The 143,541-nt window shown below is 47.6% G+C and overlaps 3 protein-coding genes across 4 annotated transcripts; 1 reads left to right on the top strand and 2 right to left on the bottom strand.

Annotated features, from left to right (window-relative positions):
- The first annotated feature begins 7,745 nt into the window (after positions 1 to 7,745).
- C8H10orf120 (chromosome 8 C10orf120 homolog) lies at positions 7,746 to 9,561 on the top strand. 2 transcript variants are annotated; one of them, XM_054435964.1, is made up of 4 exons: positions 7,757 to 7,992; positions 8,195 to 8,270; positions 8,782 to 9,012; positions 9,395 to 9,561. In XM_054435964.1, exons 1-4 carry the CDS (start codon positions 7,817 to 7,819, stop codon positions 9,410 to 9,412), a joined length of 501 nt encoding a protein of 166 aa, XP_054291939.1. In that variant the 5' UTR covers positions 7,757 to 7,816; the 3' UTR covers positions 9,413 to 9,561. The 2 variants fall into 2 exon arrangements, with proteins under 2 accessions (XP_054291938.1, XP_054291939.1); XM_054435963.1 differs by having other exon boundaries at positions 7,746 to 7,992; positions 8,782 to 9,561.
- Positions 9,562 to 26,189: 16,628 nt separating this feature from the next.
- Positions 26,190 to 32,835, bottom strand: SPADH (spermadhesin family member). Its single transcript, XM_054435966.1, has 4 exons — positions 32,758 to 32,835; positions 30,017 to 30,046; positions 28,806 to 28,941; positions 26,190 to 26,835 (listed from the first exon to the last, which is right to left on the bottom strand). The coding sequence occupies exons 1-4, from the start codon at positions 32,801 to 32,803 to the stop codon at positions 26,634 to 26,636; spliced, it is 414 nt and encodes a 137-aa protein (XP_054291941.1). The 5' UTR covers positions 32,804 to 32,835; the 3' UTR covers positions 26,190 to 26,633.
- A 29,393-nt stretch (positions 32,836 to 62,228) lies between these two features.
- Positions 62,229 to 140,201, bottom strand: DMBT1 (deleted in malignant brain tumors 1). The gene is made up of 52 exons (XM_054503339.1): positions 140,141 to 140,201; positions 135,000 to 135,029; positions 130,778 to 130,825; positions 127,931 to 127,978; positions 125,071 to 125,118; positions 123,668 to 123,715; positions 120,711 to 121,034; positions 119,592 to 119,621; positions 118,672 to 118,713; positions 117,530 to 117,853; positions 116,533 to 116,562; positions 115,602 to 115,634; positions 114,504 to 114,827; positions 113,072 to 113,101; positions 112,114 to 112,152; positions 111,030 to 111,353; positions 108,208 to 108,531; positions 107,232 to 107,294; positions 106,132 to 106,455; positions 104,051 to 104,394; positions 103,800 to 103,815; positions 103,095 to 103,133; positions 101,994 to 102,317; positions 99,933 to 100,256; positions 98,797 to 98,805; positions 98,610 to 98,672; positions 97,858 to 98,181; positions 96,437 to 96,466; positions 95,613 to 95,651; positions 94,533 to 94,856; positions 93,505 to 93,534; positions 92,574 to 92,606; positions 91,477 to 91,800; positions 90,478 to 90,501; positions 88,899 to 88,904; positions 88,517 to 88,549; positions 87,437 to 87,760; positions 86,440 to 86,469; positions 85,481 to 85,519; positions 84,434 to 84,757; positions 80,503 to 80,529; positions 79,788 to 79,820; positions 75,756 to 75,909; positions 75,259 to 75,461; positions 74,472 to 74,792; positions 73,878 to 73,898; positions 72,865 to 72,894; positions 72,415 to 72,565; positions 69,675 to 69,883; positions 68,563 to 68,747; positions 65,424 to 65,833; positions 62,229 to 62,771 (listed from the first exon to the last, which is right to left on the bottom strand). The coding sequence occupies exons 1-52, from the start codon at positions 140,199 to 140,201 to the stop codon at positions 62,495 to 62,497; spliced, it is 7,518 nt and encodes a 2,505-aa protein (XP_054359314.1). The 3' UTR covers positions 62,229 to 62,494.
- Between the last annotated feature and the right edge of the window lie 3,340 nt (positions 140,202 to 143,541).

Here is a 143,541-nt window from a genome sequence, read left to right as displayed (position 1 = left end):
GTCCATTAATCTAAAAATATTCCAAATCAAAAAGTTTGTTTTTTAGAAGGAGTACACACTGTGTGATTCAATTTATTAAAAATTATAGAAAATGGAAAGTAATCTATAGTGACAGAAAGCAGATCAGTGGTTGTGGGACAGAGGTGAGGGGAGAGAGAGATTACAAAGGGCATGAAAAAGCTTTGGAAGATGATGGATATATTCATTATCTTATTGTGAGGAAGGTTGTTTATATACATAAAGCCCATCAGATTCTATATCTAAATATGTGTAATTTATTTTGTATCAATTATACCTCAATGAAACTATAAAAAGAAAATTAAAATGTTAGAAATATTTATTCTTAGATATAAATAATCTGTCCCTAAAATAAAAATAACCTATTAGACTCATCACTGACTCCAGAAACCTACCACAAGTCCAGCCCACCAGGTCCCCAGGGAGGATGAATGCCCCCTTGGGGTTAGAATGTTTTAGACAGATGAAAGTTGTCAAAGAGACTAAGCAGATAGTGTCTGCCTTGCCAGAAGCAAGGCTACACTAAGACAAACCTCGTCCAGTTTGTCAGAAGACACAACAGGATTGTCAAGAATAAATTCCACTTGAGAGCAGGAACTCAACAAGAGTTCCTTGGAGAGGGTAGAGACAATGGTGGACTCCACCCTTTCTTGGACCAAAATGTTTGTGATGATTGGAGTGATACAATGAATATTCAGAGACTAGTATTTGCCACAATCCAGGACCCTCAAGCTCTTTATTGAGCATTTCCATGAATGTAACTTCTCACTCCATCTTCCCAACTACCCTCTAAGACAGGTCATATTACTATCCTAGTTGTACATATGAAACAGAGGCTTCCCAGTTTACATGACTCCCTAGAGATAGTAAGCCATATACACTGCTGGTGGGAATGTAAGCTAGTTCAGCCTTTGTGGAAAGCAGTCTGGAGATTCCTCAAAGAACTGAAAACAAAACTACCATTCGACCTGGCAATCCCGTGATTCAGTATATAGCTATGTCATTCTATGATAAAAACACATGCTTACATATGTTCATCACAGCATTATTCACAATAGCAAAGACATGGAGTCAACCTAAAAGAATAAACCCATTCTCCTATGTGAATTAATGCAGGAACAGAAAACCAAATATCACATTTTCACCTGTAAGTGGGAGCTAAGCATTGGGTACACACAGACACAAAGAAAGGAACAATAGACACCAGGGCCTACTGGGAGGAGAGTGAGGATTAAAAACCTACTGATTGGATACGATGCTTATTACCTGGGAAATAAAATAATCTGTACACCAAACCCTTGTGACATATAATTTATCCATATAACAAACCCAAATGTACCCCCTGAATCTGAAATAAAAGTTGGAAGGAAAAGAATGACATAGGCGTTAATGTTAAAAAGAAAAAGAGATAGTAAGCTGGCAAGAGGCACCCCTCTCCTCACATCCCACCCAGAAATAGGGTTGCCTGATAACAACAGGATACCCAATTAAATTTGAATTTTCAATAAAAATGAATAATTCTTTGTATAAGTAAATGAAACATATCTGAAATTCAAATTTAACAGATGCCCTGTATTTTTATTTGCTACATTTGTCAACTTCATTCAGAGAGCCGGTTGTTAACATTTACTAGCACGCCAGTGACTCCATACCCATGCTGTTGACCATCATACTCTAGTATCTCTTTATTAGGATCGTGGCATCAAAACCCATCAGAAAAGTCAACTAACACCTCAGAGTTTTATTCTGTGCCCTCAACTGACCACATTTCTAAAGAGAAAATTCAGGCATCTAGAGACATATTTTTTGGAGCCTTTTTTTTTTTCTTTGAGACAGAGTCTTGCTCTGTCGCCAGGCTGGAGTGCAGTGGCATGATCTCGGCTCACTGCAACCTCCAGGGTTCAAGCAATTCCCTTACCTCAGCCTCCCGAGTAGCTGGGACTACAGGTGCCTGCCACCACGCATAACTAATTTTTTGTATTTTAGTAGAGACGGGGTTTCAACATGTTGGCCAAGATGGTCTCGATCTCCTGTTCTCGTGATCCACCTGCCTCGGCCTACCAAAGTGCTGGGATTATAGGCATGAGCCACCGTGCCCGGCCGAGCCTATTGGCTCTTAAAATGTGCATCTATTGGCCTTACTGTGAAGATGAATGCCTACCATATTACCTCTCCAAATTCAAGAACCCAAGCCCTCCTGTACTTCAGAAAAGAATTCCTCATGCCCTTCGGTGGATTTTAATAGCAACAGAGGCAACCACAGGGGGATTCCCAAGGTCTCCTTTCAGAAAGAGAATGTGGTGTTGGACAATGGTCTCCATTTAATTGGCCAAGGGAGGCTAGAGAAGATCTCTCCTCATGAGCCCTGATGCCTGTTTATCATCTGCTTGGCCCCCAGTGGGACAGACTCCATCTCAGAGGGAAAGTGCTTGTTGGTAGGGCCTGCAAAGAACCCAGCAGAAATTCTGGGGGAAAATAAAAGACACATGCAGGCAGGAATGTCAGCATTGTTGACTAGAATCTGAAGTTTGATGAAAATCACCCTTTTAGGATTTTGATTTCCCCAGTCAATAATCTGCTCCCCTAAGAGAGACAGAAGAAGCAAAGATCGAGCTTGTGACACCTCGGTGTGGCTGAAACCTCTCCCAGAGGGCTAAATGAGAATTGGCCTTTCCTGCTCCTGGGTCTCACTCTTCGGTGTGAACCTCTCAAAAGAGGCTCCTCAGAGAGGCACAGCTGACCCCATTCCTAGGTAATGGTTTGGAACAAGCCTGACTGAGCCAGGTCTCCTCAACCCTTGTGCCGAAAGGAAGGAGACTGAGGAAGCTAAGCATCAAAGGACTCTTTCATGCCAAGAAGGGTGAAGGCTCAGCCTGGAAACCAGGATGTTTGAGGCACTTTGCTGTGGAACCCATAGAATTCTGTCCACAGGTGCTCTGCAAAGGCTGTGCATCGTCTAATCCTTCACAGGCAGCAGATGAGAACATTGCCTGGGCCAGCTTCTTTTCACACTTCACCATGCCTGCCATTCACCCGGGAACTTGCTGAGATGCAGATTGTGACTCAGTAGTTCTGGAAGGGGCCTGACAGTCTGCATGTCTTGGGTGATGCTGCTGCTGCCACTGTTGGCCCAGGGACACGCTTTGAGGATCACCTCTTATTGAGTGACCTACACAGAGAGTCACAACTTTGCTTCTTTTGGGAACTTGTTAGAGCTGCAGGTCCTAGCCCAGACCTGCAGAATGAGACTCCGCATTTCCACAAGACCTCCAGGAGATTCACATGCACATTAATGTTTGAGAAGCACTGACCTAGAGGACACTTCCCAGAATGTGGTGTGCCCTGAGCTGGTGGTTTTGTAGAGGAGACTATGATTTTAAAGAGCACAGCTCCTTATATAAGGTGTGGATCTCATGCAATGTGAAGAAGGAGCACCATTTCCACGCTTCAAGGCAGCTACCTGCATAGACTCAGCCTTGGAGTGAGGGAGATGGCCGATGGGTCTTTGGAGAGCCAGCCTCTGCAAGATCCACCAGAGGGAGCCAGAGCCCAGGGATGGCTGCAGGGGCAGCTGCGAGAGGGTGAGGAGTCCCCAGGGTTTTGTGGATGAGTTATTCACACACCCTCACACTTTTTGGTAGCCATTATAAAAATAAGCTGCAAAATATACTTAAAGGAAAATAAGGTGGAAAAATAAAGTTAATAAAATAAGGGTAAGACGTTAACAAACTTCAAAAGAAAAAATATCAAAGGTTTTAGAGAGTGACATAGGAGAATATCACTGTGAATGTGTGTATGTGTCTCTGTGTGGGTGTGTGTATGTGTGTGTGTGTATGTGTATGTGTGTGTTTATGTGTCTCTGTGTGTATGTGTGTGTATGTGTATGTATGTGTATATGTCTGTGTATGTGTACGTGTCTGTGTGTATGTGTTTGTATGTGTGTGTATGTGTATGTATACGTGTGTGTGTATGTATGTGTATGTAGGTGTTTATGTGTGTGTGTATGTGTATGTGTGTCTGTGTGTGTATGTGTCTGTGTGTATGTATTTGTATGTGTGTATGTGTATCTATGTGTGTGTATGTGTATATGTGTATATCACCCCTACTTGAGGTAGGAGATGATTTTTTAAACAAGACACGAAAGCACTAACCATAAAGGGAAAGGCTGATAAATTAGAGTGCAGCTAGTATAAAAATAAGGACTTCCATTAATCAAAAGACACCTTAAAGAGAGTAAAAAGGTGAATTGCAGAGTAGGAGTTGGTATTTGCAACACATTTAACTGACAAAGGGCCAATATCAAGAACATATAAAGAAATCTAACATATCAATAAGAAAACAAAAACTAGAAAATAGTGAGCAAAAGACTTGAATAGACATTTCACAAAGAATAATCTCAATGGCCAATAGAAAAAGTGTTCAATTTTATTTCTAACCAGAAAAATGTAAATTAAAACCATCCAAGATACCACAACCAATCTACCTGTATTGGCAAGATGAGTATCAACAGGGGTTCTCATACACTACTGGTGGGAATGTGAATTGGTAGAGAAAAGCATGCACATAATCCCAAGGAGACAGGTACAAGAATGCTCCCCAAATCAGAAACCACCCAAATGTAAGCAACAGATGACTGATAAATCATAGCATCATCATGCTAAACAACAATAAAAAGGAATGTACAAGCATATCAGTAAGAGAATTGTAACTTTTTTTTTTTTTCATAAGAAGGGGCACAAAGCAGACACAAAGGAATACATACTATGTGAATCTGTTAATATAAAGTTCAATAATGGGTAAAACTATGTATAGAAACTAAAAGCCTGATATTTTAAAACTATAATACATTTAAGCAAATTATTAAAAACCTATGAAATATAAGTAGGTGTCGTGGTTAATTTTATATGTCAACTCGATTAGGCCACGGTGCCTAGGTATTTGGTATGATGTATTATTCTGAATGTTTCTGGGACGGTGTTTTTGGATGAGATTAACATTTAAATCGGTGGAGTTTGAGCAAAGCAAATTGCCTTGCATTGTGTGGATGAGCCTCACGAAGGCCTGAACAGAACAAAAGACTGACTTTTCCTGAGCAAGAAGCAATTCTGCCATCAGATGACCTTTGGACTTGAACTGCAACACTGACTTCTTCCTGGGCCTCTAGCCTGCCAGCCTACCCTGCAGATTTTGCACTTGCTAGCCTCTATAATCATGTAAGCCAATTCCCTAAAATAAATAATAGATAATAAATCTCTCTCTCATATGATTTGTATATATATATGCATATATATATTTATATATGTGTGTATGTGTGTGTGTACAAATATTAATTACAAATATTAAGAATAAATGAAATATGTATAAAAGATAAAGGCTACAAGACAAAGAAATAAAGTAAACATGAAGTAAAAGATGAAAGACAGATGTGAAAGGCAGTTCAAGAGAATTTGAAAATGGACCAGGAGATGAGATTGATGCCTATGAATACAAGTCAGGACAAAACCAGGTAAAAGTCAAGAATAAAACCTAATGTAAAAACAATGGAGGGGAAATATCTGTAAAAGAAAACAAAAGCAAAAAGCCTGGGAATGACAATGAGAGAAAGAGAAGGAAAGAAGGAAGTGAGCTAAAAGCAGAAGTTTGTGGAACCAGGTGTGAGAAAACCAGACTTTCCCACAGCATAGAGCTTCGTTGCTGTGGTGACACCCCTCCCAGGTGTATCCTTTCTCACCCTCCTTTTCTCTGAAGTCTGGAGGAGCTGGACCCTGACAACGGCACCTTTACCTGCCTGTACCTGCTGTGGCAGGGCAATAACTTTTCCATCTAAATATCTGGAGTTGACCAGGCTGCTGATGCCCCATCAGCCCTGGACTATCCCCACAAGCCCATAGCCTGAAGTAACCTTAGTATCACTGTGTATTTCCTTTTGGTCTTTTCTTCCTCTTGCATATTTGTATTTTTACAGCATCCAAATTATACCCTATATAAGTTTTATATTCTGCCTATTTTTGCATCCCATTATGTCGTATTACTGAAAATTTTTTAAAGACTCAATTTTTAATGGGTACACGATATTCCATCAATTGGAGTCCAACAATCCCATCGATTGTTCCACAAATATTTGTTGAATGCATATGATGTGCCAGGTGTTGTATGGCTTGCTCAAGGTCACTTAATTAGCAGTTGAGTGTGGGACACATGGGAAAGCCAATGAATGCACTGCAAAAGGCATTTTCTTCACTGCTCAGAGGCCCTCTGCTGATGTTCAGGCTCACAGATGGTCCAGGTAACTGAATTTGCCTGTGTCAACTGGAAAAGTACCTCTGTATTTTAGTGCCTACATAGGTATGAGCACTGGCCCAACTCTTAATATCCACCTTGGATTTCTGGTAAGACAAAGGAGTTTTAGGACCCGTGTTTGTCAGCGATAACATGGCAATCTTTTTCCATGAGCTGCTTCTTTACTTTTTAAATTTATGTTTTCAAATACCTAATACATTCATGTGATTCTACATTCAAGACAATATCGTCATGTATACCATGAAATGGCTCATTCCCACCACTTCTTCATCTGCTGAATACCTACTGTTTTATTAGTTTTTTGTGTATTATTCTGGTTTCTTTATGCAAATACAAATATATACATGCTTTTTTTTCCCTCCCCAACACAAAAGAGTATTCTAGAATTTATATATGTTTTCATCTTGCTTTTTGCATTTGATTATGTTTCTTGGAGTTATTTCCATATAAGTAAAGGTCTTCCTTCCTTGATCTTTTTGACTCCTATAGTCCTATACTCCGTTGTATTGCCAACTAGAATTCTCTGACCAATTACTGGTTAATGGGTATTTGAGTTTGCCATGAGGTTTGTCACCTCAAACAAAGTCGCACGGACCAACCTTGGGAGTAATTTATTTTGTACACATAACTGGGTGAAAGGGCAAACACATTTATAACTTTGATACATATTGCCAAATTACCTTCCGTAGAGTTTTGGCAACATCCATTCCCACCAGTGCCACTCTTAACCACACCTTTGAACAGGGACTCAGGACAATTGTTTATTGAGTTAGCAAACTGAGCATCTGCCCTACACCATGCCCTATGCTGACAACCACACACCAAAGAATAAGATGCTGTTGGTACCTTCTTTCAACAGAGGGAGAGACAGACTTACCAAGAAATCTGACTTACCAAGCAAGTCAGTATGTGAGAAAGCACCATAGCATGATGCAGAAAGTGCTATGAGAACATGGACAAAGGGTGGTTTATTCTGCAGGGAGACATGCAGAGGAAGCAACAATTAAGCTGAGTCTTGAGAGACAAGCAAGTTGCCAAGGATAAGAGAGTTATTCAACACATGAGGGGACTGTGAACAATAGCTTAGATGCTTGTTTTGAGAATGATAGATAGTGTGGCATTGATCAAGCATGAGGAGCTAAGGCTGAAGAGACTAGTGAAAGCCAGTGACAGAGATTTTGGTTGACTGAGTCTTCCTCTTGTGAAAACTGAGCAGTCTTGTGGGTTTGTCAGTGGCAGTGACATGGTCAGATTGCCTCCCAGCCACATTCTCTATCCATTCTCTTCCTCTGGACTCCAACACACCAGGAGCCTGGTAGTGTGTGTCCATTTCACCCCAGGGGACCATTCAATGTCTTAAACTCAGACCTCACAATAGCCCCCAGGTAAGCCAGTTATGATGCAAGAAATGTTTGTGACTTACCCTCGGGCCCTCATCACATTGTCTTAGAAAAAACTCCAGGCATGAACACCTCCCGTCCTAGCTTATTGCTGGAGTATGATCAGAGAATGGAAGAATGACTGTCAGAGGATTGAAAAACAGACGGCTCGTGACACAATGGTCCAAGAAAGGAAGAATGAAAAGCCAGTTAGAATATTTAATACCAACTATTCCTTTCAGGATCAAGCCCCAATGTGTTGCCAAGAGGATCTGAGTTCCGCTTCACCGTTGCGGTGAGTCTGACTTGCACTTTAGTCTGTCCATGTCAGAAAGAGGCCAAGTGCAGGAGCTTACCCAGTGGCTACAGAAACCCCTGCTCATGGCGGCCTCAGCCTGGCTAGTGTAGAATAACCCTTTATGAGCCTTCCCACTCCAGGAGGGAAAAGTAGGAAGAGCCTTTCCAGAATTCTGATACTCCTGCTTCTCTTCTTTCAGGATATGGAGCAAATTCTACAGACCAGACCCACAGATTGCCCTTGGGAAATACTCCCCCTTGGAAAAAGAGATCCTAGTAAGTGTCCCACAGTTTTCACATGGAGAGGCCCCACTGAAGCCAGCCAGTTTAGCTAGGGGGAGCCAAAGGTTCAGAAACCACCAGTAACAGAGCCGCCTCTCAAACAGTAGACTCACATTGGTTGAATCTGCTAGTGGCTTCCCCACTTGCACAGCAAAATACCCTTATTGACAAGTCCCACTTACAAATATAAGTAAATAACAAACGTTGAAACAGTTATTTCTTCAGCTCCTACCTTGCGCTGGTCACTTTCATTTGTGTTGTCTTGTCGAGGCTTCACCATGACCCTGTAAAGTCAATAAAATTATTCTGAATTCATTGTAGGTCAAAGGGAAGACAGGATTTGAACCCAAGGTTATCTGACCCCAAAGGTTCACCTGTTTTCCACTACAGTGGGGCTCAAACACTTTCCACAATGGAGGGAGAACCAGCCACTAGCGAATTGTTTCTGTGGGTGCCACCTGCCCCTGTGCTCTTGAGATTTTAATAATCCTTTCTCCATTGTCAGCGTCTAGGTGGCGTTCACACCATAGCAGCAAGAAGGCTTTTGGCTTACAAGCAAGAGGAAGAATGCAGAATGCTCAAGGAACTACAGTTGCTGTCTCCGGACTACAAACGGGCAATGGAGTATAAAAAGGAACATTCCTCTCCTTGTGCTATTTGTGTACCCCTAGAAAAAATATGGACAGCAAAGGTGATTGTGCCCCTGGAGGCATTTAAAATGCCACAACGCGAGCAGGTGAATGTCAGTAAGCACATAGAGAGAATGAGGCTTGCTCGGGCTCTGGGAAATCATCAGCTTTTACCCTACATTGAAAGGTTTACACGCTCCTCATTTCTGTCTGGGGTGGGCCTGGGTCCAATGGCAAAAAATAAGGCCAGACGAAAGGAAGACAACTATGACACCCATAATTGTGACGATGCCAACCAAGATAAGAAAGAGGAGGCAGAGGGAAAAAACACAAAAAGACGAGAAATAAAAATGAATGTAGTTTTCAAGTCAAAAGAACCAAAAAAATGTTTAACATACCATGGAAATGATCGCAAATCATTCCTCCCTACAAAGAAACCGGAACGGTCCATCACAGGCCTAACAAACCGAAATCTTTTCTGCATATCAGAATTCCCTGGTGACTTAATGCTAATGAATCAGGATTTTATATCACGGAGAGACCACTTCAGTGATCTGGTCAAGACCCACAGCCTGGAAGAAGAGAGTATCTGGAAAGAGCGCATGCGTAAAGCAACTCCTTATCATTATTAAAGTTTTATTTGTTGCCTAGGGTAACCACGTGTACTAGTCCTTATTATTCCCATCAGCTGTGCCCCAGGCTACTTGCCACTCCATCTTATATTGGGATTTGGGCTTCCCCTGCCCAATCTCCAGGAGGGCCTCAAGGTAAGACCTACCTGCCGAGGTTTCCTGACCTCAGGCAACTCTTGGCTGTCGCTCCCACCCTCAGCAACAGCCCAGGCCTTCTCCTAACCTACTCCCATTGGGGTGTGTGTCTGTTATCTATGTCCATGAAACAAATCAACCCCAAATTTAGTGGCTTAAAACAACAATCATTAATTTTGCTTGTAATTTTGTGGGTTAGCAATTTAAGCTGGGCTCAGCTGGGCGCCTCTCCTGATCTCACCTGGGTTCCTCATGTGTCTGTAGTTAACTGCAGGTAAATTAGTTGACTCTCCTTCTGGGAACTGACAGCTATCAACTGGGTCCATGGGGGTGACTGGGCCACATTTTTCCTCCCTCCAGTAGGCTAGCCCAGGCTTGTTCACAGAGTCATTATGGGGCCCAAGAGGGTAAGTGGAAGTTTGCAAGGCCTCTTAAGATCGAGGCTCATAACTGGCACACTGTCACTTTTGCCACATTTCTGTTGTCCAAAGCAAGACCTGAGGCCAGCCTAGATGCAAGAGGGGGTAGACGAACTTTATCCCTTGATGAGAGGCCACACTGCAAAAGGCATGAAGACAAAGAAGTGGGAATATTTGGAACCATTATACAGTCAATAGCAGAGTCCCTGGAACTGGGAGCAGCCTGTAGTACAACCGAAGAAAAGAACGCTATGCCCACATCTAAAAGTTGGAGGTCTATTTCATGCTCTCCACTTCCTGCCCAGGCATACAGCTTCTGCCCTGGAAGGCAGAGCCAGCCCTTTCCAGCCTTATTTCTTTGCTACCCTCGTCTTCAATGCAGCCAGGCGGTCCACACCCTCCCCATCAAGTCAAGTGCAGCCACAGGGCAGGCATGGCTGTAGCATGCACAGTTCCTTTGGGCATGTCAGGAGCAAGTACCAAATGTCTCTGAGGTCACTATTGCTGCTCCTATCAAGGCTTTGCCTGTGCCCCAATGTGGCAGATATAGTAGACAACAACTAGGGTAGTCAGACTTTACCAAGATGGAGCTCTTGTTTCTTACAGATGCTTGGCCATCAACAAGGAGGGTGGCTCAGAGAAGGGCTGACCCTTCCAGGTTTGCTTCAAAATATGAAAATGGGATCTCATGGGAGGAAAGAATTTGAAGCCAGGATTTTTCTAGCCTCTTCCCTGTACACTGCCTCCTCTAAATGGACACACACACACATAGACAATGCCAAGGGAACTTGCTTATTGTGCAGTTCTCATGACAAGTCTTAAGTTTTCACCAATGACCCTCATACCTGCTCTGAGCCACACTCACAACCAGCCACCAACTCGTAGCCACTCTGTCAGACTTTCATGGCTAGCACAGACTTCATCAAATTCAAAGCACACATAGCCTGTATAGAACCTGGACATGTCAGTCCAATCTCGTTCCCTCCTTTCCCAGTAATCAAGACAGAAGACAGCTGGCCATTGTCCATGACCTCAGGGAACTGTTCCAAATTGTAGGCTTGCTCATAGGCCATTTTCTTGATGCTGAGCTACTCAGCGAAAAACTGAAGTGCCCATTAATCAGTGGGCAATGGGAGTTGGGAGACAACCAGACCCTGAGCTGCACAGAGACAGGGGCCCTCACCCTCCTAAGTATCTTATGGGTCAGACTCGAGTTCCAGGTGTAAATATGAGGTGAAGTATTTTTAGACATCTAGAAGAAATGAGGATTATTTTCCCCAAAAGACAGAACTCTTGTTGCCGAAAAAGGGGGTCCTGATCCAGACACCAAGAGAGGGTCTTGGATCTCGTGTAGGAAGAAAGTCAAGGCGAGTTGCAGAAAGCACAGAGAAGAGATAGCTTATTGAAAACTACTCAGTTACAGAGTAGGGCATCCTCAGAAAGCAAGCAGAGGAATGCATCATCTTTAAGTTTTTCTTATACAAGGGTCTTATCTATGTAAAAGCTAAGCTATGACAACGTGAGGGTGGGCTAACAGCGTGACAAAATGTATTACTTTGTTGGTTTAAAGGAAGTTATTTTTGGTATTTTAGTGTGCAGGTACATCAAAGCATGTCTAGAATCATCTTAAAAGCATATATTATTATGTGATATCGGGACAGCTGGACATTTCATTGTAGTAGGAGTTTCCTCAGCCAGAAACATTTCATGACCATGGGTCATGACCGGCAAGGAATGTGCCTTGCTAGCTTTAAGATGGAGTTGATTTTAAAATGGTGTCACCCTGTTTCCCTAACAATCTCACCCTGAGTCCAGCCAGCACCTTCACTATTTGAGATGCATGATGCACTTACTCACCGTCTGCATCTGAAGCATACAGGAATTCCTCCATTAATCACACTGTGTCCTCAGCAACTCCTCACAGAATTGGGAAGACAGTGAACTTGTCCACAGGAGCCTACAACTGCCTGAGGCAAGGTCAGGTTCCTTTCTAGCTCCCTCTTGCCAGTGGATTTTCCACAATCAGCCCTTTCAGAACCACAGCTCCCCTCCAAGCAGAGGGAATGTCATTAGCAAGAGGCTTCACCCTTTCTGATTTTTCAGGACAACTCCATTAGCCACAGCTCCAAGTTAAGACCATTTTGAAGTATTGTATCAGCAGCTGCAGTGGCCAAGGCAGTGATTCTGGGAAGTGTAGCATTGTTCCCAAATATCAGTAGATTCTGACTAAAGAATCAGCATGACTCAAAGAAATGGGTTAGCTTTTCAGCTGAGGCAAAGTTAGAAATTGGAGGTGGGTGGGGGGAGGAGAATATTATTTCCAATGTTGATATAACCTCCTAAATATGTACAAAATAGTGAATACCAAAGCATCATCTGACAACTCAAGCCAGTTTGAAAAAACTGAAAACGATTTATCTGGACCCTAAAAATTGCTTAGGATCAGTAATATGATGTGGTATAAAGTTATCTAAATGAGAAATAAGGAGATCAGTGCTCTCCCTACAGCTCTGTTCTCAACCAGCTGTGAGGCATGGGTAAGCCACCAGGCACTCTGTGACTCAACTTACCCATCAGTTAAACAAGTGCATTGAACTAAATGGTCAGCAAGGCTCAGTTCTGTAATTCATTTAATTAGCTGCGTTCAGTGGAGTTGGGAGTTGACTCAATACTTGCCGACTCCTCACCATCTGCTTAGTGCGGACAGTTACAACCTAAGTATTGTGTTACAAGAAGGCCAGGTGGTGCTGGCATAAGATATTTTCACTGACCCAAATTCTCTGAGATTGTGAGATCACCTCTGAGAACAAATTCAACCCTTTGGAAAGAGAAGAGGTCAACAGAATGCCAAGATATTGTCTTACTGGCTGTTATCAATACCAAACTTGTTGATAAGTGTGATATTAATTGCAGTAAACATTAATTACCTGGAGCCATCCAGAATATGCCCACAGTTTACCATGTATGTGTATGCCATCTTTCAGGAAGTCTATACGAAAATAAATGTAGATTCAGATTTGAATTTTTGAAGGCTTTAGAAAATGCCCTGGATTAAGCACTTATTTATCTTAACCACCACTTACCTGAGTTTCATAAATACATCCAGATGATAATATTTGATAAAGAGATAAGTGACCACAAGGCCCTATGAGAGTCTTCTGCTCAGTAGATTACGCTAATGGTGATGACGAATTTAGAAAGTCTTTGACATAAGCACTGGACGCAAAAGACAGTTCTGGTAATGAGTTGCTTAATCTGAAATTTCTAACAATCCCTGTTCCCTGAGAACGCTGATTAACAAAGAAGCCTTGGAGAACAAGTGATCAATTAAATTTTTACCAAAAGTTTATTATTGGGTTATCCAACAGACGAAAGCAAAATATAAATAGGCTGGGCATGGTGCCTCACACCTGTAATCTCAGCACTTCGGGAGGCTGAGGTGGGTGGATCACTTGAGGCCTGGAGTTTGAGACCAGCCTGGTCAACATGGTGAAAACCCATCGCTACTAAAAATACAAAAATTATCCAGGTGTGGTAACATGCCTGTAATCCCAGCTACTTGGGAGGCTGAGGCAAGAGAATCACTTGAATCCTGGAAGTGAAGATTGCAGTGAGCCAATATTGTGCCACTGCCCTCCAGCCTTGGCAACAGAGCGAGACCCTGTCTCAAAAAACAAAAAGATAGATATTTCGGAGGAAAAGAGTCTGATAGCAGATTTTCATATAAGCTGAAAGTAGTCATTATTGAACAAGTCAGAACTTCTTTGAACTTCCTTTTACTTATAAATTGGTATTGGTTTTATTTAGAATTGCTTTTGTAAACAGACACCGCCATTTTCTCCATTCCTAGAGGCTATATAGTTTTTAATGTGGTCTCACCCCTGATTCACAAGGGCCCAGTGAAATCAGACAGGGCTCATCTATGATGATGGTGTCAGAAGTGGGTGACTAAATTCGGGTCAAACAAGCTAAAGAAGGCTGAGTGTGGTGGCTCACCACTGTAATCCCAGAAGTTTGGGGTGCTGAGGCAGGTGGATCACTTGAGGTCAGGAGTTCAAGACTAGCCCAGCCAACATGGTGAAACCCCATCTCTACAAAAAAAATAAATAAATAAAATAAAATAAAATAAATTAGCCGGGCATGGTGGTGCATGCCTGTAATCCCAGTTACTCGGGAAGCTGAGGCAGGAGAATAGCTTGAACCAAGGAGGCAGACGTTGCAGTGAACTGAGATTACGTCACTGCACTCCAGCCTGGGCGACAGAGCAGGACTCCATCTCAAAACAAAAACAAAAACAAACAAACAAAAACAAGCTGGAGGATCCTCAGGTAAAACATCTGGTTAACAATTTGGATATGACCAGACATTTACCTCCATTTCCTGAAGAGACACTGCACTTGTTCTATAATTCATCCCTAAACTGAATCCATTGCCCTCTTCAGGGATCCCACAGCAACTTGACTCTGCTCCTTCCCTCTCACTGACTGGTTTCCTCCTTCCACATGCCATCTGTCTCATGTATAACCCACTGGATAACAAGCCATTTCTGTAGCCAGTGCATAAGCCCAATTTAATCACTCTAGTATCCTTAGTACCTAACATACTATATGTACTTCAATAAATGATTTTAAAACCATAATGAGGCAACATTTATATTCCTTAAGAACCAGCACCCAAATTTATCTTAAGGTAAATTGTTTTTCTTGGGGAAAAATACCTTACAGTTTATTTGGGGCTGGAAGGGGATACTTGAGAAGCCTCCTAACAATGAAAGAATGGTTAGCCTCTTTGCATGGGGAAATGAGAGGAATTTTGTTTTTCTCTTGAAAAGAGAAGGAAGAAGGGAGGAAGAGGAGAGAACCACTAGTGAGATGTACTCCACTGCATGGGGATGAAGGGCCATGTGAAACCCCATGTATCAAGGAGGCTGTGGGCTTTTGAGACAAGAAGTACCTAACATGTTGTTGTAAGTTGTTTGCTATGCAGAGCTCCAGAGATTCCTCCCTGAGACCCTCATCATCAGAAAAGCCCATTCAATTCATGAGTACAGTGTATGAATGAGCTTCGGGGACTGGCGTTTGTGAGTTGAGGACAGGGCTGAGTTTCATATCAGGCAGAGAGTTCAGAAAAGAGACAGCATGTGTGGAAATGGTGTCCTACAGCCTCCCGGCAGTTTGCAGAAATCCCAAAGAAGGCTTTGAACTTCAACCAGAGGGAAATTGAGAAGTGGAGCCTGCCTCATCTAGAGCCTAAGAAGCCAGTGAGCTCAAGCTAGATTTGGGGTTACAGACTGAATGAATGAATGAATAAGTGAATGAAAAATATAGGTGCTTAGAAATGCAGGCAGCTTGAATATTGTGTTGGCCATACATTATCTCAGTCACCCAGCTATTTGCTCTAGTCAGCTGACCATGAACACAGAACAAGTCCACCATTTGTTACCATATTATACCATTTTCAGAGATGGTTCCCTCTGTAGAAGAACTGGTCCCAAGTCCACCTTGCTCTGGTCAGGATGGGTTTCTCACCTGGCTCTTGGAGAGCAGCCCCAGTGGCATTGGAATGAGCTACTGTTTGCCCTGCACATGACCACTTTACACTGAGAATGCACTGCACTGTGTTAAGAGACTGGAAGTCTTTAAGCTTAAACTTGACCATTTTGGAGTTGATAGAATAGTAAACAAAGTAGTTAGAAAATAAAGTTAATATGAATGAAGTGCCTTCTGCTCTGGGGGATGGGAACGTCTAAATTAAAAGTGTATCAGTGAGTCAGGGTGGGGCACAGCGGTCATGTCTATTTGTAATGCTGTCACCAAAATCTTGACAATGTAAGAGATAAAAGGGAGCACTCAGGGCTGCCCATAGACAATGTAGTTTGGGACTAGATGCCTTGGACTGTAAGGAGAAATAGATTAAGCGAAGGAGAACCTCTTAAGTTTCCTAAATCCAGAGCTGCATGGAAAAGGAAGAAGAATGATTTCTTCTGATGAATTGATGAGGAACACTCTACATACTACACACAAGATATTTTCTTGGAAAGGAGATCATGAGTTGAGTGCCTATTTTTCCTCTTTTGTCACTTTCCTGGATTTTTAGTAAGTGTTTCTTTTTTTAATGCTATGTCAGTTTTAATTTGACTATAGTGGAATCAACTGGCATTCATCAGGTCTCATACAATTTTGTCAACCAGTAATAATTGAATGGATGCATTGGATTCCTGTTGGATCATGCAGTGATGCTACCCCCGACCTTCAAATAAAAGTTAAAAAAATGGTAGGTGGTTTTTATTTCATTTAAAAGCCAAGTTGTAGCTTTGTTGGCAAATGGAGATTTTGTCTGTTCACTGCCCATTTATGTCTTGGAAATTACTGGGAGCCAGTGAACAGTAATTGCATTAAACATTCACAGGGGGTTGTAATTAATCCTTATGCTCTTATTACCAAAATGTCTAGGGAGTGACAAGAAGCTGGATTCCTAGAGGATCTTATGTAATTTGGTAGAAAGAAAATTTCATAAGAGAAGAGGAAAGGAGGAAGCAGAAAAGCATCGGTGGTCTTTGGAACACTTTCCTTCCTGGATGAGGTTACCCTCTAATCCCTTCTGACCCCAGGCCCAAGGATCCCAAATACGAAGTTATCTTTGAAGATGGGAGGGAGTCTTTGAGTTTTCTGTAAACTTCTGCTTTTCTCAGATCACTACTCTGGTCAAAAACCTTTCATGGTTTCCTATAATGCTTAGCCATGCATAAACATCTCTGCCTCAATGTCAAAGCTACCTGCAATCCATCCAGCAAGTGTCCTGTCAACACCTGCCATGAGCTCAGATGTTGGAGGGGTTATATGAACGCTGGCTGTATCATCTAGGACATCTATCTCAACATCTCTGAGCTTCGAGTTCCTCTCCCACAAATGGAATCAGAACAGTAGCTGCCTAATGGGGCTCCTGGACATGTTAAATGTGAGGTATTAGACAGTAATTCTCAACCAGGGGGAATCTTGTCCCTCAGGAGGTATTTGTTAATGTCTGGAGATATTTTTGGTTGTCACAACTGGCATCTAGTGGAGGGTAGAGATGCTGCTAAACATCTTGCAATGCACAGGACAGCCCCGCGACAAACAACGACCTGACCAAAATGCCAATATCGCTGAGGTTAAGAAACCCTGATTCAGAACAAGGCCTAGAACATGATAATAGCTCAATATTAGCATTGATATAGATATATAGCTGTATATCTATATATCTATATATAGGTATGTGAATATATATACACCCTTGTTAAGGGTAGAGTCCAGACTATATATATACACTTATATATGGGTATACACAACCCATATGTACTTATATATGGGTATATACACACCCATGTCTACCTCTATATGGATATATATATAGAGAGAGAGAGCCTGGGCTCTACCCTCAACAAGCTTATAAATAGTTGAAGAATGAGACAAATACTCATAAATGATTAAAATAGGAGCCCCACCTATCCAACCTTATCTCCCTCTGTGCCATAAATCTCCAGTCTCAGCAAACAAGCCTTCAGCGTGTTCTGAAACAGAGTGCTGAGACGTCACAAAGAGCCTGGATGTGGCAGCAGCAGACATGGGCGGGCATAGCTGCTTCATTATCAGATGAGCTGTGGGATCTCAGCCAAGTTTCTAGGCAGTGCTCAGCTTCATGTTCCCCATCTGTGAGTAGAGGCAATAATAGTGTCTACATCATAGGGAGTTGGAGGATTAAATGAGATAAGTCATGGGAAATATTAAGAACAGCTAATTGACCATGAGGCTTAGTGAGTACTTCATAGTTACTTCATATTAGCTAAGAGTTTATAATATCTGAGTCTCTATTATTATCATTGGCTTCAAGCTGCCTCACTTCCTGCCTATATTGCAAGCTCAAGCCAAGGCTACAGCCAGGTAGCCAGTTCTCTCCATCTAAACTACCACCATCTTTCACCTGGACTAATGCAGGAGGCTCTTCAAAGGACCCTCTTATAACTCACAATCCACCCAGCAGCCAGAGTGATATTTTTAAAACACATTATGTTACTTCCTTGTTTAAAACTGCTATGTGTTGAATTGTGTCTCCCTCCCTGTAAAAGATATGTTGAAGTTCTTATCCCAGTACCTCAGAATGTGACCTCATTTGGAAATAGGGTTTCTACAGAGGTAGTTAAATTAAAACAAATTTGGGAGGATGGTACCTAATCCAACATAACTGGTGTGCTTATAACAAGGGGGAATTTGGGCACAGACACTTGCGGGGGAAGAGGATGTGAAGAAACATGGGGATGAGATGGCCATCTACAAGTCAAGGAACACCAGAGGCTACCAGAAGGTGGGAGAACGGCCTGAAACACATTGTTTTCTAGCTCCGTCAGAGGAAGTGTGGCCCTGTTGACAGCTTGCTGTTGGACTTCTAGCCTCTGGAACTGTGAGAGAAGTTTCTGTTGTTCTAAACCATCCAGCTGGTGGTGCTCTGTTACAGCAGGAAATGAATGTAAAACCCTTCCATGCTTCCTCTTGCACTTAAACAGGATCCAAGAGTCTAACAGTGGCCTACAAAACCTTCCCTGGTCTGGCCCCTGGTCCTTTCTCTGCTCTCACCTCTTCCTCTTCCCCCACCCTCACTCACTTGAGCCACACTGAACCTCTTTGAGCACCCAGAACAAGCCTAGCTTGCTCTTGCTAAAGATTCTCTGCACTTGCAGGAATGCTCTTTCTGCAGATAGCTGGCTCCACATTTTGGATGAAATGTCACCTCTCCAGAGACAGAGGTCACTGAATGCTTAATATATCTGGGCTTCATCAGCACGACAGAACAAATGGTCTTTGCTGAGCTTCCCTCACCCACAGATGATTGCCAAGGTCAACAATATGTCCCCAGAAGGCAGAATATTTGATGGGCAAAGACAGTTTCCTCATTCCTTTGCTGAATTCACTTTTCCACTGGTCATGTTCAGTTTATCATCACTTTCCCTTTTTAATTTCCTCTCTTTAACCACTCATTTCCTACTGGATACCTGAAGTATTCAGTAAAGATAAGATAAAAACTCAAGTTCAAGAGCAATATGGAAAAAAAAAATGTCGGCCCGGCAGACATGACAGGTGACACTGTAATAGTTTCTGGAATGACTGCTCCTTGGGGCCCCACCAACCTCCCTCTGAAACCTGAGCCCAGTGTTGCCTGAATGGGCACCCTCACATTTATGCTCTATGAGTCTCCCCTGCTGGTGATCAGCCATCCAACCGGAGGTGGATGCTCAACCGAATTCACACAAATCAGTCTCTCCCTGGAAATTTCCAGACAGAAATCAGAGGTGCAAGTGAATCTTTGCTGTCATTTTGAACTATGAACAGTGATATGGCTTGAATCTGTGTCCCCTCATAAAATCTCATGTCGAACTGCACCCCCCAATTCCCCAGCGTTGGAGGTGGGGCCTGGTGGGGGGCGGTGATTGGATTATGGAGGAGGATTTCTCATGAATGGTTTAGCACCATGCCCTTGGTGCTGTTTTCATGACAGTGAGTGAGTTCTCTTGAGATCTGGTCGTTTGAAAGTGTGTGACACCCCACACCCCCTGCTTCTCTCTTGCTCCTGCTTTGACCCTATGAAGTATCTGCTCCCCCTTTGCCTTCTGCCATGATTGGAAGCTTCCTGAACCCTCTCTGGAAGCTGAGCAGATCCCAGCGCCATGCTTCCTGTACAGCCTGTGGAACTGTGAGCCAACTAAACCTCTTTTCTTTGTAAGTTACCCAGTCTCAGGTATTTCTTCATAGCAATGTGAGAATGGACTAACACAAACAGATACACTTGGGAGCTGAGCTGTAAGGCAGCCGTCCTCTACAATGTGCACAGAAAAGAGGATGTTGCCAGGCTGGAGGGGAGGAGATGGCATCAAAAGGCAGAGGTGAGGGTAGCTTCCCAAATTGCTTCCCTGTCTCCGCCACCCCTTCAGTTCTGAAACTTACTCTTGAATCCTTCGGTAAATTTCCTCAATTTTTGCTCAATCTACCTAAAGTGTATTTCTGTTACTTGTAACAAAAAGGACATTCACTAAGGTAATAGCAAGTGGTTCTTCTCAGCATTCAGTCAACCTGGAAGAAGCAGGTAAATGGAGGTAGATAAATAGATATATTAATATATTGGTTTATACAGAAACATAGATACAGGAACAAATATTGGTGGTGATTCTTGCTGGTGTCATTATCCTGTTTCGGAACAGCATGATAAGAAGTACTGAATCAGGCTGGGCATGGTGACTCATGCCTGTAATCCCAGCACTTTGGGAGGCCGAGGCGGGCAGATCACCTGAGGTCAGAAGTTCGAGACCAGCCTGGCCAACATGATGAAATCCTTTCTCTACTAAAAATACAAAATTTAGCCAGGTGTGGTGGCGGGTGCCTGTAATCCCAGCAACTCGGGAGGCTGAGGCAGGAGAATCACTTGAATCCAGGAGACAAAGGTTGCAGTGAGCTGAGATTGTGCCACTGCACTCTAGCCTGGGTGACAGAGTGAGGCTCCATCTCAAAAAAAAAAAAAAAAGAAGTACTGAATCAGATTGGCCAGCCAATCTGTTGGGTCCCTAACTGCTACAGTTTGGTTGTGTATTCCCTCTAAATCTCACATTGAAATGTAATCCCCATTGTTGAAGGTGGAGCCTGCTGAGAGGTGATTGGATCATGGGGGTGGACTTCTCATGAATGCTTTATCACCATCTCCTTGGTGCTGTCTTTACAATAGTGAGTGGGTTCTCGCAAGATGTGGTTGTTTAAGAGTGTGTGGCACCTCCTCCCCAACTCTCTCGCTGTCTTGCTCCTGCTTTGCCATGTAAAGTGCCTGTTCCCTCTTTGCCTTCCACCATGATTGGAAGCCTCCCAAGGCCTCCCCAGCAGCAGGTGCTGCTATGCTTCCTGTATAGCCTGCAGAACCATGAGCCAATTAAACCTCTTTTATTATAAATTACCTAGTCTCGGGTATTTCTTTATAAGAATTCAAGAATGGCCCAACACACTAACCCAGCTAGATTATAGTATAGTAATAGCCATTAAGTCAGTTCACTAAAACACTGAACTTCCATCTCGTTGGGAGAGGATGTCTTCCCAGAAGGCCACGGATATTTTTCAGTAGAAAATGGTTCCAGGAGCCTTCAAAGATGTCAAGTTAACCAAACAGCAATTGGAGAAGGGTACCAGCCTATAAGTGAGGAGTGAAAAGGTTAGATCCCACCTCAAACATCCAAGATAGCATTTGAAGTCAACTTTCCACTCAAAGCAAAGAGCATTTAACTGATTCTCGTCCATAAATATTATGGAAAGTTTCATTTTATACATAGCAGGAATGTAAGCGTCATTTGTAGGCCAACTACTATCATGAGCAAAGCAGAACTACTGGTTTTATGGAGAGTTGACTATACATATGGTCATGCACATTTGAGCTATGATTGGAGAGGTTTCTATTCCTTAATCTCTACATTTCACAGAAAAACCTTAGCTGGGTATATTCATAGAGATACCAACATCTGTTCAAAATGTTATGTGACAGCTGAAAACAACATAGGTGACTGGAGTGTGATGATCACACAAACAAGGTGGGGTTTTTGTTTTACTCCATGCAGAGGTTTTTAAGGGACCCAGTTCCATATGTAGTCTAATGTGTTTTTGACCAGTGGGAGATAGTAGAACTTTAACACCATCACCATAGCATACTGCATCACCACATTGGCAGAATGGTGATCAGAAATCTGGCACCTTCTCAATTGTTTGTCCCTACAGGTCTTTTCCCAGTACAGGGGAGACAAATAGCAAACAGGCTGTTCTCCTGCCTCAAGAGAGACCTCAGACAAACAAGAATCCATCTTATTTTAAAGACAGGTCAGAAGAGGCTGCATGATCATGCTCAGTGATGCCCAGGCCCCCAAACTGTGATAGGAAGATTGACAAATAATAAACCAAATCCCAACGTAGCTTTAAATAGATTGATATGTTTTGGCTGTGTCTCCACCCAAATCTCATCTTGAATTGTAGCTCCCATAACTCCTATGTGTTGTAGGAGGGACCCAGTGGGAGGTAATTGAATCATGAGGGTGGGTCTTTCCCATGCTGTTCTCATGACAGCGAATGAGTCTCATGAGAGCTGATGGCTTATAAATGGGAGTTTCCCTGCACAAGCTCTCTTTTTGCCTGCCACCATCCACGTACAATGTGACTTGCTCCTCCTTGCCTTCTGCCATGATTGTGGCTGCTCCCCAGCCATGTGGAACTGTGAGTCCATTAAACTTCTTTTTTTTGTAAATTACCCAGTCTCATGTATGTCTTCATGAGCAGTGTAGAAACGGACTAATACAAAGACTTTATTCAAAATGCTTATAGCAGTACTGAGAATGCTCCAACCAGGGGATTGGCAAGGATCTCAGAGGTCAGAGAGAAAGGAATTTGGTTTCTAGGAAGGATGACAGAAGCTGGAAGGACTGAGCGTGGGAGATGGGATGAACAGGTAGTGTGACAGGTGACCAGGAATATGTGTCTCGTGGTCAGCTCATTTCCAGAAGGGTCTTTGGGAGGATTATTCTGCTTTGCAGTGCTTGTTTATCTTGAGGGATGAATCAAAGGTGGGGAAGCTGTGGTGGGAGACCAGCTTAACTAAAGTTTGGTTAGGTCAATTTGGCAAGCATTTCATTTCAATTGATAAGGAAGGAAAACAGTTCAGCTAATCATTGAAGAGAAAATGAGTGAGAATTTGGGGTGTCCAGGTTGCCCAAGGAAAATGTGGGATCATATGAGTCTTATCTAAGTCATACAGGTAAGGGTGGTCTTTCTAGTAAGCCATTCTCCAGAACAAAAATGGTGAAGAACTTTCCTCAACCTTGTTGTTTTCCATTATCACAGACAAGGAAGATTAGTCTCAGATAAGTTTAAATTGTCATGATAATTGTACCTATCACAGTGGGTGATCTAGGATCAATTGTGTTCTTATTTGTAAAGCGCTTAGCCCATAATTGAGCCCATAATTTCTGCCTTTTAAGCACTAGGTGGATAAACACTTTGGAAATCCCCTATATCCTGAGAAAAACTCTCCTCCCTCCAACCAGCCCCCTCCATGCTGCAGTTCTTCGCTCTTCCTTCAATGCTCTCATCTCTGACACTGAGGATGGAGCCATCCCTCAGCTCTCCAGACTTCAGGGGTTTAGAGGAGTCTCCTCTCCTGGGAACAGGCTCTGGAGGAGGTGGCCACTTTCTCTGCCCAGGAAGCTGCCCAGAAGGGAGGGCAGAGGAAGGTCCCTAGGACTTGGAGTTGCAGAGGGAGAGGGGAGGAGGAACAGGGAGGAAAGAGTGGTGAGCACCTGGTAGAGAGGGTGATCTAGGGATTGTGAAGTGCTTAAGCAGATAGTCAGTTACTTATTCCACTTTTCTTTGGCCAAGAACATGTCTCAGAACATGATTTTTAGAGGTGAGCTGTTTGGATTCCAACCTGAAAATGCATAGCCTCCTTGTGAGAAGAATGAAGGCATGAAATTAGATTGCCCACATTTACCTCATATCCTTCTTGGCTAATTGATTTTCCATAAAAGGACACAAAACAAAAACAACATGCAAAGCTGGGAGTTAGCTGTAGGTCAAGGCAGGAGAATCGATAATGACCAGACTGTGAAGAGGGACTTGAGTGCAAAGAGACAGAGCTGAGCAGGGAGAGGAGGTGGCATCGCTGTCCCCATCCCTGAGAGCAACGCTGGGTCCCTCAGGGGGAAGGGAGGAAAGAAGGACTGGCTCTCAGCATTTACAGACCAGCTGACTCACTGCTTTCTTCTTGTTTCTTTGATTCCACTCAAAGTGCAATATCCCCACTCTGGAGCCACAGACAGAAAAGTCAGCCCTGACCAAGGCAACCTTCATGTCCTAGTTTTTGATAACATTTGTTGTTTAGCACGGAAGTTCTCCTGTCCCTGAAACCTCTTATTCTGGGCAAACCAGAAAAGTCAGCCAATCTAACCCTCACCTGAATATTTCTTGTTTTAAATTCTGTAATGAGACCAATAATCAACCTAATGTTGAAGTAAACCTATTGAATACGTTTTTTTTTGGAGTTAGGAGAAGTAAGCCATCTTAATTTATGAAATCTTCACCGTTTCAGGGACCTGTCATGGACTTGAATGCAGGAGCCCTGAGTGCAGTCACAGGGCCTCCCTCTGGGACATGGCTCTGTGGGTCACACTCATGATGGACGTGTTGGCAGGAGCCCAGCCTCTGCCTCAGATGGCCCTCGTCACAGTCCTAGCTGGCATGACAGTGTGTGCCTCTGGAGAAGTTATTTTCAACTAACTTTCTTAAATCCTAGGCCAGATACAATGGCTCACACCTGTAATCCCAGCACTTTGGGGGGCTGAGGCGGGTGGATCACCTGAGGTCAGGAGTTCGAGACCAGCCTGCCCATCATGGTGAAACTCTGTCTGTACCAAAAATACAAAAATTAGCCAGGCAAGGTGGAGTGCGCCTGTAATCCCAGCTACAAGGAAGGCTGAGGCAGGAGAATTGCTTGAACCCAGGAGGCGGAGTTTTTGGTGAGCCAAGATCGCGACACTGCACTCCAGCCTGGGCGACAGAGTGAGACTCCATCTCAGAAACAAACAAACAAACATACAGAAAACAAAACAAAACAAAACCTTCTCAAATCCTAAGTAAACTAGGGATAGTAATACTACCCCAAAAGACTTCATGTCATGATGAAATTAGACAACCTGTATGACATTATTAAGGTAGTACCTAGAGAATGTTGTGTTGAATAAACATTTAATGGTTTTCACTATTATTATTCCTTTGTCATCTGTTTCTATCTCCAGTTCACACATGAGAAAACCATGGTTGACAGAGGTAAAAGTCTGACCTGGAGCCGCATGTCACTCAGCAGGAGAATGGACACAGGTAGCTTCTTATTTTTCTTTGACTCTGCTTTTTGTCCAGGGTTTCCCTGGACCTTTTCCAGTCAAAGACATCAGCATGCTAAGCAGAAGTCATGTTTAGCTGGTAACATTGTATTATTCTACTCGAAGATGCTCTTGGAACATTAAAGACCTGACCTGCTCACACAAAGTCCCAGGCTACCGTGTGCTGTGCACCAGAGCTACAGGACAAGGCCTACCTGCTGTGTCTCCATATCTGTACATTTAGAAAAACCAGAAAAGCCAACCAAAACTAGGATTTGTTTTTTTTTCTTCAAACATGTGAGTTTCAGGTGATCCTTAAGGCTCCAAGACAAACATTCTGGAACAACTTAGATGACAGACAGAGATGTTTGCTTCATGTGAGGTTTACAGGATCCAGATGCTCTTTCCAGCTTCATGGGTGGAGGGAAACCCCGCAAGGTCAGCTCTGGAAGGTCCCTGACCCTGTGTCCTCCTCTCCCCTGGTCACATTCAGGGAGGACTGTGGGCCTCCTGGGGACCAACCAAGTATCCCGGGGAAAACAAAACAAAACAAAACAAAAAACTGGACTCATCCAGAACCAAGACCAGGAGCCAAGCCTTCTTCTGTCCCCAGACAGACCTCACCCATGGTGAAGGAAGAAGTAGCCACTTCAACAATGTGCCTGAAATGCACTCAAATATGCCCAACACAGCCCCCACTGGGAGCTCTGCCCTTTCTGAAACACTCAGAAAGATGCAGGGAGCACTTTTCTCCGTGTTCTCTTTGTTCCTAAATTCACCCCATTTGGGTGACTCCACCTCTGCTCACGGCACCTGATCAGGACGTCCTACTCTGGCCTTTCCAGACCTCCCCATGCTGGAAGCCAGACCTGAGCTCCACCTCACTGGGAAGCCTGGTGTGAACAGCACAGCTGGGTGAACCCCACACCTCACAGTGTCTGCAGCTGTCACCCACTGCCTGATGGGGGTGTCAGGGACCATTGCTTCTTGTGCTGCTGTTTGACTCTATGCAAGCTGGTTTCAGTCCTCAACTGAATACAAGTCTCTTAGGGATGGAGAATGTGTGCTGTGTATTTCAGTGTGTCCAGAGACTCATAGGGCACCAAGTATAATCTCAGTCCAGGAGGCACAAGTTTCTTATTTATATATATTTTATGTATATATAATATATATTTCTTGTTTATATATATTTTCTAGGATTATATATTCATATAGAATATGTATATTATACATTCCTTATAGTATATAGTTCATATACTACTCACTTTGCAGAAATACACTAGAAAATGCTACAGGGCATATAATAAGATCAATAGAGAGAAAGATGGCTTCTCAGAGATACACACTTCTATATCAAGAAGACAGGAAACAAAGTTTTCACATATGATCTTCTAACACCAAAGATGTGGGTGTACAGAAATGCTGAGACAGAACCCGTATCTTTTTCTGGAAGGGTCACAGGGTCACAGTCCCTCTCCCTCACCCAATGCTGGTCCAGGAGAACTATGACTCAATCTTATTTCTGCAGTCCCAGGTGTAGCCTCTGCACAACAGATGCAGAACCAGGCTCAGGCAGAGCAGGGGAGCATCAGCAGGTGCCTCTTCCCCCGACCTACCTATTAATGTGTTGACCAAGCGTCAACAAAGTAATATATTTCAAAGAAGGTGGGTGGATGACTGGGTTCTCTGGAGTACTTGATGGTGATGATGTTGGAAGAAGAGTAATAGAATGTACTGAAGGCTTTACAAATCCTGCCCAAGGACTCAGACCCTGGAGGTCCATCCAGCACTTCCACGTACTCTTTGCCACATGCAAATCCTCTGGGTCAGAAGAAAAGGCAACCATCAGCATTTGGATTTGTCCTCCAGCCAGGCTGCCACCTCCCTCCACCAATGAATCCACACTAGATCCCAACAGCTTTGCTCATGAGAAGTGCAAGGACAGATGAGAACGAAAGAAGGAAAGTTCGTCAGTTCTTCAATAACGCAAGCAGGGGCCCGAGCACCCCCTCCATCTTCCCAGAAACCTTCCCCTCCACCAGGGCAGCAGGTGGCTTCCCAGTCTCATGGTTTCCATGTCTTCCAGGAAGCCCAGCCCGTGGCCCTAGGATTCCAACCCAGGAATTTTAGTCAAAACATCAGCTGTGTTTCAAGTTCCCCAAACAGGGAATGCAGCCAGCAGAGTGGTGTGTTTCCTTAAACCACAACCTCTGTGTCAGGACAAAAATCACCAGAAATGAGTGTGTGGACACCACTCCCTGGTTCCTGCCTTCCTCTCCCCTGGCAGATGGGACAGGAAGAGGTGAAGAATAACCCCCCACTAGCATAAGCTTGGCCTTGCTTACTCATCGCAGAGGAGAGAGGGGTCTCCATCTCCATCCTGTGAGAGACAAGCTGCACATGGAAGCTCTCAGTCCTAGGAGACCTCCCTACTTCCCTCTCCTCCCTGTGCTTTTCCAGTCCTAATCTCCACCCCTCATCCTCAGCCCCCAACAGGTCTCAGTTCACAAGAGAGGGGCTGGATCCTCTCTGGGGTATAATAAGACAACAAGGGGACACCTCACCAGGACACACACAGGGCTGACTTTATACTAGTTTTGCTCTTGGCCCAGCCTGAGTCCCTCCTTCGTGCCAAGGACAATCAGATTCAAAATCAACTTTGAAAAGGACAAAGGGACAATATGGGAAAATGTCCACAGCTGCCCATCCCTCTGGCCCTGGGGAAATTATGACACAGGAAGTGCATGACTCTTTCATTCCAGGTCCCTCCTCAACCTCCTTCTCTCCTTGTTTCCCCATCTGGGTCTTCTTGGCCACACATCCTTTTTTGAATCCCTGGGCCTCAGGTTGGGTAGACAGTTCAAGCCCTGTATTTGAGGCAGCTGTCTCGAAGTGTCCTTGATCCCATAGAACTCCTGCATAACGTAGTGGGATTCTGAGCCCATAGGCTGTCTGGAGGGGACAGGACCTCTGGGTCACACAGTTCCACCATCTGTCTCATCCACCATTGTGGGCTGTGTTTGGCTTGGTCTGGAATTGATGGAAATGTGGTTTCCATGCTGAAATCTGTGAACAGTGCCCTGGGATAGCAATGCAGTGCCCTGGGATAGCAATGCAGTAACTTAGGCTGCATTGGAAATGCCTTCTGTGGCTTTATCACTTCATTCATTTAAGAAAAACACCTGCAATCCAAAGACAGACTCCGAGTAGACACAAACGAAGTCATAGGCAAGAGTAATATTACACTATAAATTCAGTGTAGAGCTTTCCAGGTGTATTATGTAAACCCCTGTGAGAAAAAGATCTATCCTCCTCTGCAGAGAGTCAGGAAAGTGGTTTTATTGTTATGGAGGTTGTTGTCCTTGAGCTAACTCATGATATACAACATGAAAACCCTTTGCAGAGGGCAGATGAGTCTGGCAGGGATTGAAGGATGCATTCCAGGCAGAGGGCAGGTGTGAGCAAAGGCAAGGAGCTGCTGGACCCTGGTGTGTCCAGGAAACTCAGTGTAATGGCTCAGCCCATAGCAGGATCCAGAGAGGAGAAGTGATCAGAAGTGAGCAGAGAAGAGAAGCCAATTGTGAGGAATGAGAAAGGCACGACAAGAAGATAAACTTTATTTGGAGAAAACGAGCCAGTGAAAAGCTTTCAACAGGAAGTGAAAATGCAGTCAAATTGTGTGTCAAATGGCTGTAATGGATAGGGTGGAGGGTGAACCACAAGAGGTCAAGATGGGATCTTTCCTAGAAATAACAACAACATCAAAGAAAACTCACAACCCCAGTACTCACTTGAGGTTTGGAATGGCCACCGTGACTATATCCCCAGGGTTCAACTCGATGATCCAGACACATTCAGTTTTCGGCCCAACGTAGTTGAAGATCCTGCCATATTCATCCGTGTAGTGGCCCCCACAGTCACTGGGTGCTACAAGAGGAGAAACAGGGCCCAGGCACTGCAGGGATGCTCTAGGTCTGGGATTGGCTTGTGTCATTCCAGGGGCCCCTGTTATTACTGATTCTCCCAACTTCCCATCCTTAGGAAGAAAATTCAACCTTAATGGCCCAGTCTGATCGCTCCACAAACAAGGTGAGCTTTTTGGTTTCAGACTTTATTAGGGGACCCACAACTTATTTTAAAGTACAATTTGTTTATGACCAGTGGGAAATAGAGGAACTTAACTCCCCTTACTAAAACTTTCTCACCAATCGTATTGCCCGATTAGTGAACAGAAAATCAGCACAAACACTATCTTTACATTTCCCTACAGATCTTTTCTTAGGGCAGGCTGGACAAATAACAAATAGGCAGTGCTCCTGCCCCAACAGTAGCCCAATCCCTGAACAAATGAGAATCCATCTCCTTAAGGCTCAATGATGCCTCAGGCTCCGAAAGTGTGACTGAAGATGAAAAGAGCACTTTCCTTGAGTGGTCAAATGTGTTCTGGTTTCTAAAGCACTTAGCTTGTGCCCAGCAACTGGTTAAGCACTAGGTGAATCCACCAATCAATCAACAAGCCACCCTGCATCACAAGAAACTGCTCCTCCCTCTAGCCTGCATCCTCACAGAGAAGCTCGAAGGAAGAGGGAAGAACTGCAGCCTGGAGGAAGCAGGTTAGAGGGAGGAGCAGTTTTCTGACACCGAGGATGGAGTAGCTCCTCAAATCTCCAGACTCCAGGTGTTTAGAGGAGGCTCCTATCCTCCAGGAACACAGGCTCTGTGGAGTGGTGGCTCCTTTCCCTGCCCAGCAGGCTGGTCAGACAAGAGGGCAGAAGAGACTTCGGGGGGCTTGGAGGTGTTGGGGAGGTTGGGAGGAGGCTCACGGAGGGGAGCACTGAGAGGGTGGGGGGGGGATTATGAAGGCTGAATCCAATTACCAAGTCCTTTTGGACAAGAATTATCCCTGGTACGTGCCCTTCTCATTGATCCATTTGGATTTCAACCCCAAAACAGTGTCTCTGTGTGAGGCAAGGGAAAGAGGGTACAGTCTTGCTGCATTTACCTGTGGCAAATGGAGCTGTAACAGTTGTGGCTGAAAGACAAAACAAAACAAAAAAACCGTGAAAATCTGAACTTACCAATGGGTGAAAGCAGAAGAAAGGAAAATGACTACGCTGTGAGGAGGAGCTTGAGTGCGAAGGGACAGAGCTGAGCACAGAGAGACAGAGCTAAGCAGGAAGAAGAGATGGCATCACTATCTCCATTTCTGGGAACAGCCCTGGGTCACCCAGAGAGAAGGATGGAAGGAAGCATCGGTTCTCAGCACTCACAAATTCACAAACCAGCTCACTCACAGCATTCTTGTTTTTCCCATTCCACTCAATTAAAGTTCAATTGTCTCACTCTGGAGCCGTGGTCAGAAATGACTGCTCTGATAGAGTGGTCAGCTTATCTTAAATTATCTGAGACATTCCTGATTTTTTAGCTAAAGGTCTCACATCCCACTTTCCTGGGAAAAAATAAAAGTCAGCTATCTTAACTCTGATGTAAACACTTCTCCTTGTAAATTCTATAACAAAACCAGTGATTAATTTGATTTTGAAATAAATCTGTTGACTAAAATTTTTAAGTGAGTAGAAGTAAGCCATGTTTATTTACGGAAATTTCACTATTCAGGGACCAGAGTTAAATACCTGGATCTCAGCCAGCCCTCCATGCAATCTCATATGTCCCACAGTGCACATGACACTGGGCTCATTGTCAGGCTATGATCTAGCGGGCAGGCACATGGGTTCAGAATCAGACGGCCCTGGTTAACTGTCCTAGCAGCCTACAGCTGAATGGCTTTGGAGAAAGTTTTTAACTCTCCCTAAGCCTCAGTCACTCGTCTATACAATGGGCATCTTGATTTTAACTACCTTACAGGATGAAGCTGGGTGCACGATCCCATGGCCCAATGCCCAGCACAGGGTAGCCTGGCACACACCTGATCTGTCACTCTAATGCTTTCAAGACAGTTGCTTCGTTTTCCAAATTAGATGATGTTTCTTTACTAAGTATATTAGCAGTCCTCATAATGCTACACAACCTATTCTGACAAGAAAGTCAACCAGGACATCTTAGCTGTCCTTCCTGGGCCTGAGACTATATTGGTCCTTTGGGGGTGCAAAAAGCGTCTCCCCACAGCTGGGGCCTCTATCAAGTTGGCTCTGGAAGAAATAAATCATGATTCCCCAGAAAGCAGACCTCAAGTGCAAATCCTGAACATGCCTGTCATATTGAGTGACATTTCTGTACTGTAACCACATCTACCTTAAATTCCTTTCATCTAGATTCTTAGGCAAACACCTTGAGGCATGGGGAAGAAGCTGCCCCTTAACAATCACTAACTACATAGCCTTTCAGGCTGTGAGGCTCGTGATCACTCCAGGGAGCTTTAGTAATGAACTTTTCTAAATTTGCTTGAATGTCATCTTTTGCTTCACTAACTCCTCACAACAGCCCTGTTGAGGCACCCCGATTCTACAGCTGAGGTTAGGAGAGGTTGGGTGACTTGGCCAAGCCTATGCAGCACTCATTAGTTTTTGCATTTAAGCTCGGCGCCTCTGTCTCTTTTTCATCAAGTTGTCTTTGTGTCTCTTGATTTCACCAAGGACAAGGAAACCAAATGTCAAGAATATTAAGTTTTTCCACCAAGCTCTTAGGGTTCCTATGACCAGTTGCCCTAAGGCCTCACTGTAGCCCTAATTTAGACAGAAGCTGTAAGCTGTTATCTGAGTTGGAAATGTAGATGGGCATCTGAAGCTTTAGCCAGAGGTGGCCACGTGGAGCTGGGGCCTACAGTGAGGCTGAAATCCTGGCAGGGGTGGACAGCACCCGGTGATGGGGCAGCCCCTGATGTGAGTGTGCAGTCAGCAAAGTGGAGCAGCGCAGGAGAAATGGGCAAGGTTGGAAAGGACCGGGCAAGGGCAAGAGAGGAGAAAGAAGTGAGGAGAGTAGGAAACAAGGAGCTCAGGAAGGAAAGGGGAGAGAAAGAGGAGGATACAAAGAAAGAAGCTGGGGAGAATGAGGGAAACAGGAAGCCAGGGGAAGAGAGACATAGAGACGAAGACATCTCCCTGAGGAAATCTATACCCTCTTCCTTTCCTGCCTGCATTCAAAATCAGTTGGCCAATCCTCATGCATTTGACACAATTCCCAGGGCCCAGCCCTCTAGAGGGCAAGTGACTCCCCCTCTTCCAGGCATTCCCAGCCAGCGGTGGGAGCTGCTGGTTATTGCTCCTTCTGAAGTTGCTGCAGCAGCCATGTGACAACCCGCTGGGCAGATGCAGAGCTCCCTCCTGCTGTGGGCTCCCCCAAGGGCCACAGTTACCCCCTCAGAAGTCCCCAGACACATTCCATGCAGGGCACCCTCACCAAGACACTGCCTGCCGTCAGACCACCTGGAAAGCCTAGAAAGCAAGACCATGTCTGATTTTCTCAGCCGCTTCTGGGTGAGCCCTGCAGAATCTCAGCATACATTGCTTAAGGCAGGAAGGAGGGTCACAGAACACATCAAGACCGGGAACTCAGGAACCCAGAAATGTTTAAAAATCACGATGGCATCAGCACAATGACATAGATATTTTCCTATTTGTCTCTTCCTCCACCAGCACTAAGTGAAACATTTTGTATGGAAGAGAGTATCTTTCAGCTAATCAGCCATGGGCTTCTTCCTTGGCAATAAGCAAATTTAAAAATCTCTGCAGTTGAAAAGGAAAACAGTGCAAGGCCCAGAAGAAAGGGCCTGGGGCCATGCGTTACCTATACTGCACAGCAGCGGCCAAGCGAAGGCTCTGGACAGCCTCATCCTCAGCAGGGCCTGGCACCAACCTCAGGAGTGAGCTCAGCTCTGGTGGCTTGGGGTTATATAGAAACACCCATGAAATCTGATCTTCTCCCTCCCATCTGGAGCCAAGATTGGCCAAGCTGTAGGATCTGAGGGTGCTGCAGGATCACCTGGGTGGTCTAGGGAGGGAGGGGTGAGGTGTGGCTAGATGCTATTCAACACTGATCTTTCTCAGCCAGGTTCCCGGTTTCACCTAGACAGAGATATAATGGCCAGGTGCTTCTTCTCCTTTCCCCCCAGGCAGACTCAAGGGAAGTATCACAAACTGGCCTCAATCCGTGATCTCCTACTGGGGCAGCCCTCTTTCTTTGGGTTAACTTGCAGCATTTGCAGCTGTATTATGTTGCAGAAGCCTCACAACACCCCAGAGATGAGGCAGGCCAGGAGTCCTTGGAAAGCTGAAGATCCGAGACCCAGAGAGAACCAGGAGACTTTCCCAAAGTCACAGGGCATCAGGGGCAGAACCAGGGTGAGGTCCCGAACTCCTGACTGCCCATCTCTCCCACAGCCCTCTCTGTGTCACAGGAGAGCAAAGGCATGAAATCAGGCCCTTGAGTGGATCAAGATGTGAGTGGGTCACAGTGGGGCCACTGCAGGGACAGGCCCACCCATGTGGGAATGTCCAGGTAGATGGCATGAGTACCTGTGTCTGCCTGTATTACACATGTGTCATGCCAGGATCCACATGGCTCAGTCACAGGGCAGGGTCATGGTTAAAAGAGGCTTCTGTGGAGAACAGGCTGGAAATTTCTTAGAAGGTTACACAGAGAGTTCCTTTATGGTCTAGCAATTCCACTAGCTGTATGCTAAAGAGAATTAACGGCATATGTCTAGATATAAATTTGTACATGAATGTTCATAGCAGCATTGCTTATATTAGCCAAAGAGGGGAAGCAATCTAATATCAACTGAGAAACAGATGAAGAAAACTTGGTATAGCCATAATGGGAATTTATTCAGCCATATGAAGGAATGCGAGCCAATTTGCCAACCAAAGACTGTGACCAATTTATACAAAAACCAGGACTTCATGAGGACCCATTTTCCTAAACTCTAACCAACTCCTGATTTTGTCATATCTTTTAATATGTCTTGTAATCAAATATGATGGAAATAATACCTAATGTTATAAAATGCATTTCCCCAAAGTCCAGTGGGGCTGGCACCCTTTCAATGCCTCCCCTCCCACTGCAGCTCTTTCGGAAATGCCTGTTCATATCTTCAGGACAATCTTGTATTGCATCATTCGTCTTCTTATGAATCAAAGAAGCCACCCTTGGCCTTTCCTTCCCACAACTTTGTTTGCACAGGCCGTGATGGGTTCACAGTGTGAAGGGGCTTTCCAACTCAAGTAGAACAGACTGACACTGCTGGGCTGGGAGCCCAGTTGTTTCTCCCTACTCAGAAGTCACTGAAAAAGGCTGTTTTAGTGTGAAGCCCCCATGTATTACTAAACTAAACTGCAATACTTCCTCACAATTCTCCTTCCTCCTCTTACTCCAGATACCCTGTCCCATTACCCCTCACTCACCCTACCCCTGGCCCTGGGCTGGGAAGAGGTCAAAGCTCCCCACCATTGGATGTGAATGCCCAGATGGAGCAAATGCTGGAGCCCATGGAGAGGATGCATCCTTCCTCTTGTACCCCAGCCCAAGGATCTTGCCATGGGCTCCAATGTGTCAGGATGGCTATGTGTCTTCCAGCATCATCCCCGCATGGCTGTGGCTACCTGAAGGAACAAAGACCTAGTATCTTTTCTGGAGGACCCTGGAAACCAAAGTCTTAGGTGCCCCAAGTCACGATGTCAGCTGGGAGGAAAGATTTGGGTTAGCACCAGCCTCTGAGGATTTGCGTCCCTCAGATCTTTATCTTCCCAGGTCGTCCCTTGCTCCTATGTAGCCCTAAGTGGATTTGTTTATTTCCCCTTGTATGTTCTTCTCTCATAGCCTGCTGCACTCAGACCTGTCCTCTGCTTCTCCAGGAGAGGTTAGTAATTCTCTGCACCTTGTTCAAAGACCCCTGTGACTGACACCATCCACAGTGTCAGAACTGTCCAACTGGTCTCCTCTGTTCCAGGTCTGCCATTATCTGCCTCCCCACCACCCTTACTTTTACTTTACCAGGAAGAATTTTAGGGTCTAATGGGCATTTTGTGTGTTGTCTCCCTAGCATCATTTCCCGGTTGGAAACAAAAAACCCCAACTTTTTCCAGGTATCTATTCTCACCCAGCATACCCAATGTGTCCTGGGAGCAACTTGCTCCAAGCCTAGCTCCAAACGCTGGCCTGAGTAGAGTAGGAAGGTGGCATGGATGGTAACAAAAGGCTCACCCTCTGCATCAGTGACAGACACAGACTTGAGTATGTGACCCAAATTGGTCCAATGGCATCGAAGGAAGGTGTGACTCAGAGGGAGGCAGACATGGCTGCTCCCCCTTGCTACCAGGATGAGGATGAAGCCAACTGGCAGAGCTGCAGAGCAAGGCAATGGTGGGAAGGCCACGCCAGAGCTGCTGCTGATGTCAACCCCAAAGCCTCTGCATTGTCCAGACACAGGCATCAATCCTTGTCCTCGTTGTTTAAGCCAATTTGAGATGGGGTTTTTGTGCATGTAGCTGAAAACATCCTAAGCTCTACAAGGCCCCTTGAATACCAGAAATTAAAGTGCTTGCTCTTTAGAAAGTCTTAGAATAATGAGAACCATCCATCACCTGCTAAAATCCCCCAGGCTGAGCAGACCTCCCACAGCACCTCATTTGGGAGATTCCAAACAGCTTGGGCAGGTGGCGCCACAGAAACCTCCAAGGTCCCTTTGACAAAATGCCGACTATGTCAACTTCTCAGAGGCCCTGAGGCACATGTGCATGTGGGTCCTTCTATTTACTGCCTCACCAAAATCTCCAGAAGCCAGCCACAGCCATCAGAAAATACAGCCATCTAAATTACAAGAATAAGCAGAGGGAAATATGCAAAACATTATGCTTGGGAAACACTCATCCTGAAGATTTACATAAAATGGTAGTTATTGAGTAAAGTAACCGTAATCTATTGACTGGGCTTCTGAAAATCAAATAATGGAAAGCCAGGCTATGGCTAAACTCCAAGCCCTTATGCTGGTAACTACAACAAAAATTCCATCTTCATTTGGCGGTATCTTTTCCTATGCTTATTTGTTATCTATCTTCTGTGAAAGAAAAATAAAAACTCCAAACTCCAATTTACTATGCCAAAAGGAAAAAGGAAACTAAGCTGAAAGCTGAGGCATGCAAGAAGCTGCCTTTCCTTTTGTGCCTAAGCAGAGAGCTACAGATAAAAGGTTAAATATCTCCACAGGTAGTTACTCTATGTTCACCTCATCTTATGTAAATGCCTATTTACTGAGGGTGAGACAAACTCATGATTGACTATCCCCTAGCTGCTCCTTTTCTTAAGACTTTAAAAACATTTTTAAAGTAATTGAGTTAAGATTATTGATTGGGAAGGAAAAAAAATTAACACAATGAAATGAAGGAACAGAAATGCAAGAGAAGTTGCTTAATCCTACGCCTTCCAGCCAAGATTATTGATTGGGAAGGAAAAAAAAATTAACACAATGAAATCCAGGAACAGAGATGCAAGAGAAGTTGCTTAATCCTACGCCTTCCAGCCCGAGCAGCACAGCATAGACATGTGGATGACCATACCCTCCCTCTTTCTCTTCCAGCCATCTTTTCCCCTTTAAGTATTGATGCCCACAAAATCACCTTGGGACCACAGGCTTTTTCTGTGATTGTGTGTGTGTGTGTGTGTGTGTGTGTGTGTGTGTGCGCGTGTGTGTGTTTGTTTTCCCAATTTCTAGTCATGTCATTAACCTTGGCAAAATAAACTTTTAAATCAATTGAGACCTGTCTCAGATACCTTTTGGTTTACAAATTGGTGACCAACTGAAGAGACTCTGAGTGGAGGTGCCCCTGACCTTTGATGAATCTCCTGTGGGTGCTTGGTACCGGCTTGGGCTATCTTTATTGCTCAAACCAATGGGACAATTTGCTGAGGCCTGGGAGCTTCCCCACTCCAGAGAATCCCTGATCTCCCCCAAACTTGGGTGAGATCTAAGGTGTATTTCACCGTACAACTGCTTTTCTGGAGTTTTACTCGTTTCTGACAAGGAAGGCAAGTTTTCCTGCTTTCCATGACATTGGAAACAGGAAAGCAAGTCCTTCCTGGAATTTCCGCTTACTTGCAACAGGGAAGGTGAGTTTGAGTTTCTTTCCTGCTTCTAAGATGGTAGAGAGCAATCTTCAGCCTGGGCCCCATTCCTAGGTAAGTAGCTGAATTGGGATATTGTGTTGAAAATTCTCCTTAATGACTAAAAGTTAAGACTGATAACCAGCTGGTCTTAATTTCTCCTTACCATTAGAGTGTTCAGTGGGGCAGGTGGTGACACAGAAACCTTCAAGGTCCCTTTGACTAAATGCTGACTATGTCAACTTCTCAGAGGCCCAGAGGAACATGTACATATTGGCTCCTCCAGTTCACTACTTCACCAAAATCTCCAAATAGCCATCGTCAGCCATCCAAAAAATACAACTATGTGAATAAGAAGAATAAGCATATTGTTTGGCTTTTCGCTGTTGTTTTTTTTTTTTCAGTCTTTCTCCCATTGGATTTGACCAACTGTACTGGACTTGGTCAAATCCAGCTAAGAATTCCAAATTATGAAGGCCTCTGAATTGGCTAAAATCTCCCACAGCTGCAAAAAGAAAAACAAAAAGGTGCTTGGCTTCTCAGTTCACTTCCTTTCTTAAAAATTATCGTTTCACTTACTTCCACCCTGTTACCATCTTCAGTACCAAGTGAAAAAATATCTAGAAAGGCTTCTAATAATTTGGATCCCTTAAAGAGCTCAGGATAAAGGCACCACTCACTCCTTTTAGGGGTGTTCTTCTTTCTTTGTGGAGTTTCAAGAGTCTTGGGCAGATTGTTCTCAGGTCTAAAGCTCTGCTGTCTTGTATTGCATTACCTGGTTTCTTTGGCTTTGGGGAGTACCAAAGATTACCTTGTACTGTGAGAGGATCTGACTTTAGTGTGTGAAATGGTGGACGATAGCTACAATTTTAGGGGTGGCTGAGGACAGTTGGCAGGAAATGGTCATTACTGCAGGGAGATACTCCTTTCTTCACACATTTGGATAAGAACATTGTGGTTTAGTCTTAAGAAATGCATGCATTCTTGGCCCCATTCCCCAAAGAGCTTTACCCTAAAGCCGGTGATCTAATCAAGCTAAGTTAAAAGACCACCTATCATTAGCCGGGCGTGGTGGCGGGCCCCTGTAGTCCCAGCTACTCAGGAGGCTGAGGCAGGAGAATGGCGTGAACCTGGGAGGTGGAGTTTGCAGGGAGCCGAGATTGCGCCACTGCACTCCAGCCAGGGCAACAGAGCGAGACTCTGTCTCAAAAACAAACAAACAAACAAATAAAAACACCTATTAAATTAAGTCACTTTAATAAAAACATTTTGTAAAGAAAATTTACATCATTAAAGGAAATCTTCGTTTTGTAAGAGCATCTCTGTCTCCGCATCTGTACCACTAGGAACCTTAACTAGGGGGAAGACAATGGCTTAAAGTTTACATAACAGACCTTGACTTTGTTTAGGTCTAAGTCTGTGCCTTTGAGATGTACATTTTCTACCCTGTTTCACCAAAGTCATGTCTTTGGAGTTGTACATTTAGAGTTGCTTAGGTTAGCAATTATTTTGGACATGGAACAGATCATCAGGAGACTAATAATCTGAAGTAGGGGACAGAAAAATTTGGAAAACACACAAATGAAAAATCTAAAATGTATAAGATCTGCCTCTGTCTGTGTCCTTCTATAGAACTGTACGTGTCATATGGAAGTGAAATTTCATGACCAAGTTATATGAAACAGCGCTAATTGTCTTAAAGAAAAGTCTAAAGAACTCTAATTAATTGTCTTCAAGAAAAGTCTAAGTGTTTATTGGACTAACAGAAACTAGTTCAGAGGCTTTTCAGTTCACATGACTTTGGTAATCTTTGGTCAGATTAATTTGGTAAATTTAATTTTCTCTATTGATTTGAAATCTTAAAGTCATGTTATGTTAAATTAAGTAATCCTAGAATTTTCACTGGGAATTAGAGTTACTAAGAGTTAGAGAAGTAGGAGAATAAGATGTGTTTTTGGTGAAACAAAAACATAAGGGTATGGTTTTTGCTTAAGTAAATGTATTTTTTCTGGTTTACAGGACCATTCTACTGGTATTAAGATAAAAACTACTGCTTACATCCAACCATTTTTTAATAAGCTGGTGAGTTTGTGTTGATATCTCTTGGCTAGAGTCCCAAAGTAAAAGCTATAGGATCTTTGTATGAGTGTGTGTGTGTGCTCAGATGTATTTACATGTGCATACATCTGTTTCGTTATGTGTTGTGGCCAGAAGGTACTAAATTGGCTTAAAAATAAAGGAGTACTCATAAATTAAGGAAATATGCCCAAATGTGTGAGAAGGCCCCATATACTGGAGCCCTTTCAGCACTTTCTTGAAGAAAACTACAAAACAAAATAGAGGACCAGTGACTTAAAAGCCCACCTGAGCAGATGACACCAACCTCTCACCCATGGCCACAGTTACGGGAGAGCAAGTTGTTGTTGGGGCAGCTCCACAGGAGCAGCCCTGTTCTGAGCAGAGCGTGTCCTCCAGGAAGAAGGCCTGCAGCCCTGGCCAGACCAGGCACTTTTCAGGGCCAACACTTTAGCCTGATCTACCACTCCTCATCTTCACTTAGCCCCCAGTGCACCTCCTGCTCCCAGGAGGGAGCCCAGAGGCTCTGTAGGATAAGAAGATAAGAGGGGCACATCCCAGAACAGCAGAAATACGAGGACCTTCTGTACTAGTTTTCCTATTGGCTGAACCTTGAGCCTCTTGGTAACAGGGACCGTCAGAACCAAAAAACCTTTGAAAAAGGAAAGGGTCCTTAGGAAACTGTTCCAAACATCTCACTCTTCTGACCCCTGGAGAAATAGCGACATAAGAAATTCCTGGCTCATTCAGCCCTGTCCTCCCCTCAAGCTCCTTGTCTCTGTTCCCTGAATCATGACCTTCATGAACATACCATTATTTGCTGCCTTATGAAAACAAAGTTTGTGTAGAGGGTTGTAGCACTGCTTGTGTAAGAGCCATTTCCCAGGTGTCCTTCATCCTAGAAAGCCCCAAGTAACTTAGTGAGGGTCCTGACACCACTCCACCTCTGGAGAGGGAGGAGCCCTTAGTCACTCAGATTTCATCACCTGTCTCATCCGTTACTGTGGCCTGCACTTGGCTTTGTCTGGAGTTGTTGGAAATGTGACTCCCACGTTAAAATCCATGATGATGGCCCTGGGATAGCAGGGCAGTAACTTACTGCTATGTTGCTAATGCGTTCCGTGATCTTATCACACTAGTCACAAACTCATTCATTTAGGAAATATGGCTTGAACCCAAAGTTAGAGTTTCCATAGTGGCAGACAAAAATAAAAATGCAAATAACATTTTATGCTAAAATCCACTATAGATTTTCATGGGGTGACAGATGGGGCAAAAAGGAGAGAGAGACACAGTCACCTGAGGAGTTAAAAAAGAAGTGGCATGGAAGAGGTGTTCTAGGATCCAATATGTTCCTATTTTAAAAGGTTTGTTCTATGCCTGGCAAGTCCTCTGTCCTTGGTAAATAATAAATTAATAAGCTGCCTACATCACAAGGAAACCACTCCTGCCCCCAGCCCGCATCCTCCATGCTGCGGTTCTTCCCTTTTCCTTCACAGCTCTCACTTTTGACTCTGAAGTTGGAGCAGCCGGTCTGCTCTCCAGATTCTGGGTGCTTAGAGGAGGCTCCTGTCCCCCTTGGGACACAGGCTCTGTGGAGAGGCAGCTCCTTTCCCTGCCCAGTGAGGCTTCCCAGATGGGAGGGCAGAGGGGTCCCCCATGCTGGAGAGGAGTTGACAGAGCTGGGGGGATGTTCCAGGAAGGAGACCCCTAAGAGGTCCAGCCTCATATCTGAGCCTCTCAAATGCTCCACCCAGCTGTCCTGCCCCAACCCACCCCAGTGCATACATCTCTGGACCAGCAATGCCCACAGGGACCATGAGGAAATGCCTCTCTCTCCTTGTCCTTCAGTTCACCCCACTCAGGTGACTCCATTCCTGGTCACGGCACCTGCCCAGCACATCCTATTGCAGTCTTCCCAGACCTCCCCATGCTAGAGGCCAGGCCTGAGCTCCACCTCACTGGGAAGCCTGGTGTGATTAGCACAGGTGGGGCCGACCTCAGACCTCACAGTGTCTGCAGCTTCCACCCATTTCCTGGTGGACGTGTCGGGGGCCATTGCTTCTTGTGCTGCCACTTGACTCTGTGTGAGCTGGTTTCAGTCCTCAACTGAACACAAGCCTCCGGGGATACAGACTGGGCATTGTTCTACTCGTGTGTCAACATGAGTTGCTCCAGGCTATAATCATATGTCCCAATGCATTTTTTTGTAGTACCTGTACTCAATACTTGGCCACTGGAAGGCGGTCTCACCTTTTCTTCTGGCAGTCACAGAAACATCTGTATATGCAACATGTCACTCAGCTGGATTCGACAGAGAAGGGGAGAATCAGCAGGTTTCCCCCTTCCTCACCTACCTTCTGAGTCACTATGGTAATATGCATCAAAGAATGTGGATAGTTGGCTGAAAGTTCTGTTATATATGATGGTCATAATAGTGGAAGAGGATTGGTAGGTCAGAGACATATCTTTACACATTTTGCTCAGGGATCTGGACCCCAGAGATCCATCCGAGACTTCTACCTGTTCACTCCCACAGGTGAGGCTGTGGGGCAGAGAACTGACAGGTGTCAGCATTTGGAATCACCCTAACTCCAGCAGGCAACTTCCTCCCCAGCGAATGGCACCAGCTCTCATTAGCTTCACTTCTCAGAAGTGCAAGGCTCGGGGCAAGCAAGGAATGGAAAGTCTAACAGCTCTTCTGCAAACAGATTAGTCTCTTTCCATAACCCCTGAATAAAATAAATGTTTTGTTCACCAGGACTGCAGGCATCTTCCGAGTCCCCTTGGAAGCCCTGCCTGCGGATGGGAATACCACTCAGGAATTTTAATTCCAGCCACCAGCTGTGTTTCAGGCCCCACAAGCTACAAAATCTGCATCTCAGAGACATGTGTTTTCAGCCACAGCCTCTGTGTCTCGATGAGATGCTCCAGACATGAGTGTGTGGATGCCACTCTGTGATTCCTGCCTCTCCTTCCCTTGGCAAATAGAGGGGCAACAAGCATCCCCAGCCCAAGTTTGGCTTCCCTGACTCAAGGCAGGGAGGGGCCTCCATTTCTTACCTACAGTGAGATATTGTGGACATGGATTGTCACCCTCCTGAGGGGTCTCCCCACTCCTCTCACCCCCTTCGCTCTTCAAACCTGACCTCTCATCCTCAATTAGCCCCCAGCAAACTTTATGTACATGGGAGAGTGTTTACAGCTTATCTGAAGTATGAGAAGACAGTTAAGACATATCCCATTAGGACACACACAGGGTTGACTTTATACTAGTTTTGCTTTTGGCCCAGCCTGAGTCATTCCTTGATGCCAAGGACAGTGAGATCTAAAACCAATCTTTGAAAAGGGCAAAGGGACAATACAGGAAAATGTTCAGAGCTGCCAATCCTCCTGAGCCTGGAAAAATGGTGGCACAGGGAATTCCCAACTCCAACCTCCTTCTCTCCTTGTTTCTCCATCTTGGTCTCCTGTGCTGCATGTCCTTTTTCAGAATCACTGGAGCCTGTGTTGGGCAAATGGTCTAAGTTCTATATCTGAGGCAGCCATCCGAAAGATGTCCTTCATCACACAGAGCACCTGCATAACCTGGAGGTCCCAGCCCAAAAGCCAGTATGGAGGGAAGGGGGGACCTTAGTCACACATATTCCATCATCTTTCTCATTCACATCCTGGGTTGTGTTTGGCTTGGTCTGGAATTGATGGAAATGTGGCTGCCATGCTCAATCAGAACAGAGTGTCTTGGGTATAAATGCTACAGGGTTTTCTGCCTTCTGGGATCTTATCACTGCTTTCATTCATTCAATCATTCATTCATGTATTCATTCATTATCAATTTTGCCTTGAACCCCAAAAGAGAGCTTTCATTGCAGTGGCGTCAAAGAATGAAACAAGTGTCGGTGTACATTGAAAAGACACCTCGGCCTTTTCTGAAGGTATCTAGTAGGGTGCAAAAGAGAGAGCTCTGCCCATCTGGAAAGGAGTCACGCAGACACTATGGAAGAGCTGGGCCTCCAGCTGAATCATGAAATCCTCGTAGAGGACCCTAAGGAGAGGGCAGATGAGTCTGACTGGGGTAGAAGGAGGCGTTCTCATCAGAGCCCAGTGTGAGCAATGGCATGGAGCTGCTTCACAGGTGGTGCCAGGAACCCCAGTGTGGAGGGGGCCGAGGGCAGGAGTGGGTGGAGGGGAGGAGAGGTCCAGGAGCCACATTGGGAAGTATTTTGCAATGCAGGCTAAGGAGGGAGCACCTGACCTGGAAGACAGGGAGGCACTAAATGCATTTGCAGCAGGAGTGGAAGCTTCCAATTCTATTTAGAGGCCTCTGGGTTGGGTGGGGTAAACTGGCAAGATGCCATGTGGATTTCATCCCAGAAAACTGTACCATCAACAAAGGAAATCACATCCTGAGCACTCACTTGAGGAGAGGAAATAACAGATAGATTTTCTTTTGGTTTCACCTGGATGGCCCAGACACATTCTGTTTTGTTCCTGACTGAGTTGAAAACCTTCCCAGAGAATGTGTGAGGACACCCCCCACACTGAGAACACCCCCACACCAAGGACGCCCCCACACCGAGACGCCCCCACACCGAGACGCCCCCAAACCGAGGACACCCCCCCACACCAAGGACATCCCCACACCGAGGACACCCCCCACACCGAGGACACCCCCTACGCCAAGGACGCCCCCACACAGAGGTCGCCCCACACTGAGGACACCCCCTACACCGAGGACACCCCCCACACTGAGGACACCCCTACACTGAAAGGGTCCTACAACCAGAGAATCAGGAACCACCGTGGCTCCAGGGCATCTCCTGAGCTGAGGGACTTTGCTATCTCTGGGGCAAATGGTTGTTGATACTCACAACTTTAAGGAGTTCTCAGAAAAATTGGTGATCAGGCCAGGTGCGGTGGCTCATGCTTGTAATCCCAGAACTTTGAGAGGCCGAGGCGGGCGGATCACTTGAGATCAGAAGTCTGAGACCAGCGTAGCCAACATGGCGAAACCCCGTCTCTACTAAAAAGTACAAAAATTAGCTGAGTGTGGTTGTGCACGGCTGTAATCCCAGCTATTCAGGAGGCTTAGACACAAGAATCACTTGAACCCAGGAGGTGGAGGTTGTAGTAAGCCAAGATAGCGCCACTGCCCTCCAGTCTGGGTGACAGAGCCAGACTTGGTCTCAAAAAAACAAACAACAACAACAAACAAAACAAAAACAAAAAAAGAAAATTGGTGACCAGATAGCCATTCCCCCAAAACTAATGTGGCTTCTGTTTCATACACTCAGAGATTTGGAGTTCTCACACCCATTTGTAGTATAATTTCTTTTAGATCACTGGGAAATAGAAGAAATTTAGCACCCCTCACCAAATCTTATCATCTACCCCACTGCCACAGTGGAAAACAGAAAGTCAGCACGAATACCTCCTTTCTACCACTCTGACTGTCCTTTCCTAAGGAGGCCAGAAAAAATAGCAAACAGGCAGTGTTCCTGCCCCCAGAGAGGCCTAACCCCCCATACATGAGAATCCATGTCACTGTAAGACCTGAGGGTGCAGTTCCAGAACACTGTTCAGAGAGGATGAAAGTAGCACCTAGCATAAGGGGGCAAACGTGTTCGGGTGTGTAAAGTGCCCAGCAGGTACCCAGCAACTGGCTAAGCACTAAGTAAATGAATCCATCCATCAACAGGCTGCCTGCAGCAGGAGGAAACCTCTCCTCCCTCCGACCCACACTCTCCACGCTGCAGTTCTTCCCTCTTCCTTCAAGGCTTTCATCTCTGACTCTGAGGATGGAGCAGCCCGTCAGTTCTCCAGGATTCCAGGTGTTTAGAAGAGGCTCCCACTCTCCTGGGACATAGCTCTGTGGAGAGGTGGCTCCTTTCTCTGCACAGTGAGGCTGCAGAGAAGGCAGGAAAAGAGAGGGGGCTCCACGGGGCTGGAAGGAGTTGAGGGGCGCACAGAGGAAGACCATGTGTGGAGAGAGAAGTTTCAGGATTGATCTGAAGTTGTATCAGTGCTGAAGCTGATATTCAGATACATGTACCACATTCTTTTGGCCCAGAAAAAGGCTCAGGTCCTACACTTCCTGTCGAGACATATGGTGTCCAACTCAGAAATATATAGTCCTTGTGTGAGGAGAGGGAAAGGGTGAATATATATTGCTCATGTTTACTTCTTGTCATTGTTGGTAAATGGATTATTCCTGAATAATCATGAAAACAGAAAAGCAAAATGAAAAGCCGAAGTTACCAATGGATCAAGGGAGGAGAATGGAAAATGACCACACCATGAAGAGGAGCTTGAGTGCAAAGGGACAGAGCTGGGCAGGGAGAGGAGGGGACATTGCTGTCCCCATCCCTGGAGCAGCCCTGGGTCACAAGGAAAGAAGGAATGGCTCTCAGCATTCACGGCCCAGCTCACTCACTGCTTTCTCCTTATTTGGTTCGACTCAAAATGCGATGTCCCCATCCTGACACCACAGTCTGAAAAACTGCTCTGATCAAGGGGACTGTCTTGTCCTAGTTTTTGATGATTTTTGTTGCTTTAGCGTGGAAGATCACTTGTCTATGAAACCTTTCATCCTGGGCAAAACTGGAGAGTTTTTCACACTAAACGTTTTCTAAACATTTCTTGTTGTAAATTTCATAATAAAATCAATAATCAACTTGAATAAAATTGTTAAGTGAAGGGAAATTACATGTTTATTTATGGAAGGCTCACCATTTCAGGGACATGTCACGGACTTAGATGCAGGAGCTCTGGGTGCAGTCTCAGGGCCTCCATCAGGAGACGTGGCTCTGTGGCTCACACACTTGTGACAGACATGGTGGCAGGAGCCCAGCCTCCGCATCAGATGGCCCTCATCATAGTCCTAGCTGGCGTGACAGCATGTGCCTCTAGGGAAGCTGTTTGCAACTTATTTACTTTCTCAAACCTTAAAAATTTGGGGAAAATGATTACTATTCAAAAAGTTCCAATCATGATGAAATTAGACAACCTGTATGAAATTATTGATGTAGCACCTAGAGAATGTTGAGTGTTGAATAAGTGTTTAATGGTCTTCACCATTATTATTTCTTTGTTACCTCTTTCTATCTCCAATTCATAAATGAGAAAATCGTGGTTGACAGAGGTGAAAGGTCTGACCTGGACCCGCATGTCAGTCAGCAGGAGAATGGACATAGATGCCTTGTTATTTTTATTTCTTTGGCTCCTTTTTGGCCAGGGTTTCCCTAGACCCTTTCCAGCCAAAGACATCAGCGTGCTAAGCAGAAGCTAGGACTCAGCTGGTCCCACCGTACGTATTATTCTACTCCAGGGTGCTCTGGGAACATCAAAGACCTGGATCTGCTCTCACTAAATCCCAGGGGACCGTGTGCTGCATGCCAGAGCTAGAGGATGAGGCCTGCCTGCAGCACCTCTGTATCTGTTAATTTAGAAAAACCAGAAAGGGCAAATAAAAGTAGGATTTGTTTTTCTTCTCCAAACGTGTCAGTGAGTTTCAGGTGATCCTTCAAGCTCCAGGACAAACATTCAGAACAACTTAGATGACACGACAGAGATGCTCACTTCATGTGAGGTTTACAGGATCCAAATGCTCCTTCCAACTTCATGAGTGGAGGGAACTCTGCAAGGTCAGTTCTGGAAGGTCCCTGACCCTGTGTCCTCCTCTCCCCAAATCACATTCATGGAGGACTGTGGGCCTCCCCAAGGCCCACCAAGTGTCTTGGAAAAAGCCCAGACCCATCTAGAACCAAGACCAGGAGCCAAGCCCTCTTCTGTCCCCAGAGAGACCTCATGCATGGTGAAGCAAGAAGTGGCCACTTCAGCAATGTGCCTGAAATGCACTCGAATATACTCAAATGTGCTTAACTCAGGCCCCAGTGTGAGCTTTGCCCTTCCTGAAACACTCGGACTAAGGAGGGAGCAGCTTTCTCTGTGTTCTTCTTGTTCCTAAATTCACCCCACTCGGGTGACTCCACCTCTGCTCACGGCACCTGCTCAGCACATCCTACTCTGGTCTCATCAGACCTCCCCATACTGGAGGCCAGGCCTGAGCTCCACCTCACTGGGAAGCCTGGTTTGATCAGCACAGCTGGGTGAACCCCAGACCTCACAGTGTCTGCAGCTGCCACCCGCTGCCTGGTGGGGGTGTCGAGGACCATTGCTTCTTGTGCTGCTATTTGACTCTGTGTGAGCTGCTTTCAGTCCTCAATTGAATACAAGCCTTTTAGGGATGGGGAATGTGTGCTGTGTGTTTCAGTACAGAGACTGATTCATAGGGCACCAGCTGTCATCACATTCCATGAGTTATGAGTTTCTTTATTTTATGTATTTTTTCCAGGATTATATATCTTATCTAGACATTGGGTATTATACATCCTTGATATTATAAAGTTCATATGCTACTCATTTCGCATAAATACATTGGGAAATGCCATAGGGCTTATAATAAGATCAACAAAGAGGAAGAAAACAGAGTCTAAGAGACACATGCTCCAATATCAAAAGGACGGGAATGATAGAATAGTTTTCACATCTGACCTACTGACCCCAAAGAAGTAAGTGTACAGAAATACTGGAACAGAATCCATGTACGTTTCTGGAAGGGTTACTGGGTCATACTCCTTCTCCTTCACCTGAGGCTGATCCAGGAAAACTGTGGCTCGATCTTATTTCTGCAGTCACAGGTGCAGCCTCTGCCCAACATGTGCAGGGCCAGGTTTGCATGGGCCAGAGGAGCATTGGCAGATGCTCACACCACCTGGAATGCCTCCAAAGCAAGACCATGTCTCATTCTCTCAGCCATTTCTGGGTGAGCCCAGGCTGGCCCCCTGTAGAATCTCAGCATAAGTTGCTTAAGGCAAGGAAGAGGCCCATAGATCCAAGAACTGAGAAATGTTAAAAATCGTGCTGACATCAGCCTAGTGACCAGAACAATCCCTGTCTGTCCCTTCCTCCTTCAGTACAAAGGGGAAAGTGACACATTTTGTATGGAGGAGAGTATCTCACAGCCAATCAGCCATGAGCTTCTTCCTATGCAAAAAGCAAACTACAACACCCACAGAGTGGAACAGGAAAGCAAAGAGAAGCCCAGGACAAAGGGCTTAGGGGCCACACATTACCTGTACTGCACAGCAGTGCCCAAGCGAAGGCTCTGGACAGCCTCATCCTGAGCAGAGCCTGGCACCAGCCTCAGGAGTGAGCACAGCCCTGGTGGCTCGGGGCTATAGTGAGCCGCTCCTGAAATCTGATCTCCTCCCTCTCACCTGGAGCCAAGGCTGTCCAAGCTGCAGGATCTGAGTGTGCTGCAGGATCACCTGCAGCGCTGGGTGGTCTAGAGAGGGAGATGTGAGGTGTGGCTAGATGCTAATGAACACTGTTCTTTCTCAGTCTGGTTCAGAGTCCTCTGTCACCTAGAATGAGATATAATGATCAGGTTCTCCTCTTTTCCTCTCTGGGTGGTCTCAGAGGAGGAATCACAAGTTGACCACAGACCATCATGACCTCCTGATTGGGCAGCCCACCTGCCTTAGGTTTAGCTCATAGCACTTTCACCTGTGTTACACTGAAAAAGCCTCATAACACCTGAGAGGTGAAGCAGGCCAGGAGTCCTTGGACAAGCAAGGAACCAAGACCCACAAAGACCAGGAGACTTACCCAAAGTCACAGGGCATCAGGGGTGGAACTAGGGCAAGGTCTCAACCTCCTGACTGCCTGTGGCTCCCACGGCCCTCTCTGTGTCTGTGGAGGACAAAGGCACAGAATTAGGCCCTTGAGCTGCTCGAGGTGTGAGTGGGTCATGGTGGGGCCACTGCAGGGGCAGGTCCACCTGTGTGGTAATGTCCAGGTGGATGGCATGAGTACCTGCATCTGTATTTATTATACATGGGTCAAGCTAGGACCTACACGGTTCAGTCCCAGGGCAGGGTTGTGGTTAAAATAACACAGCACAAGCCTCTGTGGAAACAGGTTGGCAGTTTTCCTTAAGGTTACACAGAGAGTGCCTTTATGGCCCATAAATTCCATCAGATATATACTTAAGAGAAACGAAAACATAAGCCCACACAAAAATTGGTACATGAATTTCTGTAGCAGCATTGCTCATAATAGCCATCATGTGGAAGCAACCCAAGTGTCCATCAGCTGATGAATAAGTAAATAAAACATGGTATGGACTTACGATGGACTGTTCCTCTACCATGAATAGGAATGTGAGCTGCAATGCCTACCAAGGACTGTTGCCAATTTATACAACAACCAAGACAACAGGAGTATCCACTTTTCTGAACTATTTACCAGATCTTTTAATGTGTCTTGCTGATCAAATATGCTAGAAACAATACCTAACTTTATTAAATGTGTGTTTTCCTGAATTCCAGTGGGACTGGCATCTTTTCAGTGTCTCTGCTCCAGCTGAGGCTCTTTTGGAAATGCCAGTCCATGCCTTCAGAACAGTTTTCTCTTGCATTGCTCTTCTTCTTCTTATGAATCATAGAGGACACATTTGTCCTTTCCCTCCCATAACTTTACTTGCACAGGCCCTTATGGGTTCATAGTGTGAAGGAGCTTTCCAATTCAAATAGAACAGGCCGACACTGCTGGGCTAGGAGCCATCTAGCTACTCATAGCATCCCAACTGAGGAAGGCAGGCAGAAGCGAAGTTGGTAAGTTTCCTCTCTGCTCAGAATTCAGTGCTAAGGCTGTTTTAGTGTTAAGCTCCCAGGTATTACCAAAGTAAACTGCAATGCTTCCTCACAATTCTCCTTCCTCCTCTTACTCCAGATATCCTGTCCCATTACCCCTCATTCATCTTTCTTCTGGCCCTGGGCTGGGGAAGGACAAAGCTCCCCACCATTGAATGTGAATACCCACATGGAGCAAATGCGGGAGCCCATGGAGAGGATATGCCCTTCCTCTTGTAGTCCATGCTGAAGATGCTACCATGGGTTCCAATGTGTCAGGGCAGCTGTGCTCCCCCCCCAGCAGCATCCCAGCATGGCTGCAGCTGCCTGGGAAGAAGAAGCAGTTAATCTCTTACTATCTAATTTGTTTTCTGGGGGACCCCAGAAATCAAAGTCTTAGGTACCCCAAGCAGTGTCCTCTTGGAGGAAAGATCTGGGTTCACACCAGCTTTTGAGGAGCTATGTCCCTTGGATCTTTGTTCCTTCAGATAATTTCTAGTTTCCAAATGGTCCTAGGCAGACCGGCATTTCTCCCCTTTGTATGTTCCTTCCTCATGGCCTTCTGCACTGCAGTTTTTCTCTCCGCTTCTCCAGGAGAGTTTAGGAATTCTCTGCATCTTGTTCAAAGACCCCCTCTGACTGTCTGCCCCCCACAGATTCAGAACTGTTGCACTGGTCTTCTCGCCACTGCCCCAGCGTCTGTCATCATTCACCTCCCTAGCACCCTTGCTTTTATTTTACCAGGAAGAGTTTAACGATCTGGTGGGCATTTCATAAGTTGCTTCTCCAGCATAATTTCCCTCCTTTTTCATACAACCCCAATTTTGTCCATGTGTCTATTCTCACCCCATGCGCCCAATGTGCCCAGGGGGCAACTGACCTCATGCTCAGGTCTGAGAACTGGCCTGAGTTGCCACTTCCCACCTGCCCATTATTCACTTAGGAGCCATCTGGGTTACCACATTGAGTGTGTTGGATAGCAGTGCTTGCATCCAAATAAACTTTATTTTATTTAAAAATGGCCTTAAGGTGCAGGACATGGAATCACGGCAATCTGGATATGCCATAGGGAAGTCATGAAGTGCTTTCTTTAAGTGAAAATGTGAATCTTCTTGGCTTAATAAGGAAAAAAGATGTGTATGTGAAGTTGCTAAGATCTACAGTACAATAAGATGTTTTGAGAGACAAAGGCAGACCACATTTACATAACTTTTATTATAGTGTATTTTTATAATTGTTCTATTTTATGATCATTGTTGTTAATTTCTTACCATCTACTTTATGAAATAAAGTTTGTCATAGGTATGTATGAATAGGAAAAAACACTATCTGCAATTTCAGATATTCATTAGGGTCTTCAAATGTACACTTTGTAGATAAGGGGGAACTACTGTATTTGTCGTTGTTGTTTAAGCCAACTTGAGTGGGTTTCTGTTATATGAAGCTGAAAATATCCTAACCCCTACAATGTCCCATGAATACCAGAAAATAAAACACTTGCCCCTTAAGAAAGTCTTTCAACAATAAGAACAACACTCCATCACCTGTTAGTCACGCCCCTTCCAAAACTAACCAGACATGCTCTGCCTGTTCACTTTTAGAGATACCAAACTCCTTGGACAGGTGGTTACAAAGAAATCTTCCAGGTCCCTCTGACAAATGTTAACTTCACCTTCTTAGAGGCATATGGGCATATCTGCGACTTTGGTTCAGTGCTTCACCCCAATCTCCAAAAGCCTGTCAAAGCTGTTCTAGAATACAACCAAATAAATATCAAAAATAATCAGATAGAAATATGAAAAATACTATGCTTGGAAAACACCTATCCTGACAGTTTACACAAAATGATTCTTAATGACTTTTCTAATCTTAAACTATATTGACAGGGCTTGCAAAAATTAAACCATGGAAAACCAGGACATAGCTAGAACCAGTGGACTATATATTGCTAACTACCACTACAATTCCATATTCACAACACAACAAATAACCGCAGTACCCTTGTGAGCAATTATTGCTCATCTTTGGTACAGACTCAGAATGCTTTAAATTAAACAGACCCAAAAATTTCAAAAGACTTCATTTTCGATGAAAATATCCAAATTCCCATATAGATTAATTGATGCTTTCATTTAACCTCTCTTTTTTTTAATTCTGTGGTAATAGCCATCAGAGAGATGAAGCACTTAAGACTTAAAGTCTACAAAAATACCGAATGCATCACTGAATTTCACTCCATTCCAAATTGGCCTATCACTTGTCATTCGGTAACTGCTCTTATTAAAGAGTTGTATAGCTTTTAGCTTTCAAGTCAGCCATTATCTTGAAATCCTTTTCATTCACTGCTTTTGACCATCCAATTCATCTCACATATCAGAGGTTGTTTCAGCCATTTTTGACATGGAGAGCATAAAATATTCTTTCCTGCTTATAGGGGAGCTTTTTCTATTTAAACATGAAATGCTTTCAAAGAGAAATACCATGGCTTTTAAAGAGTTAAAAAGCATTCCTGTCACGGTAGTATTTATTGTTTGTAAGGTGAAGGTTAAATGTTAGCCAGTTATATTTACATCCTAATGAGTAACTGGTTCATAGCTACCAAATGATAAACATTATGACCTTAGTAACTATGTCTCCAATAGAAAAAAGAAAGAAAAGAAAAGAAAGGAAGGAAGGAAGGATCAACATCAACCTACTTTCACATTGCTCCTTATATTGAAGGTGATTGTGTACACCCACAAATGTAGGCCTAAGAAACTTTTATTACAATTATCCAGGCTTATACAGTTCAAGGCTATATGCCAACTGATGAATTTGTTTGTTTAAAGAAAAAATGTCCAAGGCAGAGGGAAGGGTGATGTGAGCAAGATGGCAGAATAGGAATCCCCAGCTCTCACTTCTCCACAAAACAACAATTTGGCAACTATCCACAGACACATATACCTTTATGGAAGCTTCAGGACCCAGGTAGGAGGCTGTGACACACCATTGAAACATAAGAGCATAGAAATCTGCTTCTAGAAGGTATGCCTGTGTCCCAGGAACAGGTCAGCTACCATAGACTCAGCCCCAGACTCAAAACCAGCCTGCATAATCAACTCTAGCCCTGCTTTCCGTAGTGTTAAAGGCAGTCTCTTTTCTCTGGGGGCCCCATAGAAACTATACCCACCCACACCCAGGATAACAGGACTGCCAACCATGGACCCAACTGAAGACATGAAAGAAGCCCCATGACCAAGGGCCATCCCAGCTAAACTGCAGTCCCAGAGGCAGTATATCTGTCTTGAGACCCAGTAGATCTTTTCCTACAAAATCCAGCCTTTAAAGATCAGAAGAGGCGACTGCTCCTTCAGATGCACAGACACCAATGCAAGATTACAAGAACCATGAAGAATCAGGCAAACATGATTTCATCAAAGGAAACTAATAAGGCTCCAGTAACCAACTCTAAAGAAGTGGAAATCCATCAACTACTTGACAAATAATTCAAATAATTGTCTTGAAGTTCATTGAAAAGAACAGATTTAGTACTACATGAAATCTACGAAACAACAATGAACAAAATTATAAGTTCATTTAAAAAATAGAAACCGTAAAAAAGAAACAAGCAGAAATCCTACAGCTGAAGAATACAATGACTGAGCTGAAAAACTCAAGAGATCTTTAATAGTAAGCTTGATTCGCAGAAGAATCAGTGAACTCAAACACAGGTTATTTGAAATCATCTGGTTAGATAAATAAAAAGAAGAAAGATGAAAAAGGGGGAAAAGACTGTGGGATTTATGTGACACCATCAACTAACCAGTGTACATATTCTGAGAATTCTAGATGCAGAAAAGAGACAGAAAAGGGAGAAAAACATATTTAAGAAAATCATAATTGAAAATTTCTGATATCTAGGCAGAGAAATGGACATCCAGATTCATGAAGATCAAAGGTTCCCAATAGGTTGAATCCTAAAACGTTTACACTGAGACACAATATAATAAATTTTCAGTAGTCAAAGAGAGAATTTTGAGAGCAACAAGAGAAAAGCAACTTATATACAAAGGAGCTCCCCTTAAGTCTATGAGTTAATTTGTCAGCGAAAAATTTGCAGGCCAGGAGAGACTGGGATAATGATTTATTCAAAATACTAAAAGAAAAAAGTCAGCCAACCAAGAATACTTTAGACAGGAAAACTGTCCTTTGTAAATGAACGAAATATAAAGACTTTCCCAGACTAACCATAACCAAGGGAGTTCATCAGTTCATCACCACTAGACTTTCCCTACAAGAAATCCTGAAAGGAATTATTCAAATTGAATTTAAAAGAGACTAAAAAGGTGAAAGTCTAAATTTCATTGCTAAAGGTTTTCCAGTCTTCTGTGTTTGATGATTGTTATAGCATCTGGACCTCCTCTTCCGTATAGCCTTGTCCAGAGGCTCTAAAGTGACCAGCCATTCTGGCTTGTCTGGGATTGAAGGGTTCCAGAACTTGAGATTTTCAGTGCTAAAACTGGAAAAGTCCCAGGAAAATAGTACTGAATTGTTTCCGCTACCAAAGTTCTGGGTGTAATTTAAAGGAAAATCCAGTGACCAGAGGAAGGGAGAAGAGACAGAGATTTTATTAACCAAAGTCCCAGGAAAATAGTACTGAATTGTTTCCCCTACCAAAGTTCTGGGTGTAATTTAAAGGAAAATCCAGTGATCAGAGGAAGGGAGAAGAGACAGAGATTTTATTAACCAAAGTCCCAGGAAAATAGTACTGAATTGTTTCCCCTACCAAAGTTCTGGGTGTAATTTAAAGGAAAATCCAGTGATCAGAGGAAGGGAGAAGAGACAGAGATTTTATTAACCAAAGTCCCAGGAAAATAGTACTGAATTGTTTCCCCTACCAAAATTCTGCATGTAATTTGAAGGAAAATCCGGTGATCAGAGAAAGGAAGAAGAGACAGCAATTTTATTAACCAGGCAGCCATCCTGACACAATGGGAGCCAACCAGATCCTGACCAAACTTAACCAGAGAGGCTTCCACAAAGATTTAAGAGTTTCAGTAGCTTCCTGATACCCCCTCACCAACTCCACTGCTCTCCTCACAGCACACAGAAGGCATCCCTCTGGGAGAAGGTGACAAGCTGGGACAGTCACTGTGGGTCTGTATCCTGAGAAGTTACTGATCCTGTGTCCCCTGTGAGTTTCTTCATAATCTTCCACCCCCACCCACCCTTCCAATACAAAAGTCTGGGCTTGGCACTATGCCTAGGCACCCCAGGTCAACACTCAGCCGTCCAGTATTTACATACTTGGGAGAAGACAGGTATCAAGAAGCAGACTCTCCATCTTTGCCACCTGTAGTCCCATATGTAGACAGCTGCAGTGGTGCACGGGGTGGAGGTGGGTTGGTTGAGGAGAGATTCTAACTCATCAGAACACAGGAAAGCCTGGGTAGCTGTGCACCCATTCCAAGCCTCCTTGACCATAGAGAGCTCCCCAGCAGGCTGTGAATGAGGATGGAGCAAATTTTGAAAGCGTTCACTCCTCTATGTTCCCTGCTAGCTCTGTACAAATCTTAGATCTCAATCAGATGAGTCACAACCCAGCATAGTGGCCTCACTCTGCCTTGGCTTCTCCTTTGTCCTGAGCAGCTGTCCCAGGCCAAGCCCTTGGGGCCATCACTGCCCCCACATGACTCCATCACTTAATCTTGGAGCTTAAGCCTCTTGGAAGATGCTGTTGCAGAAACAAATCTTTGTCTCTGATTCAGCAGGGATGCTGTTCCTCATTTCGAAGCTTGGACAAATCATATGGGCTCCCAGGCACTTATAGGTATAGAGTTCCAGGGAAAACAGAACTGTCACCTGAAGGTTGGCTCAGGCCAGATATCCAAAGCTGGGGCTGAGGGATATCAGACTTCCTCATGGCTAAGAGGAGCAGGAGAGGGAATTTGGTGCTGGACTCAGGCGGAGGGAGATGAGGCAGGACTCTAACGTGTGCCATCCCATAGCCTCCACCACCTGGCTCCCCATCTTTGGCCAGCCCCTAACCTGCACCTGGACAGCTTTCCCTTCCCCAGGGGCCCAGAGCAGGCCAAGTGCCACAACCACTGCTTTCATCAGAGCCTGTGGGAGCTTCCCAAGGCATCTCCTTGCCGAGGTAGCTTTGGATTCCACACTTGCTAAAATACAGATGCTTTCCAAAAAGATGTAATGCCAATGAAGGAAACTTGAACATGGTGGCAGGCCAATGAAGGCTTTTTCCAAGCTCTCCTAGTGTGTTTGCCCCTTTCTGGGTGACCTGTAGGCAGTGGGGCGTTGTTAAATCTTTAACAACAGGCTCTGGGAAGGGGGAAGCTTCCTTTGTAGCGTGATTTCCATGGTGCGAATCCTCCACCCACGGCCATTTTATGCCAGCAATAAGACGCCACTGCATGTGCAGCTGGGAGAGCTGGGCAGTCACTCCGCAGGGGACAGTATTTCCAGCAGACAGACACGATGTGATGTAAATATCCTTGGGCACGGATAATAGTAAAATGGAGTCAAATAACCAGAAAGTGCTGAGTTTTGGTATTTAATATTTTTATTTTTAATATAATTTACTTAATTGTAAGACTCTACAATTTGATTTTTAATAATGGTCATATAACATCCAGTTTGTATGATTTCTGAAAATGCAGCATTTCACAGACACAGGTTTCCCGAGAGGACCTTCTCCCTCCAGTCAGTGCACACCTGAGTGGCCTTGCCAAGCACTCGGGACACTAAGTACTCCAGCCAACGCAGGCAATGGGGAGAGATGCTGAGGTCAAAGGTTTCATCCCCTACAGGAAACGACCATTGGCTGGGGCTGTGTCTGATTCCCACACACCAGAAGCCATTCAGGTGCCATCAAACTGGCAGAGGATAGAGCCCCTGCCCAGGGCAGAACCCCTTACTAGCCACTGCAGGGATTCAGATGCCAGGAACAGGGCTGGAGGGGACAAGATCTCAAGGGGCTGCTGGAGGCCACCTTCAGCCTGTGGTAGGGACCAGGCAGAAAGGGGAGCTACCATCCACTCTGTTGTCAGACAGTAGATCGGATTCTGTCCCCTTAAAGTAATGGAAAGGAGCCAGGACAGGCTTTCACAAGAGTCCTTTATTAGAGCTGAAAACTGTGGAACCCCTTCCTGTAATGGACAACCACTGGCGCTCACAGTAAACACAGAAACAAGTTCTTCAGGAATAAAATAGCTCCAAGGTTGTTCTGCAGCGCCCTCTGGCACTGGCAGGTGGGATAACAGGAGAGTGGTGAGACGCTGTGGTTTGAAGGGGCTGGAGGGCAGCCTCTGTCCCTACAAGGTCACAGAAGACAGCTCAAAACAGGTGCCATGTGGCCCAGCCTTGTGTTCTCCTGGCCCCTGGTTGTCAGTCACTCTGCTGAGGGTGGAGCCTGGGGCAGGATCACTGGGCTATGAGCAGGTCCTGGAGGTGCGGAGAATTTGGAGGAGCCACCACAGGTCAAGTGAGTAGTCCTGTGGGGCCAGCTGGGGTGTGGGTGTGGTGTAGACATCACAACCCTCCTGTAAGCCCTCCTTTTGCACCTGGTACTACATCTTACACAGGAGCTGCAGACAGGACTGTGTCTGATGCAGTTCTCTGTGCAAACTCAATGTGAGGCCAGGCCTCCTGGGCTCCTGGGCTCCTGGTGCCTTGGGGATGATGGAACAGGGAGGAGGGAACCTAGGACCAGAAGTCAGTGACCCTGACTCAGACCCCAGCTCTGCCACTCGCTACCCAAATCCTGTGCAGTTCTGTGCTGACTTGCCTCTCTCAGCCTTAGTTTCCATCCCTGCCAGGTGAGAATAATACCTGGCCACACAGAGGATTAGAGGATTATGTCCAAGGTGCCAGGCTGGCAGAAGATGCTTAATCAGTGTTTCCTCCATGGCATGTTCTTATGGATGGCAGAGGCTGGGGCAAATGTGAATCAGCAGAAATGAGGCACTTTAGGTCAGTGGGATTTTGATATGGTCTTTTGGGACTTGGAAAATAGATCTTTCAGGACCACTCGGGGCAAGCCTGCTGAGACCCCAGCCCCAGGGTCCCCCTTATCCTCACAGCAGGGACCCATAGTCTCCACTGCTCCTTCTTAAGCACAGGGCACAATCTGGACTCTCTCAGAGGGATTTAAGAAGCCTAAACCAGCAGCTCTCAATCTTGGAACAACCTGAGTCTGGTGGGTCACCAACGTCCAGGCCTACCCTCTGGTTAGATTCTGATCTAACTGGCTTGGGTGCAGCCTGACAGCAGCAGGTTCAAAAGCCCCTGGGCCATTCTCATGTGCAGTAGGGTTGAGCACCCTTGCCTCAAACCACAGTCTCAGTTGCTGGGAATCACAGCCACTTGGTGTCAGCCCAATCCTCCCTGAGTGTGGAGATGTGGTGTGGATGGGGAGGATGGGTCCCTGCTCCCAAGCAAGCCCGCTTCTCTGTGTCCCCTGTGACTGGACCCTCAGTCACACTCTGACAGCTTTAGTCCAAAGCCCCTGTCACCAGTGGCCCTGTCTTCTGCTCTACATGTCACCTGGACCTCACTGCCTCTTCCTACCAAACTCATCTGTCCCTACTAGCCACTCTTCTGGCTGGGCCCTGCTGATAAAGGGGCCATTACCTCCTTCCTTGAGAGGCTGTCAAGTGGCTAAGACTGTGATGGTTATCTATGAAGAAGCACTGGCTTCTGGGGCTATTTTTAAGGAGAGAGGACACTTCAGGAGGTGGAAATGTTTCCAGTGGAAATAAATTTCCCCTTTATAGTGGTGACCCCTGCATGACCCCTCTTTGTATCCACAGGTTCAAGTACAGAGCCTGGCTTGGGGCTGGCACCCATGGGGACCACTCAGGGCAAACCCGCTGAGCCCCCAGCCCCAGGGTCCCCCTCATCCTCACAGCGAGGACCCGCAGCCTCCACTGCTCCTTCTCAAGCACAGGGTACAACTTGACATTCATGAATGAATGAATGAATGAATGAATGAATGAATGAATGAATGGAGTTGAGATTCCATGTTGGGTTCCCAGCCTCTGAACTTTTTTGAATTCTCGGATGTCTGACTTGCCACTTTGTTACTCCGATTGACGTGTATCTCAAACCCGCACACCACTCCAGGTTCCTGCTTCTTCTGCATCTGCTCAGATCCAGTCCTGGGCTGGTGCCTGCATTCCACCGCATTGACATTGCTTTTCAGGGCAGACTCATGGTCACAGGAGAACCCTCAAGGTTTTCCTTAACTGTCCCGGCCTGGGAGGTTAAGGGTGAGTGTTGGGAGTGATGGCAAGGAGAATGGAAACCAACAAGAGACAGTCCCTGGGGCCCCCTAGCTCCTCTGACTCCTGGTAGGGCTCAGGACTCATTCTGCATCCCACGGAGGCTCACGGCCTCTCACCACAGCTGCCAGTGGTGGGCAGCTCTCGGGCAGCCCTAGTCAGAGCTGGCAGCTATGGCCAAGTCTCTGTTGGAATTTTCTGTCCCCTTGTCCTGAGGTTTCCCCTGTAGCCATTGCCCTGCTGGGATCTCATGCAGCTCAACTCACACATCCAGAGTTAGGCTGTCTTAGCTGTCCCCTCTTGGGACAGGGGTCCTGAGATTGGCTTCATGGGGCAAACGCTGGCATTGCCAGGGCAGTACACGAAAGCTCCCATTCCTGCCAAGCCTGACCTAGGAGTCCTGAGCCTGATTTATCTCTGATTTTCTAGGCAAATTTACTGCTTCCTTGGAACCCACCTCATCCCTTTGTTTCTTCTAAGCTCCTCGGGTCACCTTTCAATCTCCTTCTCTCTGGAGACCTCATGCAAACAGAACTCCCTTCCTAAGGGCCCTAAGGAGTTTGCTTCTTTCCCTGAACCGCCCCAGCCCACAGTTCTGGAGATGATGTGTCAAAAACCAAAAGAGGCAGATCCCTAGAGAAATGGAGGCAATCATCTGTAATTTTCAATCACAGCCACTGAAACTTACGACGCAGTTAGCATTCTTGTCTTTCTCCAGGCTGCATCCTGCATATCCTGCTTTGGGAAGAACCAACACTCCAAGGACACTGGGAAGACACACGAGCTGCCCCTTCTCATTCTGTATGACAACCACCCCACCTGTCTGCTTAATTTGAAGGGATCTAGTTCTTAGGGGAAACAAAGGAAACAGTGGCAAAACTGACACTTACTCTGAAAAAGGTTCTTTATTCAGCTGGCTCTACCCTAAGGAAAGGCTGAGATTTATGCTACAGGCCTAAGAAGCGAGCTTATAAAAGGTCAGAAAAGAGGCCGGGTGCAGTGGCTCACGCCTGTAATCCCGGCACTTTGGGAGGCCTAGGCGGGCAGATCACTTGATGTCAGGAGTTTGAGACCAGCCTGGCCAACATGATGAAACCCCGTCTCTACTAAAAATACAAAACTTAGCTGGGCGTGGTCTAGCGTGTCTGTAATCCCAGCTACTAGGGAGGCTGAGGCAGAAGAATCGCTTGAACCCAGGAGATGGAGGTTGCAGCAAGTTGAGATTGTGCCACTGCACTCAAGCCTGGGTGACAGAGCAAGACTCCGTCTCAAAAAAAAGAAAAAAAAAAGGCTCAGAAATTCCACCTAGAGAAAGCTCTGCTGTTGCTAATGTTTGCCTTAGAGTTGCAGGTGAGGCTTTAGACGTTAGCACCTGTCTACCTTTGACATTTTGACCCAGGACTGAGCCTTTGGATCTGGGGAAAACCTCACTCCACCTTTCTTCACCCCACCTCTACCCACCCCATCTTTCTTCACCCCACCTCCACCCACCCCACCATACACCTATGCCAAGATAAACGGAGTTCAGGTGCTGCTGGGCGCCTAGCTCTGCACCATTGTTTCTTCCATCCTCTCTCGGGTGCCTGGGCTGGCAGAGCCAATATCTAAACACCTTCTCTGGGCTTCACATCTTGGAGCTCAGAGGCCGGCCACTGGTGCTGTGTCTTCCTCCCCAGGGTGAAGGCTGCCACAGCCAGGACCACAGCCAGGAAGACCCCAGCAGAGATGGCAGTGCTGTGATAGCTCCCCTGGGAGCTGGCTGTCTCCTCCACATCAGCCACCAACACGTCTGGGAAGGAAAGGAGACCGCAATAACAGAGAGGGCACCAGGACAGAGCCCGGCAGAGGAGGAGAGGAAGACAAGTAAAGGCCGTGGCCCCCTGGGCATAGTAAAGGCAATCAGAACTGTTCGGTGGGAAGGGATAAAAAACTTGGAGAAGGAAGTGCTGAACGGGAAACTGAGGCCAGACCCCAATGGGCAGCTGACTGTCAGACTAGAGAGATTTCACGTTTATCAGCCAAGGAGAGTCAGGGAAGGTTTTCTTAGCAGGAACTGGGAACTGCGCTTTGGGAGAACAAATCTGGCCTGAGGCTCCAGATGAATGGGAGGGGAGAGAGTTGGGCATTTTAGACCAGCTAGGAAATGATTACAAGAGTCCCAGGTAAGAGGCCCCCGGGACGTGAGCTACTACAGCAGCTGCAGGGAACAGGAGGGAGAGGAAGGAAGTGAGCCTGTGCCCGCAGGCACCTTCGCCCTGTCCTGATGTCCTTTGCTCCTCACTCCGACCCCATTGCATGCACTATTCATGAGACTTATTCTGAATTGCATCTTTTCCTGCAAGACTTTATCTGCCTCCTGGTGCATAACAGTCCTTCATTAAACATGCAGTGAATGAATGAACAAGTGAGGAAAGAGTCTGGAATCAGCTGGACATAAAGACGGCCTGAATAGGAATCAAGAGGAGAGAGAGCTGTCAAAGATGCCCCATGGGCAGCGCCCTGACCAAGGAGAGGGCTTGTGACAACTACTGCTGCTCCACCCACCCCCAACACTATGGCCACCACATCCGTTGACCTGGCCCCAGAATGGGCCAGAAATCCTGGGCATCACTCTGCAAATATTCATTGCCTCGTCCATGCCCACAACACAGCAGCACAGCAACACAGCATCACAGCAGCACAGCAGCACAGCAGCACAGCAACACAGCAGCACAGCAGCACAGCCGCAGAGCACAGCTGCACAGCCGCACAGCCGCACAGCAGCAGAGGAGCACAGCAACACAGCAGCAGGTGCACTCCCTGTTCTAGAGAAGAAAAGTGACATGGCTTGTGCCAAACAGAGCCTGCCAACGATCAGGACAAATCCATGCAGCTGGCGTCCCCATGGTCCTGTCTAGACCCTGATGTCAACACGTCTGCTGTTATAGTTATTATCGTTGTGAGGAATACTGTCATCATTGGTGTTAACATGGATGACAATAACAGGAGTAACAAAAACTACCATTTACCAAGCACTCAATGACTTGCACCAGGAACAGGCTGAGGCAGTTTCACCAAAATTCCTTTATGTAACCCTCTCAACAGTGCTAAGAAGTAAGTATTGACATTTTCATTTTGCAGATGAGAAGCATGGATTCTGGGACGTCAGGTCTATGGGCCATCCAGGTCAGAACTCTCTTGACCTCGCCCTGCAACGGGTCCTCCAAGGACCATGAGGCTTGGGGGAGGTGGGAACCAGGTCTGATTCAACTCTGTATGACCAGGTGTAGCACAATGTAGGGCTAAATTTGAGTTGGAATATGACACCAAGAGGAACATCCCAAGTCCCCGAGTCAGGGGTCTGTGCCCCAGTGGGCAGTGGGGTCTGAGAGCGACCACCTACTGAGGCTCCTCTTCTCGGCGTGTGGGGGTCTGCAACTGGAAGGGACCCAGGACGACGTCCACCTTTTCCTGGTAGGAGCCCACATCCCTCTTGGACCTCACCACACAGCCTCGGTAGCAGCGGGAAGAGGGATCATACGCTCTGCACACCACCATTTTACAATGCAGGTACACGGAGGGGAAGCGGTTCAGGAAGTGGAAGGCCCTGAACCGGAAACGGGCAATGCGAAGAGACGGCGGGGAGTAGGGTCCGTAGGTGTCATCTCTCACGCATCTGGAAGAGAACAGTAGCCCTTTAGCTCTCACCAAGGCCCGATTCTTCCTTCGTGACTCAGTTGTACCAGGTGAGGAACTCCACAGCCTGTCCTCACTGCCCCTGCCTCCTGCACACCTCACCTTCCTTCTGTCAGAACGTGTGGATCAGACACTCACTGAGGGGCCTGCAGACAAATCCTGGCAGCTCCGGTACCTCACCGCCATCCTTAGGCAGCAAAGCCTGCGAGGGCTTTCCCGATAGACAAGCAGGCCCCATACTGCACAGTGGGTTGGGGCCTAATCCCACAATGACTACATGCTCCATGCACCCAGGTAAACCAGATGAGTCAGGGAAGTAGCTGGAGTTTGGAGCCCAGGAGTGGGACCCAGAGACAGGGCAGAAAAGTAAATGACCTTCCCTTCTCTCTCCTGGTGTCAGGGCCAGGCAAGGTCTCATTTGGCTGCACTCTGAGTACAGTGCCCTGGCCCTCCCTCTTCCAGGGCCTCCCTCTCCTGAGCCTCCTCAGCCTGCCCTGAGCCCCATGCAGCTGTACTTTCCACACTGGCCTGCGAACCCTCCAGCAGCCCCTACGCCGATATCAACCCCCTCCTCATTCCCTGGGGCACCTCCTCTCAGCAAGGGTCAGAAGGAAAATAACCTAAGGATATGCTTACAGGAATTTTCCTAAGATATGGAAGAAGCAGCTCACACTAACCCAGTTATTATAGATTGGTGGGATTTTGAAGGGCGTGGCAAAGAGAAGAACCAGGAAAGCTGGCCCACTGGCCTAGGATGGGCATTTCTCATGGGTGGTGGATGTGGTCTCCAGGGCAGTCTGGCTCAGCCTGGGAACCCGGCCAGGATCTGCTCCCCAACTTCTGTCTTCTAGAGCCTCCTTCCTTCCTCCATAGGCAACCCAGATTCTCTCAAATACCAAGTTTTTTTTTTTTTTCTTTTCACAGTAGCTCCCTTAGTGGCAAAAGAGGAAGCAAAAATAGCCAGAGGCTTGTTCAGAGGTGGGACACCTGGGAAAAAGGTCAGGGTCACTCAGAAGCCCCCGGGCAGTCATTGCATTTGCCATAAAACCCTGCCATTCAGGGCTCCACGCAGACCAGAATGCCACAGCGAAGCCACAGCCAAGACTCTACCTCAGAATCACTCAAGAGTTTTTAAATGTAACATACCCAGGCCCCACCAGGCCAAATAGAGGATGTATGGGTGGGGCCTGGGCAGGGTGTGTTTGGAGCCCCAGGTCATTCTAATGGACTTCCAGGTGGATGATCTGGTTGATGGCCAGGTGTAGCCAATAACTCCCTGTGCTCCAGGCATAGCCAGGGTACATCTACCCCTGCACACACATCCCCATCTTCCCAGCAAATTGCATTGTCATATAGAAATGGCAGGATTTGACCAGAAAGAATCCTTTGGCAAGGAAGAACTAAGGTCACCCACTCGTTTTCATTAACATCAATCAATTCACACAAATTCAAAAGTCACCTTATGACTATTTGTACAAAGGGAATCTGGTTAAGCTTTCTCCCCTCCTCTCAGCCACCAAGGGGGCTGCTGTGAATTGAACAAACTGCATAGACTGTGAACAAGGTGAGCTTCAACACCTGCTTACTGAACTGACATATGTTCACACTGTGCCTGGGAAGAGGTGCTATGTTTAGCATATCAAGAGGGTGTCGAATTGAATCTGCCCACCTCTAATTCCTAGTAGAACCCTTTATCCTATTGGTATAACTTCTCTTGGAAGGCAATGAAGTGTCCAGGTCTATATTGTAAGCCAAGAAGTATGGTACACACCCATCAACAGAGACTTCAGAGGGGGCTGGAGTTGCACATCATGGTGTCGTCATGAGTGCAGAAGAGTCAAACCCCACTTTACCCACATGCAGTCATCCAGGGAAGCTGGACTATGGTAGAGCAACCCAGCCTGCACACCCTCTGGCCCCAGCCTGACATCTCTGGCCTGACCTCTGCACCTCCTGAGCTTGACTGGAACACTCCCGGAGCTTCTATTCCCAGGCTGAAGGAGGGCAGCAGGGCTCCTGCCATCTTCGGTGCACATTCCTGGTGGACCACCTGCCGCACACTCTCTGTGCTCAGTGCCACATCCACTCTCTCTCATCCCATCCTCCCAACAGCCTTACGATGTGCGTGTCATTATCCCCACTTGACAGGCGAGCAACTGGTCCATAGAGGTGCTTTCACTGGCCCAGAATCATGCAACTGGCACGTGGCAGAGCTGGCATTTCAACCGTGGTCTGCTCCAAATCAATGCTTTTCCCACTATACGCAGGTCTTTTTAACCGTATGGCTGGAGTTCAGTCACCTAGAGTCTAATCCCAGTTTACAGCTAACCTGCTGAGTGAACACTGCTGAGCTGTTCTATTCTCCAGACACCCATCTCCCCAGATGTTAACTGGAGATGATACATGGTCATCCTACCTGATGAGAAATCAGGGATGTGATACAGAACACAGAGTAAAAGCACCTCAAAGGTAAAAGCTACAGGACGTTACTACATGTAGAAAGGGATCTAGTTAAGCTTGAAATACTGGGAACTGCAGTTCATCAAAATTTGCATTCTTCAAGCGTTTGGGGCTACTCATGTTTGAGTTATCAAGCAAAGGTTTAAGGCCATCCCATAAAGACACTCCTTACCCACTCCGGATTAGATCATAAGTCAAAGACGTGAAGTCACTGGAGTATGGTGATGCCACGCAGGTGTCCACAAACAAGGTCAGTGCAGCATCAGAATGGAGGATTTCAGCCTGAACATACAAGTCCTGGTTCAGGTCCACATAGTAAGGGTGGCTGGTCACAGGATACAAGAAAGAGGAGGAAGTATAAAAGGAAATGTTCACGTCAAAATTGCCATACTGGACTTCCTCGACCTGGATGGTGTCATTAGCAATGTGGGTGGTGCCATTAGCAATGTACATGGTGTCGACCCAGGTGTTCTGAAGCATCCTGCAGCTGACATGAATACGGAGGTCTGTCCTCCTCTTGATGATGCCACCTGAGGCAGCTGCTGTGAGGAAGTTGGAATAGTCGATGGTGTCATTGTCTGCCTAGGAGAGGCAGGCAAGAGAGCAGAGTCAGGCACATGTCACCTGCTAACGGAATCCCATAGCTGATTTGGGTGCGAATGAGAGGGACATGACTCAACAAGACTTCCACCCCTCCCAGAACCACTCAGAGATGGCCATGGCACGTGCCTATCCTTTGGCTATGAACCAGCACAGGGTGCCAGAGCTCACACTCTGGGTCCAGGTCTGGGGAAGACCCACAGGAAGGGGTTCTACCTTGTCCACCTGCTCTTAGCATACATTTTCTGACTTTAAACTGTCTTAAAAATTTTTTTTTGCTTTATATTTCAGTGCCAACAGTTATCACAATAAACCATATGACTTAAACCATATGACCACAATAAATCCTTTTGTCAGGCCTCTGAGCCCAAGCCTGCACATATACATCCAGATGGCCTGAAGTAACTGAAGACTCACAAAACAAGTAAAAATGGCTGGTTCCTGCCTTAACTGATGACGTTACCTTGTGAAATTCCTTCTCCTGGCTCAGAAGCTCCCCCACTGAGCACCTTGTGACCCCCGCCCCTGCCCGCCAGAGAACAACCCCCTTTGACTGTAATTTTCCACTACCTACCCAAATCCTATAAAACGGCCCCACCCCTATCTCCCTTCGCTGACTCTCTTTTCGTACTCAGCCCACCTGCACCCAGGTGATTAAAAAGCTTTATTGCTCACACAAAGCTTGTTTGGTGGTCTTTTCACATGGACGCACATGACAGTATGACCCTTCTTACTCTTTCAAAGACCCTCTCAAGTGCTTTCCATTGAACCCTGTACATTAACATGATCATTTGCATGGACGTCACATTTGCCTATGGTGCCTACGATGGAGATAAATTCTGAATCCGCTCCAAATAATGAACGTGGAGTGCAGATTTATTTCTTGGTCAGAAGAAGCAGTTCTAATTTTAGATTAAAATTCACTGTCACAGGCCAGCCTGGTGGAGCTGTGAGCAGCTCCAGCCATGGATGGCACAGCCCTACTTCTGTGTCCTATACTCGCAGCTCATGGCCATATGGTCCTGGGCAAGTGGCTTACCTTCTGCAAGCCTCCGTTGCCTCATAATTAAGTGGGAATAAAGTTGTCCTGAGAATTTTAAAAGTTATATAGCACACTTAGTTCAGTGTCTCATATCTGTATGAGCTGTTAATAATACTATATCAACTCTTAGGCTCAGGACCAGGGGCACTGGATGTTGCAAAGATGAACAAAACATTGGCCCTGCCCCTGAGGCACTCAGTATAATAGACAATATTGTTATTTAAAGAAATAGAGGAGGCCAGGAGCAGTGGTTCATGCCCGTAATCCCAGCATTTGGGAGGCCAAGGCAGGAGGATCACTTGAGCTCAGGAGTTCGAGACCAGCCTGGGATACATAGAAAGATCCCACCTCTATAAAAACAATTTTTTTAATTAGCTGGGTGTGGTGCTGCATGCCTATAGTCCCGGCTACTCTGGAGGCTGAGGCTGGAAGATCGCTTAAGCCCAGGAGTTCAAGTCTGCTGTGAGCCATGATGCACCCCTGCCTGGGCATCCAGCCTGGGCAACAGAATGAGAATCTGTCATTAAAAAATTAAAATAAAATAAAAATAAAATAAATGAGTGGAGGAATAAGAATGTGGCATGTGCTGTGCATGATCAGCCAAGTTAGAAGAAACAGGGCTGACAGAGTTGTCTGGCTGCTCCAAACGGGTGTGAATGGGTGTGAACGAGTGTGAATGGGTGTGAACAGGTGTGAATGGGTGTGAAGGGCCCTCAGCAGGGCCGCTCAGGCAGTCTCCAGGCTGCACACTTGGCATAGGAACAATGGTCACCTTCAGTGGACTGACTTCCACTGACCAAACCACAGCAAGCCAGAACCCAACACAATTAAGGCCGGGCCTTCACTGGGGGAGTATGACAAGGACTAATCACAGCATCTGCCACTTGTAGGGTGACTAACTGTCCTCGTTTGCCTGGGAGTGAGGGGTTTCCTGGAACGTGGGACTTTCTATGCTAAAATCTGCAAAGTCCCAGGCAAACCACAGAAATCTGTGGTAGGGGCTGTTGAAAACTTCAGTATAATCATAGTTGCAGCCATCTTCAAGCCTGTAGAGAAGGGACACACCATTTTGGCTTCACTTTCACCCAAAATTGGATGCAGGGGGCCATCTTAGATGGTGATAGCTCAACAAATGGTAGCTGCAGAGGCCAACTGACTGTGGAGCTAATGATGCTGAAGCTTTTGGGCCCCCTCTTCCCCGCCTAGTACAATGTGCAGGCCTCCTCCAAGGCCTAGCAATGTGTTTGCACAGCCATATGTTTTTGCAAAGTTTATAAAAGTTCATAGATATTGCATTCTTTGACTTAATGAGGCCACTGCCCATCTCAACACCTGCCCCTCACCGCCGAGCCTAACTGTATAAGCTTCGGGCCCTGCAAAATCTGGAGCTGCTCCAGGAGCTGCTGTTGTTATTGCTGATGGGAGTGGCGGCCTGCCAGACTGCTGGACATAGCTGGAGATACTCTGCCTGCTCAGCTTCCTTCCTCCTATTTGGAAGTCGCTGCAGCCATATCATAGCACCAAAGGTTTTTTATCTTCCTTTATTCCAATTTTGTCCTGATTATGCCAAAATCATAATTTCTTCATCTCCAGAATTCAAGAAGCACAGGACATACCACTATAAGAAAGCTTGTGCACTGGGAAATGGAATGGGAAGCCCCAGGCTTACCTGCTTGAAGGTGCCGCAGCCTGAGTAGGGAATTGTGAATATCACCAGGCTCGGCGTTATCTGGGGCCGACACTCGTGGTATCCATTCCAGGTAGAAATGACAAGGTCACTGGCAGAAAAGCCCAAGGATTGGAGGTAGCTCCTGCTCACGCTAGCTTGCATGTGATTTGGCAGACAGAGCAGGTCTGATAGACAAGGACAGATAAGGCACTCAGTCACTGCCCCGGACTCCACAAGTCCTGTGGGGCCAGAGGCTGTTTCCACTTAAAAAGTGCACAGACCAGGGTGGCTGACAGGGAGGGTCGGCACTTAGGATGTGGGCATAGACCTCGCTGCAATCCCCCAAGGACCCTAGGGTCAAGTCAGCCCCATCCTTATGAAAGCCCAAGGAGAGCATGTGGACTCAGGATTTCTCTGATGGAGAATTGGAGGCAGGATTTTTAAATAAGTGGAATGTTTGGCCAAGTTACCATTTATCTATAAAGTAAAGTAACTGTATGGTCAAATCGTGGGAATGTCATGAAACAAGGTCTTTTAGCCATGAAGCAAGTCAATCTTTAATCCTGACTGCATAAGAGACCCTGGATGTCACCTTGCCTGGCCCTTGGCCAATCTACACATCAGTCCATACAGCAACTCAAATCATGGCCATACAGGTTCTGCTGGAAGTGGCTGAGTGACCTTATCTCAGCCACTTCCAGCCACCCAGCTCAGTCCATCTTAAGATAGAAACCAAATGTGTTAGGTCTCAGGCCATGGCCACAGTGTCCCACACTCTGAGAAGGCCACAAGGTTTCAAGCCAAGAGGTCACCTCTGCCTTTGGCACTGACTCATCACTCTCCACTAAAAGCATCATCTAGGGCCCTCTACTTAGTCTCTGCTGACTACAGTAAGACCAATCATCACCCGTCAGCCAGTTCTAGCCCTGACTTTATTTCTGGGCAGCCAGAGTCCTGAGGCCCACTGCTCCTGGCCCCTTCAGCTGAAAATCAAGCCCTGGTGACCTGAAAGGGTTCCTTCATTTCTTATTTCACAACGACAGGACAGTTGAGCCACAGATGCTCTCAGGATGTCCCCAGTCCCAACAGAGCATTTCCACAAGGGGACTTACTGGTGCTGTCATTGGAGGGACTGGAGTAGTACTCAGCCTGGAACCCTCTCCTCGTGATGCTGTGGTCACTGATGAAGCGAATGGACATGAAGTTGGAGGAAGAAGTGAAGGAGCCTCTGGACCCATCACAAACTCGAGCAATGAGAGGGGAACTGTGGTAGGGGCCATCGAAAACTTCAATATAATCATATTTGCAGCCACCTTCAAGCCTGCAGAGAGAGGATACACCATTTGGCTTCATTTCCTCCCAGAATTTGACGCAGGGGGTCAGATCTCAGGGTGGGGTCACACCTCTGTGCCAGAAACTCTGACAAAGTTCATCAATGAAAGTCATAGGTCTCCTTGGCTGGGCGCAGTAGCTCACACTTATAATCCCAGCACTTTGGGAGGCCAAGGCAGGTGGATCATCTGAGGTCATAAGTTCGAGACCAGCCTGGCCAACGTGGTGAAACCCTGTCTCTACTAAAAATACAAAAATTAGCCGGGCGTGGTGGCACAAGCCTGTAGGGTGAGGGAGGCTACTCAGGAGGCTGAGGCAGGAAAATCACTTGAACCAAGGAGGCAGAGGTTGCAGTGAGCCGAGATCGTGCCACTGCACTCCAGTTTGGGCAACAGAGTGAGGCCCTGTCTCAAAAAATAAAAAGAAAAATAAAAATTGAAAAAATAGAAAGTCATAGGTCTCCTTAAATCAAGAGAGTCTCATTTTCCCTCAACCTCCATGCCTGGGTCTTAGTCCTGCCCTTTGCGATCACACATATGAAATCTACAGCCCCTCACCTGTCAGCCCTTTACATCAGGAAAGGTAGGGCTCGCATCCTGATTTAGACCATTTTTCTTCCATCGAAAAGTCCCTAGTGCCCCCACAGAATAAAATCAATATGCATGAATTCATAGTGAGAGAAATAAATAATTGAATAAATAAACACTGGGCAAGTCAAATAATCTCTCTAAAGTTTTCCTGTTTACAAAGGCAAAGTAATCTGATCCATGCACGCTGAAGAGGGCTATGGTGAAGCTCAAATAAAACAACATACAGAAAAAGGATTTGTAAAATGTCACAAATGGTGATGGTCATTGCTATCAAGATGCTGGTTAAAGAACCAGTCATGGTCAACCTTTTCCCATAGGACTGCATCAGCTTTAAGTGCAATCTTTGTATTGTAATGACAAAGAGAATAAAATGATGTATCTTTTGCAAAATCCCAAATGAATTACTAAAGCAGAGACTGCAAAGCCCACTGTAAACAGAAATCAACAGGGAAAACTATTTTGTTCAACAGTTGCTGTTAGAGAAGAAATTAGTGTAGCCCCTTGTTCAGGACACTAGAAAACACTGATGCCTCTTCACAGTCAGCTGGGCCACCCGCCTCCTTGGATAAATCATATTAATGTGCTTTTGATGTCAGGCATGGTGGCTCACACCTGTAATCCCAGCACTTTGGGAGGCCGAGGTGGGAGAATCACCTGAGGTCAGGAGTTGAAGACCAGCCTGGCCAACATGGTGAAAACCCGTCTCTAATAAAAATACAAAAATTAGCCAGGTATTGTGGCGTGTGCCTGTAAGCCCAGCTACTTGAGAGGCTGAGGCAGGAGAATCGCTTGAACCCGGGAGGCGGAGATTGCAGTGAGCCGAGACCGTGCCACTACACTCCAGCCTGGGTGACAGAGCGAGACTCTGTGTCAAAAAAAAAAAAAAAAAAAAGAGAGAAAGAAAGAGAAAGAAAGAAAGAAAGGAAGGAAGGAAGGAAGGAAGGAAGGAAGGGAAAGAAAGAAAGAAAGACAGACAGACAGAAAGAAAGAAAGAAAAAGTGCTTTTAGTAATGTCCCCTCTGCTTAAAACGATGATGTCTACTTATGATTGGATGCAGAGCAGATACCCTACCCTCTGCAGCAGCAATTCCTCCATCTCTGCCCGATCCCTGGTGAACTCACATGAAGAAAGGAGAGGGTGGAGAAGAAGGGTTCCACAAAACAGATACAATTGTTCTTTTTGTTTTGTTTTGTTTTCCTGAGACAGGGTCTCGTTTTATTCCATAAGCTGGAGTGCACTGGTGCTATCATAGTTCACCACAACCTTCAACTCCCAGGGCTCTGGCGATTCTCCCACCTCAGCCTCCTGAGTAGCTGGGACTACAGGTGCAGGCCACAACGCCCAGCTAATTTTTGTATTTTTTTGTAGAGATGAGGGTCTCCCTGTGTTGCTCAGGCTGGTCTTGAGCTCCTGGGTTCAAGTGATCCTCCTGCCTCGGCCTCCCAAAGTGTTGGGATTACAAGCCTGAGGCACCATACCTGGCCAGTGTGGTTGTTAATAGGATTATTTGTGCTATTATTGCCCCTAAGTCTATCATTACTACTTAACAACCATCTTTTCCATTGGACAATATTTTGTAAATATTTTCACATCTCTCTCCCTCTCTCTCCTCTCTCTTTCTCGTGACCTTCCCAGTAACCAGTGAGGTGAGGAAAGCAGGTATTTTATCCCCCTCTTTTGACTGAGGCTCAGGAAAGTTGAGTGACTTCCTGTGGTCACACAGCAAATTGTTGGCAGACCTAGGACTTGAAACCAGAGCTTTTGTCCACTCTAAGGCTCTTGTGGCCCCTCCCCAACTCTCCACGGGATGCCTCTGGGCTAGGTCAAAAATGTCTCCCAGCAAACATCTCTCCTGACGTTCTAAGTACCATTTATTCCCCCTTGAAAGGTCTGTGAGGCCCCAAGGCATTCTTCTTGGTGCACACTTACTGGACGTCTCTGAAGATCACAGTCACACGGTAGTTGTTTTTCACCTCAATGTCCCACACACACTTGGCATTGTTTGGATAGTTCCCGGGATAGAATGGGCTGGAAAAGTCCCCTGATGGTTGGGATAGGAAGCCTCCGCAGGAATAATTTGCTGTCAGGACAAAAAGTGGGAATGTCAGTGACTCCCAGAGCACACTGCACAGTCACCTGGGGACTATTTTAAATTTAAATTACTTTAAAATTTTAAAAAATAATTCCCAAGACAGAAACCAATTAAGAGCAAGAGGTGGCCTAGATCTGGACCGTCCACTGAGGGCTGGCGGGGCACTCTTGCAGGGAGACCACTTTGGGGGAAGCCATCTCCTCCCCAGCCGCATTGTCACTGAGGAAATGGGAAGAGGAATTTCCAGGCCACTCTGCCACAGACTTGTCAGGGAGCTCGGAACTTACTGTTTGGACGGGTGATGTTGAGAAAAGGAGCTGTTGACAAAAAGAAAAGATCAGGATCAGTTTTCTGGCATCCCTGACACAGCTGTCGACTGCTCGTGAGCTGTGCAGATGCTGTGCCAAGCCCAAGTCCACAGGGAGGAGCTGGACACAGGCCTTGCCCTTGGGGAGCTCACTTGCCCTTGGGGAGGTCTGGAGGAGAGCGAATCCCAGCATGCTGGGAAGAGGCCGAGATTGACCAAAGCCTGGGGAAGGAGAGGAGCCCGGAAGTCTGGCCCCTGCTCCAGATGGAGTGGGGAAAAAGGGGCAGTAATTAGGGGGCAGGGAAAGAGGTAGAAATGGGGTGTCCCAGGCAGAGGAACAGCAGGTGCAACTGCACCTGGGTGGAAGAGATTTGGGAACCTCCGTGTAGATGGAGCAGGCAGAGGATGGGGTGAGGCACCAAGCATAGGCAGCAGATCATGGGGATCCCTGGCAGTCATGCTGTGCTGAGGAGGGGAGTCACCACCAGAAGACCCTGAGGAATCACTTGAAGGGACTGCACAGTGAAGAATGGATGGGAGGGGACAGGCCTGAAGCTGCTGCTATGGGAGGCCAGGAGGGGATGACAAAGCAAGCAGGGGGCGGGGCGGGGGGGGTGCTGGAGAGGTGCCAGGGCCATGCTGGGAACACTCGGAGCAGCTCAGGAGCAGGCAGGGAGTAGCTCTGCAATGCAGTGGGCCCCATTTGGCCAACACTGGTCAGGGTCTGGTGTCTGTGAGGACAGTCAAATCTGACAGGTGGCGGGCCTCGCCTCGGGACTGACTGGAGATCCTAATCTTAGGTGGGTCAGGCCACTGAAGCACAGAGAGGGGCACACCATCCTGGTGGCCGGCAGGGGAGGGGACAGGGGCTGTAGAGGATGGCACCACAGACGAACTCCTTGGAGAGTGAGGAACATGCCCTGCACAGTCTAGGCAGCAGCAATGGAGAGACCTGGAGACCAGGGAAGTGGAATGGAAATTGGGTGGACTTACCAGGTGTCGATAGCTGGTTTCCTGAAAAGGAATAGAAGAAAAGCATAGGTCGCAGATGTGTGGCTTGGAGGAGGGGCCGGAATGAGGCAGAGATACACTTACATGGCTCATAACCTGACCCCCATCGCCGAGGGCCCCCAGGTCCACCCAGCAATTGCTGTTGAGAAGCCTTCCCAGCTTCCCCAGATGCTCCCTAAGTCCCGTCATACTTGTGGTCATCAGGATTACAGCTGAGGTCATAACACCCATCACTCTGTCCTTGACCATGATTGTTCTAAAACCATCCCAATTGTCACTGGTAGCAAGTACTATCAGCCACCCTGACTCAACAATCAAGGAAACTAAAGCATAAAGAAGTTAAATCATTGCTAGAAGTCCTTCAGTCAGATGAGTGTTCAGCATAATGGCCCTGGGTCCAGAAACTGGCCAAAGATAAAGCAGCCCCCTGCATGCTCTTCTGGAGTGTGCAGCAGCCCACGAGGACACAATGACCAGCTCCTGCCTGGGCCACAGACACCATCAGCCACTGGCCTTAAGCTCTCACTTTATAGCAAGTTACAGGTGAAATGGGCCTTCCATGGCATTGGGCCATACCTGAGCAGATGACACCAGCATCTTCGTGGTGATTACAGTTGTGGGAGAACCAGCCTCGGTTCCGGCACTGCCAGAGAGTGGATTCTGTCCCTGAGCACTCTACATCGTCCAGGGTGATGGGGCCAGAGCCAGAGCCAAAATATGCATTTCCAAGGGCTGAAACTGCACGTCCACACCCTAGCTGTCTGCAGACCACCTCAGCTTCCTGAATGGTCCAGGAGTCGTCACAAACTGTCCCCCAGGTGCCACCATGGTAAATTTCTACACGCCCAGCACATAGACCATAGGATGAATTTAAATTGACCAACCTCAAGGTGGCATCTGAAAGACACATTAACTGAGAGATCATGGCCATGTCCCACAACAAATGTCCCACAACCTCAAAGGCCAAGCATCCCCCAGGCCTTTTCCCACCTCCAAAGTCGCCAAATAGAAATGCAGAAAAGCTGGGGTGGAGGTACTGGACCGCTCCATGCAGAGCTGAAAGGGGCTCTAGACATCGCCAAGCTCAGATCCCCTCACCTCCAGATGGAGAGGGGTGGCTCTGAAGGAGAGTCACCAGGTCCCCCGGAGAGTTGGTGGCAGACCCAAGGCCAGGTGTGACCCCCAGTCTGCACCCTTTGCTGCCTTCCCAAGGGCCTGCCCACACAGTCAGTGCCAAGAGAAAGAGAATGGGCAATGCATCGCTGAGGCCCTTCTTTGATTTCCTTGGGGAACCATGGTGCCCCCAAAGAGGCAGCTGGGTAAATCCACCAAGCCTCATAGGCATGGTCTAGTGTGCACTTACCACTTGGGAAGGAGTTATACCAAGCCAAAAAGCCAGTGTTTTGGAAACTGATGTCACTTCGAAAGTGAATGGTCATTCGGTTGTAAGAAGATGTAAATATTTGCCTGGTATCATTACAGATTTTCCCCAGCAGGAGACTGCTATTCAATGATCCATCAAAGATTTCAACATAATCAAAACTGCAGTTATGGTGTGCCTCCAACCTGTATGGAGAAAATGTATTCAAGTCAACATTGAAATTCCTATTGCCCCTCCATTTTATAAATAGGGTGCACTTTACAAGGGATGCCATTGAATAAAGGTTTTTCTTCTAGCTCTTCCTTAATTAAGTCAAAGGACATCAGTGTTCCCTGATGCTTTGTGGTAGGAATCAAAGCCACCAAAAGCTTGTCCACGGCACACGAGAGTGAAAAGCATCCCAGCCCAGGACACAGTCTAAACCAGTGGGTGTGCTGCAGAGGGACTCACCCCTCACCAGATGACCAGGCATTACTTACTGCAGATTACTGAAGCCCAGGTTTATGCGATAACCAGAATTCACTTCTATTTCCCAAACACACTTCGCATTGTTGGGGTAGTATGCAGGGTAGGATGGGCTGGAGAATGTCCCACTGGCATAGAATAAGAAGCCACCACAATTTGAAGAGGGTCCTAGAGAGGAGAAAGGGGACATCTCCATTGTACCAGGTCTTCAGGTATTTTGTGGCAAGCAATCATCTGCGTCAGTATCATCCAGTTTCATCTTCTGCACTTTATAACATGACTTAACTTCCCCTGTAAACAAGTCCCCTCTCTTGGGCCTGGTTCTAGGTGGCCCAACATTAGAAGTTTTGAGTTGAGTCCCTGCTTTCCCTGTTGGGCCTGGACAGCAACCCTCTGGGAGGATGTGACCCAAGCTTCAGAGGGAGCATGTGTCACCTCTAGCAAAAATGCCAAGAAAGCAACAAAGTGACTGTTATCATTGTTCAATCAGCTACAGGCAGGGACGTGGGATAGTCCTGGCTGAACACAGTGCTGACCCATGGAGAGCACTCCATAACACAGTGTGTTCCCTAGCGTCTTCCTTGAGCCCAGGACTCTGCCAATTCACAAGTAGCACAACATTGGGTAAGGAGCAAGGTTTCTGCAACAAGAAGCCTGGGTTTGCATCTTGGCTCTGCCTCTATCAGCTCCATGATCTGGAGCCAGTTACTTAACCTCTCTGCCTCAGTTTCCTCATCAGAAAAATGAGAGTGGTAATGGCATCTGCCTCATCAGACTCTTACGGGTATTAAATAAGATATGTATACATGAACATTTATACATAAACATGAGATAGGTTTCTATGTCTATATAAACTCTTAGAGAGTGCCAGGCACATAAGCACCCAGCAATATTAGCTATTGTTATTTATCAGAAAAGGATAAATACTAAGTGGTCAAACATTTTGTTGGTTGGTTTATAGTAATAAAAACTTTTTAAAAACATGTGCACACTCAGTGATAGAAATTAAAACGTTTTCTTTTTTCTTTTTCATAACTCTTTGTTTACTTTTTCTAAGGGGATAAGTCCATGGTTTTTAGCATACCGAGAGCTCTGAAATCACCATAGTCAATTTTAGATTATTTTCATCACCCCAAAAAGAAACCCTGTACTCATTAGCAATCAATCCCCATTTCTTCTCAACACCCTCCATTCCTGGGACCCACTGATCTACTGTTCTGTCTCTATAGATTTGCCTATTGTGGACATTTCATATAAAACAAATTGCACAATACGGTAGTCTTTTTTGACTGACTTCTCAATGTGTTTTCAAAGTTCATCATGTTGTAGCATAAATCAATATTAAATTCTTTTTTTTGTTTGGTTTTGTTTTGAGATGGAGTTTCACTCTTGTCATCCAGGCTGGAGTGCAGTGGCACGATCTCAGCTTACTGCAACCTCCGCTTCCCAGGTTCAAGCGATTCTCCTGCCCCAGCTTCCTGAGTAGCTGGGATTACAGCCGCCCACCACCATGCCCAGCTAATTTTTGTATTTTTAGTAGAGACAGGGTTTCACCTGTTGGCCAGGCTGGTCTCGAAGTCCTGACCTCAGCCGATCCGCCCATCTTGGCCTCCCAAAATGCTGGGATTACAGGCGTGAGCCACCGTGCCTGGCCACTATTAAATTCATTTTTATTGCCAAATAATACTCCACTGCATGGACGTATCATATTTGTTTCTCGATTCGCCATGATGGACATTTGCATTGCGTTCACATTTGGCTACTATGAATAAAGCTGTCCTGAACATTCACAGACAAGTTTCTGCGTGGACATATGTTTTCATTTCTCCTGGGTATATATGCCTAGGAATACAACTGGTGGGTCATATTGGTGACTCCAGGTCTAACCTTTCGAGGAGCCACCAAACTGCTTCTCAAAGTGGCTGTACCATTTTGCATTCCCTGCAGCCGTGCATAAGGTTTCCAATTTCTCCACATCCTCATCAACACTTGCTATTATCTGGCTTTTTGACTACAGCCCACCTACTAAGTATTTCATTTGCATGTCCTTGATAGCTAATGATATTGAGCATCTTTCCAATGCCTTCTCTGCCATCTGTGAATCTTCTGTAGAGAAATATCTTTCAGGTCTTTTGCTCATTGTTCAGTTGGGTTATTTGACTTTTTATCATTGACTACAAGAGTCACTTATATATCCTAGGTACAAGTCCCTTATGAGATAGAAATACGTTCTCTCATTTGGTGGGAAGACAGTGCTTCTTGAAGATCATGTGGCCTGCCCTCCCATTCTATTTCTACACTGGGAAATAATTAAGGATAAAGTCAAACTTTCAGAGACAAGGATATGAATTACATATTTCTAAACATTAAATATAAATGGTTATAAAATATGCTATTGTATATAGTCACTTAACATTATAAAATATAATTGGAAACAATGTTTTTGCTTCACAATTAGTAACCGTTTAGCTAAATGATGGTATATCTATACAGTGGAAAATGATGTAGTCATTAAACCTTCTTCTATAAAGTAATTTCAATGCTATAAAAATGCTAATTTTAAGGTCATGAAGAAAGTATTATATAAACTTAAATGAAAATGATGGGTTATACAATGGGATATAAAGCATGCCATACTGTGTGTGTGTGTGTGTGTGTGTGTGTGTGTATACAGTGTATGGAATATATGCCAAAATGCCAACAGTAATTATGTATTTATTCATTAATTTATCCATTCATTCATTCACTCATTTATTCTTTCAATAAACAGTTCTTGAAAGGAAGACACAATGCTTGATAATAAGGATACATTATGAAAAAGGCAGACATGGCCCCTGCCTTCAGGAAATGCAGTTTGGCAGAAAAGATAAACATGATCTTTTGCAAATATATTTCCAATTAGCTAATTCTCAAGATTAAAATCTTTCTGCAGCCTCCCTACCTTTAGGATAAAGATGGGAGTCTTAACCCACCCACAAGGCCCTGAATGATCTGGCCTCACCTGACAGATTTCCTGCAGTCCCTCCTTGCCCCCACCCTACCCTCCTTCAAACAGCCAAGCTCCTTCCCACCCTATGGCCTTCAAAGCATTCCTTCTGGTTAGAAGACACTTCAGCAAATGAACCTGCTCCTCTATTAACTCCCAGCTTGAATGTCACTTCCATAAGGAACTTCCCCTAACTCCCCAATCAGGGAAGATCTCTACTAATACTTCCTCTTTGCACACTGAATTTTCCCTTGGAAACAGTTGTTACAACTGTAATTTTCTAGTTGGTTTTGTATTAAATAATATTGTGAGCTCTGAGGAAGAAGATCATTTTGTCTCTTACATCATTCCATAATTTTACAACCATTCTTGACGGTAGTTTGACCATACACACAGCAAGATCTTAAAATACCTAACACAGTAAAAGTTAATATGCACGAAGTACGTTCTATGTACCAGGCACTACAATGACGTTGACTTTGGTCCAGTAAACCCATTTATATCCTAAAGGAAAAATTAGTGAGGTATGCAAAAAAATTGTCTATAAAAATATTCTTCATCACAAAATCATTTACAGTAATGATGAAATACAAACAAATATCTAGCATCTGAGGATTTGTCAAATAATTCATGGCATATCTGTATAATCAAATACAATATAGGCATTTAAAATGATTGTGAGAAAAGATTTAATAACACAGAAAAGTAGCCCTATTATTTTTTAAAAGCAATGAAAATCTATTGAAACATAGCCATATAGTGAAATAAAAATGACGTGGAAAAGCATAATTTGTAGTAAAATTATCCATTTACTATTTGTCTCCCTTCTTCCTCCTAAAGCTTTGGAGATACCCCCCAAAATAAAGGCCTTTAAGTCTATTATTTTAAGAATACTTATCTCATTGATTCAAATGAAGAGGTGAAGGGTGTAGTGGGACAGGCCAGGGCTATATGCAGATTGAGGAAGGCTGGGGTGGGGCAGAGCATTCGCTCATGGATAGCCAAGCTTGGGGATAAGAAATGTATGACCTATGGTTCAGGTAGAAAATGTGATACTTACTTGCAGTAGTTGTAGTTGTTGGATGCCACCAATCTAGAAAAAAAATGAAGCTGTTTAGGATTTTACTAGATAATTTTTCCATTCCATAGTCATTTGTTTGACTAACAAAGTTAAATCCTTTTCCTTAGTACAGGACTTCTCAGAGCCTTGACCATTCCAGTTTACACTGCTCATGGCCAGTAAGGTCTAGAGTATGTAGCACCTCCCAACATATTTGGCCCAGGATGTTTTCACTGTGGCACAAAAACACTTTGGGGATGGCTCCCTCAAAGTGAAAGAATTCTTTATTTGACAAATACGTGCAGAAGTATTACTAGGCTATGTTTCTAAAATGAAGGTCCTAATTTCCCATGGGTTAATTTAGACAGTTATTTTCATCTGAAATGATGGGAGGGTTAATTTGACAGTTATTTTAGACAGTTGTTATTTTCATCTGAAATGATGGGAAGACCAAAGCCTCCTTCCACAGCAGCATCTCTGCCAGCACTTAGCACTATCAGCAGGCAATAGCAGGAGGCCACAGTGGCCCTCCGCGGTGAGCTAGACATGAGAGTGATGGCAGTGGGAACTCAGCTCGTCACCCTAACAAAGGTCAGAGTCCTCAGAGAGAAATTACCCCCCAGGGGGATTCTACCCTACTCCTCCTACTTCTGGAAACAAGAGCGGGTGGAATTCCCAAGAGACATATTGCTGGGCTGCGGTGTAGCAGACTCACCTGTCGTAGTAGAATTTATCTGGGTGGCTGCAAGGAAAACAAGAAAACATGAGTCAGTCCCAGTGCCCAGGATGATGAGCGAGAGAAATGCTGAGTGCCTGTCCCCGTCTCATCACTTAGAAATACTCCCCAAGAGTCATCCAGGAGAGTGGAATAGTAGATATAAACCTTAGTGGTTAGTCTCAAAAAAAGATGTTGGAAGAATTCATTCTTACAGCCTGAAAGTAGATTGAACCCTTGTTTGCTATAGGAACCTACATAAGAAAGAAGCTAGTGCCTACCCATAAAATTCAAAGACACCAACAACATTTGCTGAGGTTATTGCCCTGTTGAGGTATCAGAGAAACTGGTCATCTTGAAGAGAAGCTCAGGCTGGGAGGAGGCCAGTGCAAAGAGAAGCCTTGTCATGGAGAAAACCACACACTAAAATAGAGGCCCAAGGTCTTGGAGGTCCATCTGAACAGATGACACAGCATCTTCACTGTGCTGACAGCTGTGGGAGAGCCAGCCATTGTGAGGGCAGCTCCACAGTTAGGACTCATTCCCTGAGCAGCACACATCATCCAGGACAACGGGTCCTGAGCCCTGATCAAACCAGGCATTTCCTGGGGCTGCCATGGCCCAGCCACAGCCCAGCTGCCTGCAGACCACATTGGCATCATTGGTGTCCCAGCTGTCATCACACAGGATGCCCTAGGAGCCTTGGTACAGGACCTCCACCTGGCCCTGACACTGGTCACCTCCATTCACCAGCCTCAGGGCCAAACCAGAATTGGATTCTAGAAAAGACAGGAAAATTAACTCTCTCCTGTATCTCCTAAAGGAAGAGGATCTGAGGTCGAGTGAAGTTCAGAATTCTTCCAGAAGGCCAAGGTTTCTGGGTCTCCAGTTAATGTTCTCCAGCAGCATAGACATTGATGGAAGCCTGTTCTTCATCATGTTATCCTAAAGGGTTGTTTTCTAGAACCCTTGGGTGTGGACTGAGCTGTGCATGTTCTCTGATGGAGTTAACCCAGTGCCCAGCAATTCAAGAGCTGAGCCAGGCCTTCAGATTCAGAGGTTAAAGTGCAGGAGCCATCAGCATGGATCTGCAGGGACCACTGGGCTCAAGCGCCTCTGCAGCAGGATGAACCGAGACCAGCTCCCAGCTGCCTGGCAAGGTGCAGCCCTAGGACCTGGTTCTTGGGAGATTCCACCTCTCCACCTCTGGCTGACTCACTCTGCTCACAGGGACCACCCCATCAGGCCCGAGGCTTGTTCCTGAGTCACTTTCAAACCCACAGCTTGCCTTCAATCTGAAACAAAACCTGGACCCAGTGAATACCATGAGCTACAGGGACAGTGGGCAGAAGCAACTATGAGGATACTTTGTTGTGCATACCTAGCAGTGCCTATGCCTGAGAATGGAGAAAAAACGGCAGAGTTAGGCCTCCATGAAGGAATGTCACATGCTAGACACAACACTGGGCCAGGCATCCTGATCGCTCTGTGTACCTGAACCCTGTCCTGTGAGCCTGGGAGCTGGGCTAAGATACTAACATTAGTCTAGTTCCTCTGGCGTTCAGCTCAGTATCTATAAAATGAAGCCCCTGTTCTCCCAAGAATATATACAAAGGGCCCACCAACACATGAAAAGATGCTCAACATCATTAGTCATCAGGGAAACGCAAATCAAAACACCATGAAATACCACCTTACACCCACTAGGATGGCCATGATGAAAAAGACATCATAACAAGCGTTGGTGAGGATATGGAGGAATCAGAATTCTCAGGCATTGCTGGGGGGAACGCAAATTGGTGCAGCGGCTGTGACAACTGTTCAGTGTTTCCACAATAAATTAAACATAATTACCCTATTACCCAGCAATCCCAATCCTAGGTATATATCTCCCAAAATTGGAAACACAAGTGCAAACAAAAAATAGTACACTAATGCTCATAGCAGACTTATTCACAACAGCCAAAAGATGGAAGCAACCCATATGTCCATAAGCTGATAAATGGATAGACAAAGATGGCGTAGCCATACAATGGAATATTAGTTGGCAGTTAAAAGTAGTGGAGTTCTGACACATGCTAAAACATGAATGAACCTTGAAAACATTGTGTTAAGTGAATGAAGCCAGGCAGAAAAGGCTATGATTCCATTCATAGAAAATGACCACAGTTCTTAGTAAAATCTGTATACAGAGACAGAAAGCAGATTAGTGGTTGCCAGGGGCTGAGGGAAAGAGGAATGGATTATGAATGGTTAAGGGGTAAGAGCTTTCAGCTGGGGATGATGAAAAAGTCCTGGAACTAGATAGAGATGAAGGTAATGAACATGGGCAACAGCCAGGGAGAGGGAAGGTTCCATCTCGGGATAGAGGGGTAAAGTCAACCAGCAAAGAGCAGAGAGTATCAAAGGAAAGGAAGGGTCCAACTGAGGGACTGCTAGCTCTGTCACAAACATCCTGCCTGTTTTTTATGCCAATAGAAACAGTCATTCCTATTTTAAAAAGTAGCATCCTACAAGGTTGAAGTAGAGCCTAGTGCCCCCATCCTTCCCATCGCCCCAAAGGAACACAAAGATGGGTATAGAACTCTGGCTGAGCCATCAGAGCTAATAGAGATGGTTTGGAAGAAAGCACCTGTTTACAAGCAGGTCAATCAAAGTCCTCCCAGGCCTTGTCAGCCAGAGGTACTGGGACAGACTGACTCCTTCTCCTGCTGGGATAGAGACTTGGGGCTGCTCACTGCTGTCTCTCAGCCATATGCAAAAAGCAAGTTGATAGTGAAGCCCACACAGATAAAAGAGTAGATGTAAGCAAAGCATGGGGAAAAAAGACTTGGAACTTCTGGAACCAGCTGTACCTGAAGCTCCAGATCCACCACTAACCATTCTGGATACCTGAGCCAATGAATTCCTTTCTAGCTTAAGAGTGTTTGAGTTGAGTTCTTGCCATGTGCAAACAAAAGCATCCCTAATAATAGATCCTCTTTAAAGATCAATTGACAACTGGTAGATAAGGGAACCTTCCACATTGATTGAGGTATGGAGTGGCCAGAGGCTTCAAGCAAGACCCAGCAGTTTCACCCAGACCTGCTGAATGCCAGTGCTTTGGCTGGACTCAAAGACGCTCCTTATAAGGGGTCCAAGCAGATTCTGTCCACCATTTCCAGCTCTGAGGTGATTAACTCTGTGTCTGGATGTGATGTCCAAGTTGAACCAAAACCAACCCTTTCCCTTGCAGGTTTTAGCAATTCACCAAGTCAGCAAGTCTCAGGATACCACTCCAGCAAAAATCCCCTGTGTGATCTTCCAGCCCAAACCACAGGTAATAACAAGGCTTTGCCTGGCAGATCTCATGGGAGCTGCCCTCCCGACACCAGGCTTGCTAGACAGACAATGCACTGCAGTTCTTTGGAAGGAGCTGAAACTGACCAAGATCCAGGTCACACATGCACAGATACCCATTTGCACTCCTAGCCCATATGCCTCCAATCCAAATGCTCCTTACTGGGGTCTTAAGTGAGAATTCCCTACCCCAACATATGTCCTTTCCTTACCATGAGCCTCCTCCTAAGGAGAGGATCCCTCCTCTGCCCTGCTGTCTGTGCTGTGTCCACCATACTCTCACCCAGTGCTACTCAGCAGGGGAGAAATGGAGCGCTGGGGAGCCAGAACTTTTTTCTTCTGCCTCTTCCTTGCACTGCCTCAGGAAGGGGATAAAGTCTGGATTGTTGTTTCAGTTTGGTCCCCTGTCCTAAGTGACCACAGGAACACTAGGCAGTGAATTCATATGGATTCTTAGCAGAGAGCTAACAAGTCTTCAAAAACATAGGAAACATAGAAGAAGTTTTGAGCCAGGAGATCAGAATGTAATTAGGACTTTCTTCTGGAGCAAACTCCACCCCAACAGAGGGAGCTTAAGGTCTTGAAGGCCCACCTGAGCAGATGACACCAGCGTCTTCACGATGGCCACAGTTGTGGGTGAGCCAGCCATTGTGGGGACAGCTCCACAGGTAGGACTCATGTCCTGAGCAGCGCACATCATCCAGGACAATGGGTCCTGAGCCCTGGCCAAACCTGGCATTTCCTGGGGCCGACGTGGCCCAACCACAGCCCAGCTGCCTGCAGACCACATTGGCATCATTGGTGTCCCAGCTGTCATCACACACGGTTCCCCAGGAGCCTCGATACAGGACCTCCACTCGGCCTTGACACCTGTCACCTCCATTCACCAGTCTCAGGGCAAAACTGGATTCAGATCCTACAGGGGAACACAAGAACCCTTCATCCATACTGATTATGAGGTCAAGGATTTAAGGAATGTTCCACACTCAGGGCACTTCCTAATGGCCAAAGTCATGTGTGCAGGTAATCATCTTTGAATACGAATACAAACAGAGGTTCAGCTTCATCATAGTGGAAGAAGCAGTGATGTCCTACTCTGCCCAAGTCTATGGAAGCTCAAGTATTGGGGAAGCACCTGTGACCCCACTGGAGGTGACAGGAATGGACGCCTCACTCCTCATTCTGAGCTCCATTCTCACACAGGATGAAGCTGCACAGCTCAAGAGAGGAGGCCAAGACCTGCCTCACGTTCAGGAGTTTGGTGGCACCCACGTGGTCCTCTCTGGCTTCTAGCAAAGTGCCAGGAATGGCAGGACATTGGCCAGACAGCTACGGGGACAGGCACTTTCCCCACTATTCGCAGGTCTGCAGCCTGTGGCCTGAGGGCCAGGAATAAGGTCCCAGTGGGATTAGGGAGCCCTCCAGGGCTGTCTCCCAGGAGAGACAGGTCACCGGTACCCTCCAGCCTCTAACATCAGACCCAGGACTAGGTTCCCAGGGAATCTACCTTCCTCCCCAGGCAACTCGCAGAAACATGAAAACAGAGGCGCCACCTTGAGCCTCATTCTATCATTTTCAAAAGAAACGTTTGTCCAGAGGTAGAGAGTGAGCCCGAGGGAGGAGTGAGAGGATGATTTACCTATTGGCGAGGCCAGTAAGTTGGTGGTCAGCCAAGTATCTGTAAATTGCAACAAAGAGAAAGGACAAAATTAGACTTGAGGGTGAAAAGCTACAAAAAAAAAAGAAGTCTCTGGACCAGGCAAGCATCATGAAAACTATTCAATTTCTGGTTCCTGCCACTTGCTCCAAGCGCTACCCAAGTCTTCAGCTCAGTGAGCACAGCCAGGAACAAAGGCCTTGCTGGAGACCAGTTCCATCCCTCCTACCTCTGAAGTGTGAGATGTCCTCTTCTCGGCTACAAAGGGTTAGCCTGCCCCATCCAGTGACACATGGACTGATGGGCACATCTGACACCATTGCTGAGACTCTGACAGTTCGAGCTAAAATGTTAGGGGAACCAAGGAGCCACCCAAAGGGATATCAAGTTTCCTAGTAAGTGGAGGCACCAGAAATATTTATTATCCCTCTCCCTGCCCGAGCATGGCCTCTGCCTTTTCTGGATGCAGATGTGGCCCTGAAAAATCTGGGGTGTTTGAAGGAGTGAGGGATGGAGGTATCAGGCCTGCACTGACATTGCTTGCCCATGGCAGAAGTCATGCTTAAGGCTTGAACTGACGTTGCCTTCCCAGGTGACTTTGGCAGTCACTCTCAATTCTCAGAAAGGTTATATCAGCTCTGAATATAAAGGAGCTAAAGCTCATTAAACATGAGGTCACTTCCTGAACCTGTAAGGGTTGTCCATTGTACAGTATGAAACTGCTTCATGAAAGCTGAGATAAATTGAACAGAAGACAGAAGCCTCCTGAACCCTATGTCTGTTGAAGCACTGTGCTGGGGTCTCAGTTACAGAGTGGTGGGGGGAAAAATAATATGCCCCACAGTATCCACACAGAGAAGCAGGAGAGCTCTGTGGAGTGGGGAAGAGGTAACTGGGCAGAAAGAGAAGGGACATCCTGAGGAAGGATGCTGGGGACTCACCTGGCCTGGGTGTTGACTGGGACTGAGCAGCTGTGAGAAAGAGAAGAGAAGGTCAGATCAGATGCACTATACAGAAAATGGCAAAACTGGAACAAAGATAGAAGGAACTGGGCAAAACTGACACTCAGTCCATCCTAGTCCCTATCACAGAGGGAGGGGCATTGCCATGTACATCCCCACAGAGATGCAACATATAAGAAGGGGTGCAGGCAGATCCTGGCCACTATTGTCAGCTCCGAGGTGATTAACTTTGTGTCTGCCCAGGGTGACCAGGTTGACCCAAAACCAACACTCTCCCTTGCATGTTTTGGCAGTTCCTGAGTCAGCAAGGCTGAGGAGGCCACTCCAGCCCAAATGCCTTGTGTGATCTTACAGCCCCGACCACAGACAATAACAAGGCCATGCCTGGCCAGCCTCATGGGGGCTGCCATCCCCACACCAGACCTGGGGCACAGGCAGTGCTCTGCAGCATTCTGAGAGGACCTGAGGTCAAGGACTCCAAGCAGGCCTGACACAAACAGACATGCATTTGCACTCCTAACCCTTGAGCCTCTATTTCCAGACCTCCTCACTGGGTCTTAGCTGAGAACCCACTTCCAGACAAGTATCTTTAGTTTAGAGTTCCTTGTAGTGACAGGATCCCTCCCTGTCCCTGCTATCTGTGCTGTGTCCACGATACCCTCACCCAGTGCTACTCAGCAGGGGAGAAATGGAGTCCTGGGGAGCCAGCACTTTTCTCTTCTGCCTCTTCCTTGCACTGCCTCAGGAAGGGCATAAAGTCTGGGTTGTTTCAGTTTGGAGCCCTGGCCTAAGTGGCCACAGCTGCACCAGGTACTGTAGCAAAATTCACAAGGATTCTTAGCAGAGAGCTAACAAGACTTCAGAAATATAGAAAACACAGAAGAAGCTTTGAGTGAGGAGATCAGAATGTAATTAGGAGTTTCTTCCTGAGCAAACTTCAACCTAAGAGAGGGAGCCCAAGGTCTTGAAGGCCCACCTGAGCAGATGACACCAGCATCTTCACCATGGCCACAGTTGTGGGTGAGCCAGCCATTGTGGGGACAGCTCCACAGGTAGGACTCACGTCCTGAGCAGTGCACGTCATCCAGGACAATGGGTCCTGAGCCCTGGCCAAACTGGGCATTTCCTGGGGCCGACGTGGCCCAGCCACAGCCCAGCTGCCTGCAGACCACATTGGCATCATTGGTGTCCCAGCTGTCATCACACACAGTGCCCCAGGAGCCTCGGTATAGGACCTCCACTCGGCCCTGACACCTGTCACCTCCATTCACCAGTCTCAGGGCTAAACTGGATTCAAATCCTACAGGGGAACACAAGAACCCTTCATCCATCCCTACCAGGAGGTCAACAATCTAAGGCAAGTTCCACACTCAGGGTACTTCCTAATGGCCAGAGTCACCTGGGCAAGCAGTCACAATTGCATACAACTGCTACCAGAGGTTCAGCTTTATCATAGGGGAAGGAGAGGTGATACACTATACTGCCCGGGTTTATGGAGGCTCAGATTTTGGGGAAGCACCTGTGACCCCAGTGGAGGTGACAGGAATGGATGCCCCACTCCCTACTCTGGGCACACACAGGATGGAGCTCCACAGCTCCAGAGGTCAGGCCCACACTGGCCCCATGTTCAAGAGTTTGGTGGCACCCACGTGGTCCTCTCTGGTTTCTGGTAAATTGCCAGGGATGGCAAGGACTTGGCCAGACAGCTGCAGGGACAGAAATTTTCACCCACCCTTGCAGGGCTGCAGTGCATGATCAGAGGGCCAGGAAAGAGGTCCCAGCGGGATTAGGGAGCCCTCCAGTGCTCGTCCTGAGCACCTGGATGACGATCGTTCCTAACCACTTGGAACAGGTTCCCATGAAAAAAAGTCACTAGCACCCTCCATCCTCAAACATCAAACCCAGGGCTGGCTCCCCAGAGACTCCACCTTCCTCCCACCCAACCCACAGGGACATGAAAAGAGAGGGGCCCACCTTGAGCCTCATCCTATCAGTTTCAAACACAAAATATGTCCAGAGATAGTGAGCCCTAGGGAGGGGTGAGAGGATTATTTACCTGCTGTTGATGCAGGTGAGGTCGGCCAAGTGTCTGTAAGTTGCAACAAAGAAAAAAGACAGAATTAGACTTGAAGGGAAAAGGCCTAGAACAAAAGGTTCTTTGGGAGGGGGAATCAACCTGGCAACAATTCCACTTCCTGTTCCTGTCACTTGCCTCCCATGTGTCTGCCCAGGTCTCCTCTGCTGTGAACTCATCCAGGGACAAACGTCCTGCTGGAGACCAGACTGAGCCCTCCATTTCTCTAATCCTGGGGTATCTTTCTATCTGTTAGAGGACGCCCCCCACCATGCCATCCCACATCTGCTGATGCATGGACTGACTAGGACATCAGATGCCATTGCTGAGGCTCGGACACTGGCAGCTAAAATGTTAGGGGAACCAGGGACTGCCCAGGGGACAATCAGGAATCAGGTTTCTGGCTAAGCAGAGACACCACAAACCTTTATTATCCCTCTCCCTGCCCAAGCACAAACTCTGCCTCTTCTGGATATAAATGTGGCCCATCATAATCTCGGAATTTTTCCAGCAGTGATGGATGGGGGTATCGAGCCTGCCCTGATGATGCCTTGAACAGGTCAGAGGGTGACACCCTCAATTTTCAGACACTATATGTGAGTCCTGAATATAAAAGGACCAAAGCTCATTAAACATGGGGCCACTTCCTGAACCTGTAAGGGCTGTCCACTGGGACAGTATGAAACTGTTTCATGAAAGCTGAGAGGGGTTGAAAAGAAGACAGAGGCCTCCTGAATCTTACATGTGTTTTAAAAGCACTGTGCTGTGTTGCGGGAAGTCAGGGACCCCGAACAGAGGGACCGGCTGAAGCTATGGCACAAGAACATAAATTTGAAGATTTCATGGACATTTATTAGTTCCCCAAATTAATACTTTTATAATTTCTTATGCCTGTCTTTACTGCAATCTCTGAACATAAATTGTGAAGATTTCATGGACACTTATCACTTCTCCAATCAATACTCTTGTGATTTCCTATGCCTGTCTTTACTTTAATCTCTTAATCTCATCATCTACGTAAACAGAGGATGAATGTCACCTCAGAACCCTGTGATGATTGCGTTAACTGCAGAAATTGTTTAAACAATATGAAATCTGGGCACCGTGAAAAGAGAACAGGATAACAGCGATGTTCAGGGAACAAGGGAGATAACCTTAAAGTCTGGCTGCCTGTGGGCCGGGCAGAACAGAGCCATATTTCTCTTCTTTCAAAAGCAAATAGGAGAAATATCCCTGAATTCTTTTTCTCAGCAAGGAACATCCCTGAGAAAGAGAATGCGTTCCCACGGGGAGGCCTCTGAAATGGCTGCTTTGGGAACGTCTGTCTTTTACACTTGTAGATAAGGGATGAAATAAGCCCCGGCCCCCATAGCGCTTCCAGGCTTATTAGGATGAGGAAATTCCAGCCTAATAAATTTTGGTCAGACCGGTTGTCTGCTCTCAAACCCTGTCTCGTAATAAAATGCTATCAATGACAATGCGTGCCCGAAACTTCATTAGCAATTTTAATTTCGCCCCGGTCCTGTGATCTTGCCCTGCCTCCATTCACCTTGTGATATTTTATTACTTTGTGAAGCATGTGATCTCTGTGAGCCACACCCTATTCGTACACTCCCTCCCCTTTTGAAAATCACCAGTAAAAACTTGCTGGTTTTGCTGCTCAGGAGGCATCACAGAACCTGCCGACATGTGATGTCTCCCCCCCAACACCCAGCTTTAAAATTTTGCTCTTTTGTATGCCTTCCCTTTATTTCTCAGACTGGCCGACACTTAGGGAAAATAGAAAAGGATCCACGTGAAATACAGCCGGTGTTGGGGGTAGAAATAATATGCCCCACAGTATCCACACAGAGAAACAGCAGAGCTCTGTGGAGTGGGGGAGGGGTGATTGGGCAGAAAGAGAAGGGACATTTTGAGGAAGGACACTGGGAACTTCCCTGCACTGGGTGTCAGCCAGGACTGGGAAGCTGTGAGAAAGAGAAGAGAAGGTCAGATCAAGAATATTACACAGAAGTTGGCAAAACTGGAATGAGGAGGGAAAGAAATGGGCGAGTCTGACACTCAGTCCAACCTAGTTTCTATCACACAGGGAGGGACATTGCCATGCACATCCCCACAGAGATGCACCATGTAAGGGGTCAATGCAGATCCTGTCCACTATTGCCAGCTCTGAGGTGAACAAATTGTGTCTGCCCAGGGTAACCTGGTTGACCTAAACCAACCCACTCCCTTGCACATCTTAGGTGTTCCTGAGTCAGCAAGGCTGAGGAAGCCACTCCAGCCAAAATCCCTTGTCTGATCTTCAAGCCCCAACCACAGGAAATAACGAGGCCAAGCCTGGCCAGTCTCATGGGGGCTGCCCTCCCCACACCAGAACTAGGGCAAGGCAGTGCTCTGCAGCATTCTGAGAGGACCTGAGGTCAAGGACTCCAATCCCATGCAACCCAGGCCTGACATGAATAGAAACCCATTTGCACTCCTAACCCTTGAGCCTTTATTTCCAGACCTCCTCACAGGGTCTCAGCTGAGAACCCACTTTCAGACAAGCATCTTTAGTTCAGAGTTCCTCACAGTGAGAGGATTCCTCCCCTGCCTTGCTGTCTGTCCTGTGTGCATGATACCCTCACCCAGCGCTACTCAGCAGGGGAGAAATGGAGCCCTGGGGAGCCAGCACTTTTCTCTTCTGCCTCTTCCTTGCACTGCCTCAGGAAAGGGATAAAGTCTGGGTTGTTGTTTGACTTTGGTCCCCTGTCCTAAGTGACCACATGAACACCAACTCCTGTAGCAAAATTCATACAGATTCTTAGCAGAGAGCTAACAAGACTGCATAAATACAGGAAACATAGAAGAATCTTTGAGTGAGGAGATCAGAATGTAATTAGGATTTTCTTCCTGAGAAAACTCCAGCCTAGGAAAGGGAGTCCAAGGTCTTGAAGGCCCACCTGAGCAGATGACACCAGCGTCTTCATGATGGCCACAGTTGTGGAAGAGCCACCCATTGTGGGGGCAGCTCCACAGGTAGGACTCACGTCCTGAGCAGCGCACATCATCCAGGACAATGGGTCCTGAGCCCTGACCAAACCGGGCATTTCCTGGGGCTGATGTGGCCCAGCCACAGCCCAGCTGCCTGCAGACCACATTGGCATCACTGGTGTCCCAGCTGTCATCACACACAGTGCCCCAGGAGCCTTGGTATAGGACCTCCACTCGGCCCTGACACCTGTCACCTCCATTCACCAGTCTCAGGGCCAAACTGGATTCAGATCCTACAGGGGAACAAAAGAACCCTTCATCCATCTCAATTATGAGTCAAGGATAAGGCATGTACAACACTCACGGCAGTGGGCAAAGTAGTCAAGTTTGAATACAAATGCCAAAGTCACGAGGGCACACAGTCACAATGGACAATGGCTGCATCCAGAGGTTAAGCTTTGTCATAGTGGAAAAAGTGATGCCCTATTCTACTCAAGTCTATAAAAGCTCAAGTTATGGGTAAGCATGTATGACCCCAGAGGACGGGACAAGAATGGACACCCCATTCCCCACTCTGGGTACACACAGGATGGGGCTACACAGCTACAAATGACAGGCCCAGACCCTCTCTGTATTCAGGAGCTCATTGGCACCTGCATGGCCCTCTCCACCTTCTGGCAAATTGCCAGGGATGGCAAGGCCTTGGCCACACAGGTGCAGGGACCGGCACTTTCACCCACTCTCCAGAGATCTGGATCCCACGGCCTGAGGGCCAGGAACGAGGTCCCAGTAGGATTAAGGAGCCCTCCAGTGCTCATCCTGAGCACCTGGATGAGGATCTTTCCTGACCACTTGGAACAGGATTCCATGGGAGACAGGTCACCAGCACCCTCCATCCTCAAACATCAGACCCAGCACAGGCTCCTCAGAGATTCCACCTTCCTCCCACACAACCCACAGAGAAGTGAAAAAAGAGGGGCCCACCTTGACCCTCATCCTATCAGTTTCAAACACAAAATATGCCCAGAGATAGTGAGTCCTAGGGAGGGGTGAGAGGATTATTTACCTGCTGTTAATGCATGTGAGGTCGGCCAAGTGTCTGTAAGTTGCAACAAAGGGAAAAGACAGAATTAGACTTAAAGGGAAAAGGCGCAGAACAAAAGGTTCTCTGGGAGGAGGAATCAACCTGGCAACAATTCCACTTCCTGTTCCTGTCACTTGCCTCCCATGTGTCTGCCCAGGTCTCCTCTGCTGTGAACTCATCCAGGGACAAACATCCTGCTGGAGACCAGACTGAGCCCTCCATTTCTCTAATCCTGGGGTATCTTTCTATCTGTTAGAGGACGCCCCCCACCACGCCATCCCACATCTGCTGATGCATGGACTGACTAGGACATCAGATGCCATTGCTGAGGCTCGGACACTGGCAGCTAAAATGTTAGGGGAACCAGGGACTGCCCAGGGGACAATCAGGAATCAGGTTTCTGGCTAAGCAGAGACACCACAAACCTTTATTATCCCTCTCCCTGCCCAAGCACAAACTCTGCCTCTTCTGGATATAAATGCGGCCCATTGTAATCTTGGAATGTTTCCAGCAGTGATGGATGGGGGTATCGAGCCTGCCCTGACAATACCTTGAACAGGTCAGAGGGTGACACCCTCAATTTTCAGACACTATATGTGAGTCCTGAATATAAAAGGACCAAAGCTCATTAAACATGGGGCCACTTCCTGAACCTGTAAGGGCTGTCCACTGGGACAGTATGAAACTGTTTCATGAAAGCTGAGAGGGGTTGAAAAGAAGACAGAGGCCTCCTGAATCCTGTGTGTGTTTAAAAAGCGCTGTGCTGGGGTCTCAGTTACACAGCGGTGTTGGGGGTAGAAATAATATGCCCCACAGTATCCACACAGTGAAACAGGAGAGCTCTGTGGAGGGGGGAAGGGGTGATTGGGCAGAAAGAGAAGGGACATTTTGAGGAAGGACACTGGGAACATACCTAGGCTGGGTGTCGGCCAGGATTGGGAAACTATGAGAAAGAGAAGAGAAGGTCAGATCAGGCATGTTACACAGAAGTCAGCAAAACTGGAATGAGGAGGGAAAGAAATGGGCGAGTCTGACACTCAGTCCATTCTGGTTCCTATCACACAAGGAGGGACATTGCCATGCACATCCCCACAGAGATGCACCGTGTAAGGTGTCAATGCGGATCCTGTCTACTATTGCCAGCTCTGAGGTGCTCAAATTGTGTCTGCCCAGGGTAACCCCCTTGGCCTAAACCAACCCTCTCCCTTGCACATCTTAGGTGTTCCTGAGTCAGCAAGGCTGAGGAAGCCACTCCAGCCAAAATCCCTTGTCTGATCTTCAAGCCCTGAACACAGGCAATAACAAGGCCATGCCTGGCCGGCCCTCATGGGGGCTGCCCTCCCCACACCAGACCTGGAGCACAGGCAATGCTCAGCAGTGTTCTGAGAGGACCTGAGGTCAAGGACTCCAATCCCACGCAACCCAGGCCTGACATGAATAGAAACCCATTTGCACTCCTAACCCTTGAGCCTTTATTTCCAGACCTCCTCACTGGATCTCAGCTGAGAATCCACTTCCAGACAAGCATCTTTAGTTCAGAGTTCCTCACAGTGAGAGGATTCCTCCCCTGCCTTGCTGTCTGTCCTATGTCCATGATACCCTCACCCCATGATACACTCAGGGTCCCCAGCTTCTATTCAGCTGGGGAGAAATGGAGCCCTGGGGAGCCAGCACTTTTCTCTTCTGCCTCTTCCTTGCACTGCCTCAGGAAGGGCATAAAGTCTGGATTGTTGTTTCAGTTTGGGACCTGTCCTAAGTGACCACAGGAACACCAGGCCCTGTAGCAAAATTTATACAGATTCTTAGCAGAGAGCTAACAAGACTATATAAACACAGGAAACATAGAAGAATCTTTGAGTGAGGAGATCAGAATGTAATTAGGATTTTCTTACTGAGCAAACTCCAGCCTAGGAGAGGGAGCCCAAAGTCTTGGAGGCCCACCTGAGCAGATGACACCAGCATCTTCATGATGTCCACAGTTGTGGGTGAGCCAGCCATTGTGGGGGCAGTTCCACAAGTAGGACTCGTGTCCTGAGCAGCGCACGTCATCCAGGACAATGGGTCCTGAGCCCTGGCCAAACCGGGCATTTCCTGAGGCTGATGTGGCCCAGCCACAGCCCAGCTGCCTGCAGACCACATTGGCATCATTGGTGTCCCAGCTGTCATCACACACAGTGCCCCAGGAGCCTCGGTATAGGACCTCTACTCGGCCCTGACACATGTCACTTCCATTCACCAGCCTCAGCGTCAAACTGGATTCAGATCCTACAGGGGAACACAAGAACCCTTTATCCATCCCTACCATGAGGTCAAGTATCTAAGGCACGTTCCACACTCAGGGTACTTCCTAATTGCCAAGGTCACCCGGACAAGCAGTCACGATTGAATACGACTGCAACCAGAGGTTCAGATTCATCATACTGGAAGGAGAGGTGATACCCAATTCTGCCTGGGTTTATGGAGGCTCAGATTTTGGGAAAGCACCTGTGACCCCAGTGGAGGTGACAGGAATGGACACCCTACTCCCTACTCTGATCACACACAGGATGGAGCTCCACAGCTCCAGAGGGCAGGCCCATGCTATCCCCATGTTGAAGAGTTTGGTGGCACCCGCGTGGTCCTCTCTGGCTTCTGGCAAATTGTCAGGGATGGCAAGGCATTGGCCAGACAGCTGCAGGGACAGAAATTTTCACCCACCCTTGCAGGTCTGCAATGCATGGCCAGAAGGCCAGGAATGAGGTCCCAGGAGTAGGGAGCCCTCCAGAGTTTGTTGAGCACCTGAATAAGGATCTTTCCTGATACTTGGAACAGGGTCCCACAGGAGACAGGTCACCAACACCCTCCACCCTCTAACACCCGACCCAGGACTGGTTCCCCAGAGACTCCAACTTCCTCCCACTCAACGCACAGGGACATGAAAAAGACAGGGGCCCACCTTGACCCTCATCCTATCATTTTCAGAAAAAGCATCTTTCCAGAGGTAGAGAGTGAGCCCTAGGGAGGGGGGAGAGGATTATTTACCTACTGTCGATGGAGGTAAGGTGATGGTCGACAACGTGTCTGTAAATTGCAACAAAGACAAAGGCTAGAATTAAAGTTGAGGGAGAAAAGCTCCAAAAGGAAAGGTCTCTGGACAAGGCAAGCATCATGAAAATTTCTCCATTTCTGGTTCCTGCCACTTGCTCCCCATGTGTCTGCCCAAGTCTGTAGCTCAGGAAGCACAGCCAAGGACATAGGCCTTGCTGGAGACCAGTATGATCCCTCCTACCTCTGAAGTGTGGAATACCCTCTTCTCAGCTACAAAGGGTTTACTTGCCCCATCTGCTGACACATGGACTGATGGGCACATCTGACACCAATGCTGACACTCTCACACTTGAAACTAAAATGTTAGAAGGATCAGGGAGCTGCCTAAAGGAGTATAAAGTCTCCTGGCAAGTGGAGGCAACAGAAATATCTAATATCTCTCTCCCTGCCCGAGCACAGCCTCTGCCTATCTGGAGGTAGATGGGGCCCTGCCGCATCTGGGGGTGTTTGAAGGAGTGAGGAATGGAGGTATCAGGCCTGCACTGACATTGCTTGCCCATAGACAGGCATGTTTAAGGCTTTAGCTGAAATTGCCTTCCCAGGAGACTTTGGCAATCACTGCCAATTCTTAGAAAGATCATACCTTCTTAACCATGTCTGGTTAAGAAGCTCCATGCTAGGGTCTCAGTTACAGAGCAGGGAAAATAGTATGACCCACAGTATCCACACAGGTAAGAAGGAGGGCTCTGCCGAGTGGGAAAAAGGATAATTGTGCAGAAAGAAAAGGGACATCCTAAGGAAGGACACTGGGGACTCACCTGGCCTGGGCGTCAACCGGGACTGGGCAGCTGTGAGAAAGAGGAGGTCAGATCAGATGCACTATACAGAAGCTGGCAAAACCGGAACAAAGGTAGAAGGAACTAAACAGGTCATGCCTTAAGTCCACCCTAGGTCCCCATCACAGAGGGAGGAGCATTGCCGTGCACGCCCCCACAAGGATGCTCCCTGAAAGGTGTCTGGGCAGATCATGTCCACTACTGCCAGCTCCAAAGTGATTAAGTTTGTGTCTACCCATAGTAATTAGGTTGACACAAAACCAACCCTCTCCCTTACACGTCTTAGCAGTCCCTGAGTCAGCAAATATGAGGAGGCCACTCCAGAAAAAATCCAGCCTGTGATCTTCTAGCCCAGCCCACAGGCATTCATAACAAGGCTTTGCTCAACAGGCCTCATGGGCACTGCCCGTCCCCACACCTGACCAGTGTACAGGGAAGACACTGCAGTGCTCTGGAGGCAATTGCAGTCAAGCACTCACACCCCCAAAACTCAGGCCAGACATGAACAGACACAGATCTACACTCCCACCCTTGTGTTTCCAGTCTGATGCCTCCTTACTGGGCCTCAGCGGAAGACCCTCCCTTCCCAGCATGAGCCTTTGGTTCTGGACTCCTCCCAGTGAGATCGTCCCTCTCCCAACACCTATATGTGCTGCATCCACCTGACCCTCATCTAAATCTTTCAGTAGGGGAAAGATGGAACCCTGGAGAGCCAGTGTGCTATAGATTGGATGTTTGTCCCATCCAAGACTCATGTTGGGAGTGGATCCCCAAGTATAGCACTGAGGCCTGATGCACCATGTCTGGGTCATGGAAGCCAACACTTCATGAATAAATTAGTGCCCTCCCTGGTCAGGGGTGAGTTCTTCTCTTAGTTTCTAGCAAGAACTGGTGGTTGAAAAGAGCCTGGGCCTTCCTTCTTGCCCTCTGTTTCTTCCTCCCTTGCCACGTGACCTCTGCTCAGGTCACCTTCCCATCTTCTGCTGCCAGGAGCACAAGCAGCCTGAGGCCGTCAGCAGAAGCCAAGCAGATACCATGCTCCTATGCAGACTGCAAAGCCAAGACCCAAATCAGCATCTTTCTTCATGAATAACCTGGCCCCAGCCATCGCTTTCCAACCACACTAAAATGCAAAGACCCGGCCCTTTCCTCCTCTCCCTCTGCTTGCACTGCCTTCGTAGGTGAACAAAGGCCCTTATTTCACTTTGGCCCATTGTCCTCTCTGACCTCCTCAAAACCTGGTAATGGGGCGAAGACTCATGTGGTTTCCTAGGAAAGAGCTGAGGAGATATCAGAAATATAGGAAAGGTTGAAAAAGATCTGAGTGAGGAGATGAGAACATAATAAGACCTTCTTGAACAAAATCTACCCCAAGAGAGGAAACGAAATTGCTGGAGGCCCACCTGAGCAGATGACACCAGCGTCTTCACCATGGCCACAGTTGTGGGAGAGCCAGCCATTGTTGGGGCAGCTCCACAAGTAGGACTCCTGTCCTGAGCAGCGCACATCATCCAGGACAATGGGTCCTGAGCCCTGACCAAACCGGGCATTTCCTGGGGCTGACGTGGCCCAGCCACAGCCCAGCTGCCTGCAGACCACATTGGCATCATTGGTGTCCCAGCTGTCATCACACACAGTGCCCCAAGAGCCTCGGTATAGGACCTCCACTCGGCCCTGACACCTGTCACCTCCATTCACCAGCCTCAGGGCCAAACTGGATTCAGGTCCTACAGGGGAACACAAGAACACTTCATCAATCCCTATCAGGAGGTCAAGGATCTAAGGCACATTCCACATTCAGGGCACTTCCTAATGGCCAAAGTCACCTGGGCAGACAGTCACGATTAAAGATGACTGCAACCAGAGGTTCAGGTTCATCACAGTAGAAGGAGAGGTGATACGCCATTCTCGGGTTTATGGAGGCTCAATTTTGGGGAAGCACCTGTGACCCCACTGGAAGTGACAGGAATAGACACCCAGCTCCCTACTCTGGGCACACACAGGATGGAGCTCGACAGCTCAAGAGGGCAGGACCATGCTGTCCCCATGTTCAACAGTTAGGTGGCACCCACGTGGTCCTCCCTGGCTTCTGGCAAATTGCCAAGGATGGCAAGGCCTTGGCCAGACAGCTGCAGGGACAGAAACTGTCACCCACCCTTGCAGGTCTGCAGTGCATGGCTGGAGGGCCAGGAACAAGCCCCAGTAGGAGTAGGGAGCCCTCCAGGGCTGGTCCTCAGCACCTGGATGAGGATCATTTTTTTTTCCTTATTATTTCCTGATACTTGGAAGAGGATCCCAGGGGAGACAGGTCACCAGCACCCTCTACCCTGCAACACCAGAACCAGGACTGGCTCCCCAGAGACTCCAACTTCCTCCCACTCAACGCACAGGGATATGAAAAAGACAGGGGCCCATCCTGACCCTCATCCTCTCATTTTCAGAAAAAAACATTTGTCCAGAACTAGACAGTGAGCCCTAGGGAGGGGTGAGAAGACTATGTATCTACTGTTGATGCAGTTAAGGTGGTGGTCGGCAACGTGTCTTTAAATGCAACAAAGATGAAGGCTAGAATTAAACTTGAGGTGAAAAGCTCCAAAAGGAAAGTCTCTAGACATGGCAAGCATCATGAAAACTACTCGATTTCTGGTTCCTGCCACTTGCTCCCCATGTGTCGGCCCAAGTCTTCAGCTCAGCGAGCTCAGCAAGGGACATAGGCCTCACTGGAGACCAGTCCAATCCCTCTTATCTCTGAAGGACCTTGAGGATTGGATCCTCAACTTTACAGGTGAGGCTTGATGTGCCACGTCTGGGTTATGGAGGTCAACCCTTCATGAATAGCTTAGTGCCCTCCCTGGTCAGGGGTAAGTTCTTCTCTTAGTTCCTAGAAAGAGCTGGTGGTTCAAAAGAGCCTGGGACCTCCCTCTTGCTTTCTCTTGCTTCCTCCCTCACCATGAGACCTCTGTCCAGGCCACCTCCCCATCTTCTTCTGCCATCTTGCTTCCTCCCTCGCCGTGTGACCTCTGCCCAGGCCAGCTCCCCATTCCCTTCTGCCAGGAATACAAGCAGCCTGAGGTCCTCAGCAGAAGCCGAGCTGATGCCTGCACCATGCTTCTATGCAGCCTGCAAAGCCACAACTCAAATCAACCTCTATCTTCATGAACAACATGGCCCCAGCTATTCTTTTCCAGCCACATTAAAAGCAAAGACCTGGCGCTTTCGTCTTCTCCCTCTGCTTGCCCAGCTTCGGTAGGGGAACAAAGGTGTGACCCTTATTTCACTTTGGCCCATTGTCCTCTCTGACCTCCTCAAAACCTGGCAATGTGGCGAAGACTCATGCGGTTTCCTAGGAGAGAGCTAAGGAGATATCAGAAATATAGGAAAGGTTGAAAAAGCTCTTAGTGAGGAGATGAGAACATAATAAGACCTTCCTGAGCAAAATCTACCCCAAGAGAGGAAACCCAAATTGCTGGAGGCCCACCTGAGCAGATGACACCAGCGTCTTCACCATGGCCACAGTTGTGGGTGAGCCAGCCATTGTGGGGACAGCTCCACAGGTAGGACTCATTCCCTGAGCAGCGCACGTCATCCAGGACAATGGGTCCTGAGCCCTGACCAAACCGGGCATTTCCTGGGGCTGACATGGCCCAGCCACAGCCCAGCTGCCTGCAGACCACATTGGCATCACTGGTGTCCCAGCTGTCATCACACACCGTGCCCCAGGAGCCTCGGTATAGGACCTCCACTCGGCCCTGACACCTGTCACTTCCATTCACCAGTCTCAGGGCCAAACTGGATTCAGGTCCTACAGGGGAACACAAGAACCCTTTATCAATCCCTATCAGGAGGTCAAGGATCTAAGGCACGTTCCACATTCAGGGCACTTCCTAATGGCCAAAGACACCTGGGCAGGCAGTCACGATTGAATATGACTGCAACCAGAGGTTCAGGTTCATCACAGTAGAAGGAGAGGAAATATGCTATTCTGCTCGGGTTTATGGAGGCTCAAGTTTTGGGGAAGCACCTGTGACCTCACTGGAGGTGATAGGAATGGGCGCCCGACTCCCTACTCTGGGCACACACAGCATGAAGCTCCACAGCTCCAGAGGGCAGAACCATGCTGTCCCCATGTTCAACAGTTAGGTGGCACCCACGTGGTCCTCCCTGGCTTCTGGCAAATTGCCAAGGATGGCAAGGCCTTGGCCAGACAGCTGCAGGGACAGAAACTGTCACCCACCCTTGCAGGTCTGCAGTGCATGGCCGGAGGGTCAGGAACGAGGTCCCAGTAGGAGTAGGGAGCCCTCCAGGGCTTGTCCTCAGTACCTGGATGAGGATCTTTCCTCTTACTGGGAAGAGGATTCCATGGGAGACAGGTCACCAGCACCCTCCACCCTCCAACACCAGAACCAGGACTGACTCCCCAGAGACTCCAACTTCCTCCCACTCAATGCACAGGGACATAAAAAAGACAGGGGCCCACCCTGACCCTCATCCTATCATTTTCAGAAAAAAACATTTGCCAGAGATAGAGAGTGAGTCCTACAGAGGTGGGAGAGGATTATTTACCTACTGTAAATGCAGATAAGGTGGTGGTGGACAACGTGTCTCTAATTGCAACAAAGACAAAGGCTAGAATTAAACTTGAGGGTGAAAAGCTCCAAAAGGAAAAGTCTCTAGACATGGCAAGCATCATGAAAACTACTCCATATCTGGTTCCTGCCACTAGCTCCCCATGTGTCTGCCCAAGTCTTCAGCCCAGTAAGCTCAGGAAGGGACATAGGCCTCACTGGAGACCAGTCCAATCCCTCCTATCTCTGAAGGACCTTGAGGATTGGATCCTCAACTATACAGGTGAGGCTTGATGTGCCACATCTGGGTTATGGAGGTCAACCCTTCATGAATAACTTAGTGCCCTCCCTGGTCACGGGTAAGTTCTTCCCTTAGTTCCTAGAAAGAGCTGGTGGTTCAAAAGAGCCTGGGCCCTCCCTCTTGCTTTCTCTTGCTTCCTCCCTCACCATGAGACCTCTGCCCAGTGCACCTCCCCATCTTCTTCTGCCATCTTGCTTCCTCCCTCGCCATGTGACCTCTCCCCAGGCCAGCTCCCCATCCCCTTCTGCCAGGAGTACAAGCAGCCTGAGGTCCTCAGCAGAAGCCGAGCTGATGCCTGCACCATGCTTCTATGCAGCCTGTAAAGCCACCACCCAAATCAAGCTCCATCTTCATGAACAACCTGGCCCAGCTATTCCTTTCCAGCCACATTAAAGGCAAAGACTTGGCGCTTTCATTTTCTCCCTCTGCTTGCCCAGCCTCAGTAGGGGAACAAAGGTCTGACCCTTATTTCACTTTGGCCCATTGCCCTCTCTGACCTCTTCAAAACCTGGTAATGTGGCGAAGACTCATGCGGTTTCCTAGGAGAGAGCTAAGGAGATATCAGAAATATAGGAAAGGTTGAAAAAGCACTGAGTGAGGAGATGAGAACATAATAAGACCTTCCTGAGCAAAATCTACCCCAAGAGAGGAAACCAAATTGCTGGAGGCCCACCTGAGCAGATGACACCAGCGTCTTCACCATGTCCACAGTTGTGGGAGAGCCAGCCATTGTTGGGGCAGCTCCACAAGTAGGACTCCTGTCCTGAGCAGCGCACATCATCCAGGACAATGGGTCCTGAGCCCTGACCAAACCGGGCATTTCCTGGGGCTGACATGGCCCAGCCACAGCCCAGCTGCCTGCAGACCACATTGGCATCATTGGTGTCCCAGCTGTCATCACACACAGTGCCCCAAGAGCCTCGGTATAGGACCTCCACTCGGCCCTGACACCTGTCACCTCCATTCACCAGCCTCAGGGCCAAACTGGATTCAGGTCCTACAGGGGAACACAAGAACACTTCATCAATCCCTATCAGGAGGTCAAGGATCTAAGGCACATTCCACATTCAGGGCACTTCCTAATGGCCAAAGTCACCTGGGCAGACAGTCACGATTAAAGATGACTGCAACCAGAGGTTCAGGTTCATCACAGTAGAAGGAGAGGTGATACGCCATTCTCGGGTTTATGGAGGCTCAATTTTGGGGAAGCACCTGTGACCCCACTGGAGGTGACAGGAATAGACACCCGACTCCCTACTCTGGGCACACACAGGATGCAGCTCGACAGCTCAAGAGGGCAGGACCATGCTGTCCTCATGTTCAACAGTTAGGTGGCACCCACGTGGTCCTCCCTGGCTTCTGGCAAATTGCCAAGGATGGCAAGGCCTTGGCCAGACAGCTGCAGGGACAGAAACTGTCACCCACCCTTGCAGGTCTGCAGTGCATGGCTGGAGGGCCAGGAACGAGCTCCCAGTAGGAGTAGGGAGCCCTCCAGGGCTGGTCCTCAGCACCTGGATGAGGATCATTTTTTTTTTCCTTATTATTTCCTGATACTTGGAAGAGGATCCCATGGGAGACAGCTCACCAGCACCCTCTACCCTGCAACACCAGAACCAGGACTGGCTCCCCAGAGACTCCAACTTCCTCCCACTCAACGCACAGGGATATGAAAAAGACAGGGGCCCATCCTGACCCTCATCCTCTCATTTTCAGAAAAAAACATTTGTCCAGAACTAGACAGTGAGCCCTAGGGAGGGGTGAGAAGACTATGTACCTACTGTTGATGCAGTTAAGGTGGTGGTCGGCAACGTGTCTTTAAATGCAACAAAGACGAAGGCTAGAATTAAACTTGAGGTGAAAAGCTCCAAAAGGAAAGTCTCTAGACATGGCAAGCATCATGAAAACTACTCGATTTCTGGTTCCTGCCACTTGCTCCCCATGTGTCGGCCCAAGTCTTCAGCTCAGCGAGCTCAGCAAGGGACATAGGCCTCACTGGAGACCAGTCCAATCCCTCTTATCTCTGAAGGACCTTGAGGATTGGATCCTCAACTTTACAGGTGAGGCTTGATGTGCCACGTCTGGGTTATGGAGGTCAACCCTTCATGAATAACTTAGTGCCCTCCCTGGTCAGGGGTAAGTTCTTCTCTTAGTTCCTAGAAAGAGCTGGTGGTTCAAAAGAGCCTGGGACCTCCCTCTTGCTTTCTCTTGCTTCCTCCCTCACCATGAGACCTCTGTCCAGGCCACCTCCCCATCTTCTTCTGCCATCTTGCTTCCTCCCTCGCCGTGTGACCTCTGCCCAGGCCAGCTCCCCATTCCCTTCTGCCAGGAATACAAGCAGCCTGAGGTCCTCAGCAGAAGCCGAGCTGATGCCTGCACCATGCTTCTATGCAGCCTGCAAAGCCACAACTCAAATCAACCTCTATCTTCATGAACAACATGGCCCCAGCTATTTTTTTCCAGCCACATTAAAAGCAAAGACCTGGCGCTTTCGTCTTCTCCCTCTGCTTGCCCAGCTTCGGTAGGGGAACAAAGGTGTGACCCTTATTTCACTTTGGCCCATTGTCCTCTCTGACCTCCTCAAAACCTGGCAATGTGGCGAAGACTCGTGCGGTTTCCTAGGAGAGAGCTAAGGAGATATCAGAAATATAGGAAAGGTTGAAAAAGCTCTTAGTGAGGAGATGAGAACATAATAAGACCTTCCTGAGCAAAATCTACCCCAAGAGAGGAAACCCAAATTGCTGGAGGCCCACCTGAGCAGATGACACCAGCGTCTTCACCATGGCCACAGTTGTGGGTGAGCCAGCCATTGTGGGGACAGCTCCACAGGTAGGACTCATTCCCTGAGCAGCGCACGTCATCCAGGACAATGGGTCCTGAGCCCTGACCAAACCGGGCATTTCCTGGGGCTGACATGGCCCAGCCACAGCCCAGCTGCCTGCAGACCACATTGGCATCACTGGTGTCCCAGCTATCATCACATACCGTGCCCCAGGAGCCTCGGTATAGGACCTCCACTCGGCCCTGACACCTGTCACTTCCATTCACCAGTCTCAGGGCCAAACTGGATTCAGGTCCTACAGGGGAACACAAGAACCCTTTATCAATCCCTATCAGGAGGTCAAGGATCTAAGGCACATTCCACATTCAGGGCACTTCCTAATGGCCAAAGACACCTGGGCAGGCAGTCACGATTGAATATGACTGCAACCAGAGGTTCAGGTTCATCACAGTAGAAGGAGAGGCAATATGCTATTCTGCTCGGGTTTATGGAGGCTCAAGTTTTGGGGAAGCACCTGTGACCTCACTGGAGGTGATAGGAATGGGCGCCCGACTCCCTACTCTGGGCACACACAGCATGAAGCTCCACAGCTCCAGAGGGCAGAACCATGCTGTCCCCATGTTCAACAGTTAGGTGGCACCCACGTGGTCCTCCCTGGCTTCTGGCAAATTGCCAAGGATGGCAAGGCCTTGGCCAGACAGCTGCAGGGACAGAAACTGTCACCCACCCTTGCAGGTCTGCAGTGCATGGCCGGAGGGTCAGGAACGAGGTCCCAGTAGGAGTAGGGAGCCCTCCAGGGCTTGTCCTCAGTACCTGGATGAGGATCTTTCCTCTTACTGGGAAGAGGATTCCATGGGAGACAGGTCACCAGCACCCTCCACCCTCCAACACCAGAACCAGGACTGACTCCCCAGAGACTCCAACTTCCTCCCACTCAATGCACAGGGACATAAAAAAGACAAGGGCCCACCCTGACCCTCATCCTATCATTTTCAGAAAAAAACATTTGCCAGAGATAGAGAGTGAGTCCTACAGAGGTGGGAGAGGATTATTTACCTACTGTAAATGCAGATAAGGTGGTGGTGGACAACGTGTCTCTAATTGCAACAAAGACAAAGGCTAGAATTAAACTTGAGGGTGAAAAGCTCCAAAAGGAAAAGTCTCTAGACATGGCAAGCATCATGAAAACTACTCGATATCTGGTTCCTGCCACTAGCTCCCCATGTGTCTGCCCAAGTCTTCAGCCCAGTAAGCTCAGGAAGGGACACAGGCCTCGCTGGAGACCAGTCCAATCCCTCCTATCGCTGAAGGACCTTGAGGATTGGATCCTCAACTATACAGGTGAGGCTTGATGTGCCACATCTGGGTTATGGAGGTCAACCCTTCATGAATAACTTAGTGCCCTCCCTGGTCACGGGTAAGTTCTTCCCTTAGTTCCTAGAAAGAGCTGGTGGTTCAAAAGAGCCTGGGCCCTCCCTCTTGCTTTCTCTTGCTTCCTCCCTCACCATGAGACCTCTGCCCAGTGCACCTCCCCATCTTCTTCTGCCATCTTGCTTCCTCCCTCGCCATGTGACCCCTGCCCAGGCCAGCTCCCCATCCCCTTCTGCCAGGAGTACAAGCAGCCTGAGGTCCTCAGCAGAAGCCGAGCTGATGCCTGCACCATGCTTCTATGCAGCCTGTAAAGCCACCACCCAAATCAACCTCTATCTTCATGAACAACCTGGCCCAGCTATTCCTTTCCAGCCACATTAAAGGCAAAGACCTGGCGCTTTCGTTTTCTCCCTCTGCTTGCCCAGCCTCAGTAGGGGAACAAAGGTCTGACCCTTATTTCACTTTGGCTCATTGTCCTCTCTGACCTCTTCAAAACCTGGTAATGTGGCGAAGACTCATGCGGTTTCCTAGGAGAGAGCTAAGGAGATATCAGAAATATAGGAAAGGTTGAAAAAGCACTGAGTGAGGAGATGAGAACATAATAAGACCTTCCTGAGCAAAATCTACCCCAAGAGAGGAAACCAAATTGCTGGAGGCCCACCTGAGCAGATGACACCAGCGTCTTCACCATGGCCACAGTTGTGGGAGAGCCAGCCATTGTTGGGGCAGCTCCACAAGTAGGACTCCTGTCCTGAGCAGCGCACATCATCCAGGACAATGGGTCCTGAGCCCTGACCAAACCGGGCATTTCCTGGGGCTGACGTGGCCCAGCCACAGCCCAGCTGCCTGCAGACCACATTGGCATCATTGGTGTCCCAGCTGTCATCACACACAGTGCCCCAAGAGCCTCGGTATAGGACCTCCACTCGGCCCTGACACCTGTCACCTCCATTCACCAGCCTCAGGGCCAAACTGGATTCAGGTCCTACAGGGGAACACAAGAACACTTCATCAATCCCTATCAGGAGGTCAAGGATCTAAGGCACATTCCACATTCAGGGCACTTCCTAATGGCCAAAGTCACCTGGGCAGACAGTCACGATTAAAGATGACTGCAACCAGAGGTTCAGGTTCATCACAGTAGAAGGAGAGGTGATACGCCATTCTCGGGTTTATGGAGGCTCAATTTTGGGGAAGCACCTGTGACCCCACTGGAGGTGACAGGAATAGACACCCGACTCCCTACTCTGGGCACACACAGGATGGAGCTCGACAGCTCAAGAGGGCAGGACCATGCTGTCCTCATGTTCAACAGTTAGGTGGCACCCACGTGGTCCTCCCTGGCTTCTGGCAAATTGCCAAGGATGGCAAGGCCTTGGCCAGACAGCTGCAGGGACAGAAACTGTCACCCACCCTTGCAGGTCTGCAGTGCATGGCTGGAGGGCCAGGAACGAGCTCCCAGTAGGAGTAGGGAGCCCTCCAGGGCTGGTCCTCAGCACCTGGATGAGGATCATTTTTTTTTCCTTATTATTTCCTGATACTTGGAAGAGGATCCCATGGGAGACAGGTCACCAGCACCCTCTACCCTGCAACACCAGAACCAGGACTGGCTCCCCAGAGACTCCAACTTCCTCCCACTCAACGCACAGGGATATGAAAAAGACAGGGGCCCATCCTGACCCTCATCCTCTCATTTTCAGAAAAAAACATTTGTTCAGAACTAGACAGTGAGCCCTAGGGAGGGGTGAGAAGACTATGTACCTACTGTTGATGCAGGTAAGGTGGTGGTCGGCAACGTGTCTTTAAATGCAACAAAGACAAAGGCTAGAATTAAACTTGAGGTGAAAAGCTCCAAAAGGAAAGTCTCTAGACATGGCAAGCATCATGAAAACTACTCGATTTCTGGTTCCTGCCACTTGCTCCCCATGTGTCGGCCCAAGTCTTCAGCTCAGCGAGCTCAGCAAGGGACATAGGCCTCACTGGAGACCAGTCCAATCCCTCTTATCTCTGAAGGACCTTGAGGATTGGATCCTCAACTTTACAGGTGAGGCTTGATGTGCCACGTCTGGGTTATGGAGGTCAACCCTTCATGAATAACTTACTGCCCTCCCTGGTCAGGGGTAAGTTCTTCTCTTAGTTCCTAGAAAGAGCTGGTGGTTCAAAAGAGCCTGGGACCTCCCTCTTGCTTTCTCTTGCTTCCTCCCTCACCATGAGACCTCTGTCCAGGCCACCTCCCCATCTTCTTCTGCCATCTTGCTTCCTCCCTCGCCGTGTGACCTCTGCCCAGGCCAGCTCCCCATCCCCTTCTGCCAGGAGTACAAGCAGCCTGAGGTCCTCAGCAGAAGCCGAGCTGATGCCTGCACCATGCTTCTATGCAGCCTGCAAAGCCACAACTCAAATCAACCTCTATCTTCATGAACAACCTGGCCCCAGCTATTCTTTTCCAGCCACATTAAAGGCAAAAACCTGGCGCTTTCGTCTTCTCCCTCTGCTTGCCCAGCTTCGGTAGGGGAACAAAGGTGTGACCCTTATTTCACTTTGGCCCATTGTCCTCTCTGACCTTCTCAAAACCTGGCAATGTGGCGAAGACTCATGCGGTTTCCTAGGAGAGAACTAAGGAGATATCAGAAATATAGGAAAGGCTGAAAAAGCTCTGAGTGAGGAGATGAGAACATGATAAGACCTTCCTGAGCAAAATCTACCCCAAGAGAGGAAACCCAAATTGCTGGAAGCCCACCTGAGCAGATGACACCAGCGTCTTCACCATGGCCACAGTTGTGGGAAAGCCAGCCATTGTGGGGACAGCTCCACAGGTAGGACTCATTCCCTGAGCAGCGCACGTCATCCAGGACAATGGGTCCCGAGCCCCGACCAAACCGGGCATTTCCTGGGGCTGACATGGCCCAGCCACAGCCCAGCTGCCTGCAGACCACATTGGCATCATTGGTGTCCCAGCTGTCATCACACACCGTGCCCCAGGAGCCTCGGTATAGGACCTCCACTCGGCCCTGACACCTGTCACTTCCATTCACCAGTCTCAGGGCCAAACTGGATTCAGGTCCTACAGGGGAACACAAGAACCCTCCATCAATCCCTATCAGGAGGTCAAGGATCTAAGGCACGTTCCACATTCAGGGCACTTCCTAATGGCCAAAGACACCTGGGCAGGCAGTCACGATTGATTATGACTGCAACCAGAGGTTCAGCTTCATCACAGTGGAAGGAGAGGCAATATGCTATTCTGCTCGGGTTTATGGAGGCTCAAGTTTTGGGGAAGCACCTGTGACCTCACTGGAGGTGATAGGAATGGGCGCCCGACTCCGTACTCTGGGCACACACAGCATGAAGCTCCACAGCTCCAGAGGGCAGAACCATGCTGTCCCCATGTTCAACAGTTAGGTGGCACCCACGTGGTCCTCCCTGGCTTCTGGCAAATTGCCAAGGATGGCAAGGCCTTGGCCAGACAGCTGCAGGGACAGAAACTGTCACCCACCCTTGCAGGTCTGCAGTGCATGGCCGGAGGGCCAGGAACGAAGTCCCAGCAAGAGTAGGGAGCCCTCCAGGGATTGTCCTCAGCACCTGGATGAGGATCTTTCCTGATACTTGGAAAAGGATCCCATGGGAGACAGGTCACCAGCACCCTTCCCCGTCCAACATCAGAACCAGGACTGACTCCCCAGAAACTCCAACATACTCCCACTTAACGCACAGGGACATGAAAAACACAGAGGCCCACCTTGACCCTCATCCTATGATTTTCAGAAAAAACATTTGTCCAGAGGTAGAGAGTGAGCCCTAGGGAGGTATGAGAGGACTTATTACTAGTTTACCTACTGTTTTTACCTACTGTTGTTGCAGGTAAGGTGGTGGCCCGCAAGGTGTCTTTAATTGCAACAAAGACAAAGGCTAGAATTAAACTTGAGGGTGAATAGCTCCAAAAGGAAAAGTCTCTAGACATGGCAAGCATCATGAAAACTACTCGATTTCTGGTTCCTGCCACTTGCTCCCCATGTGTCTGCCCAAGTCTTCAGCTCAGCGAGCTCAGCAAGGGACATAGGCCTCGCTGGAGACCAGTCCAATCCCTCCTACCTCTGAAGTGTGGAATATCCTCTTCTCAGCTACAAACGGTTTGCCTGCCCCATCCACTGACACATCGACTAATGGGCACATCCGACACCATTGTTGAGCCTCTGACTGTTAGAGCTAAAATGTTAGAAGGATCAGGGAGCTGCCCAAAGGAGTATAAAGTCTCCTGGCAAGTGGAGGTACCAGAAATTTCTAATATCTCTCTCCCTGCCTGAGCACAGCCTCTGCCTTTCTGGATGTAGATGGGGCCCTGCTGCATCTGGGGGTGTTTGAAGGACTTTGTGTCTGCCCATAGTAATCAGGTTGACATAAAACCAACCCTCTCCCTTGCACATCTTAGCAGTCCCTGAGTCAGCAAGTATGAAGAGGCCACTCCTGCAAAAAAAAATCCAGACTGTGATCTTCTAGCCCAGCCCACAGGCATTCATGACAAGGCTTTGCTCAGTAAGCCTCATGGGCATTGCCCGCCCCACACCTGACAGGTGCACAGGCAAGACACTGCAGTGCTCTAGAGGCAATTGCAGTCAAGCACTCACACCCCCAAAATCCAGGCCAAACATGGACAGTCACAAATCTCCACTCCCAGCCTTGTGTTTCTGGTCTGATGCCTCCTTATTGGTCCTCAGCAGAAGACCCTCCCTTCCCAGCATGAGCCTTTGGTTCTGGGTTCCTCCCAGTCAGACCATCCCTCCCCCAACGCCTATATGTGCTGCATCCACCTCACTGTGACCTAAACCTTTCAGTAGGGGAAAGGTGGAACCCTGGAGAGCCAGCGTGCTATAGTTTGGATGCTTGTGCCATCCAAGACTCATGTTGGGATTGGATCCTCAAGTATAGAGGTCAGGCTTGATGTGCCATGTCTGGGTTATGGAGGCCAAACCCTTCATTAATAACTTAGTGTCTTCACTGGTCAGGGATGCGTTATTCTCTTAGTTCCTAGAAAGAGCTGGTGGTTGAAAAGAGTCTGGGCCCTCCCTCTTGCTCTCTCTTGCTTCCTCCCTCACCATGTGACCTCTGCCCAGGCCAGCTCCCCATCCCCTTCTGCCAGGAGTACAAGCAGCCTGAGGTCCTCAGCAGAAGCCAAGCTGATGCCTGCACCATGCTCCTATGCAGCCTGCAAAGCCACAACCCAAATCAACCTCTATCTTCATGAACAACCTGGCCCCAGCTATTCCTTTCCAGCCACACTAAAAGGCAAAGACCCGGCGCTTTCGTCTTCTCCCTCTGCTTGCACAGCCTCGGTAGGGGAACAAAGGTGTGACCCTTATTTCAATTTGGCCCATTGTCCTCTCTGACCTTCTCAAAACCTGGCAATCTGGCGAACACTCAGACAGTTTCCTAGGAGAGAGCTAAGGAGATATCAGAAATATAGGAAAGGTTCAAAAAGCTCTGAGTGAGGAGATTAGAACATATTAAGACCTTCCTGAGCAAAATCTACCCCAAGAAAGGAAACCCAAAGTCTTGGAGACCCACCTGAGCAGATGACACCAGCGTCTTCACTATGGCCACAGTTGTGGGAGAGCCAGCCATTGTGGGGACAGCTCCACAGGTAGGACTCACGTCCTGAGCAGCGTACGTCATCCAGGACAATGGGTCCTGAGCCCCGACCAAACCGGGCATTTCCTGGGGCTGACGTGGCCCAGCCACAGCCCAGCTGCCTGCAGACCACATTGGCATCATTGGTGTCCCAGCTGTCGTCACACACGGTGCCCCAGGAGCCTCGGTATAGGACCTCCACTCGGCCCTGACACCTGTCACTTCCATTCACCAGCCTCAGGGCCAAACTGGATTCAGATCCTACAGAGGAACACAAGAACACTTCATCAATCCCTATCATGAGGTCAAGAATCTAAGGAATGTTCCACACTCAAGGCATGTCCTAATGGCTAAAGTCACCTGGGCAGGCAGTCACCTTTGAATATGAATAAAACCAGAGATTCAGCTTCATCAAAGTCAAAGAAGCAGTGACACCACATTCTGCCTGGGTTTATGAAGGCTCAAGTTTGGGGAAGCACCTGTGACCCTACTGGCGTTAACAGGAATGGAAACCCCATTCCCTAACCTGGGCACACACAGGACGGAGCTACACAGCTACAGTAGGCAGGCCAGACTCTCCCCATGATCAGGAGCTTGGTGGCAATCCTATGGTCTTGTCTGGCTTCTGAAAATTTCACAGGTATGACAAGGCCTTGGCCAGACAGGTGCGGGGACAGTCACTTTCACTGACTCTTCACACCTCTGCAGCCCATGGGCTGAGGGACAGGAATGAGATCTTAGTAGGATTAGGGAAGCCTCCAGGGCTTTTCCTCAGCACCTGCATGAGGATATTTCCTGACCACTTGGAACAGGATTCCATGGGAGACAAGTCACCAGCACCCTCCAGCCTCCAACATCAGACCCAGAGCTGGGTCCCCAGAGACTCTACTTCCTCACATGCAACCCACAGGGACATGAAAAAGAGAGGGGCCCACCTTGACCCTCATCCTATCATTTTCAGAAAAAACATTTGTCCAGAGATAGAGAGTGAGCCCTAGGGAGGGGTGAGAGGATTATTTACCTACTGTTGATGCGGGTAAGGTGACAGTCGGCAACGTGTCTGTAATTGCAACAAAGACAAAGGCTACAATTAAAGTTGAGGGTGAAAAGCTCCAGAAGGAAAGGTCTCCAGAGAAGGCAAGCATCATGAAAACTACCCCACTTCTGGTTCCTGCCACTTGCTCCCCATGTGTCTGCCCAAGTCTGCAGCTCAGCAAGCTCAGCAAGGGACATAGGCCTTGCTGGAGACCAGTTCAATCCCTCCTGCCTCTGAAGTGTGGGATGTCCTCTTCTCAGTCACAAAGGGTTAGCCTGTTCCACGCACTGACACATGCATTGACGGGCACATCTAACACCATTGCTGACACTCTACTAGCTCGAGCTAAAATGTTAGGGAAACCAAGGAGCTGACCAAAGGGGTATCAATTTTCCCAGTAAGTGGAGGCACCAGAAATATTTATTATCCATCTCCATGCCCAAGCATGGCCTATGCCTCTTCTGGATGCAGATGTAGCCCTGCAGAATCTGGGGTGCTGGAAGGAGTGAGGAATGGAGGTATCAGGCCTGCACTGACATTGCTTGCCTGTGGCACCAGCCATGTTTAAGGCTTTAGCTGACATTGGCTTCCCAGGAGACTTTGGCAATCACTATCAATTCTCGGGAAGGTCATATCAGCTCTGAATAGAAAAGGGCCAAAGCTAATTAAATATGAGGTCATTTCCTAAACCTCTAAGGGTTGGCCATTGAGACAGTGTGAAACTGCTTCATGAAAGCTGAGATAAATGGAACAGAAGAAAGAAGCCTCCTGAACCCTATGTCTGGTGCAGAAGCGCCATTCCAGGGTCTCAGTTACAGAGCAGGGGAAAATTGTATGCCATGCAGTATCCACTCTGAGAAGAACAAGGGCTCTGTGGAGTGCAGAAAGGGATAACTGTGCAGAAAGAGAAGGGACATCCTAAGGAAGGACACTGGGGGCTCACCTGGCCTGGGCGTCGACCAGGAGTGGGCAGCTGTGAGAAAGAGGAGGTCAGATCAGATGAACTGTACAGAAGCTGGCAAAATCAGAACAAAGGTGGAAGGAACTAAACAGGTCATGCCTTCAGTCCATGCTAGGTCCCCATCACAAAGGGAGGGGCATTGCCATGCACATCCCCACAGAGATGCTCCTTGGAGGGTGTCTGGGCAGATCTTGTCCACTATTGCCAACTCCAAGGTGATTAACCTTGTGTCTGCCCATAGTAATCAGGTTGACACAAAACCAACCCTGTCCCTTGCACGTCTTAGCAGTCCCTGAGTCAGCAAATGTGAGGAGGCCACTCCAGCCAAAGTCCTGCCTGTGATGTTCCAGTCCAGCCCACAGGCGTTCATAACAATGCTTTGCCTAGCAGACCTCATGGGGGCTGCACACTCCACACCAGACCAGTGCACAGGCAAGACACTGCAGTGCTCTGGAGGGAGTTGTGGTCAAGGACTCACAGCCCCCAAATCCCAGGCCAAACATGGACAGACACAGATCTGCACTCCTAGCCTTGTGTCTCTAGTAAGACACCACCTTATTGGGCCTCAGCAGAAGACCGCGCTTCCTAGCAGGAGCCTTTAGTTCTGGGCTCCTCCCAGTGAGACAGTCCCTCCACCATCCCCTAGATGTGCTTCATCCACATAACCCTTATGCAAAATCTTTCAGTAAGGGAAAAATGGAACCCTGGAGAGCCAGGGTGCTATACTTTGGAGGCTTGTCACGTCCAAGTGTTATGTTGCAATTGAATCCCCAAGTTTAGAGGTGAGGCCTGATGCACCATGTCTGGGTCATGGAGACCAACCCTTCATGAATAACTTAGTGCCCTCCCTGGTCAGGGGTGAGTTCTTCTCTTAGTTCCTAGAAAGAGCTGGTGGTTGAAAAGAGTCTGAGCCGTCCCTCTTCCTCTCTCTTGCTTCCTCCCTCACCATGTGACCTCTGCCCAGGCCACCTCCCCATCCCTTTCTGCCAGGAGTACAAGCAGCCCGAGGCCCTCATCAGAAGCTGAGCAGATGCCTGCACCATGCTCCTATGCAGCCCGCAAAGCCAAGACCCAAATCAGCCTCTTTCTTCATAAAAAAACCGGCCCCAGCTATTCCTTTCCAGCCACACTAAAAGGCAAAGACGTGGCACTTTCCTCTTCTCCCTCTGCTTGCGCTGCCTTGGTAGGTGAACAAAGGCATGACCCTTATTTCACTTTGGCCCATTGTCCTGCCTGACCTCCTCAAAACCTGGCAATGAAGACTCATGCAGTTTCCTAGGAGAGAGCTAAGGAGATATCAGAAATATAGGAAAGGTTGAAAAAGCTCTGAGTGAGGAGATCAGAACATAATGAGATCTCACTTCCTGAGTAAAATCTACCCCAAGAGAGGGAGCCCAAGGCCTTGGAGGCCCACCTGAGCAGATGACACCAGCGTCTTCACTGTGCTGACAGTTATGGGAGAGCCAGCCATTGTGGGGGCAGCTCCACAGGTAGGACTCATAGCCTGAGCAGCGCACATCATCCAGGACAATGGGTCCTGAGCCCTGACCAAACTGGGCATTTCCTGGGGCTGATGTGGCCCAGCCACAGCCCAGCTGCCTGCAGACCACATTGGCATCACTGGTGTCCCAGCTGTCATCACACACGGTGCCCCAGGAGCCTCCGTATAGGACCTCCACTCGGCCTTGACACCTGTCGCCTCCATTCACCAGCCTCAGGGTCAAACTGGATTCAGATCCTACAGGGGAACACAAGAACCCTTCATCTATCTCCATTATGAGGTGAAGGAAAAGGCATGGACAACACTCAGGGTAGTGGGCAAAGTAGTCAAGTTTGAATACAAATGCCAAAGTCACCAGCGCACACAGTCACGATTGAAGATGACTGGACCCAAAGGTTAAGCTTTGTCATAGTGGAAAAAGTGATGCCCTATTCTACTCCAGTCTATAAAAGCTCAAGTTATGGGTAAGCATGTATGACCCCAGAGGACAGGACAGGAATGGACACCCCACTCCCCACTCTGGGTACACACAGGATGGGGCTACACAGCTACAAATGACAGGCTTAGACCCCCTCCATATTCAGGAGTTTATTGGCACCTGCATGGTCCTCTCTGCCTTCTGGCAAATTGCCAGGGACGGCAAGGCCTTGGCCACACAGGTGCAGGGACCGGCACTTTCACCCACTCTCCAGAGGTCTGGATCCCATGGCCTGAGGGCCAGGAACGAGGTCCCAGTAGGATTAAGGAGCCCTCCAGTGCTCATCCTGAGCACCTGGATGAGGATCTTTCCTGACCACTTGGAACAGGATTCCATGGGAGACAGGTCACCAGCACCCTCCATCCTCAAACATCAGACCCAGCACTGGCTCCTCAGAGATTCCACCTTCCTCCCATGCAATCCACAGGGACATGAAAACAGAGTGGCCCCCGTTGAGCCTCATCCTATCAGTTTCAAACACAAAATATGTCCAGGGATAGTGAGCCCTAGGAAGGGGTGAGAGGATTATTTACCTGCTGTTAATGCATGTGAGGTGGGCCAAGTATCTGTAAATCGCAACAAAAGGAAAAGACAGAATTAGACTTGAAGGGAAAAGGCACAGAACAAAAGGATCTCTGGGAGGAGGAATCAACGTGACAACAATTCCACTTCTTGTTCCTGCCATTTGCCTCCCATGTGTCTGCCTAGGTCTCCTCTGCTGTGAACTCATCCAGGGACAAAGGTCCTGCTGGAGACCAGACTGAGCCCTCCATTTCTCTAATCCTGGGGTATCTTTCTATCTGTTAGAGGATGCCCCCACCATGCCATCCCACATCTGTTGATGCATGGACTGACGAGGACATCAGATGCCATTGCTGAGGCTCGGACACTGGCAGCTAAAATGTTAGGGGAACCAGGGGCTGCCCAGGGGACAATCAGGAATCAGGTTTCTAGCTAAGCAGAGACACCACAAACCTTTATTATCCCTCTCCCTGCCCAAGCACAAACTCTGCCTCTTCTGGATATAAATGCAACCCATCGTAATCTCGGAATGTTTCCAGCAGTGATGGATGGGGGTATCGAGCCTACCCTGACGATGCCTTGAACAGGTCAGAGGGTGACACCCTCAATTTTCAGACACTATATGTGAGTCCTGAATATAAAAGGACCAAAGCTCATTAAACATGGGGCCACTTCCTGAACCTGTAAGGGCTGTCCACTGGGACACTATGAAACTGTTTCATGAAAGCTGAGAGGGGTTGAAAAGAAGACAGAGGCCTCCTGAATCCTGTGTGTGTTTAAAAAGCGCTGTGCTGGGGTCTCAGTTACACAGCCGGTGTTGGGGGTGGAAATAATATGCCCCACAATATCCACGCAGTGAAATAGGGGAGCTCTGTGGAATGGGGAAGGGGTGATTGGGCAGAAAGAGAAGGGACATTTTGAGGAAGGACACTGGGGACCTACCTGGGCTGGGTGTCGGCCAGGACTGGGAAACTGTGAGAAAGAGAAGAGAAGGTCAGATCAGGAACATTACGCAGAAGTCGGCAAAACTGGAACGAGGAGGGAAAGAAATGGGCGAGTCTGACACTCAGTCCATCCTAGCTCCTATCACACAGGGAGGGACATTGCCATGCACATCCCCACAGAGATGCACCGTGTAAGGGGTCGAGGCAGATCCTGTCCACTATTCCCAGCTCTGAGGTGATCAACTTTGTGTCTGCCCAGGGTAACCAGGTTGGCCTAAACCAGCCCTCTCCCTTGCACGTCTTAGGCATTCTTGAGTCAGCAAGGCTGAGGAAGCCACTCTAGCCAAAATCCCTTGTGCGATCCTCAAGCCCCAATCACAGGCAATGACAAGGCCATGTCTGCCAGTCTCATGTGGGCTGCCCTCCCCACACCAGACCTGGGGCACAGGCAGTGCTCAGCAGTGTTCTGAAAGGAGCTGAGGTCAAGGACTCCAACCCCACGCAACCCAGGCCTGACATGAATAGAAACCCATTTGCACTCCTAACCCTTGAGCCTCTATTTCCAGACCTCCTCACTGGGTCTCAGCTGAGAACCCACTTTCAGACAAGCATCTTTAGTTCAGATTTCCTCGCAGTGAGGGGATCCCTCCCCTGCCTTGCTGTCTGTCCTGAGTCCATGATACCCTCACCCCGTGCTACTCAGCAGGGGAGAAATGGAGTCCTGGGGAGCCAGCACTTTTCTCTTCTGCCTCTTCCTTGTATTACCTCAGGAAGGGGATAAAGTCTGGGTTGTTTGAGTTTGGTCCCCTGTCCTAAGTGACCACAGGAACACTAGGCAGTGAATACATACGGATTCTTAGCAGAGAGCTAACAAGTCTTCAGAAATATAGAAAACACAGAAGAAGCTTTGAGTGAGAAGATCAGAATGTAATTAGGAGTTTCTTTTGGAGCAAACTCCACTCCAAGAGAGTGAGCCCAAGTTCTTGAAGGCCCACCTGAGCAGATGACACCAGCGTCTTCACTATGGCCACAGTTGTGGGAAAGCCAGCCATTGTGGGGGCAGCTCCACAGGTAGGACTCACGTCCTGAGCAGCGCACATCATCCAGGACAATGGGTCCTGAGCCCCGACCAAACCGGGCATTTCCTGGGGCCAACGTGGCCCAACCACAGCCCAGCTGCCTGCAGACCACATTGGCATCATTGGTGTCCCAGTTGTCGTCACACACGGTACCCCAGGAGCCTTGGTATAGGACCTCCACTCGGCCTTGACACCTGTCGCCTCCATTCACCAGCCTCAGGGCCAAACTGGATTCAGATCCTACAGGGGAACACAAGAACCCTTCATCCATCCCTGTCAGCAGGTCAAGGATCTAAGGCAAGTTCCATACTCAGGGCACTTCCTAATGAACTAAGTCACCTAGGCAGGCAGTCACCTTTGCATATGACCAGAGATTAGGCTTCATCACAGTGAAAGTAGCACTGATGGCCTACTCTACCAAGGTCTATGGATGCTCAACTTTTGGAGAAGCACCTGTGACCCCAGTGGAGGTGACAGGAATGGATACCCCACTCCCCAGTTGGGTACACACAGGATGGAGCTGCTCAGCTCCAGATGGCAGGCCCAGACCCCTCCCTTATTCAAGAGCATGGTCCTATCTGGGATCTGGCTGGCAAAGTACCAGAGATGGCAGGGATGAGGTCCCCGTAGGATTAGGGAGACCACCAGGGCTTGTCCTGAGCACATAGATAAGGATCTTTTCTGACCACTTGGAAAAGGATCCCGCAGGAGACAGGCCACCAGCACCCTCCATCCTCCAACATCACATCTAGTTCTGGGTCTTCAGAGACTCCAGCTTCCTCCCTACCCAACCCACGGAAACATGAAAAAGCAAGGGGCCCACCTTGAGCCTCATCCTATCATGAGCCTAATGATTCCTAATGATCTTCTGGGAGGTCCTGCTCTTGTTCCCAGTGCCGAGCTGACTCTTGAGCCAACTGTTTCTCACCTGCTGCCATCCTCCCACCCTTAGCCCACTTCCCCCCCTCTCTTTATGGCAATCATAAGTGAACTATGAAATCCAAAGTGTATCCAGAGGTAGAAAGTGAGCCCCAGGGAGTGTTGAGAGGATTCTTTACCTTCTGTGGGTACAGGTGGTGATATCCCGACAGGCCAACTTTCTGTAAACAGCAACAAAGAGAAAGGATACAATTGGACTTGAAGGGAAAAAGGTAAAAAACAAGCGGTTCTCTGGACCAGGCAAGCACTGTAAAAACAATTCCACTCGAAGTTCTGGCCACTTGCTCCCCATGTGTCTACCCAGGTCTCCTGCCCAGGGAACTCATTCAGGGACAAAGGACACCATGCAGGCCCTTCCATCTCTCTCTGAGACAGGGATGACCTATTCTCAGTTAGGAAACCTTCACCACCCCCATCCCCCACCATCCACTGACGCGTGGACTGACTGGCTCATCTGACACCACTGCCAAGACTTGACACTTGCAGCTAAAATGTTCGGGGTACTAGGGGTCCGCCCCGGGGGAAATCAGGTTTCCTGGTAAGTGAAGGCACCAGAAACGTTTCTTAGCTTCTCTCTCCCCTCAGCATGGCCTCTGCCTCTTCTGAATGCAGACGTGGCCCTGCAGAATCTGGCGGACTTTCAAGTAGTGAGAGATGGGGGTATCAGGCCTGTACTGACCTTGCCTTCAACAGAACATTAGAGGGTCTCACCCTCAAAATTCTCAGAAAGGTTGTGTCAGCCCTGAATATAAAGGGACCAAAGCTCGTTAAACAGCAGGCTTCTTTCTGAACCTGTAAGAGTTGTCCATTGGGACAGCATGGAACTGTGTGATGAAAGCTGAGATGGACTGAAGAGAAGGCAGAAGCTGAATCCTATGTGTGGTTAAGAAGCCCATGCTAGGGTCTCAGTTACAGAGTTGGGGGGGAAACAATATGCCCCAGAGTATCTGCAGAGAAGCAGGAGGGCTCTGTGGAGTGGGGAAGGGGTAACTGAGCAGAAAGAGAAGGGGTATCCCGAGGAAGGATTCTGGGGACTCACCTGGCCTGAGTGTTGACTGAGGCTGGGCAGCTGTGAGAAAAAAATAGCAACATCAGACACCAAACACTCAGTGACTCCAACTAGAGTTAACTAGAGTGACTTGGGGTGTCCACACACTGAGCTGATGCCCATCACATGCCCACCAAGTGGGCCCTGCAAGTGCCCACCATGAAGCCCTTGGTGCCTCAGGGACCCCACAGCCCCTGGCATTGCCTTCTCTGTGCCTGCGGCTCACTCTCCAGGGATATGAAGTTCACTTTGTTGCCTGGGACTGGCCACAACAACCTCGGTATCAACACCCAGGGAGCAGCAAACAGCCACCCTAAGCAATGAGTAGATGAAGACCCTAACTCTCCACCCTTGAGCTGCGATGAGTCTGAGGTTTGACGTGGATTCCTGGTGATACTCTGGGAGGTCCCCCCGATCCCTATGCTGAGCTCACTCATGAGCCCACCATTTGTGACTCACTGCCATCCTCCCACCCTTACCCCACTTCCCTGCCTCTTCACAGCAATCATGAGTGAACTATTTACAATTGCATCCTTCCCTCTGGGTCAGCGGCTGACAGCACTCAAGGTAATACAGCATTCAAGGGGAGGGGAGGCTTCACCAACCAGATCCCCAAAACATGCTGTCCCTGAGAAGGAGCCTTGGGGAAAACGGGGCTATGAGTTATGCGGATGTTCCTGGAGCAGAATAAAAAGCTCATCATTTCTGATGTCAGCATGCTGGACCCTGTGTCTGAACACCAGTGCCTCAGTCACCTCCAAACCAATGTTGGGGCACTGCTCGCAGCTTGGGGATTTGTGCTGACTGTGGCATTGTACCCACAGGCCAGCTGCCCCAACTAAACTCCAGAGCCACCAGATAACCAGGAAAGACTTGGGTGGGGGCCCTGGAGTGAGAAACCTGTTTGTTACTATATTCTCTGAATACAGTCTGTCCCCAGAATGGGCCCAAGTGATTTTCTTTTTTTAATAGAGACAGAGTTTGCCATCTTGCCTAGAGCTGGTCTTGAATGCCTGAGCTCAAGGAATCTGCCTACCTCATCCTCCCAAAGTGTGGGGATTAAAGGCATGAGCCACCACACCCGACCCTCCAGGGATCTTTGATGCCTACCTGAGCAGATAACACCAGCATCTTCACCATGGCCACAGTTATGGGAGAGCCAGCCATTGTGGGGGCAGCTCCACAGGTAGGACTCATGCCCTGAGCAGCGCACATCATCCAGGACAATGGGTCCTGAGCCCTGACCAAACCGGGCATTTCCTGGGGCTGACATGACCCAGCCACAGCCCAGCTGCCTGCAGACCACATTGGCGTCACTGATGTCCCAGCTGTCATCACACACGGTGCCCCAGGAGCCTCGGTATAGGACCTCCACTCGGCCTTGACACCTGTTACCTCCATTCACCAGCCTCAGGGCCAAACCAGAATCAGATCCTAAAGGAAGGCACAGAATTTCTCTTGCACATTCCTACTGAGGCACAAGGTCTCAGGGCCTGCAGGGCATGCAGGGTCTTCCCCATAGGCAGATATCTTTGAAAGAATCTCTAACTAGGCTGGGCTCTAACAGGCCTTAAGGTGAGAGTTCTTCATGGGGAAGAGGACAGTGACTGCTTGGCCCAAACCCAAGCCTTAGAGCTTCAGCTGGAGCAGAATAAAAGCCTCCTCCTGATCTGAATCCTGGAGGGGGCCTAGAGACACACATGACCCTTCTCTAAGCAGACCATGGGCTCTGCCTGATTCCCTCAGACAGGGGACACACAACACCCCACACTGAAGAGCAGCACGATAACATCAGGATGTCCCAGGAGGAGCTCTGATGTGTATCTGCAGCTCTAAGGTTGGTTTGCAGCACATTTTTCACGTGATATTCCTGGCCTTATAGCCTTCCTCAGGGCCAGGATGGCCGGGGTCAGCACAGAGCTGTGGAGATGGGGGAGCTGGGCTGTCACTCTGGACTGGAGACTGATCCCACTGGTCTCTGCTTCCAAAGCACACAGGCTCTTGGAGACACCATATTCTGACTGATTTCTCCCTACCTCCAGGAACATGGGCAATGAAGGAAGCTTCACTCTAGCTGACCTCTGGGATCCAGAAGGTCACTGTGTACTTAAAACATTCCCTCCCATCCCATTCCCTAAAATTTTTCCTGAGTAACAGTAAAGCCCATGGATATAGTTGGCATCATGACCTACAGAAAGGGATTCAAAGTTACTCATTACCTGTCACAACAGTAGACTCAGTATTTGTAGTGGTAGTCTCTGTTTTTGCCAACTGTAGAAGATGGAAAACAAACCCCCCACCCCCCCCAAAAAAAAAAAAAAACAGAAAATATAAAGTTAGGTCTCCTCTGAAGACACTCCTGGGCTGAAAGTAAACTAGGATCTGCTGAGGAGCCATCACTCCTGATCTGGATATTGTCTTGCTGTGTAAATTTGGGAAAGTCAAGAAACCTGTCTAGCATTGAGTTCTTCAATTCTAAAGGGCTGCTTGTGGAGGAAATATTTCTGTACCAATATACTCACTCTGATTCTGATATGCCTACAGGTAACCTACACAGAACTCCAGAAGAGGGATGCAAAAATAACTTTTCCCATTCTTAGGCCTCTAATTGATTTCTCTTCTCTCATTGCATTGGCTACTACCTCCAGTACAACACTGAACAGCAGTGAGGATGGAGGGCATGCTTGCCTTGTTTTTCACATTAGCAGAAATGCTTCTAATATTCCCCTTTAAGTAAGATACTGGCTTGGAATCTCTGTTTTTGAATTGCTCCAGACCCCTGGAATTTGTCCAGCACACCTACAGGAGCTGACTGAGTGCTGGGGCTTGGAGAGGAAGTGATCTGAGAGTTACCCTTAACCCACTGCAGCCACAGCACTCAGCTGCTGTCTGAGCTCTCCACTGGGCTGCTACATGAGGTCTCCGGATCTAAAAGAAATGTGACTCCCACCTGACACTAGACTTCCTGATAAGAGCAACTACAGGTAAGTCCTATCTGCAGTCCTGTGTGACAGGCAGATCAACCAAATCCCTCTGCCCCCTCACTTCCATCCCTGGCTGGACCAGTTATACCAAAGGGCTTGTCAGGCCATGGTGTGGTCCTTAACAGGTAATAGGGACCTCAGGGGAAACCACTCAAGAGGAAGGAACAGATTCTCCTCTTATAGCTGCTGCAAATAAGAAAATGTGGGAATCTTGGGAAGGGACATGGCTAAGTCAGAATAAAGCCAGTCTCACCCTCATTTCTAGTGTCTTCTTTGTCCTTCATCATAAGAAAGAGAAAGAGGTTAAGTCAGGCCTCACCCCATGGGTCAGAGGGAGAAGAAAGAAGATGGCCTGAGGAACAGGAGGGCCTGATGCATGTACCATCAGCATTCCCAACTGCATGCCAACCCTGGGAAGGGCAGAGGCCTTGGTGAGAATGTTGTCCTTGAGCTTCTGCTAGGGCCAAGGTTTCCCATGGGAAATGGGAAGTGACTTCCCCTCCCAAAGCCCAGGGTGCCAGAATCCCAGAATGTATTGACTATGTCTCCCAGATTTCTCACTGGAGATACCCAAGGGGGAAGTACATGAGCTCTGATGCCCATGAGCTGAAGGATTGTGATTTCTCTCTGTTAAGAAGAAACAAGGGTGGCATAATATAGGCTTAAAGACAGGGCAAGGGCAAGGATGCTGTCCTAGCAATTTGGCTACGTTAGCAGGTAGGCACCTGACTCTCAAGGCCCTGTAGCCAGAGATCCAGAACCCTAGGCTAGCCAGTGATGAGCACAGCTGGGTGAGGAACACAGGAGTGAGCAACAAGCAAAGATAACAGAATCTCTAGAGACAGAACAAAAGGCTCCACTGAGAACTCCTTGGAGATGCGTCTTCAAGTTGATTCCTCCTCAGTCTCAGACATGATCGATGCAAGATATACCTGTTCAGACCTGAGGCCTTATGTGGAAGGGCCCCTCGTGGGAGCTAAGCACCCTACTTTCTATGCCCTCTGCACCTCATCTGAATCAGAGATGAACCTAGGGGTGCAGGGGAGTAATGAGCCTACAGGGATCCCCCATAGTAGATGTTACCTTCTGCTACAGTTGGCTCCAGGGTGGACTCCGAGGGAATCAGAGAACCTGCAGGGTGGAGAAAAGAAGAGCTCACTGATTGTAGCCCTCGCTTAGGGAGGGTTGGTCCAGGGCTTGCTCATCTCTGAAGCAAGGGCTGGAAGCACAGGTCCTAAGGGCACCATCCTTGCCACATTGCTAAAAGCCAACCATGTGCTAATCGCTTTGTCATTGTACTGGCCCCAGACTGGGCTAGGATGCCACATGAGCATCCTTTACTCTTATTACTCTACCCCCATCTCCTCTGCTGCCACAGCCTGTATTCAAAAAGTCACCCAGTCCATTCACAACCCCACGCTAGTCACAAGATTGAATGTCAAAAGACATCTGGCAGTTTCTATGGCTCAAACACACCCTCAAATGACAAATATTCACCATCACTGAAATATTCCTGAGAAGGTGGTTCAACTAGAAAAAAGGTGGTTTCAAAAGAAAATCAACCTTTCCAGAATGCAAAACTAAGCCACTCACAAAGTGGCTGCATGGAGGACGATGCCCCCCTGGGGAGCCCAGTCCTACTTGGTGGTTGGATTACCAAGGACACATCCCAGGCATGGTAGCATGGGTTCAGTCCAGCCCACACTCCAAATGCCAGAGTTGTTCTTGAAGTAGACAGTTTAACCAGAAACTCCTCTTTGCGGAACACGCCATGGGTCAGTGTCTTTGTAGGTCTCTTTGTGAATTAAAAAATCTCTTGGTGTCTGCACACATCCTGGCACTATGTGAACAAAGGAAATCAGCACTGGGACTTCCTGGGTTGGGTCCAGGAGAAGTTCTCTTTTCCATTGAGCATGTTAAGTATCTTTTATTTGTCACTTAATTTCCAGTAAAGAGAATGCCTGGGTTCTCTCCTCAATTTGATGTTGATATACATTTATGTCTTAAGTCCCAAGAGTTCTCCCACCCTCCTCAAATTTTGAAAAGGGAGAAACTGCCACTTAGGAAGATATATATTTGGTATCCCAGGCCAGGTCGTGATGCTACTGAAGTGATTGCATCAGCAGGCTCTGAGGGGCTGAGACTGAAGCCTACATCCACCACATCCAGCTTCAGAAGGACATGCAGATGATCCCTTGGCCTTCATTGTCTATGAAAAGGGGCGGTACTACTTACAATCCAACATCAATTAAGACATCACTTACAGCAAAGCAAGTAAACTACAGAGCACACATACGTGTACAAACGTGCTCATGTGTGGTGATATGGACTCAGAGTTGCACAGCACAAGGTGATATCCACACTACCTGAGCACCTGACGCCAGCACACTACTTTCTATGCCCTCTGCACCTCATCTGGATCAGAGATGAATCTAGGAGTACAAAGAGGTACTGAGCCCATAGGGATCTCCCATAGTAGACATTACCTTCTGCTACAGTTGACTCCAGGGTTGACTCCAAGGAAATCGGAGAACCTGCAGGGTGGAGAAAGGAAGAGCTCATTGATGGTAGCCCTTGTTTGGGGAGGGTTGGTCCATGGCTTCCTCAGGTCTGAAGCAAGGGCTGGAAACACAGGTTCTAAGGACAACCTCCATTGCCAAGAGCCAACCATGTGCCAATCACTCTGTCACAGTACTAGCCCCAGGCTGGGCTAAGATGCCGCACAAGCATCGTTTGTTCTCCTTACCCTCCCCCAACCTCTTCTGCTGCCACAGCCTCTATTCAACAAGTCACACAGTCTATTCACAGCCCCATCCTAGTCACAAGAATGGATGTCAAATGACATCTGGCTGTTTCTATAGCTCAAACACACCCTCAAGTGACAAATATTCACCATCACTGAAATATTCCCGAGAAGGTGGTGCAACAAGAAAGAAAGGTGGTTTCCAAAGAAAACCAACCATTCCAGAATACAAAACTAAACCACTCAAAAAAGTGGCTGCATGCAGGACAATGCCCCCTTGGGGAGCCCAGTTCCACTTGGTGGTTGGATTATCAAGGGCACACCCCAGGCATGGTAGCCTGGGTTCAGTCCAGCCCGCACAAGGAATGCCAGAGTTGCTCCAGAAGTAGACAGTTCCACCAGAAACTCATCTTTGGGGAGCACACCATGGGACAGTGTCCTTGCAGGTTTCTTCGTGAATTAAAAAAAACCTCTTGGTGTCCGCACACATCCTGGCACTATGTGAACAAAGGAAATCAGCACTGGGATTTGCTGGGCTGGGTCCAGGAGAAGTTCTCTTTTCCATTGAGGATGTTAAGTATCTTTTATTTGTCATTTAATTCCCAGTAAAGAGAATGCCTTGGTTCGCTCCTCAATTTGATGTTGGTATACCTTTATGTCTTAAGGACCAGCAGTTCCCCCATCCTCCAAAGCCTTTAAAAAAGGAGAAACTGCCACTTAGGAAGATGTATATTTGGCATCCCAGGACAGGGGTTGTCGTGATGCTGCTCATCAGAACCAGTTCACGAGGTGATTCCATCAGCAGATTCCGAGGGGCTGAGACTGAAGCCTGCCTCCACCACGTCCAGCTTCAGAAGGACAGGAAGATGAACGCTTGACCTTCATTGTATATGAAAAGGGGCAGTACTACCTACCCTCCAAACATCAATTAAGACATCACTTACAGCAAACCAAGTAAAATGCAGAGCACACACAGGAGTACAAACATGTGCTCATGTGTGGTGATATTGACTCTGAGTTGCACATACACAGAGCAAGGTGATATCCACATTACCTGAGCACACGACACCAGCACCCTACCTTCTATGCCCTCTGTACCTTGTCTGAATCAGAGATGAACCTAGGGGTGCAGTGGGGTAATGAGCCCACAGGGATCCCCCATAGTAGACGTTACCTTCTGCTACAGTTGACTCCAGGGTCAACTCTGAGGGAAACGGAGAACCTGCAGGGTGGAGAAAGGAAGAGCTCATTGATGGTAGCCCTTGTTTGGGGAGGGTTGGTCCATGGCTTCATCAGCTCTGAAGCAAGGGCTGGAAACACAGATCCTAAGGGCAACCTCCATTGTTAAAAGCCAACCATGTGCCAATCGCTGTGTCACTGTACTGGCCCCAGGCTGGGCTAAGATGCCGCATGAGCATCCTTTGCTCTACTTACCCTCCCCCAACTTCTTCTGCTGCCACAGCCTCTATTCAACAAGTCACACAGTCCATTCACAGCCCCATCCTAGTCACAAGATTGGACGTCAAATGACATCTGGCTGTTTCTATAGCTCAAACACACCCTCAAGTGACAAATATTCACCATCACTGAAATATTCCCGAGAAGGTGGTGCAACAAGAAAGAAAGGTGGTTTCCAAAGAAAACCAACCATTCCAGAATACAAAACTAAACCACTCACAATGTGGCTGCATGGAGGACGATGCCCCCTTGGGGGGCCCAGTTCCACTTGGTGGTTGGATTATCAAGGGCACACCCCAGGCATGGTAGCCTGGGTTCAGTCCAGCCCGCACAAGGAATGCCAGAGTTGCTCCAGAAGTAGACAGTTTCACCAGAAACTCCTCTTTGGGGAGCACACCATGGGACAATGTCCTTGCAGGTTTCTTCGTGAATTAAAAAAACCTCTTGGTGTCCGCACACATCCTGGCACTATGTGAACAAAGGAAATCAGCACTGGGATTTGCTGGGCTGGGTCCAGGAGAAGATCTCTTTTCCATTGAGGATGTTAAGTATCTTTTATTTGTCATTTAATTCCCAGTGAAGAGAATGCCTTGGTTCGCTCCTCAATTTGATGTTGGTATACCTTTATGTCTTAAGGACCAGCAGTTCCCCCATCCTCCAAAGCCTTTAAGAAAGGAGAAACTGCCACTTAGGAAGATATGTATTTGGCAACCCGGGCCAGGAGTGGTTGTGATGCTGCTCATCAGAACTAGTCCATGAGGTGATTCCATCAGCAGGCTCTGAGGGACTGAGACTGAAGCCTATCTCCACCACGTCCAGCTTCAGAAGGACAGGAAGATGAACGCTTGACCTTCATTGTATATGAAAAGGGGCAGTACTACCTACCCTCCAAACATCAATTAAGACATCACTTATAGCAAACCAAGTAAAATGCAGAGCACACGCAGGAGTACAAACACGTGCTCATGTGTGGTGATATTGACTCTGAGTTGCACATACACAGAGCAAGGTGATATCCACATTACCTGAGCACACGACACCAGCACCCTACCTTCTATGCCCTCTGCACCTTGTCTGAATCAGAGATGAACCTAGGGGTGCAGTGGGGTAATGAGCCCACAGGGATCCCCCATAGTAGACGTTACCTTCTGCTACAGTTGACTCCAGGGTCAACTCCGAGGGAAACGGAGAACCTGCAGGGTGGAGAAAGGAAGAGCTCATTGATGGTAGCCCTTGTTTGGGGAGGGTTGGTCCATGGCTTCATCAGCTCTGAAGCAAGGGCTGGAAACACAGATCCTAAGGGCAACCTCCATTGTTAAAAGCCAACCATGTGCCAATCGCTGTGTCACTGTACTGGCCCCAGGCTGGGCTAAGATGCCGCATGAGCATCCTTTGCTCTACTTACCCTCCCCCAACTTCTTCTGCTGCCACAGCCTCTATTCAACAAGTCACACAGTCCATTCACAGCCCCATCCTAGTCACAAGATTGGACGTCAAATGACATCTGGCGGTTTCTATGGCTTAAACACACCCTCAAATGACAAATATTCACCATCACTGAAATATTCCTGAGAACGTGGTTCAACTAGAAAAAAGTTGGTTTCGAAAGATAACCATCCTTTCCAGAATGCAAAACTAAGCCACTCACAATGTGGCTGCATGGAGGATGATGCCCCCTTGGGGGGCCCAGTCCCACTTGGTGGTTGGATTATCAAGGGCATATCCCAGGCATGGTAGCATGGGCTTAGTCCAGCCCACACACTAAATGCCAGAGTTGCTCTTGAAGTAGATAGTTTAACCAGAAACTCATCTTTGGGGAACACGCCATGGGTCAGTGTCCTTGTAGGTCTCTTTGTGGATTAAAAAACCCCTTGGTGTCTGCACACATCCTGGCACTATGTGAACAAAGGAAATCAGCACTGGGATTTGCTGGGTTGGGTCTAGGAGAAGTTCTCTTTTCTATTGAGGATATTAAGTGTCTTTTATTTGTTATTTAATTCCCAATAAAGAGAATGCCTTGGGTTACTCCTCAATTTGATGTTTGTATACAATTACGTCTTAAGGACCAGCAGTTCCCCCATCCTCCTCAGCCTTTAAAAGAGGAGAAACTGCCCCCTAGGAAGATATTTATTTGGCAACCCGGGCCAGGAGTGGTCGTGATGCCGCTCATCAGAACTAGTCCATGAGGTGATTGCATCAGCAGGCTCTGAGGGACTGAGACTGAAGCCTACCTCCACCACATCCAGCTTCAGAAGGACAGGCAGATGATCCCTTCACCTTCATAGTCTATGAAAAGGGGCAGTACAACCTGCCCTCCAACATCAACTAAGACATAACTTATATCAAAACAAATAAACTGCAGAGCACACACATATGAACACACACATGCTCATGTGTGGTGATATTGACTCAGAGTTACACATACACAGTGTAATGTGATATCCACACTACCTGAGCACACGACGCAAGCACCCTACCTTCTATGCCCTCTGCACCTCGTCTGAATCAGAGATGAACCTAGGGGTACAGTGGGGTAATGAGCCCACAGGGATCCCCATAGTAGATGTTACCTTCTAATACAGTTGACTCCAGGGGTGCCTCCGAGGGAAACGGAGAAACTACAGGGTGGAAAAGGAAGAGCTCATTGATGGTAGCCCTCACTTGGGGAGTGTTGGTCCATGGCTTCCTCAGCTCTGAAGCAAGAGCTGGAAGCACAGGGCCTAACTGCACCCTCCATTGCTAAAAGCCAACTATGTGCCAATTGCTCTGTCACTGTAATGGCCCCAGGCTGGGCTAGGATGCCACATGAGTGCCCTTTGCTCTTATTACACTTCCCCCACCTCCTCTACTGCCACAGCCTCTCTTCAAAAAGCCATCCAGTCTATTTACAGCCCCATGCTAGTCACAAGATTGAATGTCAAATAACATCGGGCTGTTTCTATATCTCAAACACACTCTCAAATGACAAATATTCACCATCACTGAAATATTCCTAAGAAAGTGGTTCAACCAGAAAAAAAGGGTGGTTTTGAAAGAAAACCAACCTTTGCAGAATGCGAAACTAAACCACTCACAAAGTGGTTGCATGGAGGACGATGCCCCCTTGGGGAGCCCAGTCCCACTTGGTAGTTGGATTATCAAGGACACATCCCAGGCATGGTGGCATGGGCTCAGTCGAGCACACACTCCAAATGCCAGAGTTGCTCTAGAAGTGGACAGTATAACCAGTAACTCCTCTTTGGGGATCACGCCATGGGACAGTGTCCTTGCAGATTTCTTCGTGAATTAAAAAACCTCTTGGTGTCCGTACACATCCTGGCTCTATGTGAACAAAGGAAATCAGCACTGGAATTTGCCAGGTTGGGTTCAGGAGTTCTCCTTTCCATTGAGGATGTTAAGCAACTTTTATCTGTCATTTAATTCCCAATAAAGAGAATGCTGTGGTTCACTCCTCAATTTGATGTTAGGATATATTTATGTCTTAAGGACTAGCAGTTCCCCCATCCTCCTCACCCTATGAAAAAAGGAAAACCTGCCACTTAGGAAGATATATACTTGGTATCGCAGGACAGGGATGGTCGTGATGCTACTGATCAGAACCAGTCCGTGAGGTGAAGTCATCAGCAGGCTCTGAGGGGCTGAGACTGAAGCCTGCCTCCACCACATCCAGCTTCAGGACAGGCAGATGATCCCTTCACCTTCTTTGTCTATGAAAAGGGGCGGTACCACCTGCCCTCCAACATCAATTAAGACATCACTTACAGCAAAGCAAGTAAACAACAGAGCACACACACGTGTACAAACATGTGCTCATGTGTGGTGATATTGACTCAGAGTTGCACATACACAGTGCAATGTGATATCCACACTACCTGAGCACACGACACCAGCACCCTACATTCTGTACCCTCTGCACCTCTTCTGGATCAGAGATGAACCTAGGGGAGCAGTAGGGAAATGAGCCCACAGGGATCCCCCATAGTAGACATTACCTTCTACTATTGCTGTCTCCAGGGGCGCCTCTGAGGGAATCAGAGAACCTGCAGAGTGGAGAAAGGAAGAACTCATTGATGGTAGCCCTCACTTGGGGAGGGTTGGTCCATGGCTTCCTCAGCTCTCAAGCAAGGGCTGGAAGCACAGGGCCTAAGTGCAGCCTCCACTGCTAAAAGCCAACCATGTGCCAATCCCTCTGTCACTATAATGGCCCCAGGCTGGGCTAGGATGCCCCATGAGCATCCTTTGCTCTTGTTACCCTTCCCCCACCTCCTCTGCTGCCACAGCCTCTATTCAAAAAGTCACACAGTCCATTCACAGCCCCATCCTAGTCACAAGATTGGATGACAAATAACACCTGGCTGTTTCTATAGCTCAAACACACCCTCAAATGACAAATATTCACTATCACTCAAATATTCCTGAGAACATGGTTCAACTAGAATAAAAGGTGGTTTCCAAAGAAAACCAACCTTTCCAGAATGCAAAACTAAACCACTCACAAAGTGGCTGCATATAGGACCTTGCCCCCTTGGGGAGCCCAGTCCTACTTAGTGGTTGGATTATCAAGGGCACATCCCATGCATGGTGGCATGGGCTCAGTCCATTCCACACAGCAAATGCCACAGTTGCTCTAGAAGTGGACAGTTTAATCCAAAACTCCTCTTTGGGGAGCACGCCATTGTCCAGTGTCCTTGGAGTTTTCTTTGTGGATCAAAGGACCACTTGGTGTCCGCACACATCCTGGCACTATGTGAACAAAGGAAATCAGCACTGGGAATTGCTGGGTTGAGTCCAGGAGAAGTTCTGTTTTCCATTGAGGATGTTAAGTATCTTTTATTTGTCATTTAATTCCCAGTAAAGAGAATGCTTTGGGTTACTCCTCAATTTGATGTTGGTATACATTTATGTCTTAAGGACCAGCAGTTCCCCCATCCTCCTCAGCCTTTAAATGAGGAGAAACTGCCACTTAGGAAGATATTGATTTGGTATCTCAGGCCAGGGATGGTGGTGATGCTGCCCATCAGAACCAGTCCATGAGGTGATTGCATCAGCAGGCTCTGGGGGGATGAGACTAAAGCCTGCCTCCACCATGTCCAACTTTAGAAGGACAGGACGATGATCCCTTGACCTTCATTGTCTATGAAAACGGCCAGTACCACCTGCCCTCCAATATCAATTAAGACATGACTTACTGCAAAGCAGGTAAGCTCTAGAGCACACACATATGTACACACACGTGCTCATGTGTGGTAATATTGACTCAGAGTTGCAGATACACAGAGCAAGGTGATATCCACACTACCTGAGCACACGACGCCAGCATCTTCCCTGTGGCCACATTCGTGGTTGTACCATCCGCTGTGGGGACAGCTTGAAAGGTAGGGCTCCCTTCCCAAGCAATGCAAGTCACCCAAGAGAATGTTTCCCAAGCCCTGACCAAAGTGGGCCCCGCCCAGGGCTGACATGGAATAGCCACAGCCGAGCTGCCTGCAGACAACATCTGCATCCTGGGCGTCCCAGCTGTCATCACACACAGTGCCCCATTAGCCTTGGTACAGGACCTCCACCCAGCCCTGACACAGGTCACCTCCATTCACCAGCCTCAGAGGCAGACCTGCAGTGACACAGCGAGAAGCCTTTATCTTGGTGCTCTCGGCCCCCTTGACTTGCCTCCCTACCCTCCTCACTCCCCCTTCTTCCTCTCACCACCCTGCCTATTTACAATCTTTCTCCCAGCAGGATCTTAAGTATCCCTGTTCTTCCACATTCCCTCTTTGCCCTCTTCGCATTCTGTATTTTCCCCCTGGAGAACCTCATGTACTCTGAGAACTTTCCAGAAGACCCCCAAATCCACCTCTCTGGTCCTGACTCAGCCCTGACAGCCCAGCCCTGAGCTCTAGACCAGCATTTTCAGTGGCCTCCTAGTCATCCCACCCCCTACATCATCCCAAACTCAACATAGCCTCTTCCCTCCATTTGAATTAAGGATGTCATCATGCTCCATATCAACCATGCTGGGAATGAGGGCATCATATTCGACTCCTCCTTCTCCTCACATCCTACATCTAACATCACCAAGGTCATTCTTTCCATGTCATTCCCACTGCCATTTCACTGGGATAAGCCTTCATCCCCTTGAACCTGGCCTCCTCCCAGCTGAATCCTCAATGTCTGCTCTTCCTTTCTCTGGTCCATCCACATTCATTGATTCGATCAGCATTGATGGAGTGCTTACTCTGCGCCCATTTCTATGCTAAGAGGATTCATTGGTCTCCAGGTGGTTTTCAAGTTTTATCTTTACAAAGTACAAATATATTCAATTCAATTCCTTGCTCAAAATGCTTCAGTACACTCTCCAGTCCCATCAGGATCAAGTCCAAGAGCAAGCCTCGACCTACTTTTCCAGCCTCCTCTCCTGGGAGGGGCTGAGAGAGCCTGCTTCCCACCATGGAGCTGGCCGTGCTGGGAAGTCAATAAGCACCACGTTCCTGCCTGACATGATGCCACTAGACCACCCACTGGGGTAAGCTGTATTGATGGTGTGAGGAAAATAGGCACAGGTCCTGAGGGATGCAGCCCACCATCCTGACAGTAGGAGCCAGATCCTGGGTGTGGCTTTTCAATGGTGAGTTTGATATTATGAGAAACTTGTGGTCACAGAGTGAGAGGCTGGAATGGGATGCAAAGGGAGGGGGCAGGTTGCTTTTCCTCCCAGAAGGAGGAAAGGCCAGCTGGACCATCTTCAGGGCATCCCCAAAGTACATTCTGGACTTCCCATGCTCTGTCCCTCCCCAGTCTCAGGGACATAATCCATGGAGAAACCTGTTCAGACCCGAGGCCTTATTCGGAAGGGCCCCTCTTATGAGCGAAACACCCTACCTTCTATGCCATCTGCACCTCTTCTGGATCAGAGATGAACCTAGAGGTGCAGCGGGGCAATGCGCCCCCTCCTGGTCACCCTGTGAATGGTCCCTCCAGGAGAGTGCTCAGTCTCCCTGCCTCAGCCTCTCCCTTGCTGGGTGTTGGTCAGAAAGCTGCCTTTCCCAGGCCATTTCTGGATCTCTCAAGTCATGTCCTAGAAGGGGAGGGACTGACTTCAACAGGGCCAAGGGCCCAGGAGCAGAGTCATCCTAAGTGAACACATAGAAGACCCTGAAAAATCAAACTTGGGCACAAAGTTCTGCACATTCTCACTGGAGAGGCGGGGACATTTAGCCAAAGTCAAAGACCAGGGCAGGGGTAGGAGAAGGCACCCATCCTAGGCTCAAATCTCTGCCCTGCTACTCACCAGACACATGATCTTAGACATAGAAATATTGACAAATTAGCTAACTGTGCCCTGGTTTTCCCATCTGCAAAATGGGTATAATCATATTACTTACCTCAAAGTGTTCTCAGGAAGATTTCATAATAATAGCACCCATTATGTGCATTAGTTGAGCACTTATTGTGTGCCAGGTGGTATTTTAAGTGTTGTTTTAAATATATCAATTCATTTCATACATGAAAATCATTTTATGCAGGGTATATAACAAGTGCTTGATAGATGTTAGTTATCTTCAAGATACCTGTCATTATTAGTGAAAAGAAAAGGTAGGCCAGGCGCAGTGGCTCATGCCTGTAATCCCAGCACTTTGGGAGGCCGAGGTGGGTAGATCACGAGGTCAAAAGATCGAGACCATCCTGGCCAACATGGTGAAACCCCATCTCTACTAAAAATACAAAAATTAGCTGGGCATGGTGGCGCGCGCCTGTAGTCCCAGCTACTCTGGAGGCTGAGGCAGAAGAATTGCTTGAACCCGGGAGGTGGAGGTTGCAGTGAGCCGAGATTGCACCACTGCACTCCAGTCTGGCGACAGAGCAAGACTCCGTCTCAAAAAAAAAAAAGAAAAAGAAAAAAAAAAAAAAAAAGGTACTGACCTTTATTTTCAACTATCTCTCCTCACACCAAACTGAAGCTAACCTCATCTAATAAATGACTGAGAGTCAGAGAGCAAGAGGAAAGAGAATGACAGCTGGGATTGGCCAAGTGTGCACTTGAGACATGCCCCAGATCTTGGCACCCACATCTCCTGTCTCCCCGGCATTCCTGCGTTCGACAAGGCAGGCGTTTGCTCTGTGACCTCACCTGTGCTCAGCCTCAACTAGCCTAGCCAACAGCAGCAGAAGAGAACTGGCCAACCCCACCAGGGAAGAGGAGTGAAGAAAAGGTCTTACCATAGTCTGTAGTCCTTGGGATCCACCCACCTGGAAAGAATGCAAATTCGTCTTAGAAACACTGTTTAGAAATGATTTCCTACAAGTCATAGAAATTGGCTTTCGCTTCACCGTACAATCACACCAGAGGGCGCTGTGGCTCAATCTTGGGTTTGTGTGTCCCCTACGTTCTTGCTAAATGAATTTTGCAATAGCAGATTAAAGCAAGTGGATTGGATATGAGGAGCTCAATCATTTTAGATGTAATGAAGCACATGTCTCTTTACTAGGCCCCTAACGCTACAGCTTATGGTGACAGGATGTAATCTATCCTTGGAAAGAAGGGCTGGACAAGAGAAGACAGCTTAAGCTGGTTGTCCAGTCTGAAATTTGAGTATAGCTGGCATTGACAACAGCCACTCAGATGACCCCTAAAGAAGAAAATATGTTAATGACAGATATTCTATTCCTTCTGACTCATAAGCTGAAAACATTTTATTCTATCTTGAAGCAAATGGAAATCTAGAGATCCCTGGATCTTTATATTCAGTGAGGCCAGACAAGGTCCGTCGGACGCAACTGTAGCTTTTGAGTTTCTTTTTGAGCAGTTCTAACTATACTTGTGAGTGTTGATATTTCACAACTTTTATATATTTTAGAGGTCTTTCAAAGATCAGAGAGAATATTTATTCATTTTAAAAAAGGATAAAACGCATCCTATCTTATAATCACCATATGGATCCATCAGATCTTTTTATAAATCCAAGGTTCATTATTGGCTTCTGATTTTATTTTTCCTATATCTTGAAACATTTCACTATTTCATCATCCAAGAAAGTATTGTCTCATTCTTCATCAATTATTAAATAGTAAGAAAATGGTAGAATGGTGAAGTTGCCTAGAAGGAAGACGAACTAGTGAAACAAGTCATAATTCTTCCATGCCTAAAGTATTGTATTATCTTTCAAGAAGATTTTTTTTAAGGCTGGAGACACTTTCTTCATAGTCTGCTTTTACCTTTCATTGAATGCAGTTAAGAATTTGAATCTTTTCATTTTCTACTTGTGATGGCAAAGAGAAGAAAACTGACAAGGGAAGATGTTTTTGCAATAATTAGATGAACCAGAAGAGGAATATAGAGACAAGTTATAGCACTCCAGATACTAATAATTGTAGAATTGATTGTACAACAGAAATCTCAGACTATGAGTCTTCAGATGATGATATCCTAGATGAATTTCTCAAATTCAAGAATCCAGGAGTCAATGATACAATTCTAAGGACGAAAATAAAATACGGTACTCTTACACACTTCAATAGGGATTTCATCATATGATATTTGCAACAAGAACTTCAACCATCTTATTTTGCTAAAAAAAAAAAAAACCTGTGATGGTATTCTTTTGTCTTTTATGATGTTTATATACCAAAATCTATGTGATACAAAAAGGTCTGCTATGTTTAAATTCTTATTAACAATTCCAGCATACTTTCTTTCATTATTCCTTTTCTTTTTACTTCCTGGTAAAAGGAGGATTAAGGCATTTGACAAAATTATCAGATTATTATTTTATTTTTAGAGACAGAGTCTTGCTCTATTGCCCAGGCTGGATTCAAATTCCTGGGTTCAAGCGAGCCTCCTGCCTCCAGCCCTAGAGTAGCTGCAACTACAGGCATGTGCCACCACACCCGGCTCTTCAGATTCTTTGTAAATGTGGGTCCTGATAGCAGTGACAATCATGGCTCAGGGATTTGAATTTCTCTAATGGAACCAACAGGCCAGTGACAGGACTTGCTGTATGTCAGAGAACCTCTCCACCTGCCTCAACAGCCTGAATATGAGCTCCACGATGGGCTCCCCCAGCTGCCCTGCTTCATATTGATGGCTTAGGAAGGGGGCCACTGAAACCATGTGGCTATGCATCCCTGAAAATGAAGAAGAAACTCGCAATAGAAACCAGAACATTCTTTCAACAGAGATAGCAAACTAGGGAACTCTGTACCAGAACATCCCCACCTCTTTTCTGACATGCCATCCCTGCTCCCACACTCAAGAACGAGCTGATAGATGTGCCTGAGAGAGCCTTCCATTCAAAACTCAGCCATTTAAACACATTCTACATGACACCATGCAATTCCCACTGCCAGGCCCCAGGTATCCTGCCTAATCTCACGGCAGTCGAACTCATCCAGCCAGAGCCTTGACAAGGCTCATCCACAGCATGGAACACAACATTGAAGTTGTTCCTGGTTCTGCTATGTCCACACATTTTGAATAGACCCTTCTGCACATATTGAGACCAATTTGTAGTCTTCCAAGAATCAACCACATAGCTGTGGATTACTCTAGCTGCCATTGTGGGAATGGTGGTAAATTGCCTGAAGGGAGAAGAATCACTTCTGGAAAATGATTTATTAATTTTTTTGTTTTGAGACAGAGTCTCACTCTGTCGCCCAGGCTGGAGTGCAGTGGCACAATCTCGGCTCACTGCAACGTACATATATATATATATGCCTCCTGAGTTCAAGTGATTCTCATGCCAACAAACAAACACTGGTACCTTCCTACTAAGTTTACTCCAGGCTTTATCTGGATTTCACCAGTTTTTCATTTTCTGTTGCAGGATCCAATCCAAGAGCTCACATTACTTTTAGGAAGCTGCTTTTGGATAAAATATGAGGAAAATGTCTAGAGTAGTAACACTAAATGGTTCTGAGGCTCTGTCCACGTGCCAGACACTGCATAGGTTGGAACATAACCTCCATTTATAAATGAGTAAACTGAGGCTCGCAGAGGATCCACAGCGGGCAAGTGGCAGAGGAGGGGCATTGCTGGGGCTAGCAATGGATACCACAGCCTTTCCTGCCCAGCACAAACCTGGGCATACTGAGTTTTTCTCAAGAGTTTGCGTGAAGACCAGAGCTGACAGGTGCCTGCCACCTCGGTACTTCCAGCGCAAAGCTCTGTGGCCAGGCTCCAAGCACTGAGTTAGATGCCACGGTTCAGTTCATCACCTCAGCTCCCTGCAAGGAGAAGCAAGGGCCAGTGGGCCAGAGCTGTCATCTGAATGCTAGTGAATTTGATCCAGATTCAAGCCCTAACCCAGCCACTCACCAGTGCTGTCTTTGGACAAGGCAATAACCTTTATGAGCCTCAGTTTCCCCATCTGAAATGTGGAAATAATTGTTCCTAACTTCAGGGATGTTAGCAGATTTAAATAAGATAATACAGGTCCACTTCAGAGAGCATGAATTCCCACCTCTGAATGGCAAACACAGGCATGCATGCACGTAACATCATGGGCAAACTACAAATTTCCTCAATCCAAGAGCACTGCTGCCTGTTGTTTCTTTGCAGATAAAGACAAGGCAATTCACTCCCTGTCTACAGAGGCTCATGTGAATTCCATGTCACGGTTCAGAGACAATCTGGAGGGTGAACTCGGTACTGACAAGAGCTGGGGCTGAGGATGCAGCCTCCCAGTTTCAGATGCTTCTGATGGAGGCAGGATGAGGATGCCCAGTCTCCACTCCCCTGAGGTCCTGGGCCTGGTGGCCCCCAGCCCCTCCACATGCTCATCACAGGGCGTGGGCCTGCTCCCTACAACCCAGGTGTGAGGGCTGGGTTTGGGGGTGCTGCTTTCATGAAAGCAACCTACCAAATGAACCTTAATCTTCAAAGCTTCCCCCACTGAGCCTAGGGGGAAAGTGAGAGTTCTGGAAGTTATCTGAAAATTAGGTGGTTTTTACCCTGTATCCTGAAATTCATAAATCTAGCAAAAGGTGACACAAAAGAAAAAAAAAGGCAGTAGGAAAGATAAAAGAGAAGAAGGAAGAAAGAAATGAATAAAGAGACGGAGAGAAAGAAAAAGGGATGGAAGGAAGGTAGAAAGAAGATAGAAACAAAGGGAGAGAGAGAGAAAAAAATAGGGAGGAAGAGTGATAAGAGCTGCCAAATAGATGATGAGAAAGAGCGAGAGAGAAAAAGAGAGGAGGAGGGAAGGTGACAATAGCTGCCTGAGAGAGGAAGAGAAACAGATAGAGAGAGAGAGGAAAGGTGATAATAGTTGACCAATAGTTGAAGAGAAAGAGAGACAGAGACAGAGAGAAAGGTGATAATAGCTGCCCAATAAAGAGAAAGAGAGATGGAGAGAGAAACAGAGAAGGGGGAGGAGGGAAGGAGGAAAGGTAATAACTGCCTGATAGATGAGAAAGACAGGAAGATACAGTGAGGGGGGCGGGGAGAGAAAGGCAGAGACAGAAACGGAGGGAGGAGGAAGAAGAAAAGGTGATATCTGCCCAAAACATGGGAAAGAGAGAAAGATACAGAGAGAGAGAGAAACACAGACAGACAGACAGAAACAGAGGGAGAGAGGGGGGAGAGAAAAGATGATAATAACTACACAATAGATAAGAGAGAAAGATACAGAGAGAGAGAGAAAGGCAGAGAGAGAGGAAGAGAGAGAGAGAATAGGCAAACTGAGAATCACTTGTTCCTCTAGTATCTCTGCAAAACGCCATTGAGATGCAGCAATCAGAGTGCTCTACCGACGGCTCTCTCACGTTTATCATCTGACTCTCTAAGAACATACAGCTATGCTTGAGTGACTGGGCTTCAAGTGTTTGTTTAAAGCTGTGCATGACAGACAAACTTGGAATCTTAATGATCTTGTCTGCACTCAATTACTTGACCTGATTTTGCTCGGCAAATATTAGCCATCAAGTCAGACACACCTGTAGAAAGAAGCCACATAAAGGGCATTTACAGTGGGAGTCCTTTCTGCCTGTTTTCATAGCACACAAATTGTGTGTTTAACCAATTGCTGCAAAGTTTGAGGGCCTCTTAATAATACACATCCACCTTTCCTAAACTTCAGAGATTTTTCTAAGGCAAATCAATCATTCCTTTAGTTGAATGACTTACTGAAAACATTGACATAATGACTGACTTTTTCTAACTACAACCATTTAAATTTCTCTGCCAGAAACAAAACAAAAAAGAGCCATTCCTCCTGAACACCTGCAAACAATTACAATTATCAGCAAAGGGCTACCCACTCTTTGATATAAAACTTCCCTTGTAATGGAAAGTAGTAGATATAATTTGCCATGATTGGGTCTGCAGGAGAGACATTAATGAATATAATAATTAAATGTAATACCTGTAGATAGAACTTGTCCCCATAAAAGACACATTTCAAGGATGACTGTGGAGATCCCCATTTTGCTGGGTTCTTCTCAATTGAATAGAAAATCCTGGACATTTATAGGTACCTAGCTAAAAGGAGGTGTGTCCTCTAGGGTGGTATATTTCTACTGCTGCTATAAATCAATATAAAGGAAGTGAGGGCTTTTGCTAACAGTCGATGGCTACTATGTGGAAAAAACTTAGGTGTGTTTGATTGATTGCCATATGAACAATCTGGCTGTTGCCCAACTGCAAACGCACTGACATAAGTGAACCACTTCCAACTTCCTTCTCGGTGAACCTCTAGGACTCCCAAGTGTTTCCTGAATACGGGCTTGATTTTAATCTTGGGGAGTTCAAATTAACCTGTGGGAAGTCTGCCCCAAGGTTTGGGGCAGAACAGGATGTGGGCTGCTGAGCAAATACAGGACACAGTGCCAAGGGGGAAAACATCTCTTTGGGATGGTTTTTCCTGGCAGGACATGCTCTCATTGGCCCCTGTGCAGTGCTAGTAACCTCGCCTTGGAAGAATGAGGATGACATGAGTGTGGATGTGATCAGAGAGCAGAAGTCATGAGGGATGATTCCACGAAGACCATGGGTCCATAACAGCTTTGGCCACAGTCTTCTGGGTCTCACACTAATTCCACAACAGGAGCTGAGAAACACATGACCTCAAACTGAACCACCTCCAACCATTTCACACGGCTTTGATTTCTTGTTCTTGACATGCACATTGTATGACCCTCGGAGCTTGGCAAACCCACAAAACCTGTCCCCAACCTCCACCTATATTGCACACAATCCCCCTCCTTGGATTTGCTATGTAAATATCACTTCACTCTTTGGGACCCTCAGAAGTCATTACCAGATTCTGATAATCCCCCCACACACTCTACTGAGAAGGTTGCCTGACACTTATTTTTTAACCAAGATACTTGATGGCCAGTAACTCTTGGTTAAATGCAGACAGCTTTCCAGGACTTGCCTCTGTTCCTAGCCTGGGTGAGCTGTGCCCTGCTTCTCAGCTGAGAGGCTGAGGCCATGAAATGACACTTGGCTTCTTTGCCATGCACTGTTCATCAGTAGTCTGTGCTGCATTCTAGAAGGGTACCATGAACCCATGTCCTGTGTTAGCCACCAGTCAGAATTTAGGGCTGGAAGTCTGCCTTTCGCTTCATCCAGATGAAAGTTGCATTCAATCTTGGATGTCCTTTTTAATCCTACAACTTTCCTGTTGTTTCCAGGTGCCTCTTCACCCCTTGAGTAGAACAGGAACACAGAATAGGCTCACTGTGTTTCATCCTCCTACTGCCAGATCAGCAACTGATAAGCATTGGGTGACAAGAGAACAGGGTTACTCACCTACCAGGTAATGCCCAAGACCAGGCACATGCTGGATTCCTCTTAGAAGGGGATTGTGATCCCTTGGTTCCTGGAGTGTTGGACTGAGAATAATAATGCAGCTGGGTCTGGGATCATCAGAGTGTCATGACAGATTAGAATTGTCTGCCGGGATCACAGCAGGGAAAGATGATGGTAAGAATACTAAATACCTGTGAACAGGAAGGGGTAATAAGTGTCCTTCCAAGACAAAAGCAGACTGTCTGGTCTTAGAGACAGACCTGCCTGGTGACAATTTCAACAGGGGGTAGCAAGTATTAGTACAAGCTGCTATGAGAAGGTAAAGAAAAGCATCTAAATTAGATGAGGGAGGCCATCTCTCAGAGAGGGTGGCACCAAACGGTCTTGAAATACCAGCAGAGGTCAGCCCAGCAAATGAGAGCGAGAAGATGGGATGAGGAACAGGAGCGATTCTCCCAGCTGTACAGGAATGGGGGCAGGGAGCCTTCCCCTCCCGGAAAGCATGATGTCCCAGGTATCTCTCAGCTTGCCAGAGACACCCTTCTTGAGAATGTGTGGGATTTTCTGAACTGCATAACCTCCCTGTTTTTGTTGTTTTGACTGCATCCTTTGCCCACGGTGGTTAGCAGAAAAGATTCTGAGACAATAAGGGTTTGTGAGCTTTTTGTTCAGGAGACACCAGGAAGAAGGAAGTAGTGAAGCCTAGCTGTCATTTCAAAGCCAGCCCAGGTAGGCATCCCAGATGGGAAATGGGTGACGTCAGTGGAACAGGAAGGATGTGGCGGTCCTGGGCATGCAGGCAGAAGACAATGGGGTTGAGGGCCACCTGTGAACACTGTGTGGGACCTCGGGCTTCACCGTCAGGTGCCTCATCTTGTCCCAAGGCCATTTTGTGGCCCATAAGACACCATTTAGGGAGGTCTTTCCTTGGACAAAGAGAAGGGTTCAGGGGGACAATCCCCTCCAGCAGCAGCCCCTCCCAGAGGACCCTCATCTTCCCCTTCCTACTGGTTAGAAGCATCTGCTTAAACAGCACGGGTTGGAAGACCACAAGCACAAAGTTCCATTTTATTCACCCCAGAACTGCCATGAAGAACAACAGGAAGCAAGAGAAGCCCATTAAAGCTCAGAGACTCAGCGCCCGGGCCCCATTTGCAAAGCACCTTCCCCAGGCAATTAGGTCAGTGGAACCCCCACAGCATACTCCAGGAGGTGGGACCAAGCCCCTAAATCCCAGCACCAGAGGACTGGTCATCATGGGGAAGAGCCCCCTGGATCATATGTGGCTATTTATTTATTTATTTATTTATTTTAAGACGGAGTCTTGTTCTGTCACCCAGGCTGAAATGCAGTGGTGGAATCTCGGCTCACTGCAACCTCCGCCTCCCCAGTTCAAGCGATTCTCCTGCCTCAGCCTCCCAAGTAGCTGGAACTACAGGCGTGCATCACCACACCCAGCTAACTTTTGTATTTTTAGTAGAGACAGGGTTTCACCATGTTGGCCAGGATGGTGTCAATCTCTTGACCTTGCGATCTGCCTGCCTCGGCCTCTCAAAGTTCTGAGATTATAGGCATGAGCCACTGCGCCCGGCCATAAAGCTACAGAATCCTTTCCTAAATCGGAATTCATGGGGAAGCCCCAAAACATAAAACAGGCCAGTGGAATGCTCCTGACTGTAGTGAGGGAGTCCCCTTCCAGTTCCCTCCCCTAGGGCCACCTGCCGTCAGAGCTGATGATTACCTGTGGGAGGTCAAGCTCTCCCTTCATAAGACAGGGCACTGAGAGGCCCAGCAGGGCCCCTGGGGCTGCCAGGCACACATCCCTGCCACGAAGCTGAGCTGGGGTCCCAGGCAGACTTCCCAAAACAGCCGGTTGTTCTCCTTCTTCTAAAGATTCTTTTACCCACAGACCAGTGCCCTGGGAAGCCAGAGGAAGACGGAGATCAGGGAGGCAGCCCTGAGTCCCTCCCACCTCCCACCTCTGAGGGGTCTCTGATTTCTGAGCCAGGA

The sequence above is a fragment of the Pongo pygmaeus genome, chromosome 8, assembly GCF_028885625.2.
Source record: "Pongo pygmaeus isolate AG05252 chromosome 8, NHGRI_mPonPyg2-v2.0_pri, whole genome shotgun sequence".
NCBI lineage: Eukaryota > Metazoa > Chordata > Mammalia > Primates > Hominidae > Pongo > Pongo pygmaeus.
The sequence above is the reverse complement of the archived record's forward strand: the minus strand, read 5'-3'. Positions and strand labels throughout refer to the sequence as shown.

Coding starts and splice junctions, on each gene's coding strand:
- C8H10orf120 (XM_054435963.1), top strand. CDS start 7,817: ATGATCAGAGAATGGAAGAATGACTGTCAGAGGATTGAAAAACAGACG. Junction 7,993..8,194: donor AGTTCCGCTTCACCGTTGCG/GTGAGTCTGACT, acceptor CTCTTCTTTCAG/GATATGGAGCAAATTCTACA. Junction 8,271..8,781: donor CCTTGGAAAAAGAGATCCTA/GTAAGTGTCCCA, acceptor CTCCATTGTCAG/CGTCTAGGTGGCGTTCACAC.
- SPADH (XM_054435966.1), bottom strand. CDS start 32,803: ATGAGGCTGTCCAGAGCCTTCGCTTGGCCGCTGCTGTGCAGTATAG. Junction 30,047..32,757: donor GCCGCTGCTGTGCAGTATAG/GTAACGCATGGC, acceptor TTTGTCTTTCAG/CCACAACTGTTACAGCTCCA. Junction 26,836..28,805: donor GTGGCCATTCCAAACCTCAA/GTGAGTACTGGG, acceptor CTTCTGACCCAG/AGGATTTGCATGTGGCAAAG.
- DMBT1 (XM_054503339.1), bottom strand. CDS start 140,201: ATGGGGATCTCCACAGTCATCCTTGAAATGTGTCTTTTATGGGGACAA. Junction 72,895..73,877: donor AAACCAGCTATCGACACCTG/GTAAGTCCACCC, acceptor TTTTGTCAACAG/CTCCTTTTCTCAACATCACC. Junction 69,884..72,414: donor GTGATCTTCAGAGACGTCCA/GTAAGTGTGCAC, acceptor CTCTCTCTGCAG/GCTTGAAGGTGGCTGCAAAT.